This window comes from Eulemur rufifrons, chromosome 8 (assembly GCF_041146395.1).
Source record: "Eulemur rufifrons isolate Redbay chromosome 8, OSU_ERuf_1, whole genome shotgun sequence".
NCBI lineage: Eukaryota > Metazoa > Chordata > Mammalia > Primates > Lemuridae > Eulemur > Eulemur rufifrons.
In genome coordinates this window covers 120,806,378-120,950,556 of record NC_090990.1, presented here as the reverse complement: position 1 = coordinate 120,950,556, position 144,179 = coordinate 120,806,378, and positions in this window count along the sequence as shown.

The following is a 144,179-nucleotide window of genomic DNA, read 5'->3' as shown; positions in this document are numbered from 1 at the left end:
AATTATCTGAATTTTGAGTTTGGGATATGTCACTATGCATGATTATTTAGCCCCTTTCTTCTCATCTCTTTAAGATCTGCCTTACTCTTCTACTGATCTCTTATTTGGATCAAAACTCAGATGCTTTAAAGACTCAAGCACCAAAAGGATCAACTGAGGAACATATACAGTTCCCTATAGAGTGTGCCGATGTAATTATGGGGTTTTGCAGTAATAGAAATATTAATATTTAATAGAGTTACATGACTTGGCTCAAAGAAAAAAAAATACTTTTAGCCCTATCTTCATTGAGAAGACAATCTTCCCACACTAAAGCCACATATGTGGCAGGGCAGAGGGCGCAGTGAGAATGGCAATAAGATATAGGGGGATGCAGTTACATAGGGGCGATTTTCTACATAATAGTTAACAACGGTATTTAAAAGCTTGTATTGTGTTGGGGCTTAGAAAACAGTACTCCAAAATGAAGGCCTCAGCAGCAAAAGTTTTTCTTTGAACTTCTCCTACCTTCCTTTCTCTCAGTGCCATTCTCTCTTGAGGCTTGTCATAGAAACTAGAATCCCTCTTCACGCAGGCCTGTCAAGGAGAAGAACCTCTTTTCTCAAAAGCCAACCATGAAACCTAAACGTACTCTATGTAAAAACTGGCCTTAAAATAATTCTCTGACCTACCTTGTTTGACTGCAGGTCGTAATACCCACACTCCAGAGAGGGCCCTGCCCCACACCTAGAAGGAAGAAATACATGATCAGAGAAGCCAAGAAGAATCTAGGCAGATAGGCCTTGCTGCGTTTCCCTAACTCATTGTGTTAGCATTAGATCAAATCCTTCTCATCCAATCGTATTTCTATGTGCTGTCTATACTTTTGTGAAGGCTAAGCATAAAAATAAACATTTCCCCTGTATCTTTGGGGTCTTCACTCTGAAGGCTTCCATGTATACATGTTAAATAAATTTGCATGCCTTTTCTCCAATTAATCTTCATCTTGTCAGTGATTTTTTTTCAATGAAACTTCGGAGGGTCAAAGAGAACTTTGGTCCTTACAGTTGGAAGAAAGCAATAATAAAAGTCTCTGACTTTTAAAATTCAAACAGAATAAATTTTGAAACACTGAGAATAATTTGAAATTAGCTCTACCTGAAAAAAGAACATCTCAGAGTGTATTCGCACATGGAATTAGAACTTCAGGGGACACAATGAAGATGATCTGCAGAACCTGTGTAGAAAATAAGAGAAGAAAATCAATTCAAATCAGCTGCTTTTAAGTACTTCCTGCATATCCTGCACAATGCTAAACGCTTTGGAAGGATTATCTCATATCATCCTCACAAAACCCATTGAAAGAGATGCTATTCTGTTTTCTATTTGACAAATGAGGGATCCAAGCGGCAGAGAAAGTTTTTGGCTTAATGACAGTCACACATTTAGTGAGTCAACATTGAAGCCAGCTGACTCCATAGACTGTCAGTTCTCAGTGGACTTAATAGAATAGTGACAGTTCTCTTTTTTCAATGTTTCTCAAAGTTTTTCCTCAGTGTACTGGCACCAGAATTATCCAAGACACTTTAAAAGAGCAAATTCCTCAGGTCAGGACTTGGAATCTCTCCTTTTGACAAGTTCTCCACATATTAATCATGGATACTAATGATTGAGAAACACTTAAGTGAATTCTGATTAAGGATTCTAATATTAATGTATCCAAAAGCTAGTATTAGATTTCTAATGCACATTAGTAATATTTTAGGTAATAATTATGCTTAAGTATACCAAACAGAATAGTGCTAGCATGGAATTGAGTTCAGGCACTTTTATGTAATCTTATTTTGTTTTTATAAAACCCAAGATAGAGAAATACACATGTTGTAGACAAATATTTGGGTTCCACATAACGACAGAAATATTTTGGAATTTTAGTAAAAAATCCAAACAAAAGTTTTTTTAGTGTTAACATAGCAAGACTTTTTGCTGTCTGATTTTGCTGCATTTTATCCGAATACACACACACACATGCACACACACACAATTCTTTTGAAGTCTTTTACATCATCTTGCTGTAAATTTTCCAAAGGGACATAGAGTAAGAGTAAAAATTTGCCCTACTCGTACCAACAGACTTCTCCCATTTTTCTTTGATCCTACAGGGAAAGAAAAAATTACACTGGATTTTGATGGGTTGTCTTTTTACACAGAGGTCATATGTGAAAGTTATCTGTATTTTAGGAGAAAAATAGATTAGGCCAAATATTTTATCACAAATGTTGAGTTGAGGTAAGAAATAATTTGGAAATTCTGCTGGAAAAGGACTAATGGTACAGAAGATGTGAAATCCAATTCTAATTAGGCATTGCTAGTATTGACATTCTCTGCTTGGCCAAAATTTAGTCGGGCTTCTGAAACTTCTAGACCCATCTGAATACTTCCTTGTAAAATCCCATTTTAGCAAAGAATCCTGCTAAATCACTTTAGCAGGAAGCCCTCCACCCTTGAGATATGATCGACTTTGGTATCCGATCAGGTTCCTCATCCTTCACCGTCCCCCACGTGATGGCCAAACACTCTCACCTGTCTCCAGCAAGAATCCTGTCAGGTCAGTTTAACACGAACTTTCTTCCCCTTGATGTTTCCGCTTAGTAATTTTCCATCCACTGACCCCTGCCCTGCTCCTTGGCTGTAAATTCCCATGTGCACACGTTGTATTTGGAGTTGAGACCAATCTCTCTCCCCCACTGCAAAATCTCACTTCAGTGATCTCTGTACCTATCACAATGGTCCTGAATAAAGTCTGCCTTACTGTGCTTTAATAAGTATCATCGGATATTTTTTTCTTTAACAGTAACTGACCCTCTCCCTTTTGAGAATCTTTCTAGAATATCATTAGAATTTCTCTCTTGTTTCTTTTCTTATAGCTATGGCCTTTACTATGAAAGGTTCTACCATCTCTATCAGCCTCACTACAAGAAAAGGGATGGAATGAATTAAGTGGGGGAAACCATAACAAGCATCAACTAGCAGAAGGTTAAGAGAAAAGAGAATGAAGGGAAAAAATTCTCTACCATTATAGGGCTACCAGTCATATTTTAGTGTTCATTCATATGCAAAGGAAATAAAGGGGGACAAAAATTCAGGAAACACCTGTAGTTACTTGTGGAAGGGGGCAGGGGCTGTCAGGCATCATCTAGCAGTTGGTGAGCTGCAATTGTTTTAATATTGCTTATCTGGAGGCCGGTCCTTGTTTAGCTGCTAGGGAAAGAGAAAAAACCTTGTGACAGTTAGAACATAGTTTTCTTTCAGTCATCAGCATCGTAACACCTAATTCAGGGTTTAAAAAATATCTGGGGTCCACTAACACATTCCAACAATGAAACTTATTTAAATTAAATAGTATAAGTAAGTGTATGGGATCAGACATTGGAATTTGGTGAATGAATGTGCAAAATTCCTTGGATTGAATAAGAAGAACCTGAGTATAGGCAGTCCTTGCTTTGCTAGGTAGTGTGTAATGGTAAAAACGATATGCAAGCTAAATCTGTTCAGGGCAATCTAACAGTCAATGGAGAAAATTATAATTATTATGTCACCTTTAAACATTTTTGTCAAAACATTGAAACTTTCTTATTGCTGGCTGTAAATGTATAGTGGAATTTAAAAAACAGTAAAACTAATATGTATTTAGTATGCTGTAATTTAAAATAAAAATAATGAGAATTGAAATGATTTGTTTGTAAGGAATTTATCAAAAGTGCTTGAAACAGTGCTTCCTTTCTTCTTGTGGTATAACATGATAGAGCGGGAGCATCTTTTTTATGGCTTGGGGTATTCTCACACTACATTCTAACTTTGAAACAGCTTTCAGAATTTTTTTGGTCTTGGCACTTTCAGTATCCTGAAATATCTTTCAGAGTTCCTTTAATGTGAAGGTTTTTGCTTTTTGTTTTTGATGTTGTCACTTCCTTTTCATCACAATCACTCTCTTTGTTTATGTCAATAAGTTTACTTTCACTGAGTTCCTCTGGCTGTTTTTTCTAGAGTCTCTTGAACTGTGATAATGCTTGCAATCCAAAAGTCTTCTAGCATTCGCTTTGCACTGGATTCGAATTTCACTTCCAGGATTATCACTTTTTATTTCTTTGCTGCACTTTCATCTTCACTGACCAATTCCCTCTGTTGTGTATCCATTCTTTAAAGTTTGTCATTAGGAGAAAAGGAGGCAATACAATCATGTTCTTTGCTGTGAACCGAATAACAAACGCACAGCGACCCATAATTGATAGACTTTGAAAGAAATGATGTGATTGATCGCTGATCACAGTGTGCATCTATTATTTGCAAAGTGATTTGTGGACTGAAGAGCCAGAATGGACTTGTTGTTTATAAAATTACTTAGAGCTATCACAACATGGTAACTGAAATTTGAACCGTGTTGTTGGGAGACTAGTGTTATTTAGCTAAAGCACAGTAATTGAAATTTGTGCACATAGAACTGTGCAAAGAGAGGATCTGTACTGTACATATTCCTTGAGAAACGAAATTCATAAATAAACATGCTATAAAAATGATTAAACAGGCCGGGCGCGGTGGCTCACGCCTGTAATCCTAGCACTCTGGGAGGCCGAGGCGGGTGGATCGCTCGAGGTCAGGAGTTCGAGACCAGCCTGAGCAAGAGCGAGACCCCGTCTCTACTAAAAATAGAAAGACATTATACAGACAACTAAAAATCTATATAGAAAAAATTAGCCGGGCATAGTGGCGCATGCCTGTAGTCCCAGCTACTCGGGAGGCTGAGGCAGTAGGATCGCTTAAGCCGAGGAGTCTGAGGTTGCTGTGAGCTAAGCTGACGCCACGGCACTCACTCTAGCCTGGGCAACAAAGTGAGACTCTGTCTCAACAAAAAAAAAAAAATAAAAAAATAAAAAAATAAAATAAAAATGATTAAACATATAAATGTTTAAAAATATACCCTGAGAAAATTAAAACATGATGATGATAAAGGACAGCACTTTTCTTTATTTATACCCTCCCTTTCCCACCCTTCCCTCTATCAAGTTGAGGTGAGAGTCCTTTATAAATAAGATAAAGAGGGGAAGACTTTGTTAACATAAGTGTGTGTCAAATTTAAGCAGTGTGATAAAGTTTATTGTCCTCCTATGCACTCCACTTTTAAGAGAAGTTACAGCCTTGCCTCCTGAAATTGGAACTTCCAGCAACCTTAGAAAACGTATATAGCCTGCATTCTCAATAGAGCTAATATTGCCCTAGAGGGGAAAAACTTGATTTTGGAGGGAAGAAAAAATTATAGACATTGCAATATTTTGTGGCCTTACAAACTCAACATTAGCCAATAAAATCTTATTCCTTCATATCACAATTACATTAAGGAGAATTTAAATTTAACCTAATTTTTCTTCTGGGGAGGAGCAACAATAAAGACGTTGAGAAACACTTGTTTATAGTTAAGCTCAAAACCCTAAAGGGTCTTGTAGGCTTTTCAGGGATAGAGCTGGACAGAGGGCAAAGTGAATTTTTAAAGTACTTGTTAAAACAGAGATCATGAGACTGACAGAACGGACTCTTTGTGGCCATCAGACGCTCAACACTAAACGAGATCCAAGGCCATGCTAGGCAAGGGTTAAGTCATGCACTCTTACACTTAAAGAATAAACGATGTTCTGACTGTCACAAGGTTTTTTCTCTTTCCCTGGCAGCTAAACAAGCACGGGGCTCCAGATAAGCAATATTAAAACAATTGCAGCTCACCGACTGCCAGATGCTGCCTGACGGCCCCTGCCCCCTTCCACAAGCCATAGCTACAGCTTTACTTTGGCAAGAGACTGAGTTCAGTAACTTTCTCCTGATAAGAGACCACCGACCGTGGACTGGTTCTGGCCTGTTGACAGAGGCTGCACACGGCGTCCCTTCCTGTCCTCTGCTTCACCTTTTTTTTTTTTTTTTTTTTTTTTTTTTTGAGACAGAGTCTCACTTTGTTGCCCAGGCTAGAGTGAGTGCCGTGGTGTCAGCCTAGCTCACAGCAACCTCAAACTCCTGGGCTCAAGCGATCCTCCTGCCTCAGCCTCCCGAGTAGCTGGGACTACAGGCATGCGCCACTATGCCCGGCTAATTTTTCTATATATATATTTTTAGTTGTCCATATAATTTCTTTCTATTTTTAGTAGAGACGGGGTCTCGCTCTTGCTCAGGCTGGTCTCGAACTCCTGACCTTGAGCGATCCACCCGCCTCGGCCTCCCAGAGTGCTAGGATTACAGGCGTGAGCCACCGCGCCCGGCCTGCTTCACCTTTTGACATACAGACCCTAATCTCACTGCATTTAATGTTAAGTTTCCACCCCAAAGTGAACATGAGACACATGTAACATGCATGTTTGCTTGCTACACGTGAACAGCCCCCATAATGAATATTCATAGCTCCACTTATAACCTGTTGAATTTGTATACTTAGCCTGTCCAGCATACATTCATATCTCATTTTTCTCCTCCTTAGAAGTGCCTACTTTCAGTATCTGCTAGAGGATATGCTTCCCAGCCTATCAGATGGCCAGGCTGCAGGCTGCAACCTCTTATAAGAAATAAAGTTCTTCTCTCCAGATTTATGAACCTCATGATTCTTTGTTGACAAACTAAACTAGACTAAGAAAAGCAAGCCAAAAAGGAATCCTTGGTCAACTGAGTTCCACTCTATATAAACTTGAATGGAAGAGTAAAAAAGGGTTGGTACAATTTTTTGAACCCTGAGTATTTCTGTGATGAGTTAATACAAAGATTTTTTTTTCTGATATGAATTTACTTGTGTGCTTTTTCAGACATTGTGGGTATTGATTAATTCAGGGAATCAAATCACTGTTTATTTAAATTCCTATTCTGTATAAAGTCTTATGTTGTGGATAATACAAACATCCCAATATTTAGGGAATAAAGACTCATGTTGAGAAAACAAGGATTAATATATGATATATATGTATGATAAAAATATGAAAACTGGCATTAATATATGAAAAATTAAATAACATACAAAACCAAATATATCCAGTGCTTTATAAGATCAATTATTGAATACATTGTTGGCTCATAAGAGTTCTGAATTCAGAGGAATAAAAATTTTTTAAATTGATTTTGAAAAGACTTGGTCTGACCTTTAGAAGATGTATGGTATATGGATAAGAATTAGAAAATGCCAGGCTGGGTGCAGTGGCTCATGCCTGTAATCCTAGCTCTTTGAGAGGCCAAGTTGGGAGGATCACTTGAGGCCAGGAATTTGAGATCAGCCTGAGGAAGAGCAAGATCCGTCTCTACAAAAAATAGGAAAATTAGCTGAGGTGGTGGCATGTGCCTGTAGTCCCAGCTCCTCAGGAAGCTGAGGCAAGAGGATCACTTGAACCCAGGAGTTTGAGGTTGCAGTGAGCTATGATGATGCCATGGCACTCTAGCCTGGGTGACAGAGTAAGACCCTGTCAAAAAAAAAAAAAAAAAAAGCTATAGAGAAAACATTAAAACATTAAAGTAAATTGATTATATTGATTATATAAATTGATATATTTTATGAATTAAGAATACATACTCCCAGATATGTCCAGTGACAGGCAATACTTAACAACTGGTAGATAGTACTTTAGACACCAAATGGATTAACTGGACATGGAATCCCAAATGCCAAGTCCCAAGAATAATTGAACAATTAAGAACTCAAGAAAATTTATTTACAGCTTTTAAGTATATAAGAATTCCAATAAGCTGAAATTATTCTCCTCTTCTAACAATATGTGGTTGTACAAGGCTACTATGCGATTTTTCTCTAGGCAAAACTATTTGGAGATAACATTATAAGCACAGGCAAAAACTACAAAAATGATTAATTAAACTTCATCAAAATTTAAAATGTTTGTCTTTCAAAGTACCCTATCAAGAGAGTGAAAAGGCAATATTTTTAAATCATAAATCTTACAAGAGATATTTAGAAATAAGAAGAACTACAAGTCAACAACAACAAACAACTCTATTTAAAATAGGCAAAAGATTTGAATAACATTTCTGCAAAGAAGACATACAAATGGCCAATAAAAAGATGGAAAGGTGCTCAACAGCACTAATCATTAGGGACATAAAAATTAAAACCATGATGAAATACCACTTTACACCCATTAAGATGGCTGTTATCACACAAAACAAAATAAAACAGAAAGTAACAAGTGTGCAAGGATGTGGAAAAATTGGAACACTGATGCACTGCTGTGGGAATGTAAAATGGTGTAGACATCATGGAAACAGTACGGTAGTTCCTCAAAAAGTTAAACATAGAATTACCATTTGATCCAGCAATTCTACTTTTAGGTATGTATCCACAAGAACTGAAATCAAGGACTCAGATACTTGCACACCAATGTTCATAGCAGCACTATTCACAGTAGCCAAAAGATGGAAACAACCCAAATATTCATCAACACATTAATGGATAAACAAAAATGTAGTAATACATAAAATGGAATATTATTAAGACTTAAAAAGGAATGAAATTCTGTTACATGCTACAACATCTATAAACCTTGAAAGCATGCTATGTGAAATAAACCAGACACAAAAGGAAAAATATTTGAGCCCACTTTTGTGAGGTACCTAGGATAGGCAAATTCATAGAAACAGAAATTATAATAGAGGTAACCAGGACTAAGGAAAACAGGAATGTTTGATGAGCATATAGCTTCTGTTTGGTACAATGAAAATATTCTGAAAATTAATAGTGGTGATAGTACATTGTGAATGTACTTAATGCCACTAAAATGTACACTTAAAAATGGTTAAAATGGTAAAATTTTGTTATGTTTATTTTACAATTTAAAAAATGAATGAAAAACTATTTGAGGAAAATTAACAGCCTGATGAAGTTTCTTTAAGTATAACACTCCTGAATATTAACATACCATCAATTGGGAATGTCTTCTCAAGAGAGACTACACTGACCATTCTTAAAGCACACACACACACACACACACACACAGCCATTTCTTTCTCTATCACTTAGATAGAAAAATTACAGTTTTTTCTTTCAATGTTCTACTTGCTATTTTTTAAGTGCTATCTTTAGATTTTGAGATCAAGTCAAATGGAAAAATTTATATTTGGAGCCCTTAGACAAAGGTAAACTGATACATTCTGTTAATAATAGGACAAATATTTCTATGTAGACATTAGAATTTATCTTTTTATAGATTCTACTGGCTATTTTATTGGTATCCTCAGATTGTGTTAAATACTTGGGGTTTATAATCTCTTAAGTATATTTGATCTTAGAAAGGGAGCAGTAGGAAATCTGGGTACTGTGTAATATAGCTTAATGCGTTAGTTTAACTATAAGTAAAATGGAAAAAAAAATTAAAAGAAGATAGTTTTTGTATTTTAACCAAATTCTGCTATTTAATGGTAGCAAAGTTTGAAATGCATTTTTTTATGATATCTAGCAATTCTATAAATACTTTCTAAAAACCTTGGCATGGCATGTTGATTTGAAATTATTTTCCATGTTTGGTTGTTATATAATGTGACCCAAATGTTTATATAATTTTATTAAATCTAGACATTTTTAGAACAAGGGCTTTTTTCAACAAAGTAGTTTTACCAAAAACAAATGCACAAAGAAACAAGAACAGCAAACATTTATTTTCATGGAAGTTTTAAAAAAATGTCCTTCAGACAAATCAAGAATAAGATAATTTGAGGTATGCGGTGGTGGTTGGTGAGAAAACTGATGTCAGAAGATACTCGGATAGGAAGGTTAGTAATACTTTATTTGTATGTGTTAATTTTATCAAATAAAATTCAACGGGTATCAAGTAACCAGATCTGAGCCAGTCTGACCTTAGAAGCGTTCATTTGTAGGGCCAGGAAGGGGGTGCTCCCTTTTCTCGCCTTCATAAAAGTCATGGCTGACACCCTAATAACAAAGACAGGTTAACAAGAGAAAGGCATAAAAAATTTATTTGATCATAGTTTTACATGACATGGGAAAAATATAGGAAACACTTCATTTTTATGCTTAGGTTCAGTGAAGTATGGACAGCTGTGTAGAAATAGGATTGGACAAAAAGAGTATGATCTAATGCTAATAGACTATATGGAGAAATCTAGCAAAGTCCGTCTGTTCAGATTTTTCTTGGCCTTTCTGTGCGGTAGTCCTTCCTCTGGGTACAGGATAGGACCTCTCTGGAATGAGGGTTTTAATTTCTTTATGGCCAGCTGGTATACAGAAAGGTAGGGGAAGGTTAGAGTAATATTCTTAGGTTTTATGGCTGGCTTTGGGGAAAATGGGTTCTTGTTTCTACGACCTGCCTTGGTGAAGAGGGATTCTAGTTTCTACAGCTTGCCTCGGGGTAGCATGAGGAGTGAAAGTAGATGGGCAGGAGGTCAGAGAGAGATTTTGCCACTGAGGCTGCTTCTCAGGCCTTCCCTTTAGAGTATCATTTTCTGAGCCCCAAAACATTCTTAATGGAGAAATTCCTCCTCTAAAATAATCTGAGTCCTTTCATTTATAGGAACTGTAATATGCATTTCAAGGTCTTTAAATTCTGTTGCTATTACCTTCGAGCATTAATTGAAAATTATTATAATACCTCCCCACTTCAAACAAGAAAGAGATAAAACTAATACATATTATTTTCCTTTTTTGAGACAGAGTCTCGCTCTGTTGCCCTGGCTAGAGTCCCATGGCATCAGCCTAGCTCACAGCAACCTCAAATTCCTGGGCTCAAGCGATCCTCCTGCCTCAGCTTCCTGAGTAGCTGGGACTACAGGCATGTGCCACCATGCCTGGCTAATTTTTTCTATATATATTTTTAGCTGTCCAGATAATTTCTTTCTATTTTTAGTAGAGACGGGGGTCTCGCTCTTATTCAGGCTGGTCTCGAACTCCTGACCTCGAGCAATCCTCCCGCCTTGGCCTCCCAGAGTGCTAGGATTACAGACGTGAGCCACCGCACCTGGCCCTATTTTCCTTTTTAGAATGAGCTTCTTAAAACTTTTGAAGTCACAGAACTGTCATTTTCCATGTGATACCTAGAAAAATATAAGAATGAACAATCAATCAACTTTGACAAGACCTTGATGATCACAGGCATCAGATAATATTCAACATTGTGTACAGAGAAAATCTTGTAAAGCCAATAAAACTTTTATCTTAAGGCAGGATGCTGGACCTATTAAAGCAAGTAAAATAAAATCTTGATTTCTGGAAGGATTTTAATTTGGGCTTGGATGACAAAGTCATCAATTTAGAAAAGATAATCCAGGTTAGGCATACTGCAGAAAAATCTATGAACCCACCAAAAAACTTACTTTTTATCTACCCACTTTGCTCTATTCAACGTTTATATCTTCTTCCAACCTATGGTAGCCTCTTGATATAGATTTTTGTAAAGAAACTCACAGCTTGATATTTTGGACGTACTAAAAGAAGATAAAATGTGCTGAAGTTTGGTATAGATCACGTAGCTTGCCATAGGGATGGCATGAGAATCCATTGATTTTTAATGGTTCATGGAGTTTAATGCCCAGTCCTTTAGTATTTAGTCAAACATGACAGAAATGTGACTGGTAAATTTTTAGGCTAATGTGGCTATGCCAGGGGTTCTTTCTCTAATTAACTTTAATCTTTGCAAATCCATGAATTCAGGTTCAGCAAAGAGATTATCATTTATATAATCAGGACTGAGCATTTAACAAGAATGTGAAGATCCTCCCAAAATGCAAATCTTATTCTTCTGAAAATCCTTCAGTGGTTCCCCATCGACTTCATGACAAAAATATAAATCCCTTAGCATGGCACAAAAGCGTTTTGGCATTTGGACCCAACCCTCTCTAGAATCAGTTCTCCTAATTGTTAGGTGCTAATAGTGTAGTTATATTGATTTACTTGTAACTCTTCCAAAATACCACGCACTTTCGTGCAACAGGCCTTTACGCAACCAGCTCCTTCTACCTTCAATTTCTTTTCCTAACTTCTGTATTTGGTTTAACATCTCCATTTTTTCTTTGCTGTCCCCTTCAGGCTGTTTTAGGCGGCCTTTTTCGAGTTTTCTATTACATCCTAAGCTTGTTTCTGCCATGACATTTATCACATTGAGTTGTAATCCTGTGTCTGTGTCTTTGTTTTTCTCACTGGACACCGAACACTTTCAGACCTGGAATTGTGTCTGTTACATCTCTTCCCACAACATTCAATGTAGAGCTTGAAGTAGGCACTGAATAAAGGACAAATGATTGCGTGATTTTGCCTTTAGACCTTATAATAATCCTTCAGAGCAGGTAGTCTTTTTTTTTTTTTTTTGAGACAGAGTCTCACCCTGTTGCCCAGGCTAGAGTGAGTGCCGTGGCGTCAGCCTAGCTCACAGCAACCTCAAACTCCTGAGCTCAAGCGATCCTCCTGTCTCAGCCTCCCGAGTAGCTGGGACTACAGGCATGCGCCACCATGCCCGGATAATTTTTACTCTATATATTTTTAGCTGTCCATATAATTTCTTTCTATTTTTAGTAGAGGTGGGGTCTCGCTCTTGCTCAGGCTGGTCTCGAACTCCTGAGCTCAAACGATCCGCCCACCTCGGCCTCCCAGAGTGCTAGGATTACAGGCGTGAGTCACCGCGCCCGGCCAAGAGCAGGTAGTCTTAAAACTTATTTTACATTTGAGGAAAGAGAGATTCAAAACCAAGGAGTACTCTCCTTTTGTCACTTAAGGTAACATAGCCAATGATTGGCAAAACTAAATTTCAATAAAGCTCTCTGATTTTAAATAAGGCTACCACACAAATATTCCTTTTCAATGCATGCCCAAGTGAAATAAATCTATGTAAATTTCTCATCACCCAGTTTTTGCCATTGAAAGAACATTGACTTTGAAAGAATAGCAATACTATTGTTTGGTAAGCAAAAACCATTATTTGAAAAAAATGGTTTATAAATTACAAATATCACTGACATCAATCGTATCTCATACAGTGGCTTCACAATTATATATTATTAATAATTACTTTTCTCTTCACTTGTATATAGGTATCTCAAAAAAGACTATTTTAAATACTGGCTTTCATTTGACCAGTTGTTAAAAAAACAAAAAACAATGGGAGAAAAAGAGTTTTTTTCTTTGGGATATTACTAGGTCTTTTGATTAAGAAAGATAAGGTCCAATGTGGATTGTGATGGGAGAGAGTCACAGTTATAATTCTACATCAAATAGAAAGAGAAATTTTCAGTTTTTACCCAGTGGCTCACAGGGAAGATATCCATCAGAGGTGGGGGTAAGGGAGAGGCAAACTTAAGAATGAGAGAAGATAAAAAAATTAAGACTTTATTTAGAAAGATTGAAGAAGATTCCAGCAACATGTCATAAGGACAAAAACTAAGACATTAAGAACATAGGGGAGGATTGTATGGGATCGAAGGTGAATGGACTCAGTGAGCATGATGTATAATATTAAATTTAAAGTGTTTCGCATATGCCTATATACATATATATGTATTCATGGAGAAGAAATTAAATTATAATCATGAAGAAGAGATTAAAAATGAATATATGTATTCACTAAAAAAGAAATTAAATGTTTTTTTCTTCTTCAGGAAACTTCAAAATATATATGTGTATACACACTCATGCAAACATACACACTAATATTTTGTTGTTTTTGCGCATGTTTATGATGATATGAAGACAGAAGATGGAATTTTACTTTTATTCTTGTTGTAATCCATATAAAAATAAAGCAACATGCAGCCTATGGAAAAAAAAAGAAATTAAATGTTATGATTTCACTCTATCGTATCTTAAACATCAGTAAAATATCTGTAACATTCTACAACATTTTGTTGGTGAGATTTTGGTACTGAAGAATTAATTTTTGTGTATTGTATTTTCTTTTAATGTTTTTGGCCAAAAGTTGACCAGAGGAAACATCAGGCATAATCATGGGCAGTTAACAATAGAAGACAGAAAATGAGCCAAGAGAGTAGGGATTTAAAGAGATTACAGGTAGACATAAGGAGAATGAAAGCAGTGTCCTTCATTGCATTTCACACCTAGTGATTTGTGGAAATATTGAGAAGAGTACTGCACCTTTTGGAATTTTGTTTGGGTGGAGAAGAGTGGAGAAGTGATTTTCTTATTGTATTGAGAAACAGCTTTTAGGTAGGATGAAGGTATTTATAGTAGACAAATGGCCCCATTGAGAACATTTAGAAAGTTTTGATAAACTACAAAAGTCAACAGTTTAAATATATCTGAGAGTCATATTTAAAGACTAGTTGATAATCTATAACTCTTTTTTCCTTGGTGATGTTTGCCAGTTGTGAGAACTAAGAATTGGGTTTGGACAGACATGATGCTAGAACAGACTGCAAAAAGTAGAGCTTTTTGCAGTTACATGGAGTTGGAATGACAGAAGTGAATTGAGTAGAATCAAGAAAGGGCTGATTTCCTCTTCCAGACATTTGCCCATTTCAGAACTTCTACAAGGTGGTAGGATAATCAGATAAGCTGAAGACTTCTGAAAAGCAGAATAGAACATCTTATGGTCTAATAGTGCTCAGGAAACCAGTTGAAAGTATGAAGGGCAATATCTAAGAACAGGGGAAAAGTAGGAGTATTTTTTGTTTTAGCAAAGTTGCAGACCGGATTTAATTCATCTCAGTCTCTATTTAGAATAGGATGCAATTAGCTTATCAATTTATCTGCTTAGAAGAAGAAAGGTGAACTCATTTTGATGGACGATAGCATGTAGAACCTGTAAAGCCTGTATACACTATGTCGAGTAGTCAATCAAAAATTATTAGACATGCCAAGAGAAAAAATATATAATAGAAACAGATGCACATGATTATGTTATTAGAAATACCAGGGACTTTAGCTTTTATTTGTTTAACAAAATAGAGGAAAAAAAGATGTACAAATGAATTTAATAATATAAGATATCAATAATAAAATACAATCTATAAAAAATCAAATGGAAATTCTCAAATTTCGAAATTACTGTGCCCAAAATTATGATCTCATTATATGGGATTAACGATAGACTGGAAAGAGCAAAAATCATGTTAATAAATTCAAAGGCAGTTTAATAGAAAATGTATATTTTGGGGTAGAAAAACAAAAAATAAAAAGGATAGGAAGAAAAGAGATCTTAAGACACATGTAGAACATGGTCAACTATGCATGTATTTGGAATCCTTAACATATATGATATTGGAGTCCAAGAGGAGTAGGCAAGAAAAAAGGTGACAAATGAAATATTTGAAGTAACAAAAAATTATATCAAACTGAAAGATGATATCAACCAATGGACTTTAGAATCTTAGTGAATCTAAAGCACATAGTAGTAAAACTGCTGATAACCAAAGCCAAAGAGAAGAATCTTTAACCAAAAGGAGGAAATTACTTTCAAAGGAGCAACAGTATTTCTCAACACTAAAAATAGGAGCCATATGATAATAAAATGACGTTTCTAAAATGCTTCAAGATGATTCATATCAAACTACAACTCTAAATCCAGAGAAAAGACATAGAAAAGTTGAAAGTAAAAGAATAATTTTTAAAAAGTTACCATGTAAACCTTGATCACAAGAAGGCTTATGCAGATGTACTGCTATTAGATAAAGTAAAATGTAAGTTAAGATATACCACTACAAATTCACAGGACTTTTTAAATGTATTAAACAATCAATTTGCTAGAAAGATAAAGCAATTTAAATCTATATTACCCAGCAGCACAGTTTTAAATAAAGCAAAATCTGACAACTAAAAACAGCAATGGACAAAACCATAATCAGAATGGGGAAATTTAACATGTCTTTATCATTTGCTGACAGAATAAAATGACAAAATCAGTGGCTTTTTGAAAAACCTGAAATACACAATTTATAAACTAACCAAATTGACAAATTTAGAAACTGAATCCAACAATGACAAAAGCCATATTATTTTAAAGACTGTGTCACTTTTATCAAAATTGATTATATACTGAATTATAAAGGGCACTTCAAGAGTTCAGAGTACATCTGTGACCTTCTTTAAATTAGCTAAGAATTAAGAATGAAGTCCCTAACTTCTTGGAATTTAAGCAATACACTTCTAAATAACCCAAGGGTCAAAAGAGTGTAACAATGGAGATTAGAAAATATTTTTAACCTAATTGTAAGAAGATATATATCAAACTCAGGTACATAGATAAAACATTTTTAAGAATGAAATGAACATATTATAAAAAAAAAAATTTAAAGACCAATGATCTCTATTTCCAACCCCAGAAGCTAGAAAAAGCATGGCAAATCAAATGCAAAGAAAGTAAAATAAAGGAATAACAAAAGAAAAGCAGAAATTAATGCCACAAAAATGAATGTCTAATAGAGAAATAGAGAATATCTTCAAGCCCAAATTATATTCATTGAAACAATTACTAAATTTATAAATTATTGAAAGAATGATAAAAAAAAGCACAAATTTTAATAGTGGGAATAAAATGAAAATACTACTATAATGTCAATAATTGTTAAAAAGCTGAGGTAATATGAACAAATTTGCAACAATAAATTTTGCAATTTAAATGAAATAAACAAATTCCTCAAAATTCAAAATTTTCCAAAACTAATACAAGAAATAAAAAGTATGATTAACCTCGTATCTATGAAAGAAATAGAAAGTCTTAATAAAAATATTCACAAAAATAAAATTCCAGGTCCAGATGCTTTCTCCAGTGAATTCTTCTAAATGTTTAAGAGAGAAATAACAGCAATCTTACACAAACTCTTTCTTATAATATAAAATAGAGAAAAAAAATTTCTAAGTCATTATGAAATCCAACAATATATAGAAAGTAATATATAATGAACAAGAAGACTTTATTTCAGTAATGCAAGGATGTTTTTCCATTAAAAAAAATTAGTCAAATAGAATTCAGAACAATAGTAAAGAAAAGGTGACTTCAGACTGTTTATTAATTTGAAAATATTCAGATTATTCATAGAAAATGTCCAAAACTCACCCTCAAGTCATTCAAACTCATTTAAGCACATAAGTTATTATCAATATGATGATAAATGCTATTAGGTAGTGACATGAACAAAGAGCCGTGGATGCTCATATTTCTTGGAGAAATCAGAGAAGACCTTATCAGAGAACAGCATTAAAGTCATGATGCCATTTCTTTATTCATCCAATAATTATTTATTGAGCACTTTCTATGATTCAGGCATTCCCTAGGCAATAGGGCAGCAGAGATAAATGAGAACAAGATTTATTGTAATTATCTTTAGCTATAATTATCACACACTTAATATTCCATGGACTACGAACTTTGTTGGAAGAGAAATTTTTCTAACTTGCTCACTGACTGCTGTGGTTTGAATGTCCCATCCAAAACTCATGTTAAAACTGACACATCTCTAATACCTACTTTAGTATCTAGCTTATTAAAGAAAACCCTTATGATAATGTTATACTCCAATAAATAGGTGTGTGCCCATAGTATGGTGGGCCACATGACTAGGGCTTGGGGATAGAATATATGAAATATTTTATATATGATATAGTGACTGAAAATTCTAAGCTAGGGTTAAATGTATAGAGGGGGTGGGGAAAAGAGAAAGCTGAGGAAAATTTATTCTAGGCAGAAGGAGTTTAGAAAGCTAAATGAGGGGAGTGAGAAACACCTCTGCTGCTTATTGGTTTTACTTCTTTGTTTTATGCTTTAATGGTTGCTAGACTTACAATATATACCTTTATTTACGAGAAGGTATTATAGCATTATATATAATTAAACAATCCTGTAGAATATACTTTCATTTCCATTTTTTGTCCTTTGTGCTATTATTGTCATACATTTTACTTTTCTACAAGTTTAAAACAATATAGTGTTATCAATTTTGCTTTAAATAGTCCATTATTTGAAAGAAATTAAAAATCAAAAATTAATTATTCTCATATTTACCATGTTATAAATCATTCAGCCTGAAAATTTTTCTTTAGCTCATGTCATGTTGCTCTGCTCATTCAAAATTCTCTCATCTTTTACTTATCTGGAAATGTATAGTCATTAAATACAACAGCTTGTTTATCTGGGAGCAAAACTTTATGGATAGTTGCAAAGGATGAGAAGCTTATCTAATCATGACGTTTTGGACAGTTATAATTCAACAAACTAACTGAATTTTTAATATTTTCTTTCCTAAGTTAATACTCATAATGCCATTGAAAGCTCCCAGAAATATTGCCGGCAATGAGGGTTTATCAGTTATGAAAACCAACACTAATTTAGAAAGCAAAGCAAAGAATAAACTATCTGCTGATTAAAATTATTTCTAAGACAATATCAGCACACATTTACTACTCCCTCCCTCTGATAACCCTTTTATTCAAATAGTACGGTAAGCATCACAATGTTTTTATATTCAGATTTATTACCCTTTGCCAAAAGATTGCCTACCTAATTAGTCACTGAATACAAGTTTATCCCCGACAAAGAGATTGGCTAAATTTTTTCTTTGTTATAACATGAAAATCAATTAAAAGAAACTACTGATGATGATTAAGAGTTTCATTTTATGCTGCTGAAAATATTAAAAAAATTCAAAAGAATTATAGTTTTGGATAGAAAATAATATGAATTTATATAGGAAAATAAAATAAAAGCATCAATAACATTTCAGCATTGTAATAGCTTTTAATATTGTAACAGCATTAGTTGGAATAATTTTTTATTTTGTTTTCTCTTTTTTGAGCATAAGGGGCTTTTCCTTCTTTAAGTAGACTCAGACAAATTGATTTTTTTATTAATTCAAACTTTTCATCCAATTACAGTAATTATTATTTAAATCCCTCTTACTGTTCCAAATTTGGCCAGTAAGATCCTATTTATTTGGGCTCCTATGTCCTTTTGACATGACCCAATTAGCCTTTGAAAAGCCTCCTCTTACTGGCACAAGATATTCTTGGCTCTCTTTTTCCATTCTGCCCGTGTTCTGGAATCAGCGATTACTTCAAGGAGCCCAAATTGCTTTAAGCAGATATTCATGTGAAATCTGTTTCTTATTTTTCAAAAATATTAATGCTATTAGCAAAAAATGGGAAGGAAGACGGTTATGCTCACTGCCCTCCCTAGGTCTCAGGAGGATAAATGAAAAGATTCAATACTAATCTGTCGTCAGGCTTTTCATAGAACCCTCAACATTTACAGTCAAAAGAGATGTCACATCATGAAGCCATTGAGAAATCCAACGTCTAGAATGTATAGAGATCATATAGGTCAGAATAATAAAATATTTTGAAGGCCATCAAAAGCCATAAGTACACAAATATCAAAGAGTAAAGCAAGGGAGATGGGCAAAGATACAGAGAAGTAGGAAGGACCCACGAACAATCAAAGCAAACGAGACAGACACACACACAGTTGTGAGGCACCAGTGCCAAGATCTAGAATCTGAAGATAATTCTTTTCCTGAAAATATCTCATTTACATGCATGCTACTAAGGTTATATTACATCCTAGGGTTTTACAGTCACCCTATAAATAAAAGAAAAATAATCATCTAGACAAAGGAACTAATAATTAAACCTTCACAGTTTTTGAACTCTCCTCAAAAGGCATGAGCTGATTCACAAGTAAATCAACTAATTGCCTGAACAAAATTTAACGTTCTTAATAGGAAAGCCATATAATCCAGATAATCAACAACATAACATACAAAATGTCTAACATCTAATAAAAACTATAAGCCATGTGAGGAAGCAAGAAAATATGATCCATAAATAGGAGAAAACAATATAAACAGACTAAAAAATGGCAAAGAAGATGGAATAAGTAGTCAAGCACTTTAAAAGGACTATTTTGACATATTTAACTACTTAAAGAAAAGCATAACATAATAAAGAGACTTATGGAAACTTAAAAAATGGAACTTCCGGAGCCTAAAATATACAATACTTGCAATGAAATAAACACAGTATAGGTTTATGTGAAAATTAGACAAGGATGAAAAAGGATTGGTGAAGTTGAAGACAGAGGATAGAATTACGTAAAATGAAGCACAAGAGCAAAAATAGGCTAGAAAAAACAAATAGTCCTTCAGTTTTCCATTGAGTAATATCCAGAAGTCTGACGTATGTGGTAATCAGAGGTAACAGGCAAAGAAAAAAATGATAGGATAGGAACACAATTAAGAAATAACACAAATTGCTCATCAGAATATAATTCAGAAGACAATGTAACATCTTTAAAGTACTGAACAAAATTTTTTAAAAAAGAGATTTTCAATCTAGATGCTATATCCAACAAAGCATCCATGAAAAATAAAGGTAAAGATAAGCTTAATTTTGAGAAGGACTTACACATTCTTGAAGGGAACAGATATATCTCTTTTTGCCAAAACAAAGCTCAGTAGTAACATAAAATCTTACACCTCTCATTTATACAATTCTGTTATCTTTGCTAATCTATAAAGAAATAGTAAATTTACTCTTCCACTTGTTCAGTCAAGCTTTCACATTGTGAAATAATTCATAGACAGAAGAAAATAGCTGCTCTGAGACCTTATAGTTACAATGAAAGCCTTTTCTACAGAGAAGAAAAAATATTTCAACTCTTCAAATATTAAGTAAAGCTAGCATTTAAAAAAATCCCACACACTATAAACCTCTCACAAAATGCAATTTAACTTTCTATAAGACTATATAAAATTTTTCATTGTATTTTTGTTATATGAACAAATTTTAGGATGCATCATGTATTCGTATTTCTCAAATTAAACAAACAATGTGATATCATTGCCTTAAAGTGTCTTCACCATAGTTACATTGAAAACTGGTGCTATATTCTGTAGTTTCTTTTCTTTTGTGTTTATACACACCACAAAATACAATATATTCTGTAAAATTTTAAAGAAACAATAGAGAACCACCAATTTCCTATTGTAATTTAATTTAAGTTGAAGCATACAATCAAATTCAATAATGCAGTAATTTCAAATTTCAATTAAATTATAATGTCCGTGTTCAATATGTAAGCCAACACAATTTTGGTGTAAAGAAATGTGTTGTGGTGAATATAAAGAAGCTGAACATGTTGTCTTCAAGAAGCAACAGCTATACTGAAGGTAACACAGTATACATTTGTTAATGTACACACATTTGGGAGATATAAAGGTTTTAGCAATTCAGATATGATAAAACCTGTGTTATTGGTATGAATAGGGCTTTTCAGGGTGAGAACAATCAAATAGGTAGAAAAATTCGGGGAGAACAATTCATGGTGGTATTGTAGGTAACAATAACAAAAGCCATAATAAAACAAACCCAGACATTTTAAAGGTGTTTTGAAGTGAAAAATAAACCTAGTGTGTCACAAAAGTCATACCAGCAAAAAGATACATATGTGTAGGGAGAAGTTGGTGAAAAGAGTGAAATATTGTCAGCCATACTCCCCCACCTGTCTCTATTGTGGCAGAGAATAAGGATTGGGCAAAGGTCACCAACTGAGAGGGAGGTCAATTTGCACACCCTTTACAGAATTTACTGATTCAATTATACAGGGTGTGTGGGGGAGTCCAAGAAATGGCAATTTTGGGAAGAACAACTGTACAGCTCATCATAGTGCCTTTTGACTCAAGCTAACAGGGTGTGACTGATTCATACTCACAAGTACCACCTGCCATATCAGAGATTAAGCAGGGAAACCAACACAATTCACTTTGCTGGGAAGAGGTGAAGACAACAGGAGAGAGTCAAAACAAGAGGATCATCAAACCTGCTTGAACCCCCCATAGGCAACTCAGGACCAGCACTTTTCTCTCTGGCACTGTAAAGGATTGATCTTTGGGCTCCCGGGAACAGGCCTGCAAGCCAGACCCAGTACCCTCAGGACTCGATTGAGAGGCCAGATGAGAAGGAATCAGCAAAAGAACTCCAGAAATATGAAAAATCAGAGCAAAAGGACACCCCCAAAAGGAAACAACAACTCTTTACCCATAGATACCAACCAAAATGAAAATACCGAAATGACAGATAAAAAATTCCAAATTTGTATTATGAGGAAACTCAATAAAATACAAGAAAAAATGGAAAATCAACTCAAAGAAACCACAAAAACAATACAATAAATGAATGAAAAATTCACTAAAGAAATTGAATTATTAAAAAAAAATCATTTAGAACTTCTGGAAATGAAAATTCATTCAAGAAAATACAAAACACAGCACAAAGTTTTAACAATAGACTAGACTAGGCAGAAGAAAGAATCTCAGAGCTTGGGCCGGGCGCGGTGGCTCACGCCTGTAATCCTAGCACTCTGGGAGGCCGAGGTGGGCGGATCGTTTGAGCTCAGGAGTTCGAGACCAGCCTGAGCAAGAGCGAGACCCCATCTCTACTAAAAATAGAAAGAAATTATATGGACAGCTAAAAATATATATATAGAAAAAATTAGCCGGGCATGGTGGTGCATGCCTGTAGTCCCAACTACTCAGGAGGCTGAGACAGGAGGATCCCTTGAGCTCAGGAGTTTGAGGTTGCTGTGAGCTAGGCAGACGCCACGGCACTCACTCTAGCCTGGGCAACAAAGTGAGACTCTGTCTCAAAAAAAAAAAAAAAAAAAGAATCTCAGAGCTTGAAGACAACATCTTTGAATTAAACAAGTCAAAGATAAAGAACAGAAAAATATGAGGAATAAACACAGCCTACAATAAATATGGGATTATGTAAAGAGGCCAAACATAAGAATTATAGGCATCATTGAGTGTGAAGGAGAAAACACACAAGGGTTGGAAAACCTATTTGAGGGAATATTAGAAAAAACTTCTGTGGTCTTGCTAAAAATTTAGATATTCAGGTACAAGGAACTCAATGAATACCCGAGAGATTCATTGCAAACAGGCAAACAGCAACATATGTCATCAGACTGGCCAAAGTTAGCACAAAGGAGGAACTCCTGTGAGCTGTAAGACAAAAACAACAGGTAACTTACAAAGGAAATCCTATCAGGCTAACTGCAGACTTCTCAAATGAGACTTTATAAGCCAGAAGGGATTAGAGCCCATCCTCAGTCTTCTTAAAAAGATTCATGGCCAGCCTATAATTTTGTATCCTGAAAAACTAAGTTTCTTTTGTTAGGGAGAAGAAAAGACTTTTTCAGATAAGCAAACACCGAGGGAATTTGTCAAGACCAGACTGGCCCTATAGGAAGTGCTCAGATCCTAATTATATATACATCGATCACCACAATAGACACCTACCAGTGTGAAGTCACCCAGAAGCTAAAGCTCAGCACCAATGTATAATAAAAGCACAGGAGGTAAAACAAAGCAATAAGGCCATGCTCTCTCTAGTTGGTTAAAGTAATAAAGATTTACATTTTGCAAATTCTTATTGACCATATTTCTTTTTTTTTGTCTTTCTTTCTTCTTTAGGTCACATTTCTTTGTCATGTGGAGAAAGCTGGCCTGCGGAAAAGAAAAATGAAGCCAGGAAGAAGAAACCAGCTATGCCAGATGGAGTGAGTTTGATGTGTTCTAGTCTTTGTTTTATTTTTTTTAGTTGTTTTATTGTTTTTGTGGTTCTTTTTTTTTTTTTAGACAGGATCTCACTCTGTCACCCAGGCTGGAGTGCAAGGGCACTATTATAGCTCATTGCAGTCTCAAACTCCTGGGCTCAAGCCATCCTCATGCTTCAGCTTTCCAAGTAGGTGAAACTACAGTCGTGAGCCTTCATGTCTGGCTAATTTTTTAAATTTGTTTCAGAGATGGGATCTCGTCCAGGCTGGACTCGAACTCCTAGACTCAAATGATCCTCCTGCTTCAGCCTCCCAAAGTGCTGGGATTACAGGAGTGAGCCACTGTGCCCAAACTTGATGTGTTCTAGTTTTGGGCTTGTCATTATTTAACTCCAATTTGGACTTTGGGTTCAATGCAACAGCCTGATATTCTTATAATGATTTATTTGGGTGTCTGTTATGAATAACTAAAAGAACAAAGGTTTCTATAAAAATTTTAGCAGTTTCTTGAATACAGTAGACCATTTTATATTTGTGCCCTTTCTTTTTTTTTTTTAATAAATTTCTCTACTTAAAATAACCACTTTTCAAGCTATTATTCAATTATTTAAATATCAGCTGAGATGGAAATCATATTTAGCATATTTATACAGGTAAGTTTATATATTAATATTCTTATTCTTTGACACTTGGAAATCTATGATTGGTGAATGTAAGATATCATTATAAACCAGACTATTAGATTATATAATAAACTAAATTTAATAATCAAGCCCAAACAAATTGCTATGTGTTCAAAAGATTACTGGTCACAAAACTTAAAATCACTTTAAAATATAATGTTTTTTAACCTTTTATAATATTTCCTATGTGCCAGGTTTTCTTCTAAGTGCTTTACAAATAATATATTGTAAATCTTTGAAATAATCCTGTGAAGTACATACTCATTTTGTGTAATTTCCTGCATTTTACATATAAATAAAATGAGGCATATGGAAGTTAAATAATGTGCCCAAAGTCACAGTACTCATAAATGATAGAGTCAGGATTGTTGCTCTTAACCAGGATGTTATTTGCTACCATTAAAGCACTTAGCCTGAAATATGTAAAGCATAAAGATCACTCAGCAATATTTTTTAAAGCATAAAAAAAAGGTAACCACATGTGGAAAAACAAATGACCTTAATGACCAGCTAGTGAGTGCTGAATTTAGGACAGAGATGAATTTCTGACTTCAGATGAAATATGTTAGTAAATCGGTTTTTTAATGGATTGTATTATATTCATAGCCGTCTTCTGTTTCAATAAGAAAATTGTGATTCAGTTTATTTTAAAGATATGATATAAATAATTTAAGATATGCAATATAATGTTTTAATCTATATAGATACTGAGGAACACATTCAGAATTTCAATTGTGGAAATATGGATATTTCGCTATTGAACCTTTACTCTTGACAGAGGTAAATTTTTATCTGATAAGGGGGACTTCATAGGGAAGAAAAAGAATCAAGTGTCTTAAAATTTTATTTATTTCACTTAGAAGGCATTCTCAAATGTCTGATCATAAAAATTGGGAATATCTTTTTGTAAATGTAATCTGGGAAACAACAAAGTCATTTGAAATTTTACTGACAAAGTCACCAGCATCTTAATTACTTAATGATTTAGTATTTGATATCATTACCTTTCCATCACCATCATGTGGAACTTGGTCTCCTATGGCATAAAAATGTAATTAACAAAAGAATTAAAATGGGAGAAATGCAGTCTTTCTTCTCTCTTTTGGGAGAAAACTAGTTGAGATACTGCTTGCAAATAAAAGTAAGGTCTAAGGCATCTTTGAGTTCTGCTAGAGTTTGGTGTAATTCACATTAATCGACTAATTGGAAGCAAATAATCCAAAATGTGTTGATAGAGTTAAAAAGGTAAACTACATGTAGACATGTTATATTGAAAAATTTTATTTTAACATATATCAAGACTAACAGAATTATATTGGTTTGTCTTTCAAAATTGCCCTATTTCAATTCAGTATTTCTTAGGACAAATGTCTTCTTTAGAACTGGGGTATTGAAAAGTGTTCATAGGATCATTTTGTAGGATATTACTTTTTTTCTTATCTTCTCATTGATGGTTTACCTATTACATACTGTTATCTTTGGCCAACTTAAGCCATAATCTTCTTGCAATGATACCACTTGCCTGTGGATATGTTATCATACATGGCAAACGTCACTTTGCAGTTGGAGTTAAGGTTCTAATAAACTAATTTTAAATAGGGAGATTATTCTGGATTATTACATGGACTTTTAAAACTGGAAGAAGACATCAGAAGAGTCAGTCAGAGAAGACGTATCAAAAGATTAGAAGACAGGAGAGATGAGGTTTGGAAAGATTTGAACGGCTGTGGCTGATTTGAAGAGAAAGGGGCCATGAGACAAGGAAAGCAGAAAGTCTATAGATATGAAGAATGATCAGACCTATAACAGCAAGTTATCAGGGACATCACTCCTGCGGTTGTATGGACTGGAATTCTGCCAACGACCTGTGTGAACCTAGACATGAATTCTTCCCCAGAGTCTCCAGCAAGAAGCACAGTCCTCTAGACACCTTAACGTTAGCCCAGTGAGCTCCATGTTGAACTTTTGACCTTAAGAACTGTGACATAGTAAATTTGTGTTATTTAAATCTACAGTCTGTGATAATTTATTATCGGATCAATAGAAAATGAATCCAATTACCAACTTCATTGCAGGTATTTTATCTGAACTTCTACAATTATCTTCAGGAGGTTTCATATGGAAATAAAGCTTAAATTTTCTGGAGCCATTTCAAAAATGTAGAGATTATAAGGAGGCCTTAAAGATAAATTAATCTGCATAGTTATTATTATTTGATTGTTGTGACAGGGCAGGACTATTGAGGATACCTGGCAGATGCAGAGAAACTGAAAAAGAACAGGGAGGTCGAATGAATGCAGAACTTTTGTATAAACTGAAATGTTTATGATGTATCATAAATTTATTAGTCACCATGCAATTTGGCAATCTTGTTACCATACAAACACCCTGGGATTTTCCATTAGAGTAAGCAAACATTTATCAAGCAATATACCATATTATATATAAATAACACTTACAAAGTTTATTTACTACTTTTCTACATCTTGTTTAATTTGATCCTCACAACAATCCAAATAAGTATATATTCTCATTGTGATACAGCTATAAAAATATCATCAGAACTTGAATTCAGGTCTTAAAACTCAAAATATGCATTTTAATAAATACCATAGCATTGTGCCTATTCTATTACCACTACTCCTAAGGAGACCCTGGGTTGGGGATGGGGGCTATATACAACATTATTTTAATTTGAATTCAAATATTAAAAAGGAAGATACTTGATTATTGATTACAAAATTTCCATGGAAATAGTTTGACTAGACCCAGATATGAATAACCTCAGTATCAAAGGCCTCAGTTTTTTATTAGAAAGTACAATAATGAAAAGTTTAAAATTAATTTAAAAAACAAAGAGAACAAAATCCTATTTTAATATCATCTCCAATACAAATATATTTACATTTTTGTTAGGGCATGATTTCAATTCAAGTCTTGCTTGGTGTAACTAACTTTCCTGTGAGATTTGCTACATGTTCAGATCCAAAGCAACCCAGCTGAAATGTAGCTCCTTCACTGAAAATGAATATAGAATGTCATCTCTTTGTCAGCTAGAACCTGTTCTGGTCATTTATAAATCTTAAGCTACTATGTGCTTATGTACACTTGGTTTATATATTTTCTTACTCTCCCTTAGTTGGTAAAGATCAAGTTTTTCTCACAAGTCATCATAGTCAGGTAGATACTCTTCATCCAAAACTAAGAAATAAATGATCTGAAACATTGATTTAAGAAACTAGAACAAACTGCTCTTGATGTCTCTTATTTGGAGGTAAGCTACCTAGCAGAAAGCAATCACTAAAACTTGCTGCTCTTTGTGGTCAATTCTCCACAGTCTAATAAAGAATAAAAGGAGATAATTTAAAACAGCTAATTATGTAAAACCAGTTTATTTGTATTTAGTATTTTTTCCTGTGTGTGTGTGTGTGTGTGTGTGTATGTTTACATTGGAAAACAATTACAGAAATCTAGTTCAAGATGGCAGACTGAACATGTGTTTATAGCTTTTCATTTTTCCCTCTCGTGTTCCTCTTAAACCTACAGGGTATGAATTTTTAAGAATATTGTATTTAAAAGGGGAGCAGGAATGTCAAAGGAGATTAGGTCTTAATAAAATTGTACAAGATAAGAATTTTTAAAAAGTGTGCTAATAATGGAAAACAGGAGAGAAAACCACAGCCTAGAAGAGAGGGAACCAGAAACATTCTTACGTTGGCAGAGGAAGGCCGTCCTACTGTTGGAACTCCAGCAGTGGGCGAGGACAGGGGATTAATTAAAGATCTATATAGAGAACCGCCTGCTTCCTATTCCTCTCACGTATCCCTGGCCCACTGAGCAAAGAAGCCCGATGATTACCCTCAGGACAAAAACAAACAAAAAAAGGATGCTCTCTTAAACATCAAAAAAGCTTCTTGAAAGAAAGAGGTGAGTTAATACAACGACTATCGGCAGAGCAAGTACAGCCTCCTCGCTTCAGCCCTGCCCATCCCTCAGCTACCCCGACCACACGGTCACCCCAGAATTCAGCTCCCCACGTTCTCACTCAAGGGGCTATTACTTATACATGAAACGCCTACTTTTCCCATTTCCTTCTTATTTTTCAAAATGACTTTGTCTTAACGGAATATTTGATATATAGGAATGCAAAATAACATAAGGTAAATACACAGAGTTACATAGGACATTAGGGTCTGTGCTTTTTTTTTATATATCCTCCTCCTCTCTACTCCAAGGGTCATGAAAATTCCGAATTTTGGCTTGTTATATTTCTATTTTTCACAATTGTTTTGCTATTTTAGTAGTAAAACAAACGTATAAGGCATTTTTCTTGCCTTTCTTTATGTCACTGTCATCTTGCTGCCCATATGCTTTTGTTATTGTCTTCTTCATTCACCATTTTTTGTATTTTTGAGATTCAGCCATTACTGATGAGTGGTTCTGTAATAACTCATTTTATTTCATTTATAGTATTTCATTACATAAATATGTCACAGGTTATCATTCACCTATGATGGACACTTGTATCTTTTTTTGTTATTGCGATGCTTCTAGTGAATGCTTTTGTACATGTTTGCTGGTGTATTTGTGCAAGTACAGGATACATAAAGTTTTTGGGTCATGTGAAATGAGCATTGTCAACAATACTATATAACATAAAAATGTACTGATATATGTTTCATTTATTTATTCATATGTTAAATTAATATTTATCAGCCATAAATTACATGCCAACCACTATTCCAGAAACTTGGAAAAAATTAGTGAACAAAACAAACTAAAATATTTATGCCTTTGCAGAGCTTACAATCTGTTGTTCAACAGTAGTGTATATAAGTTTTTATTATTATGGTAGTGTCTGTTTTTTATTTTGACAAGGTGGTTAGCATAAATTGGAATATTATTTTGTGTTTTTAAACAGAAGAATATATTGTGTTTTTAAAAAGCGTAGTCTTGCTCTTTCACTCAGGTTAGGGTGCAGTAGCCTGATTATAGCTCACTGTAGCCTCGCACTCCGGGGCTTAGTCTCCTGAGTAGCTGGGACTACAGGTGTGCAGTACCATGCTGGCTACTTTTTAAATTTTTTGTAGAGACAGGATCTTGCTATTTTGCTTAGGCTAGTCTTGAACTCCTGGACTCAAGCGATTCTCCCACCTCAGCCTCCCAAAGTTCTGGGATTACAGACGTAAGCCACCACATCCAGCCTAAAATGTTTTTTTAAAATAGGTTTATTCAGAAACAATTCATATGCATTTAATCACACATATTTAAAATGTACAATCTGATAAGTTTTGACAGAAATATACACCCATGACACCATCACTACAAACAGGATAATGAGCATATACATCACCCTTAAAATTTACCTTCTGAATCTTTGTGATCCATCGGGCCAGTTATCACCATTCTCCCGTGATTCCACACGTAGCTATTGATAAGCTTCACTATATAATGATTTACATATCCTAGTGTGTTATGCAAATGGAATTATAGAATGTGTGCTCTTTTTTGTAATCTTTCACTCAGCATAATTATTTTGAGATTTATCCATGTTGTAGCATGTTTCAATAGTGCATTCCTTCTTATTGCTGAACAATATTCTATTGTATGGATATAACACTTTCTTTATTCATTTACCTGCTGATGGACATTTGAGCTGTTAACCAGATTTTATTTATTACCAGTAAAACTACTTTCAACATTTGTGTACAAGTCTATGTATAGACATATGCTTTCCTTTTTTCTTAGTAAATACATAGAAGCAGATAATCTGGAGAAGTTACATAATATGGCATATTAATGTCTAAGAAAGTGCCAATTTTTTTCCAAAATGGTTGTATCATTTTCCATTCTCAGCAGTAGTGTATAAAAGTGCAAGTTCCTCCATGTTCTCACAAACACTTGGTATGGTTAGATATTTTAAATTTTAGATATTCTATTAAATATGCAGTGATATTATTGTGATTTTAATTTGTATTTCCCTAATGACTCATGATGCTAAGAATCTGTTTATGTACTTGTTTATAACTGCATATTTTTGGTAATGCTGTGAATCTTTTATCTATTTTTAAATTGAGTTGGTTATTATCTTATTATTGAAATTTGAGTATTCTTTATATATTCTAGATACTTTTTTAAATTGGATGTGTCTTAGTAACATTTTCTTCTAATTTTTAGCTTGTCTTATCATTTCCCTAACAGTGTCCATAACAGAGTGGATTTTTAAGTTTTGATAAAATGTAATGCATGTATTTGTTCTTTTAATGATCATACTTTTAGTATTAAGATATGTTTACCCATATTCCCCTATATTTACTTTTAGAAATTTTTATCATTTTATATTTTATATTTAAGCCTATGAATTATGTTGAATTAATTTTTGAATTAACTGTGTGGTAGGAATCACAGTTTCTTTCCCTCCCTTCCTCCTTCTCTCTCTCTTTTCTTTCTTTCTTTCTTTTCTTTCTTTCTTTCTCTCTTTCTTTCTATTTTTTCTTTTTTCTTTCTGTGTGTATGTAGATGTGCAATTATTCCAGCACCATTTGTTTGAAAGACTTCATTCTTTCTCCACTGAACCACTTTTGCACTTGTGTCAAAAATCAGTTGTATGTGCATGTGTATGTATGTGTGTGTGTATATATATATTATATATATTTAGCAACTCTTTTCTGTTCTACTGATCTATTTTCTACTTATCTGTCTTCAACCATTTACCATACTACCTTGATTACTGAAGCTATAAAATAAGTCTTGAGAGCAAATAGTGGCTCCTTTGTATTTCCACGTAAATTTTAGAATTTTCTTGTAAATTTCTGCAAAAAAAAAGTTGCTGTGATTTTGATTGGGATGCATTGCATAGGTAGAGAAATTTGGAAAGAAATGAAGTTTTAGGAATATTGTATCTTCAGATGCATATCTTTCCATTTATTTGGATCTTTAAATCTCTCAGTAACAGTTTGTAAATACTAGTGTATACTTCTTTGACATCATTTGTCAGATATATTTATAAGTAGTTCATATTTTTGAGGTGTTTTAAATGCTATTTTTTTTCTAATTTTCAATGTACAATTTCCCATTACCAGTGCATATATATAATTGATGTTTATTCATTGGCATTTTATTCAACAACTTTGCTATGTTCAGTTATTAGTTCTAGTAGCTTTTTTGAAAAGTTCATTGCAATTTTTTATAGATGACCATGTCATTTAGGAATAAAGACAATTTTAATTCTTCTGTTCCAATCTGGATGCCTTTTATTTCTTTATCTTGCCTGATTGCCCTGACTTGAACCTTCAGTATAGTGTTACACAGAAGGGGCAGAGCAGATAATTTTGACTTACTTTTGATTTTAGGAGGAAAGAATTCATCCATTCACTATTAAATATGATTGTATCTCTAAGATATTCATAAATGCCTTTTTAAGTTTATTTCTAGTTTCACTTTGTTGAAGGTTTTTATCAAAAATGGATCATAAAATATGATCACCTCTTTTACTTTGTTAATAGAGTGAATTACATTGATTAATTTTCAAATGTTAAACCAAACTTCCATTTTACTTAGTGAGGATATATTATAGTTTTTATTATATTGTTTGGCTCCATTTGTTGAAATTCTATTTCCATTTTTTTTGCTTCGATGGTCATGAAGTATATTGCTCAGTGTTTTTTTTTTTTTTTTTCTTTTAATGTCTTTGGTTTTGATATCTGAGCCTCAAAGAATGAATTAGGAAATATTCTTTCATTTTCAATTTTTCTGGAAGTGTTTGTATAGGTTTGGTATAATTTCTTTCTTAAGTGTTTGGCAAACTTTCAATGAAGCCATCAGAGCCTAGTGTTTTCTTTATGGGAAGGTTTTTGACTCTAAGTTCAATTTAAAAAAAAAAAATTGGAGGGCTATCCATGTTATCTGTTTAATTTTGAGTTAGTGTGATAGAATTTTTAAATGTCCAACCCAAGATTCCCATAATAATCACTGAGACTATGATTATGAGGAAATACCATATCCCTGAGTAGGGTATGCCAAAATAGATTTTGCAAATGTAATTAAGACTTTGAATTAATTAAAAGAGCACAGATCTAAACTAACCACATGATCCTTTTCAAGGTAGATAGTTTTTTCAGTTGGTAGTGCAAGGGAAAATCAGAGAGATTAAAGCATGAGTAGGATTCAAAGTGCCACTGCTGGACTGAAGATGAAGGGGGCCATGTATAAGGACCCACTTTCTGGTTCATGCATATCACCTGCTTCCTGTGTCCTCACAAAATGAAAGGAACAAGCAAGTTTTGGGGGGACTCTTTTATGAGGGCACTAATCCCATTCATGAAGGCTGCATTCTCATGACCTAATCAACTCCCAAAGGCCTCATCTCTTAATATTATCACACTGGGGATTAGGTTTCAAAGTATGAATTTTGGGGGGATGCAAACATGTAGATCATAGGAGGTAATTTGTGTCTTTCAAAAAATTTGTACTTTTCTCCTAAGTTGTTAAATATATTGGCATAAATTTTTTCACAATATTTTCTTATTATCATTTTCTTTTTTCTTTTTTCTTTTTTTTTTTTTTGAGACAGAGTCACATGGTCTAGAGTGCCATGATGTCAGCCTATCTCACAGCAACCTCAAACTCCTGGGCTCAAGCAATCCTCCTGACTCAGCCTCCTGAGTAGCTGGGACTTTAGGCATGCACCACCATGCCTGGCTAATTTTTTCTATTTTTATTGCAGATGGGATCTCACTCTTGTTCAGGCTGGTCTCAGCTCCTGACCTCAAGCAATCCTCCTGCCTCAGCCTCCCAGAGTGCCAGGATTACAGACGTGAGCCACTGTACCCAGCCATCATTTTATTTCTATAAAATGGTAGTTTCTCATTTATGATATTGGTAATTGTGGATACTCTCATTTTTTGCTGTTCCAGTTAGATGTGGTAGAGTGCCCCTAATATAGCCCCATTGACCAATACCTCCTTGTATGTATGCCTTTGTGTAAATTTCTCCCACTGAGTGTGCACTGGGCTTAATGGGGTCTTTCTAATGAATAGAGTATAGCAAGTGTTATGAGAGGTCATTTCTAAAATTAGGATACAAAAAGACTCTGGCTTCCATCTGGCTCTCCCTCTCTTGCCATTTCTCTCTCTCTCTCTCTCTCTCTCTCGCTCCTGCTCTATTATGCATCATTCTAAAGGAAGGAAAATGACATGTTTGAGTAGCCCTATGAAGGATCCAAGGCCTGCTAACAGCCATATTAGTTAGCACACTCTACATACAAATCTTGGAAAGACTGTAGTTCCAGCCAGCATGAAGATTGTAACTTCATGACAAACTTTGAGCCAGAGAACTTTTGTTAAGCTATGCCTGGATTCCTAACTCACAAAAACTATGTGATAATAAATACTTATTATTTCAAGCCACTAAATTTTGGAAAAATTTTTATAGGTAAGTAATATAGATTTTGGCACTAGGAGTGGGATGACACTCTAACAAATACCTAAGTGTGTCGGGGTAGCTTAGGAAGCAGGCAGTGGGTGAAGCCTGGAAGGAATTTCAAGTGAGTGTTAGAGAAATTCTAAGTTGTCTTGAAAGACTGTTAGTAAAAATCTAGAGTTTGAGGACCTTTTCAGGGAGGGCTCCACAGGAAATAACTTGCATGGTACTGGAAACTGTAGGAAAGGACATACTTGTTACAGAGAGGCAGAGAGCTGAGCGACAGTATAGTATCTACTTCAGGAAGATAAACAATAGGAACTGTGTCTAACTGGGTATATGTCTAAAGATATTTTAAAGCAAAGTGTTTAAGATGGGCTTTGGGGGTCTTTAGATTCACCCTCAAGTTTGATATTTCATGAGAAGGACTCACAGGAATCAGGGAAAGCTATTATATTTACCGTTACAGTTTATTACAGTGAAAGGATACAGATTAATATCAGCAAAGAGAAAATGAGTCTAGTCAAAGGAAAGGCAAAGTCCAAGAGAAACCATGTGCAAACTTGTATGTGTCTTCTCCTTATGGTGTGATGTGGACATGCTAACTATACCTGAGGCCAAGGAGCTTCATTCATATACTTGAATCTGCTTTAGGTGATGAGATTTTGGTTTTGAGCTGATGCTAGAATAGGATGAGATTTGAGGGTTTATGGAGAGTTAGTATAGTTTATATAGGGAGGAATTAAATAGTTAAAAGAGAGAAAGAGGACTGTGGTAGACAACCTACAAAATGGCCTCAATGATCTTAATTTGCTGGTATTCACTGTCTTGTGTAATCCTTTTCCCAAATGTATGAGCTGGGCCTAGTGACTCAATGCTAGTAAATAAAATGTGGCAAAAGTGGTGGAGTGTTGCTTTAGAGACCCAGGTCTAAAACAGACTCTGGCTTCCTTCTTCCTCTTCTGCTATCATACTGTTTCTTTCTTTCTCTGGACCCTTGCTAGGAGAAACAACAATATGATAAATATAATTCAGAAGTATCAGTTGCTAAATAAGAACAATCGTGGGGCCACCAATTCTATAATATGGGGTTTCTCAAATTCAGTACTATTTACATTATGGGTACCAGCGGGCAAGAATAAGTTATTCCTTAGTCAAGCTTTGAACCCAAGTAGTGGTTCTCTAAAACAATCTCTGTTGGAGTAAGAATTAATCCTAAAGTTTAGATAATTGATGATCTGACGGTAGAAGGAAAAAATAAACACACTAAAAAAATAGTATTAAGTCTGGTGAGATTGTTGTCCGTATATGTGATATTCAAGAGTAGGATCATCCAAGGCAAACATTTATGAAATCAAATCTTTACTAGATCATTTACCATCAGAGTAACTATGAATGAGGTCATCATTTCATTTCACTGGAATTCAGTTTCTTGAGTTCCTTATCATCTAATTATAATATTCCTGTTTCAGTTTCTGACATTATTACCCTAGTTTCTTGCTTCTGCTGTTGTTTCTAGTATCACTACCTGTTTTGTCTTTCTTTTATTTTTAAATGTATTTATTTTCTTACTGTTCCTATAGCCCATTGTGTTCTGCTTGCCATTCAGCCCCACGTCTCCTGGCTGGACGCTTTACCAGTGTACAACTCCTGTGTGTAGTGCTTCTTTTTTGTGTTCACGGGGGTCGGGTTCCACGCTTCCTGTAAACTTCCAGATACTCACTGAATTCCAATTCGTTATCCCAGATTTGCTTTCATGTTTTGTTTGCTTTTGTTCCATAGCTGTCTTCTGTCTGTGACCTTGGTGTTGGACTCTTAGGAATTTCTCCCCTTTCTGTCCCACAGTGTGCCAAGGATTCACTTCAACTGTGGTGATAGTCATACACAAAAGGGAGGTAAATAAGGATCTTTAGAAACAAAAAACAAAATGACTATATTTATCTCAAAACAGGTCCACACTGAGAAGCAGAACACTTAAAAGAGTAAACAATGTCGCCAATTCACCAACTAATCTTCAATTTTGAAAAATACGTTCTGTCAGGTGAGTGGAGTGTCGTATAGTGCACCAGGAGTTGTGGGGAACTTAACGAGACTGCAGGCACATGAAAGGCAGTGTGTCCCCTGCTACTGGGCAAACTTAACCAGTGTCAATTATCACTCCTAGGATCTTACGACTTTCACTAATTCTAATTCTTAGCAGCATTAAGCATTGTTTTGGGTGTGTATGTTTTTTTCAGGGTAGAATTTGATATCTTTACATCAGTTACATTAAAATAAAAACAAAATAATGTACCACATGTAATAAATGCTATTCGGTTTGCATGGTGAAATGACTTTTTACAGCTTAACATTCTGAAAATGATGTGCTATTATAAATCTTTTTGCCCAGGCCAGTTAAAGTTGCAATTGGTGCTGAAATCATAAGGATTACTTATTAACACTGGATAGGGTAATTGCAAGTGAACAGTCTTGCTGTGGGCCAATTAAGTTGGAAACCCTAGAGACAGTTGCAGTTAAGACTCTCAAAAATGACATTAGAAATAGACATAAAATGACAAAGACCAAGAAAGAAGAAATTCATTGCAAAATAGCAAAGGGAATGTCAAAACATAGAATTATTAAATGTTAACAAGTTATTTTGCACTTGAATTCTTCTTTCATTTATACTGATTAGTTCTGAAATGTAGTCTTTGAACAATGGCAATTGGGATATTATATGACTAGCCATATGGACACTGTGCACTTTTAGTCAGATGAGAGAGAGAGAAAGAAATACCTATTAACCTAGTTGAGAAAACCTGAGAATATTAAATTGTATCTTTATTTTTGAAGTATACTAACATCTTACGAATTATGATTAACATAACGTATAATTCTAATTTGTGGTTTGGTTGAGCAATACAGAATTAAACAATTAATATTTTCCTGGTGACACAGTGCTGCTAATTTAGAAGTAGAGATTGGCTACAAAAATTTTCTGAGATATTTATTTTTTATTTAACCATAAATGATGATGGAAATTTATTTATTTTTCTCAGGAAAAAAGCAATAAATGTAGAAAATCTAGCAAAAGTCCTATGAAGAGAGAACAAAAGCTTATCATCAAAATTTACTACTTTTAACATATTAATGCAATTTATATGTCTGATTTCTAAGTATTTGTCACATTTCACACAGATTTAGGTATCTTTATTTTCTATAAATAATAATATAATATGAGCTAATATTACTGAATGATTAAGACATGCTGCAATCACTTCATGTGCATTATGGCATTCATTGTTCACAACCCAATGAAATAGATCATATTATTTTCATCATTTTACAGATAAGGAACATGAGATATAAAGAGATTGAGTAACCCAACCACCCAACAGCATCTAGCTAATTAGTGGTTAATTGGGATTAAGATCCTGCTCCAGGGCCTTTGTGGAGCTGCCATTTAAATTACATTATAGGCCGGGCGCGGTGGCTCACGCCTGTAATCCTAGCACTCTGGGAGGCCGAGGTGGGCGGATCGTTTGAGCTCAGGAGTTCGAGACCAGCCTGAGCAAGAGCGAGACCCCACCTCTACTAAAAATAGAAAGAAATTATATGGACAGCTAAAAATATATATAGAAAAAATCAGCCGGGCATGGTGGCGCATGCCTGTAGTCCCAGCTACTCGGGAGGCTGAGACAGGAGGATCGCTTGAGCTCAGGAGTTTGAGGTTGCTGTGAGCTAGGCTGACGCCACGGCACTCACTCTAGCCTGGGCAACAGAGTGAGACTCTGTCTCAAAAAAAAAAAAAAAAAAAAAAAAAAATAAATTACATTATATTCTCTTGTTTAAACGATTTTTTTTTATTTTTTTTACTTAAATAGATTTAGGGTGTACAAGCATTTTTGTTTATGTGGTTGAATTGTATAATGCTGAATTCAGGGTGTTTAGTGTACTTGTCACCAGAATAGTATACACATCACTAAAATAGTGTACGTTCTATCCAATAGGTAAACAATTTTTAAATCCTTTTCTAACTAAATTTGATGTATTTAGTGTAATTTAATTCATTAATGTAAGTATGTCACAGTTTGCCTAACCATAATTTTATTACTGAATATTTAGTCTATTTTCAATTTGCCACTATTATGCATAATATTTCAACAAAAATATAGGGCAAAAAGTTTTGCCAGCATTTTGTATTATATTTTAGAATAAATTAATAGAAGTAGATTTAATGTGTCAAAAGCTATAAACATGCTTAAAGTTTTTAAATATATTGCTGAATTGCTTTCCAAATGTATTCCATGTCCCTGCTTTAGCAGTACTTTTCAGTGCAATGTGAAGAAAGCTAGAGATTTTTTTGTTTCTGCTATGCAATGAGAAGGCTTGGGTTTCTTTTCTGTTTCCTACATTTTCTTTTGCCTACAAAAAACTTAGAGAATAAAGAACACGCAAAGTACTTGGGTAGGAGCACTTTCTATTTAGAGCAATGTGAACTGGATAGGGGGAAAAGTCAATTTTATAAAATAAAGTCTGATTTGCAGAAAATAGAGATTCATGTTAATTGGTGCTGATCCCACAATACTCATTTCTCTTTGATATATATTGTGAGATTAGCAAGGGAAATTAGTAGTTAGTGATGAAGTCATTGCTTTAGGAAGATTACTGTCTCTGGCACACCTTTCCCTGTGGAAATGTTGACTGAATTGTGCAAAAAGTAGTAATGCTGAAAAGACTATGATGAGAGGCAATCACAATGAGTAACTTTTGTGTTTATTCAGAAGTTGAGATTTGCTTGCCTTGCAATAAGGCAGTTTGGATCTCCCACAGCTCCTGAACTATTAGGTTCAGAAGACTAAACAATCTTGACCCTCCAGCCATCTCCCCCAAGCCCTCCCACCACTCTCCTAAAGATTACTCAGGAATTATGAAGCATGGACTTGGGGGTTCCAGCTCCGACACATCTAGTGCTGTTTGCACTTATGAATGTATCATAAAGATTCAGCTATTTTTGAGGATGTTACAAGCTACTACTCAGTTTTCTCTTGAGTGGTTTTCTCATTACAAAACATTTGGACTAAAGATTGAATTTTTAAATTTTTTTAAAAAAGAAGAGTAATGAAAATAAATTATGAAATATCTCATGAAATAATATTTGTTGGAAATTGTTAGCACAAGTAGGAACCAGCTTGGTGGGGACTTAGTGCCAATCACCCCACCAAATGTCTTATGTATATCATCTCATATTATTGCAACAAGCTGGTAGATATTACACATATTTAACATGTAGAAACAGAGATTCAGAATAGTGAGTGACTGGCAAGAGGTCACATGGCTAGCAAGTGGCGCAGTGGAGGTTTAAATCCTACTTTTTTTTACACTTCAAATATCTAGATATTCAAATTCCCATAAGAGAAGACATCATTTACAAAATTACTGTCTATATTTAACCTTTAATAGTTCTTATATTTTCAATTTGCATTGGGGATGGAATAAATGTACTTTTTAAAATACATCTTTTGAGGGGTGAGTTGAATGATACCATGAGCTGGCATACAAGTCCAGTAGTTAAACTTCCAAAAGCTCTAAAAAGCAAGAAAAATTAACTGTCTTTTCCAATATATTTCTTCCTTTGTTTAAATAGTTTATATGTCCTTTTAATTTTATGTGCAATATTTTATAACTTCAAGCATCTGATTTCAAGTAGATAATGTTTTTATTGTTTTTTAAAAAATCATTTTCAATCCCAAGCAAATCACATTTTGTCCAAAATTGAATGCATGGGAGACTTGTGGTTTTACTAGTAGTAGCATTGCTTATTTATATCTCTTTAAGTCAATAATCAAAGATTCTTCTTTGAAGAGCAATTTTCCTTTTGCCTTTCTTCAAAATGATGTTTAAGTTGTCACTTTTTATTAAAAATAGCACAACATGAAAATGTTAACTATATATTTTTAACTTTCTGATGACCTCTCTTTGTTGTCCCTTTTCTAGTATATCAGTCTTCGATTATATTCACTTAATTAAACAGGTAATCTTTATCTTTCACATTTTCATTTAAGTTATTTAAAATTCGATCTAAATATAACTATGTTTGCACATCAAAGCAATGACAGAAATTAGGTTTTTATAATAACTACATTGATTATTTTAGATGCTATATGGAGTCAAAGTAGATCATTCAAAAAAACCAAGAATATGATTATTTTTTGCAAAATATAAACACTCACAAATTTTACTTTGTATTACACTCCAATAAAATTATACTTTTCTTCTTGAATAGTAATATATTGAAGAAGCTCTCATATGTTTGAGATGCTAACTATCATAAAGTATACAGGAATTTCCTCTCCTTAAGAGTTATCCATTTATGCAGTTTGTTTAGTTCTGGTTTGTTTATATGTTGTTTTTAATTAGATAAAGTCATAGTTTTTTACCAAAAAAAAAAAAAAAAAAGAAAAAAGAGTTATCTTTTGTTTATTTTTAAATACATCTTTTGATGGATGGGTTTTTTAAAAATATAGACATATTTAGAGATAATATTGTTTACAATGATTTATTAAAGGAATTAGCAAGTTGAAATTTGTTGAATTGAATGTAATCAGTGGACAAAACCGCATTTGTAGCACTCTGTTTCCAGCATGGATTTAAAGGGATACCTCCTGAGATGTGTTTAAAGTAAAGGGCTGCTAGCTTATGTACTTGTCTGAAAATCAAATACAAAATACTATGGAAAGATGTAAAAGACATATATTTGGAACTCTTTTTGAAAGTTAGCTTGTGGCTTGTTTACTCAACTGGTCATCATAACATACCTCCCTTGGCAAAAAGTCCTGATATTGAATCTTTGTGGAGCTGCTGATTTCATTCTTTCTCTATCTATGAAGGATCATTTTACTAGTGAGGAGATATTGAATAAACAGTGCAAATCAGTCACTATAAAATCTAGAAAAATATGTAGGCTACATGTGTTACAGATTGAATAGTTTTGCGTAAAAAGTATACTAGTTATTTGGAATTAGGTAAAACAACACATGCATTCAATATTCCTGGAAGAATGATTGTAAACTGATTTTTTGCTAGTAGCTTCTATTTTTATAAATATATTAAGATATTTATATACTATGCTTTATGCATATATTATTATAGATACTTATATTTATAGTATATAAAATTTTTAGGCACAAAAATCTTACTTTTTGATTTTATAGCAGCCCTTAATGATTTGCAATCTTTTGTCTTTATTGCTATAGTCTAGTCTGAGATTGAACTATATTTAAATATGGTGATATATGTCACTGTGTATAGTCAGCGTAGCAGTTTGTGGTATTCTGGTGCCCTTTCTAAAATGTTCTTTATTCACTATTCTTTATTTCTATGTCTGTGATGTTTGAGGTTTTGAAAGAAAAATGGAGTTGTGGTTGAGATTTGACAAGTTATAAAGCTGTAATCTAGAGAATTTAACCAGAAAGAAATACATTCATAAATTATAAACTAGAAGAGAAAAAGCATGGTCAGTAACTTCTTTGGAACTGCTTTGTTTATCATTCATTTGGCAGACTCATAAGCGTGCATGAGTTTTGAAGCCTCAGGACCTCAAAAACCATCTGACCCAACTTTTAATTTCTTTTGACAGTCAGTGGCAAAGAAAAACTTATTCCAAGTGTTCTTTCTTACTTCCAATAGATCAGGATTTTTTCTTTTTCTTATTTCTTTATTTTCTTTTCCCTTTTCTCTCTTTGCAGGACACTAATGAAAGCAATGAGGACAACGTGAGGACATTTCATGAACTGATAAACTGTAATATCTATCTGGAAGTCATTGTTTTTGACTTTCTTCCAAATATGTTCTCTCTAGCTTCTTCTTCATGTCTCCACTTCCTGTTTACCCTTCAGATGGTCTCACATCTGTACCTCCCACAGGAAATTGTAGCCAAAGCATTTAGGTGCATTAAGGGTAAGATGATGCCAAATCAATAATTCAGACATACAACTGACCATGTCTTTACCACCAATTATTACAGTAAAACAGGAACATCACAAATATTTTGTACTATTATATTGTGTAAAACACTATGATAGGAATTTCTACTTCAGGCTCTGATGAGATTTGAAAAACAATAGTTCTCAGATACTGGGCAGGTGGCAGCTCAGGACTATGCTCAATAAAGAAAGGGAGACAAACAAGGTAAGTCTATGATTACTCCAAATTCCTGCCTAGATGAAGTTTTCAGTCAGTGGTACAGGGAGTGGGGACATAAGTAAGTCTTGAGGACCCCTTGAAAACTGAGTACAAAGAAGGAGGAGTTACAGAGAGAACTCCGAAGATCTGCAGAAAGTTCCACTGTAATCTTGGGATATAAGTGTAATCTTGGGATGTGAGATTCACTGTAATCTTGTGAGTGGATACTAATCAAGGATGGGTAAGGAACCACCAGAAAACAGTAGGCTACAAAATCCCCAAGGCTCTCATAAGACGGGGGATAGTTTGTTTTCCCACCCCCCAGGGTGTAAATACCTTGTAATACCAGGGCCTCATGTGGAATCTTCAGAAGGCGATTGCCGGTGTATTGGGGGTCAAAATAAGACACAGAATAAAAGCCTCTTTAGGCATAATCTAATAAAATTTAAAATCAAGCCTGAAAAGGACCCAAATTGATTTAAAGTAACCAAACTGAGGTCCAGGGAAAAAAAGCAATATTTAAAAGAATACAGCACTGCGTCCAGCAATGTTAAATTTGTAACATATGGCAACCAAATACAAATTACCAGGCATAGGAAGAAGCGGCAAAATATGATCCACACCTAAGGTGAAAACAGTCAATAGAAACAGACCCAGAAGTAAAAGAGATGATGGAATTAGCAGACAAGGATGTTAAAACAGGTATTGTAAATACGTTCTGTGAGTTAGATTAATCAAAGGTGAAGGAACACATGAATAAGATGATGAAGAAAAGACATAAAAAAGAGGCAAGTGAAGTTTCTAGGGAAGAACAAATAAAATATCTGAAATTCAAAATACACTGGGTGAGATTAAAGTAGATTAGATGTGGCAGACAAAAAAAAAGATCAGTGAATTTAAAGATATAGCAGTAGAAATTATTCAAAGTCAAACATAGAGATGAAAAAGACTGAAAAAAGTAAATATCAGTAAATTGTAGGACAGCATGATTGGTAAAAGTAGTCAGAGAAAAGCACTGAGTTAGGCATCGGACTCCTACTAAACGCATCAGTAGGATCTGCATCAACATCAGCATTTGTTAGAAACGGATGGGAGCCATGAGCAGAAGCAGTACGAGCAGCAGGAAAGAGAACACGCAAAGGCACAGACGAGAGAAGAGATGGAATCACCTACATTGCAACCGTCTGTAAGAAATATAGATGTGCCATAGAATATCATCTCTTTTTGCCTGCATAAAAACACAACTGAAAATTATTTCTTCCCGTTTTCATCGACACTCCAACTGAGAAAAGTCATAGTTAGAAAATATTTTTTAGATGTATTCAATTGAATCCATCGAGGTATTCTTTTATCAATACGATCACTAGGGGGCTACATGCACCAACCACATTCACTTGGCTCCTAACACAATTTTTTTTTTATGCTTGTGCTCTTTGGGTATTATTTTCTATAGGCGTAGCTGTTGGGTAGGCTGTTATTTTCTTGTCCCCATGCATTCCTCCAGAAAGCTTCCACAGCCACTCAGAATTGAAGCAATAGTTTTGAAGTAACAAGATTTGCCAGTTTCCTCTGCCTCTTTGTACTCACTCCTCCACATAGGGGCGGTTATCAGATTAATAAATTGAAGAATCTGCCATTTTTTATTACAAGTTCTTATTTTAGGCAGGGCGATGAAGAGCAGTCCTCTTATGTATTCTTCCATTCTTTTTTTTCCTTCAAACCAGCCTATAAGTCTTCTTTCCTTCATGATCAAACTCAACGGGCCAGGCTATGCTCCTGGAGGGAATGCCAATAGTTTTTGAACTGCCTGTGAAGTGTCTGTATGGAAAATAAAATCACTCCAAAATAGTACAGGAAGATTATCCAAGATTCCTGATTCCATCTGAAGGTAGCATCCTCCTTAAGCTCCCAATTATAGTTATATACAATTCACTATCACATTTGCTGTAAAAGTGTTGCGTGGTATGGCATGCATGCCTGTAGTTCCAGTTACACAGGAACCTTAGGCAGGAGGACTGCTTGAGCCCAGTAGTTCCAAACCAGCCTGGGCAACATAGCAAGACCCCATTTCTAAAAAAATCAAAACAAAAACAAAAATGTGGAGGACACTGTTCATCAATCATATCATTCAACCAAAATCTCCTCTATAATGCTGTTTTTGAGATTGGTTTAGAATTCCATACTGAGAAAGCAAATATGTCTCATGAGCAGACCACATGCGGCTTCTTCTGCTTTATAAACAAACAATATAGTGTAAAAACTGAGTTTCTCTTCTTGTTCCCTCAAAATAATAGACCCATATTTGAAACTCACCACAGCAACTGTGTTGATATGTATTTTAATGCTGCAGTATCCTCCTTTCCCATAGTTCTGTTTTTATATTTCTATTTTGTCATTTCATTGCTTATACTTTTGTTGTAAGTTACCTCAAATTCTTTGTGGAAAGAGGCAGGATGGACATAAATGTGATTACAATTCAAATTATGTCAAGTCAGAGCCCACATGGTATGAGCCATTGTCCTGGCCCTTGGGGAATCAAAATGCAGAAAATATTGATTTCATGCAACTCTTAGTTCAATGAGGAAGGCGGGTATGGAAAATTAATAATCATAAGACATTATACTAGGATTATGTACAATGTCCTGTGAGGGGGAAATGAATGTAATTTATTGCTTGGGAAAGTTTTCCTAGGAGTAATGACATTTTAATCAGCATAGGATAAGAAGTTGTTTTGCAGGTAAAGAAAGTTGAGAAATGTATCTCTTAAAAGCCTGTGTAAAGAAGGATAGATTTATTTATTGAAAGTATGTGGAGATTTGAGGAAAATGCATATAATTTTAAGTCTCTATATTGTAGGTTGGAGTAGGATGGTGTTGCAAAATACAATCTGCAGTCCAAATCTGGTCTGTGACCCATTTTTATAGGCTCTTGAGCTAAGATTGTTTTTAAGGTTGTAAAACAAACAAACAAACAAATAAGAATATGTGACAGAGAGCACATATGATTCACAAATCCTGAAGTATTTAATGTTTAATATTTAATATTTATAGAAAAAAAAATTTAGCCTCTGGTGGAGGACATAGTTTGGTAGGGATATAAAAGTTGGAGAAAAAGAGGCCAGAAAATTTTTTAAAAGCCTCATATGCTAAAGAGTTTGAACATCAGCTTAAGATAGTAGTAAGTCATATCCAGTGGCTAAGCCAAAATATATAACCCAAAATTTCCTTCTGCATATATTTCCAATTAGAGTGGGCCATAACATAAGTGAGAATTCTGTGCAAGATTTAGAGGAAAGAAGTGAAGCATCAGGCCTTTTCTCGCACACACGTGTTCTTGTCAATCTGCTGGCTCACTTCATCCATTTGGGGCAACAGCCAGTCTTCTAACTGTTCAATCTTTCCTTGAATCCTTTTTCAGCTTCTCCGACTCCTATGATGAAGTGTGACAGTTTCTGTAAGGACACTTATACAAACCAGGCCAGAAGAAATGAGACCTGACACAGTGTCTAGCATCCATGTGTGTTCCAGCTTATGCTCCTAGGTGCTAAATTGTTCCTACTTTCTCCCCATCGCCACTTCAGGCTTATCTGTTCTGCAGACTTGAAGCTCTAGCATCACATGCAAAGATAGCAGTCTCTTTACAGGGGTTGCATAAGTAGCTCCCACAATTGTGTGTGTGTGTGTGTGTGTGTGTGTGTGTGTGTATCTACAGATTTGATTAAACCTTGACTGATCCACCATATGAGGTAGCCTAAGGAGAGTCAGAAACATATCTCAGGACATGTATTTTACTTATCTTGTTGAATACTCCTTAGAGGTAGGAGAGATTGAAGATTGGATTATCAGTTAGAAAAGAATTAATATAATCCAAGTGAAAATAATGAAAATCTGAATGAAGGGAGTGGCTAAAGAAAGAGAAATGAGAGGACTACTGAGCGGGGGACTTTGTTAACTTTGAATGAGTAAGTTGATGTCTTGGGGGACAAATACATGTTTACATCTCTTTATTAATGCAGAACTTCAGTATTTCAGACTTTTGTTTCTGAACTTATATTAAAACTGAAAATGAAAGTATAGAGAATATTATTATGACCTAGGGCTGGGGTTTGAATGTGTCCCCTCCAAAACTCAAATGTAGGCAATATAACAATATGAAAAGGCCCCCATAGGGCCTTTTTGAGGTAGTTAGGCCATGAGGGCTCCTCTTTCATGAATGGGGTTAAGGCCTTTATTAAAGATACTTCCCACAGAATTGAGAGCTTGGCCTTCTTCCATGTGTGGACACAGCATTCCTCTCCTCTGGAGGAGGCAGCATTGAGGTACCATCTTGGAAACAGAGAGCAGCCCTCACCAGACAACAGAACCTGCCAGTGCCATGATCTTGGACTTCCCAGCCTCTAGAACTATAAGAAAATAAATTTCTGTTCTTTATAAATTACTCAGTCTAAGGTATTTTTTTATAGCAGCACAAAATGGACTCAGATATCTAAGAACAGGTACACAGAAATGTCCCCCTCTGATGATGAAAAATATAAACTTCAGATCATGCTTTTCTTAAGAAAATTTATGACAAGTTCTTGAAATAATAAAGTTACCATTCTTCATAACCATGGTCAGACATATTTCAAGTGACAAGAATGACGAATGCAGACTCAGAGGAAAGAGCTAGTTTTCCATGTGTGTTCTATTAATATAAAAACGATGCTATTTTAAATGGTACGAAAGAGTTGAACAAAATAACAGATATGTAGGATGAACAAATTGAGAGATCTAATGTACAACATGAGGAGTAAAATTAATAAAATTGCACCGTATTAGGGATTTTTGTTAAATAAGTAGATTTTAGTTGTTCTTGTCAGAAAAATTGTAAAAAGCAACTATGTGAGATGATGACTGTGTTGATATGCTTCATGATTATAACCACCTTACTATCGATATGTATCCATAACATCATGTTGCAAACCTTAAATATACATGATCAAATTTATTTTATTTTATTTTTTTAAAAGGGTCAAACATTTGACAAAGCCATTTGGAGAAAGATGGTTTTGGCTTTTGATTATCTAATTGACACTATAAACATACACACAAACACAAACACATACACACAATTATGCTACAAACTTAGGAATTCATGCAACTGAACATTCTTCAATCAACACTTTGAAGACAAAAATTACAAAATAAAATAGATTGATATCTTTTTTAAGACATCAAGTTTTAGTTCCCATTGTAGTAGCTAAACTTTTAATACTATATACAACACCATTTTCAGCTGAACCATTATGTAATACTCCACTGGAGTGCATGAGAATAACTAACAACTTAATAAAGACAATGAATCAAAAAGTAAGAGCTATATTATGTTATTTGAACTCCTTTTAAAATTCTTTATTTGGATTTCCTTTAATAAAGGAAATGTATAGTGGATTTTACCATGATTTCACCTCAATGTCTCAGGTGAGTCATTAATGAAGGACTTTGCATTGCCAAGATTTTACTTTATACTTTACTTAATTACTTAATTCACTTTTAGTCACTGGATACCAAGTCATTAGCTTTGTAGAATGGTACCTGTCCTTTTCATAGCTGGAAGTAGAATTTCTGCTGAAATACTTTATGATTTCATCTACATCTCTTTAATGGCACATGACAATTTAATTCTAGAATTTTAATTTGATATTAATCCATGTTCTATTTTCACATTTGCATTTCTGTCCTGCCATCAGTTTCATCTGTGGAATTCTTAAAGTTACAGAATCATAAACCCAAAGGAAAGATATTTACCATTCTCCATCTCTACAGATTCTCAGTGTGGAGCTAGCCAGATTTTCCTATAATTCTTACCCTTACGGATGTCGATGCAAGGTTAGAATTCCCTTGGAGATCAGTGGGAGCCTTGTGTCTAGGTGAATTTAATGAGAAAAGGTAGACTGTACAATCTCCAGGGATCTATTTTTCAAACAATGGGATTGCTTTTTTCCTACTTTCCTGCCAGACCAATAAATTGAATGGTGGTACTCCCAGAGTAGCTCTCCTTTCTTTCAAGATGATTGCTCATTAAGGTGCCATCTTTCATTAAAGGATAATGTCTGTTGGTTAAAGTATGAAGCATGAGGCATTCACTTCTTCTTTTGATGGATCAACGTGACTCTCAGCATCATGGACCTGACAACTACAGCATCTTCAGGACTCTGGTGCCTATTGAGATGGCCTTTGGTTTAGAAAATTTGGATTGTGAAGATGGTCACTTAATTCACAGTCCTTAGGCTTTCATGCTTCAAGTCTCATAACTTCAAAATAATTATGAGGCCTCCATACCCCCACTAAAATTGAAATCACTTAATCTATACTTTACAATTCTATATCTTCCCAAATCCTGCATTTAGGCAAGAGGGATGTAAAGGGCTCCAATTCAAGCTATGAGACTCAGAATAGCTGCTTTGATCACGTTTTCAGACCTGACATTTAAAATAAATTTTTTTTTTTTTTTTTTTTTTTTTTTTTTGAGATAGAGTCTCGCCTTGTTGCCTGGGCTGGAGTGAGTGCCGTGGCGTCAGCCTAGCTCACAGCAACCTCAAACTCCTGGGCTTAAGCGATCCTACCGCCTCAGCCTCCCGAGTAGCTGGGACTACAGGCATGTGCCACCATGCCCGGCTAATTTTTTCTATATATATTTTAGTTGGCCAGATAATTTCTTTCTATTTTTAGTAGAGACGGGGTCTCGCTCTTGCTCAGGCTGGTCTCGAACTCCTGACCTTGAGCGATCCACCTGCCTCGGCCTCCCAGAGTGCTAGGATTACAGGCGTGAGCCACCGCGCCCGGCCTAAAATAAAATTTTAATATAAGAGAGAAAACCATCTGGCTTTTTAAAAATGCCAGCTCTTACCCTTATTAGTTTGCCTAGTACATTTCACTTCGCCTCTTTTGAATTTGTTTCCTCATCTAGAAAATGGGAGTAATGACACCAATTGTGCAGGGAGTATATTATAATTAATACATCTTTTCTCCAGTTCAATTTTTTGAATTGTTCAAGCCCATAATCTTATACCTCACGTAAAATCTCTCAGAAAATTATGTTATGTCTACCTTCCAAATATATCCCTTATTTGACCACTTCTTACTACCTCCACTGCTACCATCTTGGTCTAAGACTTAATCTTCTCTTATTAGATTATGGTGATAGCCTCAGATATATTTCTCCATGTTAACTCTTTCCCTACATACAATCTGATCTGCAGACAGCAGACAAACTTAGGTCAGGACATACTGCAGCTCCTCCCAAAATTCTCCAAAGGCTACCTATCTCACTTAGAGCCCTCAAAGCCCTACATTATTTGACAACATTTTACCTTTCTGACATTCTCTAGTTATCCTATTTTATTTTATTTCATTTTTAATAAAAAGAAATGGGGTCTCGCTCATGCTCAGGCTGGTCTCGAACTCCTGAGCTGAAGGGATCCTCCTGCCTCGACCTCTCAGATTGCTAGGATTACAGGCGTGAGCTACCGCGCCCAGCCATATCCTATTTTAAATTGACTCATCCTACTCTGGTATTTCTATTCTCCTTTCTTGCTATATATTTGTCCATACATGTGTCACAATCTATCATACTGTATATTTTATTTGTTTATTTTGTTCACCTTTCCCCTGTACCAACCACTTCTTGTGTACCATTTCAGATTTGCTCAACCTCCCCCTGTCTTTCATTAAAGTCACTGCTGCAGTGGTTAGTTCTGTGTGGGCTACAAACAGCTTCATATGGTGACCATGTGGCAATTTCTTGTTTCAGGCCTCATTTCATTAACCTCTAGCTTCCTCCTCCCTGCATCTGCTGACACAGGCACAGGACTCTTAGATCTCACACATGTAAAATTGGGAAGTGGGAATTTAATACTCTATGGAATGACTAATGGAAGATGGGTGCATATTCCAATGGATGCATATTCTCTTTTCTTCATTATGATGTACTATTCTAAGAAACATTGTTAAGGCAAATCTACCTATCAAGTACAACGTACACTATTCTAGTGATGGGTACACTAAAAGCCCTGACTTCAGAATTATACAATTTATCTATATAACAAACAATTCTCGTACTCCCCAAATTTTTTGAAATAAAAAAATGACACTGTGAGATTGAGCAACAAGTTACCCATACCAGTGGCCTATTTACAGGGGCTTTCTTGTATTGTCTCTCTCTCTCTGTTTTGGTTTCTTTCCCCATCCCTCGCTTCTGCTTCCTGGATTTTACTCCTCAGTAAATTACTTATATATAAACTTCCGGTTTAGACTTTCATAAATCCCTGGATAAGACAATGCTACCCAAAGTTGCCTAGACAGTTGGAATTTTGGAGGTAGATCACTGATTTGCCTATATGGCAAAAAGAAACTATTGCTGGTGTTAAGCGTAGTGCTGAAAAACCCCAGTCTTCACATCAGTTTCGCCATTTCTATAATTCTTGTCTGTGCTGGATTGGGATGAAGTATACGTGTTATAGTAGGTAACGCATTATGCTATATTGTGGCTGTGATACTTGGGTGATATGGAGGCAATAAATATTACAAAGATTATAGAGAGGCTGGAGTTCAGATCCTCAAAAAATGAAAATTATATGCTAAATCATATAACAACCATCTGAAGATCCCTGTGTCTCTATTACTACATCTCCTATAGTGTCAAGACAGACTGTGTTGAATATCAGACCAAAATCTAAGTGCAAGGAAGGCAGAATTGCAAAGGTGAATCCATAGCCTTGACATGTGTTTTTTTGTTCTCCTTCTTCTTGGTCAAGGCTTTGGCAGGAAGAGTAAGATTCTGAGAATGGGATGGGGACACTTTGGTGGGTGATTCTGTGGAATTCAGACCACTAAATTTCCCTTAACTTTTTATTTGTTGAAGAAAAAATCCTCCTCCTGCTTTTTGACAGAGGAAAGGTATCTCTCCGTTCCTGGAGATCCTTTAAATACCTCAACTGAAGCAGTGCCTTGCAAATATAATGCTTGAACTTCACCCCTGCCATTCCTCATTATTCTAGGCCAGTCATCTAAATCATGTTTTATTAATAGCACAGTGATGGAGAAATACAGTCTGCATTCCAGGATTAAAATGATTACACATCAAATGCATTGCAGGGCCTATCTATTACTTGTCATCAGGACGAAGAAGAATGTGTGGGAGTGATACTTAAGATGGTAGACCAAGAAGGTAGGGCAGAAGAGTAGCCTCTATCTGGAATAATTTTTTGAGCTAGTGCCACTCACCCATATCACCAGGATTCAGTGTTCCAGGGAGGACATCTGGAGCTGGTGTTAACATTCTAGTGGGATGGCTCTTTCAATCTTGAATATGATCATGTCCTTTAGTAAGAAAAGTAAAATCACTGAAAATTCTGCAACACTGGAAAAGGGTAAGAAAACTTAGAAAAACAAAAGTTTAGATGAGATATATCACAGAAGACTAGAGGACAATCACAAGGCATATTCTGTAAAAGGGCCCAGGCAATACTACCTCCTCTAAGGCATAAAGTAATAAATGGATGAGTTATATCACAGCATCTTTGAGAAGCTCAGTAGTGGCTGTCTTCTAAAAGCTAGGATTGGCTGTGGGAGATGGCTATCATGCTACTGAGATCCCTAACATAAGTGGGAATGATAGAATTTTGTAAAGGCAGAGACTAAATAGCAGCATTTAACCTCAGAGATAAAGTGACATGATTACTGTAAAAAGTAAAAAGGTAAATGTGATAATCAGTCTAACTTGCCTGACAGGGATCTGAAGTAATAGAAGAATCACAGTACTCATTCTTAATGGCAAGATAGTTAGGATGCTGCTCAATTTGCATAACAAAAAATATTTTGAGTTGGCAAGCAGAAGTGTGACATCCACCATTGAAATGGGAAATCACAGGTGCTTCCCTGGTTTTGAGATATGATTAATTTCACAAGCCTGGAGCCAAATGACTGAAGAAGGATGACCTAGTAATAAGGTTACAAGTATTTGGGATAAACATTTCTCCAATCCTCCCCCTAAAGAACTTTCACACTAGGAAATGGGAAATACTGAAATTTTATGTGAACTGTTTGATAGGGGATCTAAGTTTAACGTAATACCAGGGTACACAAAAATTCCATTAAGATCTTCTAGTTAAAGCAGGGATTAATGGAAGAAAGGTGATAAATGTATTTCTGGCTTATGTCCATCTGTCAGTGAATACTATGGGAGTATGGAACAAATGTGTGGTGACTTCTACAGTTTCCAAATGTATAATTAAGATAGATGTACTTAGCACGTGGCAGAACACTTGTATAGGTTTCCCGACCTATTCTAATAAAATGAATTAACTAGGAGGTTTCACAGAAGAAGGTTCATTGCTTCCCAACCAGTCAAGATTATAAATCAGAAATCCTACCACATTCTGCCTCCATCAAAGATTAAAGGATTTAAAGAAGGTGGTCATCAGGTTCCCACTCTTACCTGTTTGTCACCTGTAAAAACAGATGGCTTTGGTTGGATTACTAGAAGTTTAATCAACTAGTACCACCTATACTTAATTTAGTATTTTTACTATAGCATATCAACACAGATCCTGGCACTTGTTTTGCCAATATTTATTTTGTCAAAGCATTTTTAATAACATCTGTCACCAAAGTGAATTAAAAGCTATTTACGTGCACATGGAAAATACAGCAGTGCATGTTCATTCTCTTGCTTCAGGCTTCTCGAAACAGTACAGTCCACCAGCCCTTGATCATCTTGACATGCCAGAGATCGAGATGCTAGTTTGACATCATATTAATTGGATATAGTGCAGGAAAATGCCATGTAGCTTAAGAGCCTTAGGAAGACACACGTACGAGTGCCCGAGCCCGCTTACCTGCCACATTTGTAAAGTTTATAGAAATCCAGTGGTCTGGAACATCCTCTGGGGTTTTCTAGGATAAAAAAAGAAAGTTATTTCACCTTGTGAAAAACTTGGTGGGCCTTTCTGGATCTTAGAGGCAACATATATGTTATTACTGTTCAATCCATTATCTTAGCGACTCTGAAGACTGTCAGTTTTAAGTGGGGCCCAGAGAAAGAGAGGGCACTGCAAGAGATCCGAGGTACAATCACAGGCAATGAGGCACAACTAGAGATATTTTCAGCGAACGAAAATAGAAGCTTTGTAGCATAGACCTTGAGGATTCTGGAGGAAAGTCATAACTTCTGTATTAGTATCACTGGAAAAATTAGCTGCTGTCATGCTGTGGGTACTGTAAAGACTGACTACTTAGTTATGGGATACAAAGTTATTATTTGACAAGATTTAGTTATCTTACTCATATCTGTAATTTGTTTCTTATAAATAACGGCTAATGAAAGGAAAAAAGTCATTGTAGTAGCCCACTATTTTAAGGCAGCAGATATAACTTAAATGCTAACAGACACACTGCATAAAACAGGAAACCCTCCCCTAAGGCTATGATGGGTAAATATTTAAGTTGCTAAAACCTAAAATTGGGTATATTTAGATCCATTATTTCATAAGATCAGGCAGATGTAACAACAATACATTCTACAATGAATACGGCGTATTCAATATTGGGCCCCAAAAGGTCCAGAAGAAACAAATTAATTAAATGCTCAGGTAGTCTACATTCACATTAAAGCTCCTCTTTTCAGATCGTTTTTAGGGCTGCATGAGACTTTGTGACCAACTGATGGAACGAGCAGTCTGGTTCCTAAATGAGAAGGCATGATATATTGACACGTATCACAGACCCTCTCGGGTGTACCTAAAGGAACAGTGGAAATTCTCCCATTTAGTAGAGCATCGGGCATCGTATTTTGTCCTTCACTTGGAGAATAAAACGCCGACTAAAGTATGGATTGATATGTGCAGACTTCTGCAAGGAGGCAAATGACTTGCCGGGTCAGTCAGAGTTCTGAAAGGAGTTAGATTAGAAGAAGATCAGGGAGAAGAAATTCTGGGAAGGGACACATGTGCCTATTTATTGGGATAGGCACAAACTGCCCATATCTTTGTGTCTCAAGTTAATGCCTCCAAAACAAAATCAGCTACCATATATAAGACCCCATGTAGTGGTAGGACGCCAATGTAGAGAGTATGACTCTGTCGTAGCCATGGCAATTAGCCTATTTTCTTAGTCACCGCAGTATCGGTGTGAGTGGCCATGAGAACAGAGTTGTGCCTCTCTCTCTCTCCAAGGCTGATATAACTACTGAATGTGCAAACTGCATTCTAGAGACTGATGTTGAGCTCTCACAACCTCAGTCCTCAAGGACACCGTCCTGCCATTAAATGGCAGATTGATCTCGTTAGATTCTTTCCTCCTTGACAGTGCTGATCATAATATTGAAAAACGCAGTTCCAAACTCCATGATCTCAAATGTTGACATTCTGAAACATCAAAATCACAGAAGATCAAAATCCTAAAGTCTAACATCCCTTAAAATCTGAATCTCCCAAAGAGAGAAACAAGTTTCTAGGAAGGACTGGATTGTATGAGATTGGGGACAATGTTTGCTCCAAGGTCTTATATATTGTATTGATGCCATCCATGCTCAGCAGTAAGCTGTTAGATCCATTGGGGGAAGTCTCCATAATTTCAATTTGTAAACTTTTTAAGACCTTTCTACATTGTTACATGTGTGACTTGAGTGATGTTATCAATATTTTTGTAAATATTTCCTATGTTGTTCTATTTAGATTAATTCCAACAGTTTTGTAGTTTAATAAAATGTTCTAAACATTGCAAAAAGAAAAAAAATCACAATTCCAAAATATTAAAATCCCAAATGTTGAAATTCTGAAAGCTGTATTCTGTGGCAGGGATTAGTGTATTTTTACACTGTGTGCAAAATAGTTGCATCATTTTTGGTGAAACTATCCCCTTGTTATTGCTTTTATCTACATTTAGTGGAATATTCAGATGAGTGGGTTGACCATGCAATACAGCAACCGCAAAAATCTTAGCTTAAAAATATGTCATTTGCCTGCATCAGTATTCCTTCTAGCTGATGAAATTCCAGGAGTATTTTGTGAATTAAAGCTGTATTTTCCTGAAGAAGCCAGAAAAATTACTGACTGGTTAAAAAAATAATTATGTGCACAAATAAAAAATCACTTATGCAATGATGTTGCTATATAATCACCAGTATTGTTTCTTGAAAATTTGTGGTCTTTATATGACTGTGTATGGAATGAATTTCTGCACCTAAAACGACATAGAAACATGGCACAAAAGATGGGAAAATTTAATAGGGAATGCTCATGTTGTTGTATGTAAAATTATAGAAGAATTTCAATAAAAGCTGTACAAGTAGAAAGTGAATGTGAATGTATTCTCCAAGGAGAGCCATGACTTAAAAGAAAAAAAAGCAGCTATGCATGGCAAATCAATACTTCAAAATATAGTTAATTATTGTCAAAGTCGGCCATCTCTTTTGGAGTACCTCTGTGCAATTGCCCATAATATATCACCATAATACACTTTTTCATATGCTGAATTTTTTTAGTTTTTATTCTTTTTCTGTTTTAGTTTTTTCTCAGTATTTTAAATTGTTAGCATTATCTTCTAAAATTCATTGTGCTATGTATTTCATCTGTGCATCATTTCCAACACTGGAAGTATAAATTATGTAAAGATTTTTAGAAAGCTTGAATTTATTTTATGAATTTTTTGCAAATTTGACTTCACCAAAGTGCATGATCACAATGCAACATTAATGTTGTGTGTAAGCTTTGTATGTGTACAGAAAAATGTTGAAACTTAGTAAATGAAGAGATGTCCTTTTTGTACATCTGCTTTCATGAAAGATAAAATTTCTCGAGATATCCATTCTTTGGGCTTCTGTATATATTGGGGTGATCCATGGCACTTTTTGATCTATTTCCTCAAAAGACTTAGGTTGTCTATCACACTATTTCAGATGACTATAGTTACATAGCTGTGTGCACAGCCATAGTGATATGCATTTGTACATTTTGCTTTTTGATCTATTTCTTTTTGACTACTATTTGTTCATAACTGTTATACTCATGTAACTGTCATACTCATGCAACTGTCATTAGTATATCTGAGTGTTTATGTTTACAAAAGCATGTATATTATTGTTGGCTATTTTATTGTGTAAAGTGACCTATGAAATGTTCTGTCTTGTTGTCATGTTTCTTAAATAAATCCTCTTTTTGAAATGTAAATAACTGTTTTTAAAAGAATTTAAAAAATATTTTTTCCAGGATTATATTCTCAGGATTTTGACCTTTTGGGGTTACTTTCAGGATTTTAGACTTTAGGGATGTCTATATTTCAGAATTTCAACATTTAGTGTATGATGTCTGTGATTTTTTTCTTTTGGGATTATGGCACAGATCTCACCCTAAAAGGGGCAGCAACTACAAATCTGACATCTACTTCAGATAGGAGTGTACCTGCCTTTACTGTAGTGCATCTTCTGTCTCTACCATGCCAGGCTCTGCTGTAGTCAAACCTCCTGGTTCCTGGGGATGGGGAGGATGCTTTTGTTTGGGGAAACACTATTTGTTCCATGGAAAATTAACACTATCACCTATTTACTTTGGTCTTTTCCTTCCAGTATATCAGCAAGCAAAGAAATGAATTACTATACTGTCAGCGGTAATTGACTCCAATTAAAACAAGGGATTAGAATTGCTATTAAACAATGTTAAAGGAATAGGCTGTAATCCAAGATAGTCTCTTCAGATTCTCTTGAGGCTTTGGGGGCTACTGATAAATTTAAATATACATTACAGCATCCAGAGGCTGACAAGGGCGATGCAATAAAGAACTTATTATACCTTTTGGGAGTATGAGTCTTGCAACAACTCAGAGCATCCAAATTGATGAACGAGGTGAAAGAACCTTAGAAGGATAATGAAAATTATAAAAGGTTAATGAATGAAGGTTAAGTCATGTTAAATATGATCTAAAGATCAGTGGCTGCATTTTTTTTCTTTTTTATGTTTTTAAAATTTCAAAATATTAATTAAGGGGGTACAAATGTTTTTGTTACATAGATATCTTGTATAATTCTTAAGTTGGGGCTTTTGGTATACACATCACCAAAATAGTTTTCATTACACCCAACAGGTCAGTTTTTATCCCACACCCACCCTCCCACACTCCCTCCTTCTTGGTTTCTCATGTCCTTTATATCACTTTGTGCTCTTGTGTGCCCATTTATTAGCTACCACTTATTAGTGAGAACATATGGCGTTGTGTTTTCCTTTCCTGAGATACTTCACTTAGGATAATGGTCTCCAGTTCCATCCAGTTGCTGCAAATGACATTATTTCCTTCCTTTTTTAAGGCTGAGTAATACTCCATGATATAGATACATACATATATATATATATATACACACACACACATACACACACACGCACACACATACACACACTACATTTATTTTTATCCATTCATGAATTGAAGGACACTTATGTTGATTGCACATCTTTGCAATTATGAATTGTGCTGTAATGAGCAGTCAAGTGCAGGTATCTTTTTGATAAAATGACTTCATTTCCACTGAGTAGATACCCAGCAGTGGGATTGCTGAATCAAATGGTGGGTCTACATTTATTTCTTGGGGGAATCTCTGTACTGTTTTCCATAGAGGTTGCACTAATCTGCCATCCAACCAACAGTGTACAAGCGTTCCATTCTCTCTGCATCCATGCTAGCATCTATTGTTTTTGACTTTTTTTTTTTTTTTTTTTTTTTTTTTTTTGTTGAGACAGAGTCTCACTTTGTTGCCCAGGCTAGAGTGAGTGCCATGGCGTCAGCTTAGCTCACAGCAACCTCAAACTCCTGGGCTTAAGCGATCCTACTGCCTCAGCCTCCCGAGTAGCTGGGACTACAGGCATGCACCACCATGCCCGGCTAATTTTTTCTATATAGATTTTTAGGTGTCCATATAATGTCTTTCTATTTTTAGTAGAGACGGGGTCTCGCTCAGGCTGGTCTCGAACTCCTGACCTTGAGCAATCCACCCGCCTCGGCCTCCCAGAGTGCTAGGATTACAGGCGTGAGCCACCGCGCCCGGCTGTTTTTGACTTTTTAATGACGGCCATCCTTAGAGGAATAAGGTAGTGTGTTATTGTAGCATTAATTTGCATTTCCCTGATGATTAGCAATGTTCAGCAGTTTTTCATGTTTGTTGCCCATTTTTCTATCTTCTTTCAAAAATCTGTTCACGTCTTTTGCTCACTTTTTTTTAAGTGGATATACTGCAGAACTGTCTTTATTTTAATTCAAATTGATTGAACATATAATTTTATATCTTTCCTATTTATTTATTCATTTATTCATGTATTTCAGGATATTATGGAGGTACAAACATTTTGGTTACATGTGATGACTTTGCCACACCCAAACCATGATTTGAGGCATGCCTTTTCTCCCCTACAACTGTCACCGCATCCATTAGTTGTGAGTTTACCCAACCAGAACACCCTAATCCCCAAAGAATATTACTACCATGTGAGCACCATAGTGTTGATCAGTTAGTGCCAATTTGATGTAGAGTACATGTGGAGCCTATTCTTCCATTCTTGTGATACCTCACTTCGGAGGATGGGCTCAAGTTCTATCCAGGAAAATATAAGAGGTGCTAGATTACTGTCTTTTCTTATACTTGAGTAATATTCCTTTGCATACATACACCAAATTTTATTAATCCACTCATGAATTTATGGGCACTTGGGTTGTTTCCACATCCTTGCAATAGTGAATTGTGCTGCCATAAAAATTCGAATGCAGATGTCTTTATTAGAGAATGTCTTTTGTTCTTTTGGATAGATGCCTAATAGTGCTATTGCTCGATCAAATGGTATTTCTATTTTTAGCTCTTTGAGGTATCTCCAAATTCTTTTCCACAGAGGTTGTACTAATTTGCAGTCCCACCAGCAGTGTAAGAGTGTTCCTATCTCTCCACATCTTCGCCAGCATTTGTTGTTTTGGGATTTTTTTGATAAAGGCCAATCCCCCTGGGGTTAGGTGATATCTCATTGTGGTTTTGATTTGCATTTCTCTAATGATTAGAGATGTTGAGTATTTTTTTTATATGTTTGCTGGCCATTATTCTATTCTGAAAAGTTTCTGTTCATGTCCTTTTCCCATTTATTGAGGGGGTTGTTTGATTTTTTCTTGTTGATTTTTTTAAGTTCTAGATAGATTCTTGTTATCAGCCCTTTATCGGATGTGTAGAGAGCAAATATTTTCTCCCATTCTGTAGGCTGTCTATTTGCTCTAATGATAGTTTCCATGGCTGTGCAAAAGCTTTTTAATTCGATCAGGTCCCATTTATTTATTTTTGTTGCTGCTGTGATTGTTAATCTTTGACAAAGCAGACAAAAATATAGATTGGGGAAAAGAATCTCTTTTCAATAAATGGTGCTGGGAAAACTGGATAACTACATGCAGAAGATTTTGCTCACTTTTTGATGGGGTTGTTTGTTTTCTTCTTGTGGATTTGTTTGAGTTCTTAGTAGATTCTGGATATCAGTCCTGTGCCTGATGTATAGTTTGCAAGTGTTTTCTCCCATTCTGTATGGTGTGTATACACTCTGTTAATTATTTCCTTTACTGTGTAGAAGATTTTTAATTTAATTCAGTCCCATTTATTTATTTTTGTTGTTACTATATTTGCCTTTGGGGTCTTAATCATAAATTCTTTGCTTGGCCAATGTCTAAAAGATTTTTTCCTATGTTTTCTTCTAGAATTTTTATGGTTTCATGCCTTACATTTAAGTCCTTAATGCATCTTGAATTAATTTTTGTATATGGTCAGAGATAGGGATCCTATTTCATTCTTCTGCATGTGGCCACCCAATTTTTCCAGCACCATTTATTGAATAGGGCTTCCTTGTGTATGTTGTTTGCTTTGTCAAAGATCACTTGTTTGCAGGTAGATTGTTTTATTTCTGGGTACTCTATTCTGTTCCATTAGTCTATGTCTCTACTTTTATACAAGAACCATGTTGACCATCTTTGTCTTTTTTTTTTTACCATTGTTAATTTAAAGTCTATTTTATCTGGTATGGGAATGTCTATACCTGCTCACTTTTGGTTTCCATTTGTGTGGAATATTTTTTTTCCATCCCATTACCTCAAGTCTGTGTGAGTCCTTGTGGTTTAGATGCATTTCTTGGATACAGAAAATACTTGGCTTGTGTTTTTTCATCCATTCAGCCAGTCTGTGTCTTTTAAGAGGGGCATTCAGACCATTCATGTTTAGTGTTAGTATTGATATGTCGGATGTCGTTCTGTTCACCATGCTGGGTGATACCTGATTGTTTTGTTTTGTTTATTCTGCTATTTTATAAGAGCTAGGAGCTCTAACTTTTGGGTGTTTTTACACCAGGTGGTATCTATTGTGCTGTTGCATGTATAATGAACTTTTCAGCATTTCCTATAGGGCAGGTCTAGTATTAGCAAATTCCCTTAGTGTTTGCTTGACTGAGAAAGACTTTATTTCTCCTTCATTTATGAAACTTAGTTTAGCAAGATACACAATGCTTGGCTGGTAGTTATTCTGTTCAAGCAGATTAAAGAGAGGACACTATTCCTTTCTGGCTTGTAAGGTTTCTCTTGAGAAGTCTGTTGTTAGTCTGATGGGTTTTACTTTGTAAGTTACTTGATATTTTCACCTCGTGGCTCGTGGGAGTTCCTCCTTCATGTTGACTTTGGACAGTCTGATGACTATGTTCCTTGATGATTCCTTTTTTTGTAATGAATATCTCAGGTGTTTGTTGAGCTTCTTGCATCTGGATGTCTAAATCTCTAGCAAGACCAGGGAAATATTCCTCAATTATTCCCTCAAATAGGTTTTCCAAGCCTGGTGCTTTTTCTTCTTAACCCTCAGGGATCCCTGTAATCCTTATATTTGGCCATTTTACATAATCTAATATTTCTTGTACCCTTGTCTCTCTTGATTCTTTATTCTTTATTTTTGACTGACTGGGTTAATTCAAAAGAGTTGTCTTCAAGCTCTGAAATTCTTTCTTCTGCTTAGTGTAGTCTATTCTTAAAACTTTCCACTGTGTTTTGTATTTCCCAAAATGAATTTTTCATTTCCAGAAGTTCTATTTGTTTTTAAAAATATATCTATAGTAAATTTTTTATTCATTTACTGAATTGTTTTCTAGTTTCTTTGAGTTGGTTTTGTATTTTCTCTTGGATATCATTGAGCTTCCTTACAATCCATATTTGAAGTTCTCTATCTGTAATTTCAGTATTTCATGTTGGTTTGGGTCCATTGTTGGAGAATTGGTGTGATCATTTGGGAGTTTTCTTTCATTCTGATTTTTCATACTTCCATAGTTGTTGTGCTGATTCCTTCTCATTTAGAGCAGCAGCCACTGCTTGTTTTTGGATTTTCTTTTGTTTGGATGGGGCTTTTTCTCCCCCCCTCACTTTTAAGAGTGTGTCTTTAGCATATGTTGAGTAAGGACCTTTGGCTTTGCTTGAGGGTATTTTAATGGAGGTCTAGAATCTGGATGGATACCTTGATTATAGATATCCTTAGTGTGTTAGTTTTCACAATTGCAAGTTATTTGTAGGCTGTAGCAGTGGTATATTATGTGCACGGGCAGATTCCCTGTCTCTTGTTGAGAAAGGAAGATGAAGGTCTTTAAAGTTATTTCACTTTCTCGAGGCTTGCCATCTTCTCAACAGTGTGAATTATATTGGGGCATTCAGTTTAATCTCTGGGACAGTAGGTGGGGCTTGTGGGTAAGAATCAGTCATCTCCTGTATGGTTGAGTCAGTAAATACTTTATTTTAATTTTTTTTTTTTTTTTTTGAGACAGAGTCTCACTCTGTTGCCCAGGCTAGAGTGAGTACCGTGGCATCAGCCTAGCTCACAGCAACCTCAAACTCCTGAGCTCAAGCAATCCTCCTGTCTCAGCCTCCCAAGTAGCTGGGACTACAGGCATGCACCACCATGCCCGGCTAATTTTTTCTATATATATTTCTAGCTGTCCATATAATTTCTTTCTATTTTTAGTAGAGATGGGGTCTCGCTCTTGCTCAGGCTGGTCTCGAACTCCTGAGCTCAAACGATCCGCCCACCTCGGCCTCCCAGAGTGCTAGGATTACAGGCGTGAGCCACCGCGCCCGGCCAGTAAATACTTTAATGGGCTGTACAAGTTGTACTTCCTGCCAGTAGGTAGTGCTTGCAGGGAAGAGTCAGATGCAGTGTTTTTTTTCATTTTGTTTTGTTTTGGTTTTGGTTTGGACCAGCTCTAGTCTCTCAGGAAAAGTACTCTGATGCCCCAGGTGGGGGACAGGGCCCTGGACCACCCAGGGGACTCCTTATTCTCTACCACAGCAGAGGTGGGTGGAGGAGAAAGACTGGGTGGGGCTGAGTTGGAGGAGCCTGGGTTCTGACTCCACAAAGGCAGGCATAAGAACTGTCTTGGCAGGGGTCAAGGGTCAGCTCCCAGGCTGCTGAGGAAAGCCACCAGGGAGGGCCCCCACAAAGTCAGAAAGTCTACTCATGAGGGAGAGCCCATCTACAATTTACAGACTGACTGTCGGGAGTGGGCTTCACTCTTTTCTCTCTTCACTTGCCACGTGGGTCTCATCCCAGTGTCTGGCCGCAATCAGCAGCCCAAAATAGCTGAGCTCACCAGCAATGACACTGTGGGCTGGGAGCTTCCCGGTCCGAGATCCAACCCCAGACCAAAAGTGTGACTTTCCTTTGGGAGGTGGCATGCTCTGTGAGTGTGCTGTGACTCAGACTCACACTGCACTCTTCTTTCAATTCTGCAAGCATGGGCTCCCTCACATCCCAAGATTAGTTAACAAATTTCCCCTCCCTGCCCCTGAGCAGTGCAATTGAGTCCTGGGCATACAGGTTCTGGCCTGTGGGCCTGTCCTTGGGGCCCCCAAGTTCAATCCTTGCCTATGCCAGGGAGAAGCATGCTGGTCCCAAGTTGCCCATGGAGTGCTCAAGCAGGTTTGATGTCCCTCTGCTTCAGGGTATACCCTGATCTGCTAGAGCAGCCAGGTGAGCAGCACCAGGTTGGGCTGGCAGGCAGGGAGACCACAGTGTGAGCACCCTTTGGTCCACTGCAGGTCTTTAAGAGGAAAAGTGTGAGCTCCATTCCCCGTGATAGCCTCAGTGAAGTGGGCACACCAACAGAGGGGAAGCAGCTGCTCCTGAGAGTCTCAGCTTGAACATCTCTTGGGGGACCTAGGTCTCTTGGCAGCAGTGAGCAGGGGAGAGGATGACAAGGAGAAAAGTCTGAATTGAGGAGAGCCATCCCCTTTGCCTCTCCCCAGAAGGCAGCCCCCCTGGAATGTCTAAGCTCTGAGATCATACAGTTCCCTTAGAACCCACCATCCCCCTGTGGCCACTGCAGTCTGGGATAAGAGTTGGGAAATGTTTATGTGGGGCCAGTAACATGAAAATTGAAGGACTGAAGCTCCCTGGAGAGGACAAAGGCACACAATGGGTGGAGAAGCAATATGGCACCCACTGCCTCCACACAGGTCTGTAGTGGTAGAGAGTGACCAAGACGGGGCTGGCCACCTGGTGCTCTGTTCTCAAGAAGCTCACTGGTGGCAGCAGCTTTGGGGCTCATGAGGGTAGAGAAGCTCTCTACCAGCTCAAAAGCCTGCTGACTTACAGAGGTGTGAGGGGAGGAAAAACAAGACCCCAACCTACCCTTTCAAGGTGCCCAAAGTTTCTCAGGGGTTGCTCTGTATTGAAATCTTGCTCCTTCCTATTCTACTCCACAACTTCTTTGTGTGGAATCTGTGGGAGGTTCTGGCACTTTTCCCTCAGAATTACACCTGAGCTATGCTTTTTTTTTTTTTTTCCCCATCTAAAACTTTTCTTTCTTTCTGAGATGACCTGGTGACCGATGCTTCTAGTCAGACATCTTGCCTCTGTCCCTACATTTCTTCTCTGCGTTGTTGATTGTGGTTTGCCTTTTTGCCACAAGAGTTTTCAGAAATTTCAGCAGACCATCACCTTCATAGTGACTCTGTGTTAGATTAGATTTAAGGGAGGAAACAAGGGGAATAGTGTGGTGCAAGGGGTGATCTGTACCAGATAACTCTTATGCGCAACTTCATATCCAGTTGCTCTCATTTGCTCCTTACTCTAGCTATAGCTGTGTGGATCAGCTCAGGATGTGCTTTGAGAGTATCTCACATCAGTCTTTTGTTGTGCTTATTAGTTTCCTGCCCTTTTCTGCTGTCATACTCAGGGACAACACAGTAGTGGCTGCCACAGCAGAAATGCTACAAGAAACATCTAGGCATAACCATAAACATTTTGATAGTGCAGTGTGATTATTGCCTTGTGGGATAAAATTTTGACCAATGGGTGTTGGAAGTCTATGGATAAATGCTTCACTTGCTTTTAATCCTCCAACAGATGATTCTAGGATGAATTTCACAGGGCTTTTCATGAGAACCTATGGGATTGATCAACCCCTTTTAGCAATTGCCAACTCAATAACATCTTGATATAGGCTTTTCTTTGTTATCAATTTGCTTCTTATGCTTCCTATATCATCTGTTCCAATAAATGCCTTTTATTTAAGTCTTAGTTTCTGACTCTGACTTATTGCAAAATCATGTGACCCTTTAGAATATAAGTTCTATAAGGAGAGTGATTTTTGTCTGTTTTTCAGATAACAAAAACTACATATAGGCCGGGCGCGGTGGCTCACGCCTGTAATCCTAGCACTCTGGGAGGCCGAGGTGGGCAGATCGTTTGAGCTCAGGAGTTCGAGACCAGCCTGAGCAAGAGCGAGACCCCACCTCTACTAAAAATAGAAAGAAATGATATGGACAGCTAAAAATATATATAGAAAAAATTAGCCGGGCATGGTGGCGCATGCCTGTAGTCCCAGCTACTCGGGAGGCTGAGACAGGAGGATCGCTTGAGCTCAGGAGTTTGAGGTTGCTGTGAGCTAGGCTGACGCCACGGCACTCACTCTAGCCTGAGCAACAGAGTGAGACTCTGTCTCAAAAAAAAAAAAAAAAAAAAAAAAAAACAAACTACATATAAATATATATTTACATATGTATGATATGTATATATATAATTTTCATTATCTTCTATTAGTAATCAGAATAATTATATTAATCAAGGCAAAGACAAAACTTCACAATAATTGTTTTATTAGGTAATAACATATTGTTTTACCACTTTATGATTTATGAAGTATACTCATATACTTTATTTCATTTTACCCTCATAACAACTAAGAATTTATTGTTATTAATAACTAATCAGAGGGAATTATAATGGAGTACACAACAGGTTATTTACTTAGAGACCTTTTGAAATAAGCCAAATATCTTTTTTTAACTTATTATAGAATGATCATATTTTACTCATGCTTCTAAGTTGATATAATACTTTCAAAATGCATCTCTCAATTGATCTTACAATAATCCTAGGGATATGTAAAATTAACTGAATTTTATAAATTGAAGAAGTGTAAGCTTGGAGGAAACTGATTTGAACAGTGTCAGTTGGGAAAAGAATATCAGCTGTGTGAAGCAGCTTTATTCTTTAGCTTTCAAATCTTGTACACATTCACCCTTTCACATAGGTCTTCATTTTCCTGGCAACAGTCAAATATTCACATATAAACATAAATGTAGTTATTATGTTTATAAATCCACAACATTATCAGCTACATATAATGGACTAGTCCAGTTCAGCAGAGGCATTTATATGCATATGACAAATTTATCTTATATTTATTTCAGTAATAGAGATAAATAATATTCATCTTCAGGATTATAATACTCTGCATTTTGTAAAGCATTTATTCTTTTACATCTTTTTATTATGAAAAACTTATCCATAAAAGCTGAAAGAAATTAGAAGTAAATATCTTGATTCTACAATTAACATTTCATCATACTTGTTTATTGTATATCTATCCATCTTTCCATTCTTCTATTAATCTATGAGTCCATCTTCCTTGAACAGTTATGATTGTAGTAATTCCAATGTTTGGTTCATCTTGGTGTTGGTCTTTCTATTACATTGATTCTTTTTTTCTCTTAAGAGTAGTTTATGGTCTTTTGTTTCTTTGTGTGACGTATAGTTTTGGATTGTATCTTAGACATTGGGATTCCATGTTGTAGAAAATTTGAATTATGTTAGGTTCTGCCACAGAGTAATTTTTTAAACTGCATTTAACTTTGATAAACTAAACTGCAATCTCTGGTTCCACTGCTGTGAGTTCAGGTTGAATTGCAATTCAGTTTTTTAGATTTAGCTGCCTACTTGGAGTCTGCGCTATGCATGTGTGGTTCAATGGTCAGTCAGATATTTGACTATTACTCTAATTTGAAGTTCTTTTTTCTGGCTTCCTCTTTTCAAGGATTTGTATCTTTTTCATTTTCTAGTGGCTAAGGTGCCTTGAACACTGTCCTTTAATTCTGCCAGCTAGCATGATCTTGTATTTTCCATCAGAGTTTTAGCCAACACATGATACAGACAGGGGCGGGGGCACCATTTGGGTAAAGGTGACAAAAATAGGAAACTCTCAAGCTCTATGCTCTTTATCCACGTCTCAACTTCTATCCAGTCCTGCTTGTATTAGTTTACTCTCTAGTGCCTTCAGGTAGCTGTTTTTTTTTTTCCCCTAGGTATTTTGTGTGGAGTTTATAGTTATTATCCACTGCATGGTTGTTCGGAGTTACTTGGCCAAACTACAAGCAGAACTCTCACGGTCACCTTTTGACTGACCACATTTCTTTGATTAAAATTTTTTGACTTTATGATATTTATATTAATAGATCTTTAATATCTATTTAAAACATGTAACTTATACATAAAAATTTTAACTGTTTGTATTTCTTTTAAACTAGATCTCTAATAAAACAAATTTGGCCTAAATGCATGTTAATCCAAAGGTACAATCAGGCACTATTTTCATATTTTATCTGCAGTCTATGGGAAATGCCCATTAAAGTATTCCTAGAAGTGCACAGGTAAAGGAAAGCTTACCTATCATCTAGCTAAAGTAAACATGGTACAAATGGACTGAGTTTTTGACAGTTCATTGATGGCTACAGCAAAAATGTCAGGAAAAAAAAAAAAAAAAGATTGTTGACTTTAACCTGGTGGCTTTTATTCCTATTTCACACTCTTTCTTGATGAAATTAAATGACATTAAATTTCCAACAGTCATGAGATCTTCAAGGAAGGCGATCATTTAAAACATTACAGTCAATTAAGTCAAAGAGGTCATTTATTGATTTCACATCTCATTCAGATAACTTCACTTATTGTTGCGATATCCATTGATATTGTGGTTATTATTTTAATTACAGCCACCTTTTCCACATTCAAAATACAGCTAAGGACCGGGCACGGTGGCTCATGCCTGTAATCCTAGAACTCTGGGAGGCTTAGGCAGGAGGATTGCTTGAGCTCAGGAGTTTGAGATCAGCTTGAGCATGAGTGATACCCCGTCTCTACTAAAAATAGAAAGAAATTAGCCAAACAACTAAAAATAGAAAAAATTAGCTGGGCATGGTGACGCTTGCCTGTAGTCCCAGCTACTCGGGAGGCTGAGAAAAGAAGGTCACTTGAGCCCACGAATTTGAGGTTGCTGTGAGCTAGGTTGATGCTACAGCACTCTAGCCTAGGCAACAGAGTGAGACTCTGTCTCAACAAAACAAAACAAAACAAACAAAACAACATACAGCTAAGCTTTAGAGCAATAGGAGTAATTAGTGAGACTGTTTCTATTGAATGTCCTTTATGCTAGTATTTTCTAGCCAGAATAAGAAAGCTACTTTGGCATGATTCTTTAAAATTAAGCAACCTATTCACTAAATCATATAGGAAGAATATATTTTAATCATTTCAATGCATGTATATTTACCATTCTTCATATAGTTTATTTCATAATAGAAGTCCAATATTTTAACACAAAATATTTGAAGAATTATAAAAAATGGAAGAAAGGTCTCTGCTGGCATATCAGGGAAAAAGATTGGTAGAGATTCTGCCTATGAATAGCAACAAGCTTTGCAGCAAAGCATTTCACAAGTGTGTCTTCATAGCTATTTGAAAACTAGTTCTCAGACATGTTTCTGATGATTACGAATCTTGGGCACAGGTTTACTTCAGCATATTCCAAGTGGCAACAGGTATACCACAGAAAACAATTTTTGTTGTCACCAGTTCACTAATCAAATGTCAGTCCCTTCTCAAGATCTTATGTCTGATCAACAAAGACCTAAATGAATTACAGTTGCAAATGCCCATCATAGTAAGCATCTGCTTGCCTCATTTCTATGTCTGACTAGCTTAGAGAGAAGCATGCCACTTTTGCTAAAAATCCAAGTGACATGAAGCATCTGATAAAAATTACTTAAGATGTTCCACATGAAAACAAAAATTTATATATCCACATTTTAATTAAAACAGTGATTGTAGTTTGTTATTCAGATCTAATACTACTATTGATAGTCATATTATCTTTTGGGAAAAATATGCATTATGTGCCAAAATTCTCTTGCCTTAAACTATGTTTTTCTCCCTAACCTTGGAAAGAAAATTAAATACCTTTAAACTCGGTTGATGCCTTGCACATATGAATATTATGGAAAGAAGTAAGGTTTTATGTTTGAATGACTCTTAATTCTTTTTTACACTTACATAAATTTAAGGGCTCAATTTCACTGAAAATTGACCATTTTACTGTATACAATAAAACATATATCTAAAAATTTTTAAACACCTTGAATTCTTGAAATGCATTTTCAAACAATGAATTTTTATGGGATACTTAAAATGTACATAAGCATGGACAGATTTTTTTTATCTGCATCAAGAGAATTTCTGGATAAAGCAAGTAAAATAATAAAGTAAAATACAAAGACACTTACCTTTGTATTAAACACAAACTTATTGTGTATTTCTTTGAATTGCTCAAAGTCTAAAAATGCTCTCCTTGGACATATAGAAACTTTATGTGTAAAATAAAAATAACAGTGTATAAAATACATTTTATCTTTTAAACATTATGATTAAAGTGTTACAAAATAGTACCTTGATCAAGTACTCATTTCTTGTGTAAGTTAATTAACCACATGGAAGTGGGTGCATCTTTTCCCCTCAACTTTTCTGTTACTACCAACTGAGAAAATATAGAAAATGTATTTCTATGTTGGTTAAAAGAAACAGAGGCAAGGAACTCAGAAGCTAGGTCATGCTGTGTTGATGTCAAGCAATGTCAGATGTCTGAATTAATATATATTCTATTTGGAAGCAATGTAGGTATAACAGTACATAATAATAGACCTCTCTACTTTTATATTTCATAGTTGATGTGGAATTTGCTGCAAACCATAGTAATTCTGTAGAGAAGGCGTTGTGCTCTTAAATCATATAAAATTTTTATTGCCTGTCTTGCCTAATATTTCTTTTGCTCTCCAAACACTATCAGCTTAAAAACAAGAAAAGAAGTCTTCTGCACATTTCTGCTACTGTTGAAATTAAACATGGTTTCAACTAACGGTTACAATCTTCTATATTCCAGAATAATTCCTTAGGCACCTATAATTGAAAGAAGTGAAATATGCAAAGAAAATCATTAAAAGGAAGCATCTTTCAAAGCTGTAATTAAATAGATTGGCTGTGAGGAATAAATTAAGGGCAAAGAAAATTAAAATCAGTGTAATATAGGGGAGACAAAACAGAATGAAAACCATGCAATCAAAAAGATAAATACTTTTGACCCTTTTGTTATATTAATATCACAATAATATGCATTTTTTTCTAATGATTTGCCCTTGGGACATTTCAACACATTGAAGAATACTAGATACTTTGGTCACATTCTACACAAGAGACTGAAGTGGACCGCAAGTTTTTAAACAATGCACCTAGTCCAGTTTCCTTATTGTCGAATGGCTGCCGAGGTGGAAAAACAGGAGTTCTGAGTTATTGTAAATTACTCCTTTAGACTAGAGATTGGTTTATCTTTGCTGTGACAAGTTTTATGCTATATTCAGCATTCTTATAGAGAGTGCTGAATATAGAATAAGAATGGAAATGAGAATGAAAAATAATGTCTTAAAGCTGTTTCTACACCAACATGCTTTTTAAAAACCTCACGCAGTGGTTTTGTTTTGTGTATAAAAGCATATTGTTTTAGATTAATCATCTATCCAGTCTAGTATTTTATCTTTTGCAATAATTACAACAAAATCTAACAAATGGGAAGGAACATTTGTTGATTTTTTTCTTCATTTTGTCAACCTTAGAAGTGGTACCTCTAAAGTTTCTATCCTCAATTAGCAAATGCTGGGACTATAATCAACACGTTGGCCTAAGTCCTACCTCCTTTTTGTGTAATGCAATAAATTCTGACAGTAGTATTAACTGTATTCACTATTATAGAAAGTTATTTTATTAAAAATAGATCAACAAACGTATGACAAGTGTTTATATTGTCTTCCAACAAAATTGTTATAAAGAACTTCTCTCATACCTTCTTATACTCTCATAAAGAGAAATTTCTGGGCTATTGAATTTTGGACTTGATTTATAATCCATGTTGTCCTTCCCTGTCTACATCATAAATTTATATATAACTTCATGTAACAGAGGTATGTCATAACTATCTGTGGCATGATTATAAATGATATCCTATTGCATTACTCATGTACAAATGTCATAGAATGATTCTGAAGTCATATTATACAAAACACATCAAAATTTTAGCAATTATGGAAACAATTTCAGCTTCATTATATGGATAGATATGGATTTAGATAATGTAAAAGCATATTTGGAGAAAGAATCTCCTTTTTATCTAATAATATCAAGCCTGCAAATTGAATATTGCAGAATATTTATTTATGTACAAAATTACATGATTCATCATTTGTTATTATCCATCCAGTGCCATAAAAGACCTGGTTCTATTGATAAAGGGCACCAATGGCCCTTAAAATGTTCTTTTAAAGGTGTTAATTCCAATCACCTGATATCGCAAGATGATTTTTATTTATCTCTCCATATAAAATATTTCTTATTGTGTAAACTTTTATAATTTTTAATTCAAAGGAAAAAGACATAGTTATCTTTAAAGAAGTGTACAATATACCAGAGTTGCATGATCATACTGTAAAACTATAATAGGTCAAATCGTGAATATACATTAAATTTATACTTTAGATTAAAATGGTTCATTTATTATAGGAAAATAATGAACATGACTCTGGTGATTAGGCACATCTATTTATTGCCTCAAAAATGACAGAGACATTTAGAATAAAATCACTGGTATTGGCTATAAAACACTCAATTAATTTATGTCCAAATGATGAATAATAGTCAACACACAATTGTGCTATTTATATTAAAAGCACATTACTGCAAAATGTGTAAAGCTATTTTGGTATTCATTGTTTGTCTTTCTACTGAAGTACTTTAGTTTTAAAATACTGTAGAGACTACCTGAAGAGAGTTCTTATTGCTCTCTTTAAAAATATTCAATGAAATATGCGTATGACACACATAATACCTGTCTAAGAGGAAAAGCTCAGTAATACTGTGTTTTAGTATCATTAAAAAGCCCCTTTCTCATTAATTCAATTTTCTTTGGTAAAAGTGTTCCCACTATTGCTAAAGCAATCAGCCTTTCGGATTTACGAGCTATTTTTATGTTAGTATTGGCCTAAAATATAAAACACCTTGATCAATTGCCTGGTAATTCTTCCCGCTTCCTTTCAACACCCCGTTAATCCAGCACATTAAATTATTTTTAATTAAGTAATCATATTACCATGAATCTCTATTTTATGAAATAAGGAAAAAATTATGGTATCTTCTAAAAGCACAGACATGGGAAACTATACAGGTAGGAAATACTGCAGAAATTGCTTCTATCAATTAAGAACGGCAACAAAAACAAGAAAAAGTAAAAAAGGAATTGTGAACTAATCTTCAAAAATGCCATCAATTTTTTCAATACAACTAAATCAATTTTGCAACTCCCTTAGGCACTACAGTAGTTTTGGGTATTAAAAAAATCCAAAGTTTGGGAATAAGGCCAAAAAGGCGAGCAGCATGACTGTCACATAGGGGAAAGGCTATAGAAGGAAAAGTACTGAGTTAATTTCTTTGTTACCATTGATCAAAAGTCTCCTATATAGAGTTACTTGTTACCTTGTAAATTGTTATCTGGTAGAGATGCAAATAATTTCTTCCCAGTCTTACAGACAGCTAAATATTTATGGCCTGTTGTACATTAAACGGTTTTATATCAAATTCAGCAGTCTTATCATAACATTTCTTTTTTCCATTGCCTCTAAATACTCTTAAATGTTTTGAATGAGTGACAACATCTTCTTGGTTCCTTTATTGAGTTGAATAAAAATTTTTACATGTTTCTTTTAAATTTGTCTGAGAGTCATGATTATAATGTTTTGAGAATTACACTTTAAATGAGTAATGGCATTTTTATCAAATAGAAAAATTTTAAGTAAGAATACTGAAACATCCAATATATCTTTATGAAATATCATATTCCTAATACAGACAGATTCCATATGGTTAGCTTGACAAAGAAAATATTTTTAAAAAGCCAAAATTAAGAAAAAAAGTAAATGTTTAATTCAAGAAATTTTAATTAAAAATACTGTAAGTTTTTTAAATATTTCTCATCTTTTTCCCTAAAAGAGTTATGTTTTAAGAACTCTTTCAGTAAGCATTAACAAATTTATAAGAGGACACGGCTCCAGGAAAGGAATGTCTAGGATCCAAAATAATTCAAACAAGTAATTCCTTAACTTAAGAGTATCTGAACACAAACTCAATTTCAATATATATAGCGGATTATTTTTTTTGTCTATAAAATGAAGACAATATTTTAAAAATTTAATAGGAAGAACTTTAAAACATTATATGACATTAAATTAATGATTTTAAAATCATTATAGTTGATTTTACTTGATTGGTAACATGTTATCAAATTTACATACTTCAAATATAGTTAAATACGTGAAAGCCTGCTATATCTAAGGGGAAATATTTTGGGGTAAAAACATGATCTTAAAATATCAGTCCACAAAGCTCACAAGTAAAATAATGGTCACAGTAACAAAAGATGCAAAGGTGTTTTAGAAATAATATTCCTTAAGAAAACCCAGAATTTAATTTTCCAAGCTTGCTCTATTATTCCAAAAAGTCAGTGCTTGAACAAAGCCTTTCCTAACGCTGTGTTCAACCAAACCAAAAGTGACAGAAACCCTAATTATTGCAGCTTTGCTAGACTGTTTCATTAAAATTCATTTTCCATAAAGCAAAACCATTAAAATGTAGAGGACTTTTTAAAAGTTCTATTATGGATGTATTTCTAAAGAAATATGGTCACTACAATTGTTGTTCTAACCTTCTGAAGCATTGAATGGACCAGTAATTTGAAAATAACCCTATTGCTTTCAGCTAAAAAGATGAAAAGATAAATTATTTTTGTAAGAGCAAAAAGTATTGAAGTTGAATTTCCCTCAGTGAAAGAAAATGTCTTTTAGGAATACAATTATTTTTTCTCTAGTATTTCTCTGATAAAGCCTTTGTATTTTTCCAAGTTTAAGTCAAATACTATGTCTTAGAGATTTATCTGATTTCTTCCCCCTCAAGAGCAGAAGGAAGAAATACATTATGGACATCCATATAATGAAATACTTGTAGCAGTTAAAAATAAATATCCTTGAGCTATTGGAATGAACTTGAATGAATTGTAAAATCATAAGTTGAGTTAAAGCAAAATATACAAAGAAATGTAAATATTATTTATATTAGATATTAACATATTTTATTTAACCTAGTATCTAAATGTTGTTTTCATTTAAAAGTCTGAATACATATTGTAAAATATGAAACCAGCATGATACTTTTCACCACAAATACATGATGTTAGTTACGTCTCAGGAGGGAGAAATGGGACTATAACTGAGGAGTTGGGACAGAATTGGAGGGGTTTCTACTACCCATGCAATGATTTTATTAACTATTAAATAAGATTGGAAGTTAATATGGCATAAAATTAGGACTTGAAAGTTGATTGATAAATACTATCCTATATGCATCACGTGTACTAGAAATATTTCTTATTTTATTCAAAGTACAATATAGTGAAGAGGTGTATGCTGCAGGAATATAAAAATACATCTTGGAAAATGAATAGGAAAACAACTTAATCAATAGATGCAAGTAATTCACCAGTATCAACCTATATTAAGAAACTGGTAATATTTAACAATTAATGTTACTATAAAAATATGTAAGTCAGGAAGCAATATTATTAATAAAGAAAGACCATTACGAAAAGAACATTGAAAATGGAATAAACACATGTGTTTCTTTTTATTACCATAATTTAAGTTTGTAGTCAAAGTTTTGGTCAGTGAAGTTTTATGAATTTTTATTATTAGCAATGTACTAGTAAAGAAAACATAACATTGTTTTATGCTTTAAATTTTTAATGAAATATATAATATTATATATAAGCATTAGAAAGCTAATTTTAATATTGTATATTTAAAATGCTTCTTATTGATGAATTTTGTTTATTTAAGCTTTTTCATTGAAGTTGATTATGCAATCAAATACCTAATCACATTGAATAATTAAATCTTAGGTTACTTATCTATTTTCTCTACAGAAGAACATTTACTTGTCTGTTTTTTTTTTTTTTTTTTAACCCTGGAACAAAGAGTGATAGAAGTTCCCCAATTTTACTCCTGACCTTGGCTATAAGTGCAAGAATTTCTCTATTTTGCTATTGTAAATAAACAGACTTTCTATGTCATGGGACACACGTGTTTCAATTTTGCTAGATGTATCCTAGTCATTTCTAAAGTGGATGTGCCAACTGATTCTCACTCTAGCTCTGCATGGGAGTTCCTCTCCCCACATACAAGCCAACACTGATTGTTATCAGCCTTAATAATTTCTGCAAATCTGATGACTGTGAATGATGTCTCACTATTTTGCTATGTACCCCACTGATTATTAGGAGGGAGGAATAGCTTTTCAAGTCTTTGTTTTCTTTCCATTTTTCCTGCTGTGCATTTATATTTTTAAAGAAATCATTCTCTAACACCAATATAATAAAAATATTTTCCAGAAGATGATACAGATATGTTCTTATATTTCCTGCCTGTATTTTGTTACTCAACCACTTAAAACCTGGATTGACCTTAGAAAAACCATCTAGGCCGGGCGCGGTGGCTCACGCCTGTAATCCTAGCACTCTGGGAGGCCGAGGTGGGCGGATCGTTTGAGCTCAGGAGTTCGAGACCAGCCTGAGCAAGAGCGAGACCCCATCTCTACTAAAAATAGAAAGAAATTATATGGACAGCTAAAAATATATATAGAAAAAAAAAATTAGCCGGGCATGGTGGTGCATGCCTGTAGTCCCAGCTACTCGGGAGGCTGAGACAGGAGGATCGCTTCAGCTCAGGAGTTTGAGGTTGCTGTGAGCTAGGCTGACGCCACGGCACTCACTCTAGCCTGGGCAACAGAGTGAGACTCTGTCTCAAAAAAAAATAAAAAAACAAACAAACAAACAAAAAAAAAACCATCTATTCTGAGCCTCAATCATTTCATCTCTAAAATGAGGATCATTGTATAATCTTGTAGATGAGAGTTGTTGTGAGAATTATATATGAAAAGGTTAATATACGAAAAGATCTTATAACAGTTATGATGATTTCAAGTTTTCTGCTTAAGTATTTTATGTTAAAGTTGGGACCATTTACTAAAATAAGTAACACACTCAGGTAAGACCAGGTTCCTGAAGAACAATTGATATTTTGGTTTTGCATGTCATAAGTGTGTGATACCTAATGGACTTTCATGTGAAGTTGTCCTGTAGACTGTTAGACTGGCATGCAAGTCTGGAATTGAGGGGATGGGGCTCTTAACTGGATAAAAATCTGAAAGTCATTATCAGTTAGTATTTAAAATCATGAGACGGACTGACTCACCTACCAAATGACTATAGATGGAGATGAGAGAAAAATTTAAAGGGAGCAGCATGGTAGTAAGAAATGCAGAAGGGTTTAATATCTCAGAAGTCAAATGAAAGAAATGTTTCCAACAATAGGCAGTGATTGTGATTAATTTATTCAAATGCTGCTGAGAGGAAGAATAATTGCATATTATAATAGATTTGGTAATGTGGAGGTTATTGGTGACATTGAGTGGGGCAGAGTGTTATGGATAAAGTCTTGATTGAAGTAGATTTTGAGAGAGAGAGAGAAAGAGAGAGAAAATGAGAAGTGATTTGTAGATAATTCTTTAGAGGTCTACAGAGTGATTCTGCTTGAAGGCACTGCCCCCTGTCTCTAACCTTAGCTCCTCTCCCTCTGGAAAACCCCTCTGAAATTTCTTGCTTTCAGAGAACAATCCTCATGATTTTAGGATGAAAAAAGTCTGTTGGTCCCCTTTGATTTTTTTCTTCATAGATGTCTTTGTAGATGTCCAAGAAAAAAAATCTGCTATTCTCTCTAACTTCAGCATTGCATCTAGATTTTGCCTAGAAAGGATCTTTCATTTTTTAAATATATTATTTGCAGCATCGTTACCTTGGGAAGAGTGGTTTCTTCTAGCAGCTATTTTACATCAGTTCTTGACCTTCTTAAACTATGTGTTATAGTATAGTTCTTATGGTTAATACATATAGATACAGATATATGGTTACTATGGTTACTGTGTATACAGTAATATAAAGTTACTATGTAATATAGTTCTTGACTTTCTTACACTGAAAAACCTCAAGACCCCCTTGTGCTCCTTTATTTGTTGGATCTGAGCCTGGGATTTTTCCTTTTAGCAATTTTCTTTTATGAGTGTTTTAGACTAAAAATTTTCCTGCATTTGTTTCTCCATCAATCCTACCATTCTGCTTTCTATACTCATAGAATTTATCAAAATTAATTCAATAAAACTCTCCTTTCTTGTTATTCTATTATTATTTCTATTTATATGATATTTTCTGATATTTTGGGGAATTTTGCTAGAAGGGAAAAAATACCAAAATTCACCTTTAAAAATGAGCATGGCATTCATACAATTTTGACTTAGAAAAATATATACAACACAATTATTTTAAATGATGAAAAGATTATACCTGAAGCTTTAATCCTAATCAAAAGCAATGTAAGGGAAATAGATGAATTCACTTAAGCTGAAAAAATATGCTTACTGATGCTAAACCACAGATTGTATTTAAATTGTTATGTAGAAGTCAATGGGCTCTGAATAGAATTATTTAATTGAATATGAGAAGCGATATTATAAGAGGCAATACTGATTATACAAATTATAATTACCATTGATGAGGAATAAAAAGGAATTTTTGTTAACTCCTTAATCAGGTCACTGTTAAAGCATATATCCAAAAAATATGTCACAAACAATTAGAATAGTGATTAATAGTCTAGAATTATTTTTAAAATTTTACAATATCTATTATTTATGCCAACACACAATATGAAAACATATATATATGTAACAGAGGCTGAAAAATATGCCTGTGTAAAAATGAAATAGAAAAGTGGCTTGGGGTAAAGTCTGTAATTTAATATATATATAAAAATAAGGGTAATTGTGTTTTCTATGAAGAACTATATTATATTCTTTAATTTTAATAATAATTCTTTGAGATGTATTATATAACTATTCTAATTCTTATAGTGGAGAGAACTAAGACATGGGGAGTCTAAGTGGCTTGTCCAAAGTCACAGAGCTGGTGGTAGAAATTTGAAGTATGGAAGTGTAGCTTCAGAGTCCACATCGTTGTGTCGGAGAATGTAGGAATAGTTAATTCAACTTTTTTGTATTATCTTTCAAAGCAATAAAATTTATCTCTAAATAGAAAAAATACAATAATTATCATTTAATTAAGTGATAAATAGTAGGGGAAGACCTAGTCATTTAAAATTTGTTCATGTGTCTAGACCCAGATGAACCATATGTCTCAGGACTGAAAGAGCTTTTCATTGTTACTACAGAACCACCAGTTATTTATCTTTGAAAGACTATGAAAAACAAGACAATTGTTATGAGACTGAAGATGAGTCAATGCCCTTTATCCCTATAAGGAAGAAAAAAGAAAATCAAAATTTGTAAACTACGAGCGTGAGAGAAATTCATCTATGCTTGCTATTGAAACTTTCAGCACTTAGGAAAGAACATAGCATTCATGTGGCCTCATGGTAAATTCACTAAGAAAACTTACACCAAACATTCTAATAAGATTTCTTCTGCATTCAGTACTATTGATAGGTGGACAAGAAAAGTATGTTACCTCAATAGTCATCGATCTTGAATTTTATAAAGTATTTAACAGAATCGTGTGTATGTGTGTGTGCTTTGGTCATAAGAAATGATGACCTGACTTGTTCAATATATTTGGATTTGATTGTACAATCATAATGAAAATAAATGATGGATGGGTAAGGGAAGTTTGTACTTAGACTCTTCCTTTTTCCACATTTTAGTAAATATCTTTGAGAACACTAAGTTCCATGATTGCTTAATTTGCATTTGACAAAAGTTGCTTGGTTGTTTTTTTGAACTCAAGAATCAGTGTTTTCAGAGAAGTGTATGTACAATAAAGGGGGTGGGATTGGAGAGTCTAAATCTCTCCCAGTGTATGACACAATCGGTGCTTATGTCTGTCCTTATCAATGGTATGAAAGGGAGAAGGGGATGGCAGTGAATGGCTGCTTAAAGCCAGATACTATTAGGGGACTCTGCTGTATGCAGTGGGAGGAAATGTAGTGAGACAAGAAAACCTCATTATCCAGGGTGCAGAGGTTCCATTGATGGTAGAGTCCATATGCAGGGGACAAGTCAGAGGGACAGAAAGTGATTGTTTTCACGCAGTAGAACGTAGGTAGAAATCACATTGTAATAGTGGAGAATGTATTAATGGGTGGTGATATTCATGAACTAAGTAAGTAATGGAGTAAAAATAAAGATGGCAGGTGTTCCTTATCCAAGAAATCTGGTAGCGCGTAGCAAGATCCAACTCTTGAATCAATTTCCTCCACATAAGCTGGTTTCTTCAGTTTCTAGTCATAGAGATTCAACTTAACTGTTTTCTTCTTTTTTGGGTAAAAGCAACCCATTTTCCCTTCTGGGGTTCTGTCTTCTTAACTATGACGTCAAATACATTTTCTTTGTAATCTCTTTTCTTAAAATTCCAGAAGATTAGAACATAGAATGATTCTCCTTTCAAATAATTTAATATTAATTATGATTATCCTGGCTGCAACACACTAACTTCATCACCTTAGATAAGTTATTTTACCTTGGGTTTCTTTTCTTTAAAGTGAACGTTGTGATAATAAAAACCTTTTACTTTTGTGGCATGGAGATAAACTGATTCATGTTAAGTGCTTGGAACAATGTGTATAAACTGGTTAACACCTTGATTTAAGCCTGGTGTGATCTATGTCAAATTCCTGACCTACAGGTGGTCTATAAGGCTGTAAGTTTGTATTGTAATAATCTGTTACAGCAACAGTGGAAAACTACTACAGCTATGTTCCCTATTACTAATTTGGAATAAGAGATTTACAAAAGTTGCAAATATTGGTGGTCTTAAAACTTTTTAAATTTTCACATAATTGTTCCTTGACCACTGCATGGAATGATCCTAGAGTAATACGATCATGGGTTTTGGAGTGATATCAGGCTGTGTGATTCTTATAGAGTGGATGGTTCTGAGCAATGCAGAATATCTCTGGGCCTTGTTTTCCCTGACTTTAATGTGCTAATAAAATATTTACCTGTACTGTAGTAAATATTTTAAAAAGTCCTTCACATTTACTAACGTGTAATAAGCATGCAATAAATTATAGCTACTGCTGTCTCTATATGTTGTTTTTATTACCCCTAGAAATTCTGGAACAGACCCTTGTCTTTATTTTCACATTATGCATTAGATCACTGACAGCTAATGTACTCCAATATATTTGTACTAACAGGGGTATATCCTTGTTATCAATTGTTCATTCCTAAAGCCATGAAGGTACAGATCAGTCTTCTCTCTCTCTTTCTCTCTCTCTCGCTTCTGAAGTCCTCATACCTGGCCGATACCTGCCCATCTCAGAGACTCACCTGAGGAGGGGAGGCTCTGTGAAGTGCTGTGTCAAACATGTTCTCTCGAAGGATGAATTTTTAACCCAAAGCAGCTCCAAATTGGTTTCATTCCTCAAACTCCCTTTCTATTTCCCTGAATGAATTTTCAAACCCATTTCCTTATATCTCACATTCCTATTTACTTGAGATTCTTTATTTAAAGGGAAACAATGGAGTAATAAACTTCCTAAAATTTCAACTCTGTGCTGAGTAGCTCTTGTTAATGCATGCCTAGTGGAAAAATCATGGAATTTGTTAGTCATTATATGATTTGTCATCATCCTAAAATGCCACCTAAATGACTCTTAGAATCTCTTTTAATTTTTTTTTTATCAGTTGAAATTAGTTCCTTTCTTGGAGAAACTCTGGATATAATTTAGATTAAATGCTTAAACAATGCAGGAGATTATATTTTTTTTGTGTTTCATTTCAGTCCCATTTGCTTTTGTTCATTTTTTAAATTTCAAATAAAGTATTCACATTTTTATACGTGAAAAGTTTTCTCATTTAATTAAGTACAGTGCTTTGTACCAGTATTTCACTATAATAATTATGTATTTCTGCTTATGAATTTTAGATGCCTTCCTCATTTCAGTTCTTAGTTAAGATAGAGATGCAGAGAATGTTCCAAAAAAGGATCATTAAGGCAACCAGAAGAAAATTTGAATCAACCCCAAAAAATCAAAGATCATTTTCTGCTACTCCATATTTCAACATTTACAAGAATACATACCTACACACACACATTCACATAGTTGAGTATATGTACATACACACACATTCAAGCTGATGTTCTCCATCATTTTTAATTGCTATGGCTGAGTTCTTCAATAATGCAGAAATCTTTTACTCCCAAATTGATTTAATCACCAAATCATTGCTTTTATTAACCCAAAATTCTTTCATTGTATCCATCACAAAGTAGCAGACAATGTTTCTATTAGAAAGAGATTTATTAAGCAATGCAAGGATGTAATGTTGACAATTTATTAGCCATCTACACTACCAGTCCAAATTTATTTGTTTGGTAGAAGAAACAACATCATTTTCATAAAAATGTCTATAGTAAGTTTGCTTAGATAACAAGTATAGGGTTGGACCTGCACTTGGTGTTTATCCATAAAGGTGTGTCAGACATTTGGAAAACATCCATCACGCTTATAGCACTGGGGAAAACATTGGGAAAATCTTCTCTGTAGCTTGTGAAATTTGTAAGAGAGCTTCATAGCGAATGTATAGGAGAATGGTAAAGTACAGTTTTTAAGTAACAACAACCAGACAAAATATCATAAATAAACAAAACAGAAACCAGCCAAAATCTCATAGAATTGGATTTCTTTGGAATTGTATTTCAACAAAGACTTACAGCTCCAATAACATGGTTAGTCACTGACTCACTTAGCCACTCTTGCCTATATCACTGCTAGGAATGAAATGTCTGTCCTAGCACCAATGTGGTTGGCACGTGGGTGGTGTGGTGGCTTAGAAGTCCAGTGCTTTAAAACACCAACGTGTTTTAAATCCCACCAACCATCTAACACTGGTGGGATGTTCCATTAGTTACTCATCTTCTCAAAGATTGCTTCCTTTATTTGAAAATTAGCATAGTAGTAGCCACACTGTATATTTATAAAACATGACATAGTGCCTGGTGTGCAATATATGTACAATAAATTATAGGTCCTCATTAAGCCACCTGCCATTTATGAACAGATTTTCCAGACACATATAACTCCCTTGATTTCTGAGTATTTTCTCTTCACATTTTTGCCACTATGCTCTGTCCAGCTACTGGGGCATTTTAATACAGAACGTTAAGTGAAACTGTGTAATTTCATCTGTTTTTCTTCATTTTAGCCATTCTATTTCTTGTTTCTAGGGAGTCCCTAAGTATACTACTACGGCCCCAGCAGGAAATAGTTACGCAAAGTCTCCTCAAAGGAAATAATACATTCCTAAATGGAAAAAGGGATTTTTAGGCCTGGAGGCCTCTGAATCTTTGGAAAATTATTAAACAATAAAAACAGTCTATGAAAGCTCTTCCCAGGATATTAATATGTATAGAAAAGTTGAACAATTATATTTCTATTATTTTTTGATTAAAAATGTTCAGCAAATTCTAAACTACTGCACAGATTACACTCAATTACTTCCTCTGCAAACAATCATTGACTATAATCAAGAAGGTCAGAAAGTATATTTTAAGCAAGTAATCAAGTTGGCTAAAGAAGTATAAAGAAAACCTTAATTTGAGTATTTTCTTTTTGAGATTTCCTTCTGGGGACATTAAATCTATATCACATACACTAAGTTCTACAATTAAATATACTTGACCTCATGAGAACATAAGAATGAATGAAAAGAGCAAACTTGACTTTTTAAACAATCATATATGTGGGACACAGAAAATATACAATTCAAAGATCAAATAATTAAGGTATGCTATTAATTTATTTTTTTCTTTGTGTAAAAAAAATTTAGTGAGAAAGCTTCAGGATACAAAATGAACATACAAAAATCAGTAGCATTTTTGTACACCAACAGTGAACAACCGAAAAAGAAATCAAGAAAGTAATCCCATTTGCAATAGCTACAAGTAAAATTAAATACCTAGGAATAAACTTAAAGAAGTGAAAGATCTGTACAAGGAAAACTATAAAACTTTTATGAAAGAAATTGAAGAGGAAACAAAAAATGGAAAGATATTCCATGTCCGTGGATTGGAAGATTCAATATTGTTAAAATGTCTATCCTACCGAAAGCAATCTACACATTTTATTATCCCAATCAAAAATACCAATGACATTCTTCACAGGAATAGAAAAAAAATAATCCTAAAATTTATATGAAACCACAAAAAGCCAAGAATAGCCAAGGTCATCCTGAGTAAAAAGAATGAAGCTGGAGGAATCACATTATCTGACTACAAAGCTATAGTAATCCAAACAGCATGGTACTGGCATAAAAACAGTCACATAGACCAATAGGAACGACTAGAGAACCCAGAAATAAATCCACATATTTACAGTCAACTCATTTTTGACAATGGTGCCAAGAACATATAGTGGGGAAAGGATAGGTTCTTCAATAAATTGTCCTGGAAAAACTGGGTGTCAATATGCAGAAGACTGAAACTAAAGTATGCTACTCAACTTATTCATTTTAAATTATAAACATGTAAGTTTTTAAAAAGTAATATAATTAGTCATTGCTTCTAGCACTAGTGGGCTATTTTAGAATTGTAATTGTGATGAGTTGTTCAATATTTTTTTATACTATGACTATCTATCATACACATAAGAGCCTACTAGAAAATAAAAATATGTTTTTTTTAAGTATCATAGACAATGTTTTCAAGAACATAGAAAGCTAAATAATACAATGCTACAGAGAAGAAATATCACAATTACCATAAAGGCTTTACTGTTGAGGTGAGCAAAATAAATTTTAAAGATGGGCAAGATTTATATTTGAAGCAGGAACAATTTTCTTGTTTGGGGATTGGGGTATATAAAATTAGAAATGAATATTCCTTTTTCAAGAATTCAGTAGTTTCTGCTTCCGTGGCAGGGTTTGAGAATCAGAGGTAGTAGTTTTAGCTTAAGAAAAAGATATAAAGTTATGCAATGTATCCATGGTCATATACCTAAAATGGTTTATTTTTTAAAGTGTCATTTGTCTTCCCCAATAGAATTAAGTTCCTTGGACAGAGGGTTGTTGGTCTATTTGATGTTTAAAACAAATAAATATGCCAGAAGTAAAAGAAATTTTTCAAATAGGGCAAGAATTAGAGGCTAGGAGAGAAGTTAGCAATAGCAGTAATCAAATTCTAAATTTGAATGGTTCTTAAAACTCTTGGAGCAATTTAACTGTTTATTCAACTACTGATAAAATGATTTTGCCCAAAATAATCCCAGACTTAATATATCATAAGGAAGTTAGAGCACAGTACACTGGTAAAATAAGCTTTTTCTTTCCATCACTTTTATTTGACATGAAGTTTTTACTTATTTTTGGATGCTAAAGATGTACCTATGTATTTATTTATTTATTATTTCAAAAAAATTAGAGGGCACAAATGTTTTTTATTATGTGGATAAATCATATGCTTCTGAAGTCAGAGTGCCTAGTGTACCTGTCATGAGAATAGAGTACATTGTACTCGATAGGTAGATTTTTATTCCTCACACTCCTTCCTGCCCTCCCACCTTCTTAGTTTCCATGTCCATGATTGATCTTTATGACCATACCCCCCTTCCTTTAGCCCCCATTGATAAGTGAGAACATGTGGCATCTGTTTTTCCTTTCTTGAGATACTCACTTAGGATAATATCATCTAGTTCCACCCAAGTCACTGCAAAGTATGTTATGCCATTCCTTTTTATGACTGTAGTACTCCATCGTATTAAAGATGTATTTATTTTTAAGGAGTTTCACATTCTTAAAATAACATTGGCTTAAATACTGGTCTAATAACAATAAATATTCATTGAATTAACTACTCAGACTTCAGTTATATCACAGTCTTGGCAGCTAGAAAGCATCTATCAGGGAGAGGGAAGACTTTCCACCTTCTGAAGGTTCTGTAATTGAATCTATGAAATAAACTGAAAGTAGATCGATTAATAGGAGAAAAGACATAATTTATTATGTGTATAAACATGGGAGTTCCACAGAACATGGGACTCGAAGAAGAAGAGCCAGATGATTTTTTTTTTTATTTCATCTTATTGTTATGGGGGATACAGAATTGCAGGTTAAATACGTTGCCCATGTACCGCCTTTCCCCCAAGAGTGTCTGTTCCCCAGGTAGTGTGCGTTGCACCCATCATGTAGGTATATGTCCCTCCCCCCTACCCCCCTTCCCGAGTCAGCACCTTCAAGTGTTACCACTCCCCAAACGGTGTGCAATGCACTCATTGTGTAGGCATACCCCCATCCCCTCCCCCACCCCCCACCTCAGTCTGATATCCGATTGGTGTCGTTCCTAGATGTGTATTTAGGTGATGTTCAGGGAAACCAATTTTCTGGTGAGTACATGTGATGCTTGTTTTTCCATTCTTGGGATACTTCACTTAATATAATGGGTTCCAACTCTCTCCAGGAGAACCATAGAGATGTCGTATCTTCATTATTCCTTATAGCTGAGTAATATTCCATGGTATACATATACCACAGCTTACTAATCCAATCATGTATTGATGGGCATTTGGGTTGTTTCCACATCTTTGCGATTGTGAATTGTGCTGCTATAAACATTCGGGTACATGTGTCTTTGTTACAGAATGACCTTTTTTCCTTTGGGTATATGCCCAGTAATGGGATTGCTGGGTCAAATGGCAGGTCTACTTGAATCTGTTTAAGATACCTCCATAATGCTTTCCACAGGGGTTGCACTAGTTTGCAGTCCCACCAGCAGTGTATGAGTGTTCCTGTCTCTCCACACCCACGCCAACATGTGTTGTTTTGGGTTTTTTTGATAAAGGCCATTCTCATTGGGGTTAAGTGATATCTCATTGTGGTTTTGATTTGCATTTCTCTGATGATTAGGGATGTTGAGCATTTTTTCATATGTTTGTTAGCCATTCTTATATCTTCTTTCGAGAAGTTTCTATTCATGTCATTTGCCCACTTTTTGATAGAGTTGGTTGATTTTTTCTTGCTGATTTTCCTGAGTTCTAAATAGATTCTTGTTATCAGTCCTTTATCTGATGTGTAGTATGCAAAAATTTTTTCCCATTCTGTAGGTGGTCTGTTTATTCTCTGGACTGTTTCTTTGGCTGTGCAGAAGCTTTTTAATTTAATCATGTCCCATTCATTTATTTTTGTTGCTGCTGTGATGGCCTTAGGGGTCTTCTTCATAAATTCTTTGCCTAGGCCAATGTCCGTAAGAATCTTTCCTACATTTTCTTCTAGAATTCTGATTGTATCACGCCTAAGGATTAAGTCTGTTATCCACCGTGATTTGATTTTTGTGAGAGGTGAAAGCTGTGGGTCCTGTTTCAGTCTTCTACAAGTGGCTAACCAATTCTCCCAGCACCATTTATTGAATAGGGATTCTTGTCCCCAGAGTATATTCTTTCCTGCTTTGTCAAAAATTAGGTGACTATATGAGGATGGTTCTATATTTGGATTTTCTGTTGTGTTCCACTGGTCTGTGTCCCTGCACTTGTGCCAATACCAGGCTGTTTTAAGAACCACAGCCTTGTAGTATAGTTTGAGGTCTGGCAAATTAATACCTCCCATTTTGTTTTTGTTGCTTAAAATTGCTTTTGCTATACAGGGTCTTCTTTGATTCCATACAAAATGTATAATTATTTTCTCTACGTCTGTAAAGAATGATGTTGGTAATTTAATAGGGATTGCATTGAATCTGTAGATCACTTTGGGTAGTATAGACATTTTAACAATGTTGATTCTTCCGATCCATGAGCATGGTATATTTTTCCATCTATTTGCAAGTTCTGCTATTTCTTTTCTCAGTGTTTCATAGTTTTCCTTATAGAGGTCCTTTACCTCTTTAGTTAGATATATACCTAGATATTTTATTTTCTTTGTTGCTATTTTGAAGGGTATTGAGTCTTTAATTTGGTTTTCTGATTGACTGTTATTGGCATATATAAATGCCTCTGATTTGTGTATATTAATTTTGTAGCCTCAGACTTTGCTATATTCGTTAATCAATTCCAGGAGTTTCATGGTTGAATCCTGGGGGTTTTCCAGATATAACATCATATCATCAGCAAAAAGTGAGAGTTTGATCTCTTCCTTCCCTATTTGGACTCCCTTGATTTTACTCTCTTGCCTGATAGCTCTCGCAAGGACTTCCAATACTATGTTGAAAAGTAATGGAGACAGTGGGCAGCCCTGTCTGGTTCCAGTTCTAAGTGGGAGTGCTTCAGTTTTTCCCCATTCAGAATGATGTTGGCTGTGGGTTTGTCATATATGGCTCGTATCATTTTTAGGTAGGTTCCATCAATGCCTATTTTGTTAAGTGTTTTTATCATAAAAGGGTGTTGAATTTTGTCAAATGCTTTTTCTGCATCTAATGAGAGTATCATATGATTTTTGTTTTTGCTTCTATTTATGTGGTGAATTACATTTATAGATTTACGTATGTTGAACCACCCCTGCATCTCTGGGATGAAGCCCACTTGGTCGTGGTGGATTATTTTTTTGATAAGTACTTGGATTCGATTTGCTAGTATTTTATTGAAAATTTTTGCATCTATATTCATGAGAGAAATTGGTCTGTAGTTCTCTATTTTTGTTGCGTTCTTTCCAGGTTTTGGTATCAATGTTATATTGGCTTAGTAGAACGTGTTGGGGAGAATTCCATCCTTCTCAATATTGGAGAATAGTTTATGTAGGATGGGCACCAGTTCTTCTTTGTATGTATGGTAAAATTTAGGTGTGAACCCATCTGGACCAGGGCTTTTCTTTTTGGGAAGGTTTTTTATTGCTGTTTCAATTTCGGTTCTTGATATTGGTCTGTTCAGGTACTCTATTTCTTCCTGGTTGAGCCTGGGAAGACTATGTGTTTCTAAAAATTTGTCCATTTCCTCCGCATTCTCCAGTTTGTGTGCATAAAGATTTTTGTAGAATTCATAGATGATATCTTGTATCTCTGTAGCATCGGTTGTGATTTCTCCTTTCATGTTCCTAATGGAGGTTATTAGAGATTTTAGTTTTGTGCTCTTGGTTAGTCTAGCCAGGGGTGTGTCTATTTTGTTTATCTTTTCAAAGAACCAACTTTTTGTTCTATTAATTTCCCTTATAGTTTCTTTGTTGTCCTTTTCATTTAATTCTGATTTGATCTTAGTAATTTCTCGCCTTCTGCTGGGTTTGGGATCGTTCTGTTCTTCTTTCTCCAGCTCTTTGAGTCAATTCGTTAGGTTGTCTATTTGCATGTTTTCTGTCTTTTTGGTATAGGCATTTATGGATATGAATTTTCCTCTCAGGACTGCTTTAGCTGCGTCCCATAGATTTTGATAAGTTGTATCTCCATTGTCATTTAATTCAAAGAAATTTTTGATTTCCATCTTGATTTCTTCCTTTATAGAATAATTATTCAGGAGAAAGTTATTTAGCTTCCATGACTTTGAGTAAGAGTGAGGGTTTCTGTTTGTGATCATTGTTACTTTTATTCCACTGTGATCTGAGAAGATGCATGGTATAATTTCTATTTTTTTGAATTTTTTAAGACATGCTTGATGTCCTAGGATATGGTCAATCTTAGAGAATGTCCCATGAGCTGATGAGAAGAATGTATATTCTGTCGACTTTGGATAGAATGTCCTATAGATGTCAGCCATGCCCATTTGTTCTAGTATTCTATTTAGGTCCATTATGTCTTTGTTTATTTTCTGTTTAGAGGATCTGTCCTGTACTGTCAGTGGGGTGTTAAAGTCTCCAGCTATTACAGTATTGTTATCTATCATTTGGTTCAGATCTAGTAGGGTTTGCTTTATGAATCTAGGTGCACCTAGATTGGGTGCATATATATTGAGTATAGTCATGGCTTTTTGATGAATTGTGCCTTTAATCAGTATGTAGTAGCCATCTTTGTCTTTTATTATTTTTGTTGGTTTGAAAGCTAAGTTATTGGATATTAAGATTGCCACACCAGCTTTCTTTTGGTTACCCCCATTTGCTTGAAATATCGATTTCCACCCTTTTATTTTCAGTCTAAATGCATCTTTGCAGGTTAGGTGAGTTTCTTGAAGACAGCAGATACTTGGATTGTGTTTTTTTATCCATTGGGCCAGTCTATGTCTCTTGAGCGGGGAGTTCAAGCCATTCACATTTATTGAGAAAACTGATAAGTTAGACAGTTTTTTGTTCAGCTTGTTGGGTAGAACTTCATTGTAATGTTTTCTCTCCTGGGCCATTGTGGTATCTGGAATTTGATCTTTAGCTCTTGAGTAGTTTTACATTCGTGGATCTTTCTTGTGCTGATCCATGTGTAATTCTCTTTTGAGTACTTCTTGGAGGGCTGGTCTTGTCTTGGTGAATTCCCTCAACCTTTGTTTATCTGAGAATGTCTTGATTTCTCCTTCGTATAGAAAACTTAGCTTAGCTGGGTACAAGATTCTAGGCTGGGCATTATTCTGTTTCAGAAGCATGAAAATGGGGCCCCAACCTCTTCTTGCTTGTAAGGTTTCAGCTGAGAAATCTGGCGTAATTCTGATGGGTTTTCCTTTGTAAGTTACTTGTGTCTTTCTCCTTATAGCTCGGAGAAGGGACTCTTTAGTGGATATTTTGGTCAGCCTGATGACTACGTGGCGTGGTGTTTTCCTATTTGCTATGAATCTCCCAGGGGTCCTTTGAGCTTCTTGAATCTGTATGTCTAGAGTATTGGCAAGGCCTGGAAAATTTTCCTCGATTATGTCTTCAAATAGCTTGTCCAACCCTTGCTTATTATCTTCTTCACCCTCAGGAATGCCAATAACTCTCAAGTTAGGTTTCTTCACATAATCCCACATTTCTTGAAGACTCTGATCATTTCTCTTACTTTTTTGATCTATCTCTGTGACTGACTTATTTAGTTGGAAGGAGTTATCTTCAATTTCTGAGATTCTTTCCTCTGTTTGATCTACCCTAAGAGCCAGATGATTGACGTTTATATAGTATCTCTGAGCTATAGAAAGGAATAGGAGCTTGGGGCTTCTAGAGGTGAGGTAGCAGTAAGTTATGGACGGGTGAGAGGAGGAAATGCATGGTGAGCAAAGGCTGTCTTGTTATGTAGACAATAAGCCTCTCAGATAATAAGAATTGTCTCAGAGTAGCCCATCAGAGGGATGAGGGCCACCCTACGAAAAAGTCTCTCTGGGCAAGACCTTCAGTCCCCTTTCTTATGATAAAATCATCCCTCGTTGATGAGATTTTTATGATGGTTGTTTCCCTTTATTGATGTAAATTTCTTTTACAAAAGGACAGCTTTTCAGAGCTACTCATGTGTCTGTAGTTTCTCAAAATAATCAGCTGGAAATATAACAAGCATATTCTGGTCTCCCACAGTCGTAGCTTGGGGTGCTGTATCCTGAGTCCCAACATATTATATATAATATTTTTATACAGTTGCCATATCAAAGTCGAATTTAGAAGAAATTGATTTAGTATTTTAATAGCTATTAAAAATGTTCTTAAACAAAAATAAAATCTTCCACTCACCTCCACCTCAGTTACTGTAATTCAGGGTTTAGGTCTTGAATCCTCCGTAGGCAACTTGTTACATGATATCAGATCTATTATTTAGTCTCTCTATTTTTCATTTTCTTTTTCTTTTCTTTTTTCCATTTGGCAAAATGGGGATGATAATCACATTTCCATCACTGGAAACACTGAAAGAATTAAGGAAGATAATGTTAAGTCATATAGACTAACACAATGTTATTGTCTATAGTAAACCTTAAGAAGATGTTAGCTATTTTCGTGTTTTCTTACAGACACTAGGTAATATTTAGAGTAAATATGTAAGAATTCTGTTTTTTAAAATAAATAAATGGCGAATGTTAAAAAATAAAAATCTAACACAAAATAATTATTATCACAAATACCTCCTTAATACTGGGATTTGGAAATGCCATTGAGATTCTTAAACCCTCTAGAATATGGGAACATAGAAAATAATGTAATCTGATACCTCCATTTTGCACTTGGAAGACCAGAATCAGAGAAAAATTACTTGGTTTGCCTAAGCCAGGTAACATGAATATTCAATGTTCTTTTCTGTAACATCCGCTATTTAAAAATGCTCAATTATTGTGGTGAGGTCAAATCAAATATTTAGAGATAAATATATCTGAAAATGACTTCACTGAATACTTGAAGATTACCAGGTTTACAATATGTTACATGTAGGCATGTGTTCCATCAAAAATGTTTGACAAAAATGTGATGCTAAAAGAAATATTTAAAGTATCTTATAGTCACTATAACCCTGGTTATCATAACTTGCATATGGCACACCAAACATTGGTCCTAAAATTTAGTTATAAGGCATTAAATAATGATATTAAATGTTATGAGATAAATGTAACCTGGGATTTCTGGAACTTATCAATGTCCATATAACTTTTTTTTAGTAAAGGTGGTATTTTAAATGTTGAACTAAGTGATACTTAAAATTTTTAGATCACTCTATCAATAAGTTCATAAATAAGTAAAAATGCTTTGTTAGGAGGCAGTTTACAAAGGAAAATCTGTTCTTATTGTATTGATTTTGACTTTCAATCTAGTATTTCAGAAAGATCAGAAAAATTGTATCTGGCATCAAATATATTAAAACATTAGATATAAATTAAAGACATTTAGAGAAAACATCCTGTTTATTTCCTTTTCAGGATTTAAGTAAAGAAAATTTAATGTGGGCATCTTGTTTAAATTCATGATTAGTTGTCCTCAACATTTCTCTGCTTGAATGTTAATTAGAGTGAACATTAAGGTATAATTGGGGGTGTTTGTGTTCAAAATTTACATTTAGAAACCTAAGCTCTGTGGGAGGATTGTTAGTATCTTGCTAACAATGTTTATTGCTTGAGGTAAATGTTGGCAATAATTATAATGAAATTATTGGAGCAGATTCTGATATATAAAGGAAAATTAAACCTCTTTCACCTAAACCTGATTGTTCCATTGTTCTCAACAACATAAAAATGTCTAAATTTTTAAAAATACATATTCAATTCATAGCTGGGATGTCGTTGTGTTTCTGAATTCAGACCTGTCAAAAGGGACAACCAGAAAGGTACAAAACTCTTGCTTTAGATTAAGTTTGTATCCGAGCTTCCTGGCTCTGTCACATAGGACAGGTCACTGGGCGCATATTATATCCTTATTAACAGCAGGTGACTTACACAGAGCTTCTCTTAGTGGTTAAATATAAATATTTATTGATAAGTAATAAAAATTTATAATCTCTATAAGAACATGATATGACTTGCAAAAGTTTACAACACAGAGAAAATTTAAGAAATAGAGTTCCACAGCATGAAATACATTTAAAGTTCATTTTAAAAGTTATTTTACTTTTTAATTAACATATTGGATGTCCTTATAATTGTAGATAAGTATAACATTGCAATACCAATGGTACTATGTCAAAAATAATATTTTAGTTTGGCATAGAGACAGAAAACTTTTGACACCAAAAGGATTAGGTGAAGCAGGCTATATAATTTATTCTCCAAATTGGGACAATTTGGAGACTAGAAGGGGAGCTATAAATAACAATGCCAAAACAACATGAGTTAAATGAGACTAGGCTAGAAAATAAATGTATTCTCATTTTCCTTTTCACAGATGATTCAAGAGCTCGAAAGAATTTCCGTGGTTTGTCATATGTCATGTGATGCACTAGTTGTAGAGCTAGAAATAAAACCCTGGTTTTCTAACCCAGAATTGAGTTTCTGGAAACCCATAGTAGCCACACTGAAGTGGTAAGAACTAAAAGGTGCCATATCAAAGAATCTTCAAAATATTTTCACCTACTTAAAAATTACATTATAGTCAAAGTTAAGTCATTTTCCCTATAAACATCATTAAGGAAAGTACAGATAGTACCTGTTTTGTGTGGTTCTGATATGCACAAATTTTTGTTATATTTTAGGTAAATAAATATTAGTCCTTCAACTACAAGGCTCAGATTTTTTTTCCCACAGTATAACTGCGAGTAAACGCATAAAATACAGACTTCAGTACTAGCTCTTTAGTCTACAAATTATAACAGATGCAGGCATGATCAATAACCAATCACTTTATTCAAAGGCTGTCAGTGATTGGTCACCGTATATTTCTCATTTACTTCATGTACAGAAAGCAAAACATGCAATTGTATCGCCTCCTTGTCTACCAACAATAAACCCATTTGACATTTGATAAAAATTGATAATCAAAAGAAGAAATTGGCCAATAAAAAGAAAGTGTAGCAAAGAAACAAAATAATGCAGGAAGTAAAGTTTGAATCAAATGTAAAAATGGAATCATGGAAGAGGTCCCTGTCACCATTTAAAAGACTCTATATATTCAGCCAAAAGAACTTAATGAGGTTGAAATAATAAACATAAATGAGGAAAGCAGTCATGATGAAATGATGATTTCCCAGTGGAAATGATGCCAGCAAAGATCTTTACATTAAGAAAACACTTGGAGATATTTCATGGCATTGAAAGTGCATACAAAGGATAAAATGTTGGAAGCTCATCCAAACTTAGAAAATAATATGACAACTTGCCAAGTCATAGAAAGAAAGGCAAACACCCTTCAAACTACTCTTGATAAGTTTTTACAAAGAAAACACATAGTTCTCAATGTTTCTAATGCTTTAAATTATACTGCATGAAATAAATATTAGTTTTACTTTTTTTTTCATTTGTGCATTTATGACAGACAATAAGAGAATTTTTAATGTTTTGGCAAAAATGTTTAAAGGTCATGGAACAATCACAATTTTTTCCATTGATTATTAAGATCTCTTTGCATGTCTTTATCTTGAATGATTTTAGGTCTTGCAATACTGTGCAAAGTGAGGATTGACTATAATATAAAACCTATTTAATCAGATTGGATTTTCTTTTAAAAAAAAAAGCATGGTTTGCTTCTATCACATTGGCAATTTTTGTACTTTTCTATTTTGATTTAATTTTAATTTTACAGAAAACTTGCAAGAATAGTAAAAGGAACTCCCAAACATCCTTCACCCATATTTAGCAGCTGTTTACACTTTGCTCCACTTTATCATTCTTTTCTCTGTGTCTCTCCCTCTGTCTCCCTCCCTTCATAGTCTTCTACCCCCTCCTCCTTTATCTTTCTTGACTTTGTCATTTTTGAATGTTACAAGCTAGTTTGTTTTGAAGAGGGTTTCTGAATTTGGGTTGGTCTGATGTTTCTTCATACTAATATTCAGCTTATATGTATTATTGGCAGGAACACTATGAAATTGAGACTGTGTGCTTTTTAATGAATCTTATAGTTTTGTCTCATTACTGGGATGTTTGTCTCATTACTGGGGATGCTAACTTCAATTACTTGGTTGGAGTGTCAGGTTTTTCTCTGTAAAATTACTACTTCGGTCTAACATATAAATTGGCAGACAGATATTTTGAGATTTTTAAAATACTCTATTTCTCATCAAAGGTTAATCTAGTTTTAGCAACCATCAATGATAGAATTTTTATTTTTTAAGTACAGACTTAGGAATAAAGGTAGTTGGACTATAAATTAGTGTCCTCTTTTTGTAGGGTTGTTGGGCAGCGAATAATAGAAGTTCAAACACCTAAATATCCAGTAATTCATTTTGTGGAAATTTGTTCCAAAGAAATAATCACTGATGTCTTTATCTCAATTGTATTTAAAATAGTGAATTTTTTGAAATAAACTAAGTAACTTACTGCTATTAGCCTTAAAGAATTCACCCTCCCCAAATTTCCATCCAAACCTCCTATAGAACGCACCCCTCTCCGCTTCCTAGGGGTGTATTTGGCATGTAGCCTTTGCCAGACCCCTAGGGAGATACAGGAATGAAAAGCAAAAGGGGAACTTACTTTCCTTCTCCCTCCTGGTTGTTTGAAAAGAATTTGTTTACTCATCCTAGGAAAACTCTCTGTACAACCCAAGGCTCTCCTCTTTTCTCTCCTGGAGGCCTTTTTTGGGGCCTCCACCTATCTGCATCAAGATGCTCAAAATAAACAGCCTTTTGCTACACATCAGGCTTGCACGAGTTCTCTCTTTCTCTCTCTCTCTCTCTTTCCCCTCAGGACCTAGCACTTACAAGAGAGGATTATTAATCAATACAATGAAATATTAGTCATCTAAAATTATGTTTTTGAGAAACATCTGATGGTTTAGAAAATTATCTAGTATATAATTAAAAATGAATCAAATTATAAAATAGCACTGAATTATATTTTTGCATAAATTTTTTAGAATAAAGAATGGAAGTATATTATATGAAAACAATGATTACTACCTTTAGATTAGTGCCATTTTATATAATATTTTGCTTTCTCTTTTGTTAAATTTTTATAATATTGTAGAAATTAAAAACAGATATTTTATGGTTTTAATGTACATTTTCTATTTTAAGCAAAGAAAACATAAGAATTTTCAGTAACATATTCATTAAAATTTTACAGTAGAATTTGATCTCATCTGAGCTAAGCAATCAGTTATTGGTAATATTTAATTCATTCTTTTGGGAGTGGGAGGAAATTCCAGCTCTTGATTCACAGTGACCTGTTGAAAACAAAGATAAAATAAATTATTTGCTTATTTGTAAGCACTTATTTGTCTATTTGCTTATAAATTCATAATGTGGAAATAAAAACACAAAAAATGCATTAAATCAATTTCCTTTTAACTTCTCTTCTAGGAAAAAGAAAAGTTTTATTCTTCCCTAATTCCAATTAGTACGGATGCTCCTTGAGTTACATGGGGTTATGTTCTGATAAATCCATCATAAGTTAAAAATATTGTGAGCCAACATTTAACACATCTAATCTACCAAACATCATAGCCTAACCTATCCTAGATATATACATTAGCCTACAGTTGGACAAAATCATCTAACACAAAACCAATTTTATTTTAAAAGAATGCTTAAAAATCCATATAATTGATTGCATATTGAACTGAAATTGAAAACCAAAATTGTTGTATGGGTACTTGATGTGCGATTTTGACTGAATGTAAATAGCTTTCACATAATGGTAATGTCAAAAAGTTAGTTGTGTCCAACCATTGTAAGTCAAGGATTATCTGTATATGTTTTTAGAACTTATCATTATTTCTCAAATACATTTTATTCATCTTTAATGCAGGTATTTTACATACAGGAAAAATTATATTAATTTTAAAAAATTTTTCATTTGAATGATTTAGCATTGTATTATTGTAAAATATCATATTTGTATATTTAACAAGGTCTTTCATAACACGTATCCTGGTTTCTCATTAAATTCTCATTTGCATGGCCATCATTTGTACTTCCATCTTCTACTGAATGTCTTTTCTTTCCATTTTTTTTTTTTGGCATTGTCATGACCTTGCTTATGCTTAAAACTCCTAATTCTCCCTCTAATTTCCATTCAAAAACATCCTCCCCTGGGAAACTCAGTTGACTGCCTTTGTTGGCTTCATTGTTTCATATCTTCATAGTCAACTATAGCATATGCACACCTTTATACACAATTTCCATATTGTATTGTAAATACTGCTTTGAATGTCTATCTCTAAGTATACCTGGAGGCTTTCAATACAAATACAGTCTGCTTTCTATCTCCTACAAGTTGCATAGAGATCTGTATATAACGGATGTAATTAAATTCTTGGAATATTAATTGGCAAAATATGATGAAAATTATTTACAAAGCTTACTCTTTGATCTCATCAAATGTATATAGCACCTATTCAAAATTAAATATGATTTAACTCTACTAATCATGCTAATGTAATAGATTCCTTATTGACAGCTTTCAGGAAGTTTTTTTATATTTTTATCCTATTTTATGCTAGATTTATACTAAACTGTTAGATTAGCACTCTTTCCTGAATCAGAATCTGCCTGTTTTAAACAAAAATGTATTAAGTACAATTACAATGTGCCTGGAAAATCTAGAGATGGAGTGATAAAAGAGGAAAATTTCCCTAACTTTTATAATATATCTCCCAGGATTATTTGCTCTCCAAAGCAATGCATAATTACTAATAGATAGAAAGGAAGTAGGGATAATGAAAGAGAGAAAAGAGATTGAGGTACTTCTCAAGGAAATTATAATTCTAGAACTCTGTAATTTTGCCAAGCATATGTACATCAAGAACTAACCTAGGGACCTTTTTATTTTATATTCCTGTTTTATTACTCATATCACCTTTCTAGAAGACAGGCAGAACAAAAATATTTATCTTGTCCCTGGAGCCCATTCAGAAACCTTAATAACCTTGTACAATGCAAGGTAATCCAGAATGTCTAAAAATAAGTGCAGGAAAAAGAGTTTTTGGTAGTTTAATCAGAGTTTAAAGGAATCTTTAATTGTCAAGATTAAAGAAAACAGGACAGATATTTCGGATATGTAATATTTTTTATTGTCTAACCATTTAATTCATATTTTTAAGAAAATATACTCAAAAATATGTAAATATCACAAGTTAACTGTATACAGTGGAATAAACAATATGTTTAAGGCCTAGAATGGAAAACCACGTTTCAGTTGATCTATTCTCAGAAAGGCCAATATCCTTCCAGTTACTAAGAAAATTCAATTTGCTCTAGGATTTGAGCAGATAAATAAGCTGTATCATGAATAGTCTCTAGTGAATAATGGCATAATGTTCCTTAAAAATATTTTTGAATGGTTTCTGTTTTAAAAATACATACATGGGAGTCCTCTGCTTTTGAAGATGACATTAGGGAAGATTTTTCTTTCTTTGTTTATTTTTTCCTAAAGTGTGGAGGTGGTTGGAAAGGCTAATTTAGGACAGGACATCTTGGTGTTCCAACCAGCTTACTTCCTGCAGCAGTCAGTCACTTTCTGTAGGCACCCCGGCTCTTTGAAGTCTATTATTTGACCTCACAGGCCATATTTCTGTATGACTTAAAATAGGAAGTACTTTATAAAATGATTGCACACTGGTTGACCTCCTTCCCCCAAGCCACTGTCACCTCCCAGAATCTTTCTATTGAGCCAATAAGGTCAACCATAGAAATGGATCTAAAGTATTTGAAAGCCCCTTGATTCCATTGTTCAATGGTTTCAATTTTTTAAGCAGCAAAACTCTTTCTACAAAAAAAAAAAAAAAATAGTAGGAAGTCAAATATATAAAAGTGTTAAAAGTGGAGCAGATCTATTTGAAAAAGAGGTGGGATTTCTACCTTCCCTCTTAGCATTTCTCCTATGGCTGTTTCTCAGGTACTTTCTCAGCATCTCCTTGTCTTTATCACGAACTGTTTGAAAACCATTGGAAAATTTTAGAAAGAATAAAACAGACAGCAGTCAATGGAAGGCAAAATGGCTACAGGCAGGCCTGTTTCCTTTACCAATACTTACAAAAAGGTTTCCATTTATTGAGGCTTACGTTTTCCTGGGTACTGAAGAATTTGCGATGGTAATTCCTAACTAAAGCTTCATTCTTTTTTTAACCATATAGAAACTTCTCAGTTCTCTTTTTGTATGTAAACTTGTTCTGTCCGAACTAAAGCATTTGCATAGTTGAAGCATCATTAGAAATTATCCAGAGTGGACTGGTTTCCAATACACTTTAATTTTAAAGAGACTGCATTTCTAATTCTAGGTTTACATTTAAAAACTGGTGACTAAGAGAAGACTGACGAACACCTCTGATCCTCAGTTTTTCTCATGTATAAAATAGAAATTCTAAGAATTTAGTGTCTGAACGTTTGTAAAATTTATCAAGCTTAGGACCTGGCCCATGCTTTTTCTTAATATTAATCTTGCCCTATCCTTTGCAAATAGAAAACTGCCTCCTATGATACATTTGCTACTGACTTGTTACAAAGAAAGACATGTATAATCTTAAAAAAAAATTCCCTGTTTTTTTGTAGAAGGTTATAATAACAAGAGACCAAGTCCAATTTATCTTACAAAAAGAAATATGCCTAAATTATTTGTCTCATCTCTTACTGACAAAAACATGTTAAATTAACCTCCTTTGATACACACAGATCCAGTAATTAATTAAATTAGAAGTCCAGGGCTATTTGCAGGTCTTTTTTGCCATTGTTCCTTATAGCGAGTGATAAGAATTATTTGTGATTATAAAATAAAAATGATATATTCTACTTCCAGCCATGACCAGCCTTGACTGGCACCCAGACTTGCTCTCCATTAAAAATATTCATAAATCTGGACAAAATAAATGGCTCAACTCTTTTCAGGTATTGAACAAGAAGCAGCACAACACTGGGAGTCTTAAAGAAAGGGAAATGCATAAGTTAAACAAAAGCTGAAACAATTGATTGAGAGAAGACATATTACAAAAAAAAATTAGTTCTTTAAAATAAAATAGCACTAGATAGAAATTCTTACTAAAGAGCGAATTTCTGTACATAGGCAGATATAAAGATAAATATAACAGATTTCCTTTTTTTTCTCCTTAAATTATATTGAAAGGAAATTGATTGTTTAAAACAAAACAAAGGTAGTAACACTATTATAGGATTTATTAGATGAAAAATAACACTAAGTCTAGAAGGCAAATGGAAGTTACTTGGAAAATGTTTAAATTTTTATGTGATATAATTGCACATTACAATTCCTAGAGTGGCCACTAAAAGTATAATAAAAAGATACATAAGCTGAAAAGCTAATAGAGGAATTAGAATATTAACACTATATGATTAAAAGAAGACTGGAAATGTTAACGAGTACAAGGACAACAAAAATGAAACAAATAGAAGTTGACTAGCTCAATGATAGACTTAAACCCAACCATATCAATAATTATATTAAAAATATAAGCAAAATACTCCACATAAAAGGCAGGGAATTTTAGACTGAATAAAATGACTCAGATATATACTTTCTATAATAAGCTTTAAATATATATATTTACCAAAATTTATATACATACACACATACACACAAATTTTTGAATACTGATGTAATGATTTTAATAGCAGACAAAGATTATGATAAAAGCAGTATCATCAGAGAAAAAGAGGGACATTTCATAATAATAAAACAGCTTATCAGGAAAACTTGACAACCATAAATGTGCATGCTCCAAGTAACAGACCTTCACATTTAATGAGGCTAAAAGTGACAGAATTAAACAAGTAATGGACAAAATAAGTGAATTTTACCATTCTCTTAGTAATTAATAGTAATTACTTAGTAATTAATAGAACAATTAGACAAAACGGTAAAAATATAGAATATCTAAATAACACTATCTACAACCTTGACCTAACTGATATACCCCACAACTCCATATTATACATTATTTCCAATTGCAGATGGAATACTTATCAGGATAAACCATACTCTGCATAATAAAATATGACCAATGTATTTTAAAAGATTTAAATCTTAGAGTATATTTTCTAATGCCAATCGAAATAAATTACATATCAATAATAAGATAGCATAAAGAATACAAATCTTTGAAAATTAAGAACACATTTCTAAATAATCCATAGATCAAAAGAAATCACAAATGAAATTAGAATATATTTTAAATTAATTGATAATGATTACATATCATGTCAAAATTTATGGATGCAGTTAAGTCTGTGCCCAGAGAGGAATTCAGAGATTTAAATAACTATATTAGAGCATTAAAAAGTCTTAAAATCAAGAATCCAACTTTATACATGAAGAGCAAATTAAACACAATGAGTTAGAAGAGATGAAATAAAAAAGTTATAAGAAGATATCAATAAAATAAAAAATAGATCATTGCATTAGCAAAATTAAAATTTGGTTCTTTTACAATAATAGAAATGATAAACCTGATTAAGGAAAAAAATAGAAATCATAAATTACCAACATGAGGAATAAAAGAACAGGTGTTACTACATATTTTCCAGACATAAAAGAAAAAGAATTGAGCACTATGAATAAGTTTATATCAATAAGTTTGACAAATTCCTTGGAAAACACAATGAGTCAAAGGCCACAAAAGAAATAGGAAACATACATAGCCTTATTACTATTAAATAAGTTGAATTGCTAATCATAATTTTACTAAAAATCAAAAAAACTCCAGGCCCAGATGATTGTACTAGTGAACTTTAGCAAACATTTAAAGAAGAAACGATAACAATCATGCAGAAAATTATTCAGAAGATAGAGGGAAGATCTCCCTACCAAGCCAGTTTAGAATTCTAAGAAACGCTGACAGCAAAACCCAAGAAAGATATATGAAAAAAAATTAATGTACACACCAATATGCCTCAGGATCTTAGATATAAAACTTCTTGATTAGCATATCAAATCTAGCAATATACATCTAGCAAAACACAATACATCATACTGAAGTGGAGTTTAGCTCAAAAAGGCAAAGCTTCACCATCAAAAGTAGTATAATTTATAGAATAGAAAAAAATATATGATTATCTCAATAAATGCAGGGATATCATTTGACAAAATTCAACAATCATATATGCTAAAACTCTAATCAAACTAGAAATAATGAAATGTTCCTTATTCTAATAAAGAAAACCTATGAAAAACCTAGAGTTAATGTCATAATTAATGGTGAAATATTGAATGCTTTTCCCATTAAAGTCAAAGGTAGGGCAAAGATGTTTGCTTTCACCATTCCTATTCATTAATATATAAGAAGCATTGAAAGTTTTAAACAGTATAACAAGGGAAGATAAATTAATAAAAGGCAAAAAGATTGTTAAAAAAGTAAATTCTGTCTTTATTGTTAGATAATTGTGTGTGTATATATATATATATATATATATAATCAAAAGGCATCTCCAAACTACTTCAACTAACAAGTGAGTTTATAAAGGTCATGAAATATAAAATTAATATGCAAAAATCAATTGTACTTCCAAGTAATAGGAGCAAACTTTGGAAATTGAAATTCCACCAACTCACTTACAGTACCATCAAAATAAGACATAAAATACATAGTTAACTTTAAAGTTTATAGGACAGTAAAGGGCCCAAATTATACACAACAATCTCCAAAAATAATGTTTGAAAATACACAGTACCTGATTTCATTATTTCTATAGTATTCAAGATCTATCCATAGGATATATAAATAGATCAATAGGCTACAACAGAGACAAAAATTAGGCCTACATGTATTTGAAACATTAATTTTCATTAATGTCATCAAAACAATTCAATAAGAAAAGTCTTTTCAACAAATGATGCTAGAGCAACTATATGAAAAAATTGAATCTTGACTCCTATTTTGTACTCTACAGGAATATTAGTTTGATCACAGTCCTAAACTTCAAGCTAAACTCTGAAGCTTAGAGAAGAAAACAAAGGAGATTACCTTCAAAGCCCTGGGAGAAGCAGTGTACTTACAGATGTCACACACAAAAAAATCACTAACTGTAAAGGAAAAAAAAAGAGATTCCCCATGCTTCATCAAACTTAAAAGTTTCTCGTCATGAAAAGAGATTTTAAAGAAAATGAAAAGTCAAGCACAGACTGATAGAAAATATTTTTAAGACATATTCTAAAAAATTTATATGTTGAAATGATAAATATCAATATATCAATAATAAAATATCAAAAATAAAAGACAATGTAATTAAAATAAGTAAAAGAATAGAAGAGACATATTACAACATCAAATATAGGGAAATTTAATGAGAAAAATACTAATCTCCAGTGGGATATCACTAGATACGTAAGAAAATGGCTAAACTTTACAAGACCAATAATGCCAAATGTTGGTGATAATATGGAGCTACTGGAACTCTTACACTTTGTGTAGGTGATAAAATTGCATATCCACTTTGAAAAAGTGTTTGACAGTTTCTTATAAAATTTAAAAATCTGCCTACTTGGGAACTCCAGTCTTATTTACTCAAGAGTAATGGAAACATATTCATGCAAAAAGACATAAAGAATATTTCTGGCAACTTGATTTATACTAACAAAAATCTGAAACAACTGATTATTTATAAACATGATAAACTGAATAAACAAATGGTGGTATAGTTATACAATGGAATACTTTTTAGTCATTAAACATTGGACTACTGATATTTGAAACATAATAGGTAACTCTTAAAAACATTATGTTGAGTAAAGTAATCCAGATAAAAATGTGTGCATACTGTACGATTCTATTTATATGAAGTTTTAGAACAGGTAAAGCTAATCCATGGTAGTGAAAATTGGAACAGGGCTTGCTCATAGGAGTTGGAAATTTATTTTAATGGGTCATGAGATAATTTTCTGGGATGATGGAAATATTCTATGTTTTTATTTAGGTAATGATTACGTAGGTGCATTCATTTGTCAAAGCTCCTCAGATAGTTCAATTAAAAGCTATGCATTTTACTGTGTAAATATTTTTCTTTAGTTAAAAACAGGATAAAATTTAAACAAGATCACATATTATTTATCAATTCAAGGAATACTGATTGGGATCTTTTTTTTTTTGAGGTTCTATATATAAATATCTTTATTGATAGTCTAATCATACTGACTGTGTAATTTATAAGTACTTTATATTTCTAGCATTCTGATACAGTTTCTTCTTGTTATAGCTAGTCAAATTTCATCTATTGATTAAACTGAAATCTCCATAAAATATTTGAAAACCATTCCCAATCTTTGCTTTTATTCTTCTCTTCAGCACTTACCTAATAGCAAAAATTCCATAAGTAATCCTTCCTTCAGGACCTAGATAATTACATTCTAAAAATAATAGGTTATATATTAAATGCTAGATAACAATTACTTGTAATTTGCCTTTCTGTAATATTTACTATTCTTATTTGATATCTTTATTGTTCTAGATTACTTTCTTCCATTTTTGAAAATAATGAAATATTAATTTTATTTAGATTAGGGAGAATAATAGGAAGGACATCTGTGTGTCTACCACCCAGATTTAACAAATGTGGGCTTTTATATTTGCTACATTTGTTGAATTTTTTAAAAATAAAACATTACAGAGACCATTGTAGTTGTCTCCATGTCCTGCCCCATAGAAAGTTCTTCTCCTGTCTTCTCAGAGGTATTTGTTATTTTACAGTTATTATGTATCCTTAAAAAATATTTTTGGATGTATCCCTTTGGCAATATACAGTATAATTTTTGAATATTTGAAAAATATATGTAAATGTACCTATTCTTTATCCTCTTCCTGATTTGTTTTATTTTTACATTAAATTATTATATTTTCCACTGTAAATGGGATAATAAAAATTAATTATAGAAAAACCAAATTTCCATTTATTTGATTGCTTACCCTGTTCTCTTCCATTAATTCCTTGATTTAGTATTTATATTCATAGTAAGGAAGAAAAGAAAGAATTACTGAACAGCTCTGTGCCACTCATTGTGCTAAGTGTTTGTTTACATTGTCTCATTGTATTTTGAATGCAATGCTATCAACGTCATTAAACACCATTAAGAGTAAAGATTCAAGTTATTGATGGTGTTACAATTTGCTATGAAATTTGATCTCAAGAGGCCCATAGTATAATTGGAATGAGAGAATATTGACATAAAACCACAAATAATACAAATTAGTATATGTAAGTGCTGAAAGAATGGTACTCAAAAAAAAAAAAAAAAAGAAAGAAAGATAGAAAAAACTACAGCAGGAATAAGAGTTCAAAGTTATAACCATTTACCAAGGTCAGAGAAGGATTCATAGATCCACGTAATGTTTTGCCTTAGTGCAGCAGTAAATTCTGTTTTCAGCCTGTCTCCAATTCCTCAAAGTTTTTTTGGAAATCCTTCCAAAAGTTCTTCTTTTGAACGAAGTATCTTTCCCCCTCAGGCATTATCTCACTTTTCACTCCTCCATTCTACTACCTATCTTCTTATGCCCAGTAAAAATCCAACTCACATGAAAACAGAGATCCCCTGTGATGAATTACCTATTCCTTTCACTCTGTAAAACATGTAGAGTTCGTAGTGTCCTTTCTTACCTCTTGGTTTCCAGCTTGGCCACGTGGCTTGCTTTGGCTATTGTGATGTTAAGAGTTATAAAGTAAGCAAAGGCTTGAGATGTACTTTCATATTTGGGCTTGCTTTTTTGCACTGTCATCTTTTGCCAGGAGGTTCACCTGCCTTGATTAGCCCCTGATTTAAAGCAGCTGAGGCAGATAAAGCAGACCCACATCCAATGTACATGTTGGAGCCAGTCCGAAGTAGGCACAGCTGTCAGTGAACTCTATCCATAGATGCAGGAGCCAAAAATAAATGCTATTATTGCAAACCACTAAAATCTTTGGGTCATCAGTGAAGCATTATTGTGACAATAGCCTGCAGATACAGCCTCCCCCCCTCCCCCCGCCATTTGTAAATTACAGTCATTTCTCAGTGTCCGTGGAAGATTGGTTCTCGGACCCCTGTAGATGCCAAAATTTGTGGATGCTTAAGTTCCTTATTTAAAATGGTGTAGTATTTGCAAATAACCTACACACATCCTCCCTTATACTTTAAATCATCTTTAGATTATTTACAATACCTAATACAACGTAAATGCTACGTAAATGTTTGTTACGTTATATTGTTTAGAAAATAATTATAAGAAAAAAGGTCTGTACATGTTCAGTACAGAAACAACCATTTTCGTCCTGAATATTTTAGAACCATGATTGGTTGAAACCATGGATGTGGAATCCACAGACAAGGAGGGCCAACTGTATTATGACCATGATTTTTCTTGATTCTACCTACATAAAATATACTGATGATGAGTTAAAAAAAGTGAATTGATCATCTCTTACCACCACCTCTGCCAATCATCTTCTTTTCAGTTTCCCCTCCCAGTTGATATCATTTCATCTACTGTCCAAACCACAACCAGGGAAGTTATCACTGACTCATTCATTCCTCCCTCCATTATCATTCCATTCAATTATTAACTAAGAGCTTTGATTCCTTTTCCTGAATGTCTTTTTAGTCTTCCTCATTTGTTCTCCCTACCTTATCTTAGACCCGACCCCTGCTATATAGTTTCTATCCTCTCTGTTTTTCAGCCCACTCTGTGTGACCCTCCATTTCTTTTTATTGTTGTTATAATCTTCTGAAAATATTAGCCTGATCATATAATTGTCTGTACTAAAAGCCTTGCTTCCTGCCACATTCTCTCATCATTGAAAATTCAGACACCTTAGAACGGCAAGATGGTAGTATTAATACTTAGGCAACTGAGCTTACTTTCATTACTTTATCTTCTACCATTCCTCCCTTCTTGCATTATATAATCAAGTAACCAGCCATTAAGAACTACTTACTGTACTTGACTTTTCTGTGCTCCTCTAATGACTTTGAGCTTTTACATATGCTCTGCCTACAACATGCTTCTCAGTAATTTTCCTTTTAGTCTGGTTAAATATTATCATTCTAAAATAAATTTTCCAATCTAATCTTATCAAAATTCCTTCTTTAGGAAGACTTCTCTAAGCAAACCCTTTCCTCTTTCTCCCTACTATCTTTACTATCTTTCATATACAGAATCAGAATTGAGAGAACTTTCTCTGTGTTTCCCTAATTGTTATTACCTCCCTCATTCTAATTATTGCACTATACTACATTTATATTTTTACTTTGCTCTAATATCATCGCACCCTGAATTTCCTCTTATTTTGATTCTTCAGCACTTACAATAATGATTGGTGTATAGTAGGTGCCATGAATGAATATAGAAATGGAAGCAAGATATTAGTAACATAAAAATAAATTGTCAGAATCTTCCCCAAATTAAATTGTAGTTGTTCACAGACATCTCATCTTGTTGTCCTCCTTACAATTGATTTGCCAGTGTATTGGAATAGAAAATGTAATTCATGTTGACCAATTCTGCCATTCTACCTAAATATAACCTATCTAATACTTAATAAAGTAAATTTTGATTCAGACATGAGATTGATGCAATGATATTGAAAATTCAAGGGCAGAAAGAGAAATAGTAGCTATGGAGTGTCTGTTACACATCAGAGAGTTTGCATGTGCTAAGCATGCATAACCCTTACAAATATATAACAGGTATGTCAGTCAAAGGCCAAGTTTAATATAAATGATTAGTCCATATAACAGGAGACTGGAATAACAAGGTATTATTTCATAAAAAGATAATAAGGATTCTAAACATGGTAATACCATATAATGAGCAGCCACTACCCCTAAGGCTAAGTGAGAGTACTCAGTGAAGAACCTTGCCTGCAGGGCTGATATCCAGATCTTTTTTTTTTTTTTTTTTTAATTTCAGCTTATTATGGGGGTACAAAAGTTCAGGTTATATATATTGCCCATGTACCGCCCATCCCCCCGAATCAGCATATTCAAGCGTGACCATTCCCCAGACGGTGCACAACGCACTCATCATGTAGGTATACACCCATCCCCTCCCCCCACCCCCCACCTCAGTCTGATACCCAATTGGTGTCATTCCCAAATGGCGTGGATGTGGAGAGACAGGAACACTCATACACTGCTGGTGGGACTGCAAACTAGTGCAACCCCTGTGGAAAGCATTATGGAGATTCCTTAAACAGATTCAAGTAGACCTACCATTCAATCCAGCAATCCCATTATTGGGCATATACCCAAAGGAACAAAAGTCATTCTATGACAAAGACACGTGTACCCGAATGTTTATAGCAGCACAATTCACAATTGCAAAGATGTAGAAACAACCCAAATGCCCATCAATCCATGAATGGATCAGTAAATTGTGGTATATGTATACCATGGAGTATTACTCAGCTATAAGAAATAACGGTGATATAGAATCCCTTTTGTTCTCCTGGAGAGAATTGGAACCCATTCTATTAAGTGCAGTATCCCAAGAATGATATCCAGATCTTTTGGGGGAGAGTTCTGCTCACTGAAAATCTGAAAAATTGCTGTAGTGTCAGGGTGATGGAACTTGCTGAAGATTTGTCCTTGAGGGTTCTAGGAAAGACTATTCAGGGGAGATGTCCTGCTGGAGACAATTTATGAAACTGCCTGAGGGGGTGCCATGGGAAGCTGCTGAGTGCTGCTGGCTGCCTTGCCCTGCAGGAACTGAGCGCTAGAGAAGGTGTAGGCTCTGCAGGAGCTGGGCGGTGAAGGAGCTATACTTGCTGCAGGAAGCTGCAGGGAAGCACACTAGAATTAGTAAGCAAAACCTGTTCCTTCTTCAATCTCTCTCCAGCATTCTTTACTGATAGTTGGCAAAGGAAAACTATTTAAAGGACCCCGTTACTTTTTCACATAAAAGAAAATGAAGAGTGAATTTAGAGCTGAGAGACAATAAATTGATATGTGTTAATATCTACTTTTTAGAGGAGAGGGCAATGAGTCTTAGGAAGGCACAGTAAAATCTCTAAGCTCATGCATCTTTGGAAGTAAGGAAAAATCAGGGTAGAAAGTGAGGGATCTAAGTTGAATAAAGGACATAGAAGTATGTTTTTTGAGATCTTTGGAATGATTTTCCAGCTAGGAAATGCAATGACTTCAATATAAAAGTTTATTTTTCAAGCAGGGGTAGCTTTTATATGTAGACATCACATTATTCTAATGTAAAATATATTGAGGAAAACCTTTTTCCTTTGATCAATAAATATCATCGAAAGTGTATACTAACCAGATTAAATTAATTCATTTGCTTATTTATTCAACAAAAATTGCTGAGTGATGGTTATGTGACATATGCTATTCTAGTATTTAGGATTTTATTTTAATGTTATTTGATAAAAATAGAATTATAAATGTAAATATTATATTTTCAACTTGAGTTCCAATTTTAAAAATCAATTTAACTTTCTGTATTAGGTATCATCATATTTTTTTCTTAGTGATAAAAACACAAAACAAAAACAGACCAGAAAAATAAAGAATCTTCACATTACTAGGGAAGCATCCAGTTTTAAAAGTTGAGGTAGAACCTATTTTGAGATTGCATGATAAATGGTTGGGGTTTTTCTGTTTTGTTTCTCTCAAAGTTTCACATTTAAGTCACTGATAATTAGTTTCTACTTTGAGATTGTCAATACATTTAGACTAAATGAAGAAAGTATCAAATAGAGTCTAAGAATATCACTAAATAAAATAAAACCCAGAGTACGGCAATATTCTAAGTTGATTTAAAAATAAAAAAATATCCATGGCCAGTATAAATTCTTTTACCTTAATGAGGAAGGTATTGGAAAGTAAAATAAATTTTTTCACAAGGGACCTATATATGCTTGATAGATTAGAATGCACTCAAGCTTCTTTGGCATGGGCTTTTTTTTCCTTTTTTTTTCATGACCAACATACATATTTCCTGCCACTTATAATTTTGGAGGTAAGATTAATTTTTCTTTCTTAAGCCACAGCTATTTCAGTCTCCCTTCTTGGAGGGTGCATCACTTGCCCAACTAAAAGTAACCATTTGTTGTGTCTGCACCTTTCAAAACAGGGAGACTGGTAACAAATATCCCCTTAAGTCAATCCTCTTGTTACTTGTCAATCTGTGAATAGGGTCACTATAGATCATCTGATTGAGATAGATTTATCATTTATATGTGGCACTTTCAAAAGCAATGAGAGCTTTTCTGTATTTTCCCTGTTCCTGGAACTTGTCAGTCTCTGGTCACATCATTTTGGCAAGTAAAATTTTGATGGCTTCAAGAATTTACACAGTAACCTGAGCCTACGGTATTTCTGTGCAATGTATCATTTAAGTTTTGTGCACTGTGTCATTTATACTACAGTACTTAAAATCCATATAAAAGGCATTGAAAACTGTAACTACTCTGAAAGTAGTCTTTTCTAGAAGTTAAATATCTTTTAAGTATCAACATTTATAGTAGAAGGTAGCATCTAACATTAAGGATCCTGTGACTTATTCTATTATTGGTATGATTGTAAAAATAGCATCTAATCTATATAAAACTTCACTAGAATCCTTAAATGTATCTTAAAAATTGGACTTTATAGTAAGTATCCATCAACCTTTATGAAAAGTGGTTTCCTAAGAAGCTGTATATTTCATTTATATTGTGGGTCGACAATATACATCAGATATATTTTTGAACCACTCTTATCGTTTAAAAGCTCTCTGTGTATCCTTTCTCCCTATATCCACTCTTTCCAGAGATGCAACAAAAATATTAGATATCTTCATTAAGAATGATCTTCAAATAGAACATTTTCATTATTTGAATATTCTTGTTCTATGTGCCTCTAATTATCAAAAATAATTTGTTTCAATTCTCAAGGTTTAAATTATTTCTATGTTTATTTTCCTACTTTATGAAATATTAAATTGTATGATTAAAATATTTATAATACTTAATGAATATTTTCACTATGCTGTATACACTTTTGTCACAGCAATTTATACAAAAGTTATTTAAGCATATATCTTTTCCAAATTGTGAAAATTGCTGGTGTAGGTGCTTCTATTAATTATATGTGTTCCCTAACATTTACACAGTATGTACGCTCAAAATAAGTTGTAATTATCTTATGGTCACTATCCACTGCCCAAATTGTACAAAATGCACCCCAGAACCTAGAGTAATTTTGAAAAATTGATGTAGTCTCTACGCTAACTGAAAGCCCATGCACTAAAACTCATACTCTTCACTTAGCAGAAAATCTATTCAGTGATTGCAATGAATATAATTTATTGCCTTATTCCATACCACAATAAAGTAAAAAAAGTGTAACTGTGGGAGGTGAATGGGGAACTATAGTTTAGAATCACAGAATGCTAAAGTCAGGAGATATCTTTAAAATTATCATCCCAAAAGAACCTCACTTTTCTGAGGAAGCTGAGGCCTATTTTGGGGTGTGTTCCCAGAGAAAGAGACTTTCAGATCAAGATTTGCATTTAGGAGGCTTATTGAGGAGTGTCTAGGGAAAAAATTTATGAGTGAATAAAGGAAGCAGGATTAGGCTGAGACAGGTTGGGCGGCTGAAATGCAGTGTTTTTGTCTCCTATAAATTCATGTGTTGGAAGCTTGATCCCCAATGCAACAGTTTTGGGAGGTGGGGCCTAATCGGGGAGTTCCATGTTTAGGGAGTTCAAAAGCATCCACTCTCATGACTAGATTAATGCCACTATAAAAAGGGCTTGCAGGAGCAGGTTTCCTCTCCTCTGCTTTTCTGCCACGTGAGGCACAGCATCGCTCCTCTTCAGAGGATATAGCATTCAAGGTGCCATCTCAGAAGCAGATAGCCTTGGGACCCAGACACAGACTTGTCACAGGGGCAGAGCATCCTCAGTAGGGTGACACAGAGAATCCCCACTAAGGTAATGTCTAGTGGAGCTGTGGGAGCAGAGCTGCCCCCCAAGACCACCGAAATGTAGAACTGCCGGCATGCAGCTTCAGCCTGGGAAAGCCACGGGCCTGTGACTCCAAACTGCAAGAGCCGTGGTGTGGGCTGTGCCCAGCAAAGCCGTGGGCTGGAGCCACCAGAAGCCTGAGCGCCCACCCTCTTCCCAAGTGTGTCCAAACAGCATGACGTGGAATCAAAGGAGTCTCAAGTCTTAAGAATTAATAATGTTTGCCCTGTTGAGTTTTAGACATACTTGGGACCTATTATCCTTCTCTTCTTGCCTATTTCTCTCTTTTGGAGTAGAAATGTCTATTCTATGCCGGTACCCCACTGTATTTTGGAAGCACATAATTTGTTTTGATTTCATAGGCTCACATATATAGGGGGATTTGCCTGAGGACAAAGTCTTTTTGAACATATGCTTTTAAGCTATGTCCTAAGAAGTCACAGACACAGTGACATTTAAAAATGCAGATAGTAAAAAAAAAATTTTGTAATCCAGGACTGTTCTTTTTACTAATTCTGGATCCCAGTGAGAAAAAGATTTTTTTAAAAATGGGGAATTATATTTCTAGATACATGCTTATTTATATAAAGTTCTATCATGCTCGATAATCATAATAATTAATAAGCATTTATTCAGCGCTACCATATATATGGTACTATTTAATTAGAAAGGCTGAATCATGAAAAATTCCCTTTGGACAGGGAATTGAAATAAAATCTATTTAAAACAACTTTCATCATACATCTATTTACGTTATTAAAGAAAGAAGACCATGTAGCAGAAGGAAGAGGAATGTGAGGAAGAAGAAAGGGAGAAAAAGGTCTTAGGAGTCACGAAGGGTAATAGAGGGAACCCTGTGAAAAGACACATGATTTATAAGCACCTAAAAGTATTTTGACAATAATTAAAATGCAAAATGAAAAGAAGGGTCAATTGTTCTTACTAATCAATTTTCACTTTAAGTGGAACACTAAAAATATAGTAAGAGAAAAAGACTTTTGGAGCTTTTGGAGAAAAATGTTAACTTCACTAGGATAGTTAACATCTAGGATAGGAAAAAACGTCTGCTAAAGTTGAAATTCCCTCTCACAGAGAATTTATGATGATTAAAGTTTCTTCAAAAGAGCAAATAGCCATAGGTGCAGCTGAGGAAACATCTTAAAACTGGGAAACACGTGGCATTTTGGTGAAAATATTTCCACTCCCAGGCTACCATGTTTCTTTGGAACATGGAGAAATATGTGTAACAAAACTCCTTCTTTTTTATTATTCTTTGGCCATGGCACTTCTAAAAAAACATGGCTGTGTCCATTGTTGTTTCCTAAAGGTTACTCAGGGGCAATGCAGGTGCTGAAAACTTTCTCCTAGGTGTCATTCATGCTGTCTCCGTGCTTATGTCTAGCCTTGGGAAATGTGGTAGGTTGGAATGCAGCTGTCTTACTCCACTTTGTGCTACTAGAAGAGAATACTTAAAATTGGGTTTAGTTTTGAACAGTTTTGGAGGCTGGGAAGTCCCAGCTCAGGGTGCCAGCATCTGGTGAAGGCCTTCTTGCTGTTTTATCACCTATCAGAAGGAGGAAGAGCAAAGAGTCAAAGGGGGATAAACTTGGCCTTTAACAATGGCATAAATCCCACCTACAGTAGCAGAGTACTCATAAGCCCTACCACCTCCCAAAGGTCCCACCTCCTAACACCACCACAAATTCAACAGCTCGTATTTCAACATGAGTTTTGGAGGGGGCAAACATTCAATCCATAGCATGCTGCTTCTGGCCCCTCAAAATCATGTTTTTCTCACATACAAAATGTATTCATTTCATCCCAATAGTCCCAAAAGTCTTAACTATTTCTAGCATCAACTCAAAAGTTCAAAGTCCAGAGTCTCATCTGAACATCCTGAGTAAGACTCAAGGTATGCATCTTTTCATACGCTCTCCTGTGTTACCCGTTATAACTGAGACCCTTTTCTTCTTCCTCACATTCCTCCTCCTCCTGCTACATGGTCTTCTTTCTTTAATAATGTAAATAGATATATGATGAAAGTTGTTTTTACTTTTAAATAGCTTTCATTTCAATTACTTATCAAAATGAATTTTTTATGATTCAGCTTTTCTAATCGAACAGTATCACAAACATTGTACCAGTTAATAAATACTTGTAGAGTATGGTAGCACTTCATATAAATAACTATGTATCTAGAAATATAATTCCCATTAAAAAAAAATCTTTGGCTCCTTGGGATTCAGAGTTAGCAAAAAGAACAGTCCTGGTTTATAGATACTTTTTTTTTTTTTACTTACTGATTGTTTTTTAATGTAACTGTGCCTGCAACATCTTAGGACATAGCTTAAAAGCATTCAAAAAGGCTTCATTTCTCCTACTGCATTGCAAAATTCTATGGTCGTCTCCAATTTTTATTTACTTATTTATTCATTTATTATTTTTTTTCTTCTGTGGATGCTCCAGAAGGTCTGGTACTTCAGATCCTCAAAGTAAAATTTCTTAATGTAGAACCCCAGAAAGTTTCCTTGGAATGCCCCCATTTTTTTCTTTTTTTAAATTCAGTAGTTTTAGGATGTACAAATGGATTTTTGGTACATGGATATATTGTATAATGGTGAAATCTGGGCTTTTAGTGCACTTATCACCTGAATAGCATACATTGTACTCAATAGGTAAGCTTTCATTCCTCACCCTTCTTCCAATCTCCCCCCTTTTGAGTTTCCAGTGGCCATTATTCTACTCAGTATGATCATTCATAACCATAGTTTAGCTCCTATTTATAAATAAGAACATGCAGTCGTTGATTTTCTGTTCCTGAGTTACTTCACTTAGGATAATGGCCTCCAGTTACATCCAGGTTGCTGCCAAAAAAAAAAAAAAAAAAGCCAGGATTTCATTCTTTTTCATGGCTGAGCAATGTTCCATTATATGTGTATATATATATATGTATATATGCACATACACACACACATACACACACACTCATATATACATATATAACAATTTCATTATCCACTCATAATTTGGTTCTATATCTTTGTGATTATGAATTGTGCTGCAATAAACATGAATACAGGAATGTTTTTGATATAATATATGTCAATATATTAATATATTAATATAATTATAATTATATAATGATATATAATTATAATTAATATAATTAATAATATATTAATATATATTAATATAACATCTTCTTTCCCTTTGAATAGGTACCCAGTAGTGAGATTGCTGGATTGAATGGTAAAACTGCTTTCAGTTTTTTGAAAAATCTCCTTACTGCTTTCCATAGACTTTGTACTAATTTACATTCCCACTAAATGTGTTAAGTGTTCCTTTTGACAGCATCAATGCCAACATCTTTTTTTTTTTTTTTTTTTACTTTGTAATAACGACCATTCTGACAGGGGTGAGGTGGTATCTCATTGTGGTTTTAATTTGCACTTCTGTCCACTGATAGCACTAGAACCGGCAGCAACCCTACTGAGACTGTTCCAAAAGATGGAGAAGGAAGAAATCCTCCCTAATTCATTGTATGAAGCCAGTATCACCCTGGCACTAAGGCTAGGAAGGGACACAACAAGAAAACTACAGCCCAATACCCCTGATGAACATCGATGCAAAAATTCTCAACCAAATACTAGCAAACTGAATCCAACAGCACATCAAAAAGAAAATGCACCATGATCAACTGGGTTTTATTATAGGAATGCAAAAGTGGTTCAACATACTAAATTAATAAATGTGATTAACCATATAAACTAAATTAAGGATGATCTATGTGATCATCTTAATAGATGTAGAAAAAGCATTTAATGAAATTCAGCATTGCTTCATTATAAAAATCCTCAACAAATTAGGCAAATTAGGAATATACTGCAAAACAATAAAAGCCACATATGAAAAATGTGTAGCTAACATCATTTTGAGAGGACAATTTTAAAGCATTCCACCTAAGAACTGAGAAGGATACTCACTTTCGTTACTTCTATTCAACATAGTACTGAATGTCCTAGCCAGAACAACCAGGCAAGAGAAAGAAACAAAGGGCATCCAAATTGGAAAAGAGGAAGTCAAATTATCTCTGTTTGCAGATGATATGATCTTATACCTAGAAAATCCTAAAGACTCCAAAAGACTCCCCGATTTGATAAATGAACTCAGTAATGTCTCAGGTTATAAAATCAATATATGCAAATCAATAGCATTTCTATACATCACTGATGACCAAGCTGAGAAACAGATCAAGAACTCAGCCCTGTTTATAATAGCTATAAAAATTATCTTGGGATACATTTGACCAAGGAAATGAAAGACTTCTGCAAGGAAAACTACAAAACACTGATGAAATAGTCATAGATCACACAAACAAATGGAAAAACATCCCATCCTCACAGATTAGCAGAACTGATGTTAAAATAACCATACTACCCACAGCTATCTATAGATTTAGTGAAATTCCTATCAAAATACCAATGTCGTTTTTCACATAACTAGAAAATATAATTCTGAAATTCATATGAAACCCAAAAGAGCCCCCAAATCCAAAGTAATCCTAAGGAAAAAAATAACTAGAAGTATCATATTACCTGACTTTAAATTATATTACAAAGCTATAGTAACCCAAATAGCAGGGTTCTGGTATAGAAATAGACACAGAGATCAACGAATAGAACAGAGAACCCAGAAATAAATCCATATACCTATAACCAACTGATCTTCAACAAAATAGAAAAAAACATATACTGGTGAAAGGAAACCTATTCAATCAATGATGGTGTGAAAATTGGATGGTCATATGTAGAAGAATAAAATTGGATCCCTATCTCTTACCATATATAGAAATTAACTACAGATGGATTAAAGACTTAAATGTAAGGCTTGAAATCATAAAAATTCTAGAAAAAAAAAAAACTAGGAAAAAGTCTTCTACACATTGGCCTAGGCAAAGAACTTATGTTAAGATACTGAAAGCAAATTAAACAAAAATAAAAATAAGCAAATGGGACTTAATTAAAATAAAAAGCTTCTGTACAGCAAAATAAATAAACAGAATAAATAGCCTACAAAATGGGAGAAACTATTTGCAAACCATGCATCTGATAAAGAACTACTGTCCAGGATCTATAAAGAACTCAAACAAATCACCCCATTAAATAAAAAATGGGCAAATGACCTAAACAAGAATTTTTCAAAAGAGACACGAATAACAAACAAACATATATAAAAAATGCTCAGCCTCACCACTTTTAGCCTTTTCCTATTACCAGAGCAGTCAGAGATACTCTCACATGATTGAATATGGATATCTTGACACATCAACTCTCATAACTAATTCTAAATTATTTGTCTGAGAAAATCTTGTTCTGTCTTCTGCTTATGAATTCTTATTATTTGGTAACATTTATGAACCAGTTAATTATCTTGGCACCAAAAATATCACTATGGTCACCCCACAGGTGCAACACTAACAAATTAAACAGTAGCAAGTTTGTATAGACTCAAAATAATCAACGAAAGGTAAATGTTCTAATGTAGGGAAAATACAGGTAAACATTGGAGGACCTCATTGAATAAGTTAGAGGATATGATGGCAGACATCTGTTATGTTACCTAAACTAAGATACAGGAAAAAAGGAAGACTTACAGAGCAGTTTGAACTTCAAATTCCATAAATGTATATGGAAATATAATTGATCACTGAATTTTAAATCTGGTCAACCTTGACAAATAGGGTTTTTGGGAATCCCAATTGTTTCCTCTGTAAGATATCAGATTATCTGATTATTTAGTAGACAGTTTTGATTGTAGGAACACTCTATAGGATTTTATATCACCTTAAAAAAGTATAAAACTATATGTAATATGTAAAAATTAAGATATAGTATTTAATTTGTCCTTATGATGAATGAATAAAGTATATTTTTGGTTATGCTTTTTCTAAAATTATAATCCATTAATACAAGCAAAATTTATGGAAACATTTTATTATAGTTAAATGCCATTAGAGATGAAAACTTTATCTTTTACCATTTGGTCACACTAATATGTGACCTTGGGTTTCCTAAATTTTATTTGCACACTCTGAAATAATGTTAAGAATTGTCACAAGTAAGGTTTTGCTTCTCTTTCTTAGCTGCAAAGGGCACTTTAAGCTCTGAATCAGAAATATTTCTGACCTTAATGCAAATATTTCTCTTGTGAGAGCACGAATTATAAAATAAGTGTGTAACTATAGGCATATATTAAAACATTCAAATTTTAATATTAAGTTTATGTTAACAGCTTATATCCTTTATAGACAACACTCCTATAATCATATTAAAAGTCTTATTCTTTGTTAGAGAGAGTACATACAAAATATGAAAATTTCATTCTGTAAGAGAAGATACAAAGAAATCATGATTATATTCATTTATAATAATAGAGCACTTTTCAATTTATTATGCCATTCATTATATACTCAGTGCCTTGTACAGTGCTTCACACAAAGTAGGCATTCAATAAATATTTTTTAATCAATGAATAAAAATATCTAAACATGTATTGAGTATCCAATGTATCCAGTAGAACTTTTTCAAAGTATTTTGAGAGAAAATTATTCCAGGGATTTTAATATTTGTGATAATAAAAGAGCTTTGTGGTCAAAAAAATGTAGAGCATATTTATTAAAATACAACAAAATAGGCTTCTTTTATTGAAGGATTTATATTAGAGCATGCAATATGCCAACATATATTTTCAATCTCTTAGAGAGATGCTATAATATATGATGTTTCACAAAATTTATTTTCAGGAATGCTTTGTTACAACTACTTAGTGATTTGACTAGTTTCCCACAAAATAGACATTAGGAAACACTGATTTGTTATATATATGAACAATTTGGTAATTTGGTCAGGATTTTAGAGAACTAGCTTAAAATGTAACCTGAGGTTCATTGATAATAATATTATACATTTAGTGTAATCAGTGATTTCTATAGACCCATTCAGTTAGCCTACCTGTTACCTCAAATAAACTAAGAGAAATTGATTGAAGTATAACCTATTGCCCAGAGCAATTAAATATATTTGCAAGAAGATATTAAAAATTTCAAGAGTAGAAATTATGTAAACTAATAACTAACAAAATCTTATTTTCTTCTTGACTCTACCCCTGCCAAAAAAAAAAAAAAAAAGAAAGCCAGAGTGGAAGAGAGCTCCTTAATCTAATGAATATTATAATTTTGATTGTGGTAAGCCATGAATAAAAGCTAATTTGCAATAGTTAGAGAATGTTACTCTACTTATTCAAATAACTTTTGCATTGCTACAATTCTAAGTGTTCTTATTTCCTCAAACATTATGTAAATCACATTTACATTAGCGAATTAATTCTCACAAATTTAAATTAATGCTTTGTATATAAAAAGTCTTATGAATAAAATTATTATTCACAGTCTTTTATGTCAAAACCCATCATTTAACATTAACTGAAGTTGGAAAAATATCCATGGTAATAATCTAAGGTACTGCATCAAACAAAAAGTGGACTTAAGATGGAACTATTTTTAAATGTATGGCACAAATATGTTTATTCATTCGTTCAAAAGTATTACGGTGTGATTAAAACCAGGTAGTCTTTGTTCTTCTAAGTGCTATTGTAGGGAACAAAACTGTCCTCTTTTTCTCATAGAGTTTTCTTTCTAGTGGAAAAGACAGACAATACAGTATTAAATACATATAATATATAGTACCTACAAATACTTGGGTGAAATAAAAATAGGAAAGAGATTTAGACAGTGTTTGGAGAGAGAGAGAGCCCTGTTTTGAGTCTGGGAGCTTTAGAATCATGATAGTAACCTTTAAATGCATTAATTAGCCTAAGTGTACCCCAGTACTTTCAAAATGGTTTCACTGAATAAATGAAGATGCTGAAGCAGAAAAGTTTCATTACCCAAGAAATCTTATTATAAAAGAAGAAAATAGGAGAAAATATGCAATTTAACACAAGAAAAAACAAATTAGATTTAAAAATACCTATGGGAATTTGATTCTGTAAATGTTTATAGTTTATTTTGAAGGTTAAAATATAGTTTGCTGTTAATAGAATAGACACATGATTGAGAAATTAATAACTATAAAAATGAATTATGAAAGTATAAATGGAGGAAAATAGGTTGTTAAGTTTCTCAACAAAGTTTCAAATTGACAATTAAATATTTTTACTTTTGTTCCTCAAATATATTTCAAAATACTAAGAAGTGCCAGGTTTTAATTGTTAAAGGAAATACAAAACCTTTTCTTTGTTTCAGATGGAAATGCCTATTCTTTAATTTATTTCCATACACTATGGAATATTTAGTTAAAGCAATCTTTGAAGAAGTCAGATAATGTAATTTCCCTTAGGTTGTAATTTTTATAGGCACACACCCATATCGTACGCACTCATGTGTAGATCAGGGAGCTTTGACTTTTGGCTTTGGATTGTCACTTTAGCTTTTCTAGCTACTTTTTTAAATAGAAAATTGTCTAAGACTTTTGTTTTGCAAATGATGGAAACTAGCTCTTCCCCTTCTTTCTTTCTTGCCCTAATTCCCAACAGTAGAAATTTTACAACATTCCTTCCTTGATTTCCTTCTTTTCACTCCTTGATTTCCTTCTTCTTTACTATTTCTATTATCTCACCTCTCTGCCTCTCTCTTTCTCTCTCTCTCCTCCCCACTTCCTTTCCTCCTTTCTCCCTCTGTTTTTCTCTCTCCAATCTTATCTATTCTGATAACTTAATCTCATGGAGACCACATATGTTCATGTGTGCACATATTTCAAAGACATAGTCATACAGAAAAAGAAAAGTGAAATAAATTCAAATAGTATATTAAGTCATAGTGATTATTTGGAAAAGGAAAATTAGAATGTAGAATGGAATTGGGTGGGATCCCAAATATCATGGTCATATTGACCATTTTGGAATAGACATTGGGAGGAGAAGAATGAGCTGGAAAATTTAAAGCTATAAGGCAGAATTGTACTTTCTGGGTAAGTTTTGGATGCAGGTTGTAGTTTTGCAGGAAGCAGATTCCGAGATGGAGGTAAGCAGCTAGAATGTTTATTAGGGAGAGGAAGGAAGTAGGGCTGGGCAGAGGGAGAAGTTGTGCTGGTAAGGTAGTCCCAGTGAAGGTTATGAAGGATCCAATGAGGAGCTTTCAAACTATGACCATCTAGCTGGGGTGAGGTCACTGAGACTTTTTATATCAACATCTCTAAGTTATTTATTGGATGAAGCCTGTTCTGGAAAGAGACATGAGTTTCGATGAGGTAATTTTCTTTCACTGAGGCAATCCCCAAAGAAGGTTGACAGATGGGCTGCAGGCCATCTTTCTGCAACCCTCCCAGCAATGGGGGCATAAGTCATTTCCTGAAGGGATAACTGGACAGTTTATCTCAGCATCCCATCTCAGCATCCACAACAGTGCACCCTTTGTGCTGCTCTTTAGATTGGCTTTGGAGAAACCCTGCAGGATTCCAGTGGACCTTTCTTCCTGGAGATAATTAGGAATGGAAAGTTAGTGGACTGAATTACAGCTCTCCCTGCTGGAGCTGATCTTAATGCTAGAATTGATAGTCATTGTTTCTTTCTTCCATCTACTCTAGTGTAACTTTAGTCTCACTTCGCATGTCTACTGGTCTTTTTGGCTTACCTGTTTGTGTAATTCAGATGCTCACTCCTCAGATATTTGAGTCCACACTCACCATGGCCTTCTCAGGCTAGAGTTGATGTTTTTGTCTATTCACTGTCAAAATTGGACAAAGAGTACTAAAGAGGACCCCAAGTTCATTGCTTGTGTATTAGAATTTTCCCTCTGTGCTCCTGTATAACAACATCCCTATCACCTTCTGATGGTCAGGATCTCTTACAGCTGCCAAGATGGTGAGTCCTCTTCTTCTCTGTTGTTCTTTTAGAACAAGGAGTGCAAAATGCCCAGGTGGCAGCTGTAACTATCACTGGTTGGGACTTTTGCTATATCCTCTGGCAGGAGGTTTTAATCCAGTGCTGCAGAGCCCAGACTTGTAGAGATAGTAAGTACAATTACCCAAAGTAATACACTGGGCATAATGGGAAGCAGGGCTCTTCTTGTTTCCATCATTTCATTCCCAGACCCATGTATTTTACCTACTAAGATTATATTAATAGAGCTATGCAAATAAGATTATTGATTTAAACTATTTATTATGCTCTACATGATTGTTCCTGGAAAAATACAAAGGGTCAGATTATCCAAATCAGATTAATAAGAATCCAAAATGTACCCAGTATCAAACTTTATAAATAATTACAAGACTACAAAGCTCAGGCAAAATGTGGAGAAGTCCAGTACCAGGACCTACTGCCAATGCTGCTCCCTAGATATTTCCTAGCTGCAGTAACTCCTACACTGGATGTAACATGGAGTTTCTAAGTAATGTATACAAGACATAACTTATACAGGAGCTATTTTGTTCACAAAATTCCGTAACCAAAGTGTGCATTTTATAGTTTGATAATTATATAGCTTATAGGACATTTTCCTAAGTGTTCCTCCATAAATCCAAACATCCCAATTTTAATTACAGTAAGAGACTTAGGTAGATCAGATATGCCTGGCTGAAAGGATCCCATTGATACAAACTATGTCTCTTATAAGTATCATTATAATAATTGACTGTCATTGGCCTATATATAAAAGCTTTTAACCAAGCCATCTCTTTCTTTGCAGGCCTACTGATAACTATTTTTCCCCCAGAATCATCTTAATTTGTTCTTTGTTTTAGAGGAAGTGTCCTTTCTGCCCAAGACCACTATATCTCTTTTTTTATACTCATGTGGTGGGTCCCTCAATTATCATATGGTTACCTTAAACCCTTTGGAGCACATGTATCTAAGGAAGCCTTCTAATTTACTAGTTTGTTCCTACTCATCTACTTTGATTGATATGATGTCACTCATATAGTAGTTTAGTAGAATAACCTGTGGTATTTTAGTAGGCTGAATGGTGGCCCAAAGATATGTCTACATACTAATCCCTAGTACCTGTGAATATTATCTTATATGGCAAAAGAATGAATATTAACTTACTGACTTAAGTGGAAAATATATTATATAAAATAATATTAACTTATTTAGAAATACCTATGATTAAGTTAAAGATTTTTGGATGAGGAATGTATTCTGGATTATTTGGTAGACCCTGAATACAATCATGTATACCATTATAAGAGAAGGGCAGAAGTGGATTCACCAACACAGAACAGAAGATAATGGGAAGATGGAGCAGAGAAAGAGATGTGGCCACAAGCCAATGAATGCTGACAGCTTCTAGAAGCTGGAAGAGATAAGGGACAGATTCCTAAATCCTTTGCAAAGAGTTTGGTCCTCCCTACATCTTGATTTTAGACTTCTGGCCTTCAGAACTAAGAGAGAATAAATTTCTGTTGTTTTGGCCACAAAATTTGTGAATAATCTGTTACAGCAGTCACAGGAAACTGGATATTGGGATATTCAGACAGTCCAGATCTCTTCAGACTATATTATGACTAAGGACAGGAGAGACAACATAGCCTTGTGCCAAAACTAAATGGATACAGTCTTTTATTCTAATTGCACAGACACCATTGCTAATCTTTTTTTTTCTTACAAGAATAAAAAAGAATGGGTTTTCCAGATGAATAGCTACATAATATATTAAGCTATTCTAGCAAAGACACCACATTTGGCATGGTAGCTACAACTGATGCTACTTCTTATTCAAGTGCAATAGGCCACTGGCATCTTCCAGGACCATCCTGGTCATTGTAAGAGAACAGGTGAATTCAATGGGTATAGAGGGACTGTATAAAATATTACGTTTTCTTTTCAGAGAAATTTTAAAGGTGTTTTAGAAGAGTTTTTAAATTACAGAAAAATTGAAGACTTAAATTCTATAGTTTTAACACATGCATACTGTCACATGTACACCATTAGAATATCAAACAAAATACTGCCCTAATCCCCCAACCATGTTTTGACTATTTAACCCCAAACCACTAGCAACCACTAATATTTTTACTGTATCAAATATCCCCTCAACAGTTGTACCTATTATTAATACCATACATTAGTATGGTAGATATGTTGCAAAGAATAAACCAAAACTGAAAGATTATTATTGATGAATGCCCATAATTTATTTTTATTTCTTTAGTTTTTATGTAAAGTCTTTTCCTGCCCCAGTATCCTGTCCAGGATACCTCCTGACATTTACTTAACATGTCTCTTGAAACTCCAATTAGCTGTTTTTCTCAGACTCTTTTTGTTTTTGATGACCTTGAAAAATTTGAGGAGTACTGCTCAAGTATTTTGTAGGACACTCTCTTTTGGGCTCTATCTGGTGTTTTCTCATGATTAGACTGGGTTTATGGGTTTGGAGAAGGCCGCATGACTAAGTGCCATTGTCATCCCATCATATCGAGAAGTTATACCAGAAACATGATTTATCACCTTTTATAATGACATTAGTTATCTTGCTGAGGGAGTGTCAGAGGTAGTGTCAGGTTTTCCCACTATAAAGTTAACCTTTTTTCCCCATTTCCATTCTGTACTCTTTGGAAAGAAGTTACTATGGACAGCCCACACATTATAAAGGTGGATTATTGCTTCTCGTCCTCGAGGGCATAATAGCTGTATCAACTATTTGGAATTTTTCTCCAAGAGAGCTTTGTCTCTTCTTCCCCATTTATTTATTTAATGGTTTATTTATGTTAGTATGTTTTCATGGATATGTATTTTATATTTTATATTATAATCCAAAATTATTTTATTCTTTTTTTTTTTTATTTTTGGCCTAAATCGTACCAGCTTTGGCCATTGGGAGCTATTTTAGTATCCCTCAGACCTTTGACATGCCCACACCGATATAAATTTTCTGTTCTTTTTTTGGTGGTTTTTTTTTTTTTTTAGACTTTTCTTACTTTCTAACACCACAAAATGCTCCAGCTTTATCTTGTATATTTTCTGCCCTAATCTAGAATCAGTCATTTCTCCAAGGACAACAGTTGCTTTTATCTGAAAACATGTTAGAAACGAAGACCTGGGTGCTAGGAGTGCTCACTGTTCCTAGAATATCATTGCTTTTAGGCATTTTCATCTGCTATGGCAAGAAAACATGTGTGAATGTGTGCTAATTTGTGCATGTATTCTTATCTATAAATGTTTCTATTTGTAGTCATCTGCATCTACAGTAAGCTAAGTGTTCATACGGATATCTCCAACTCGAATCCATTACCACACGGATCATTCTAGCCTTCTTCTTTTGCTTATCTGTAAATTCCCACTCCAATAGAGAGAAACTTGGCTCCTATCATCTTCAAGTCATTTAATTAATTGTTTAATTCCAGTATGTGTATATAATAGTATCAGAATTAATAGCCTGTGCCCCTGTGAGAAGCAACTTTATCAACTAGAATACAGGCTATGTGTAGTTCTTTTTGACTTCAGTGTTATAGACTCTATTCATTACCAAAGTTACTGAGGTCAGTACTTTTTCCCCAATTCACTTTACTGAGATTGCTTTTGTTAACACATCTGTAATACAGTTAGATATTTATGTCACATTGGGCATTTCTTCCTGGGATCCCCAACCTTCTTTATAATTTTTAAATTAGTATAGATTAAAGTTCATTTTTTTTTTTGGATTTCATGTCTTATATGGTATTTTTTTTATTTCAGCATATTAGGGAGGTACAAATGTTTAGGTTATGCATATTGCCCCTGCCTGCCCCCCCACCCCCGAGTCAGAGCTTTAAGTGTGTCCATCCCTCAGACGAAGCAAATCACACTTATTATGTATGTATACACCCATCCCCTCCCCCTCTCATCTGCCAGATACCTGAGATTAATGTTATTCCTGTATGTGCACTTAGGTGTTGATCAGTGAAACCAATTTGATGGTGAGTACATGTGGTGCTTGTTTTTTCATTCTTGTGATACTTCACTTAGTAGAATGGGCTCCAGCTCTATCCAGGAAAATACAAGAGGTGCTAGATCACCACTGTTTCATTTTTATAATGTAAATTCTATGGATTTTGACATGTGCATAATGTCAAGTGTATATCACTAGAGTATCAAACAAAATAATTTCACTGCCCTAAAAATCTCTTGTGTATTGTCTATTTAACCCTAATCCATTAGGAACCACTGATCTTTTTATTGTTTCTATAGTTGTGCCTTTTCTATAATTTTATATAATTGAAATTATATAATATATAACCTTTTCAAATGGACTTTTTTCACTTAGCAATATGCATTTAGGGTTCCTCCATGTTTTTTGTGAATTAATAGCTCATTTATTTTTATTAATGAACAATAGTCCACTATATAGATGTGCCAAATGTATGCATTCTCCTACTGAAGGATATTTTCCATGCCTAAGATTTTTAAAAAAAAAATTTATAACTTTAGAGAAGTTTAAATTACGCAGCAAAAGTGAGTGGATAGTACAGAGATTTCCCTGTCCCACATATGCATAGCCTCCAGCATTTCTATATCCTTCACCAGATATGTCATCATTGATGAACCTACATTGACACATCATTATTACCCAAAGACCATAGTTTGCATTAGGATTCACTCTTGCTGTTGTACATTTTATGAGTTTGGACAAATGTATATCCACAATTACAGTATCACGCAGAGTAATTTTATTGCCCTTTAAATCACCTAGGCTCTGTCTATTCATCCATCCCTCTCATGAACCCTGGCAACCACTGATTTTATTTAATGTCTCCAAAGTTTTGTCTTTTCCAGAATGTCATTTTTTTTTTTTTTGAAATCATGCAGTATGTAGCATTTTCAGATTGGCTTTTCACTTAGTAATATGCATTTAAGTTTCCCCCATGGAAACTTTTTATGGCTTGATAGCTCGTTTTTTTTAGTACTGAATAATAAATACTTCATTGTTGGGATGTACCACAGTTTATTTGTCTATCCACCTACTAAAGGACATTTTTTTTTTTTTTGAGACAGAGTCTCACTTTGTCACCCAGGCTAGAGTGCCGTGGCGTCAGCCTAGCTCACAGCAACCTCAAATTCCAGGGCTCAAGCGATCCTCCTGCCTCAGCCTCCCGAGTAGCTGGGACTACAGGCATGCGCCACCATGCCCGGCTAATTTTTCTATATATATTTTTAGCTGTCCATATAATTTCTTTCTATTTTTAGTAGAGACAGGGTCTTGCTCTTGCTCAGGCTGGTCTCAAACTCCTGAGCTCAAACAATCCTCCTGCCTCGGCCTCCCAGAGTGCTAGGATTACAGGCGTGAGCCACCACGCCCAGCCTAAAGGACATTTTGATTGCTTCCAAGATTTTGTGATTATGAATAAAGACGCTGTAAACATCTGTGTACAAGTTTTCATGTGGACATACATTTTCACCTCCCTTAGGTATATTCCAAGGAGTATGATTGCTGGATTATATGGTAAGAGTATGTTTAGTTTTTTTAAGTGGCCAAAATATTTTCCAAAGTGGTTGTACCATTTTATATTACCAACAGCAGTGAATGAGAGTCTCTATTATTCCACATCCTCACCAGCATTTGATCCTGTCAGTATCCTGGATTTTGGCCATTCTAATAGATGTATAGTGGTATCTCATTGTCATTTTTATTTGCATTTCCCTGATAACATATGATGTAGAGAGTCTTCTCATATGCTTTTCTGCCTTCTATATGTATTCTTTAGTGAGGTGTCAGTTAAGGTCTTTGGACCATTTTTAACTGTTTTTTTTTTTTTTTTTATTGTTGAGGTACATATATTTTGTATAACAATCCTTTATTTGATAACTTTTGGAAATGCTTTCTTTCAGTCTCTGGCTTGTCTTTTAATTCTTTTGATAGTGTCTTTTGCAGAGCAGAAATTTTTAATTTTAATGAATTCCAGTTTATCAATTTTTTCTTTCCTGAATTATGCTTTTGGTGTTGTATCCAAATAGTCATAGCCAAATTCAAGGTCCTCATGATTATCTCCTATGTTATCATCCAGGAGTTTTAGGCTTTTGCATTTTACATTTATTTCTGTGATCATCCATTTTGAGTTAATTTTTGTGAAAGTCTGTGTCTAGCTCCTTCCTTCCTTATATATTTTTATTTCAAAATATTATGGGGGTACAAATGTTTTTGGTTACATATATCAATTTTGTGAACCTTGAGTCAGGATTATAAGTGTGCCCATCACCCAGTTAGTGTTCATTGTAACTGCTAGATAGGTTTTCACTCATCCCCTCCTCCCTGCTCCCCACTGATTTTACTTCCCTCTGTGCACATGAGTGCTAATCATTTAGTTCCAGTTTAATAGCGAGTACATGTGGTGGTGGTTTTTCCATTCTTTACATACTTCCCTTAGGATAATGGTCTCCAGTTCTAACCAAATCATTGCAGAAGGCCTTAATTCAGCCTGTTTCATGGCTGACTAGTATTTCTTCGTAAAATGGGTACTTGGGTTGATTCCACATCTTTGCAATTGTGAATTTTGCTGCAATAAACATTCGAGTGCAGCTGTCTTTTTGATAAAATGACTTCTTTTCCTTTGGGCAAATACCCAGTAGTGGGATTGCTGGATCACATGCAAGGTCCACTTTTAGTTCTTTAAGGAATCTCCATACTATTTTCCATAGAAATTGTACTAATTTGCAGTCCCAGCAACAGTGTATAAGTGTTCCTTTCTCTCTGCATCCATACCAGAATCTATTGTTTTTTGACTTTTTAATAAAAGCCATTCTAACTGGGGTAAAGTGATAACTCATTGTGGTTTTAATTTACTTTTCCCTGATGGTTAGAGATATTGAGCAGTTTTTCATGTGTTTATTGGCCATTAGTCAATCTTCTTTTGAAAAGCTTCTGTTCATGTCCTTTGCCCACTTTTTAATGGGGGTTTTGTTTTGTCCTTGCTGCTTTGCTTGAGTTCTTTGCAGATTCTGGTTATTACCTCTTTATCTGATACATAGATATATAAGATTTTTGGATTTTATCCATTATAATGGTGGGCAGTGGTATTACATTATATTATTACTGTCTTTGTGTAATTTCTTAATGATGAATGATGTTGAGCATCTTTTCATATGTTTGTATGCCATTTGCATATCTTATTTGGTAATGCGTCTGTATGATTTTTGTCCATTTTTATTTAGGCTGTTTAATTTTTGTAAAATTTTAAGAGTGCTTTGTATATTTTGTATGGAAATCATCTATTTTATCTGTGTTCCACCTATTTACTGTCCATTTCCAGCTTTTCTTTTTATTCTATTGACAGTGTTTCTCATGGTGCAGAAGTTTTTTTTAAAAAAATATTATTTTAATAAAGTCTAACTTACCAATGTTTTCTTTCATATACAGTACTTATGGTGTTGTATATAAAATTGCTGTCAAAACAAAATACACTCTCTCTTAAAAAATCAATCCTGTGAATTTTTACACACTTTTATCCATATCTTTCAAAGAGATCTTAAGCTGTAGGGCTGGTTGGAATATATTTTTATTACCAATTCAATCTGAGAGTAATAATAATAGAGTTCTTACTTGGATTTAACCTTTATCTTCCAATTACTACCCATGAGATCTTAGGCAAATTACTCTATCTTTTTGTATCTCAACTTATTTGTGAGGGTGCGGGGAGGGGATGGGTGCATACCTACATGATGAGTGCGATGTGCACTGTCTAGGGAATGGACACGCTTGAAGCTCAGACTCGGGGGGATAGAGGGGCATATATATAACCTGAATATATATAACCTGAACTTTTGTACCCCCATAATGAGCTGAAATAAAAAAAAAACTTATTTGTAACATATGCATGACAATAGCACCTACCTCAAAGAGTTGTTGCAAGTCATAATAAGTTAATGCATATAAAGTGCTTACAACAATGCCTGGAATGTAGGAAGTGTTCAATACACGTGCACTATTAACTTTATTACTATAACTATTTTTATGATATCAATTGTTTTTACTAGCAGTACTATGAGTATTAGTGTTTGTATTCTGTTATTAGTTTTATATTTTTCCCCTGCTTTGGGCCTGATGAAATTGAATTAGGTTTATGGTTATGGGTCAGGTTTCTGTAACCAGTTTACAATTATCCTGTCAAGATGTCTTTCGTATTTTTCAGTGACTTAGTGCCTCTTTAGGAGTGGAACTGGTGTCTGTCTTTATTCTGGTCACATCTGCATTTTTAAGCACTAATTTCTGAGTTCCTGTTATTTTGATAGCGTTCTTCTGTAGCTTCCAGTGCTGGGATTTTTTCCAAATTTTCACAGATTTAATTTACTTTCGTTATGTTACTCATCAGTCAGTTAAATGAATTCAAAAATCAATTTTTACTCTTCTGGTCAGTAGAACAATGATAGTAATGATAAAAGGATTGAACATATTCTGTGTATGCTGTGCTAATATTAATAATTGCTTAATGACTCTCAAGTCTCACCTTTACCTTTTCTATTGTATATGTATATATTTAGACATTTTTATTGTGTTTATCAACTTATTGTCCCATTAATATCTTTGTTTCATATCTACTTTAGTGTTAGGGGAATGTAGAAGTAATATGTATTGAAAGTCACATATTCAAGGCATTTTATTGAACATCTCTAAATCTAAGCATATTGCTGGGCACACTGTTGAATGAAATGATTTGTTCCCTGACTCCATGAAGCTTGTTTTCTAGTGGGGAAAATGGGCATTATGTAAAGAAACAAATAAACCAATGCATACTTACAAAAGAGTTTTGTGAAGGAAACAGCAGATATTAGAAATAGAAAAAATATAAGAATTAAGTGAGGGCACCTGCATGCATGGGGTACTCGAGGAAGCATCTTTTTAGAGGTGACCCATTTTGTCATTCATTAATGCCAAAAGGAAAATTTAAAACAATGGCACTTTTCCTAGACACCTTTAACAATTATTTGAGTATAATGTAATATTAGTATATATTATTGAATTAATGACTAAAAATCTGTGTCCACTGTTGAAATGCTGAGGGAGAAACAAAAGACATAGGAGTAAATCCTGAGTTCCATAAGCCTATAATCTTTGTAAATTCTCCATTATTCATGTTCCGGTATAAAATTTGACAGAATTTTATGCACATGTAGATATCTGCTTATTCTCAAGTCTTGTATCTCACAGGTGTATTAGGTCCTGATTTTTTGCAAAGCTTTAGATTGGGAATAGATCTAATTCACAGCTGTACTGAATCATGGAAGTTTTTTTTTTTTTTTTTTTTTTAATTTACTCAATCCTTTTTCTTTCTCCTTTTTTTTTTGGTTTAATACTAAGAACCTAAAATCTAAACATGTTTTTTTTTTTTGTATGAGCTCAACCTTGCTAGAGTCCTGAAAGATAACAAGTCACCAAATCGCTATTTCTTCTTTCAGACATGCAGATTAGATAAAAATTTACTCTTCTGTGAAAAAGGGTTTTAATTTATATAATACAGTATACGTAATCTCCAAAATGTAATAAAGAAGTTGGATTCTACTTTTTTATATAAAGCATCTAGCAGAGTTTATGGCACATGGAAAGTGACCCATAAAGGTAGATATTCATTATGTAAATTCTTAAGGATGACAAGTAAAAGGCTTTTTATAATTTGGTATCATATGGCTTCTTGGTTCATCTCTTTACATTCTCCTATGCTTGTGCCTAGTGCTACAGTTATCTCATACTACTTGTAGGCATTTCTGTTTTTGCATACATAGTTTTCTCTTCCTGAAATTGTTTCCATTTTTTTTTAGTAACAAGTTATTTCTGCATGGACTTTGGAGTTAGCAGACCCACATTTGTAACCAAATTGTGGGGAGGCTGTGGGCAATTTATATAAATTACCTGTGTCTCAAATTTTCTGTCTGTATTATGTAAATAATGTCTAATTTATAGCAATAATATGAATATCAGCAATCATCTGCTGAATATCTTACACATAATAGGCAATCAATAAACAGTAGTTATTAATATTTACTATAAAGTGTAACATTTAATTTAATATTTAGTATAGTGAAAATATCACATGCTTTAAAGTCTTACAGTTTTGATTTCAAATTTCAGTTCTATTTCCTAAATTATTGAAGCCTAAATTTTCTTATCCAAAAATAGGTCTAATTATATTTGTTTCATAGATTTACAGTAAAGACTAAATGAGAAAATTGGCCGGGCGCGGTGGCTCACGCCTGTAATCCTAGCACTCTGGAAGGCCGAGGTGGGCGGATCGTTTGAGCTCAGGAGTTCGAGACCAGCCTGAGCAAGAGCGAGACCCCACCTCTACTAAAAATAGAAAGAAATTATATGGACAGCTAAAAATATATATAGAAAAAATTAGCCGGGCATGGTGGTGCATGCCTGTAGTCCCAGCTACTCGGGAGGCTGAGACAGGAGGATCACTTGAGCCCAGGAGTTTGAGGTTGCTGTGAGCTAGGCTGACGCCACGGCACTCACTCTAGCCCGGGCAACAGAGTGAGACTCTGTCTCAAAAAAAAAAAAAAAAAAAAAGACTAAATGAGAAAATGAATTTAAATTTAATAATAAATTGAAGCTATAAGTAATAAGTATTTAGTATTTATAGTGACAAAATTACAATACTGTTGTATTATTTAATTATTTTAAAATTTTGCCTGTTTCATACTTAATTTAGGCAGAATTGTCTTTATATAGGCAAGTTTATGTGATATTATTAGAGTAGGTAATATTAGTATGATATTTGACCAAGTGTGCCAGGGTTAAAAAAATCTTTTGAGCCGCTCCTTTCTGTTGAGAATCAGAGTTAATTCTATATCATAAGCAAAAGCTCCCTATTCTATTGTGGTAATTAATGCATTCTCCTAAACTGCCTAATCCCAGAGTCATAGGAGTATTTTTATTTTCTTTCACTGAGGTGGGAGGTAGGGCTGAGCAGAAAAAAATCTTTGTGCTTTTCCTCAATGATGCTTTGTAGATATCAATAAATGTTCACTAAACAGATGATTTTTAAAAAGTGGATCAAATCCTAATATTTAGAAGAGAGAAAGGAAGGTATGGCAAAGAAAGTGACCATTTGAGTCAGAGTTGCCATGCTAGTGAATAGCGTTAAGGTGATATCAAGAGAGATCATTTGTTCTAAGAAATTTCTTATTAGATTCTATTCAGTTAAGCCAGTTATACAACTATGAAAACAAAGAATAATCAGAAAAAGTAGGAAATGTTTGTAAGGGAGACCAATAACTGAAAAGACTTAACAAGTTGGAACAAAGTGAGTTTCAAAAATATAGAAATTTACAATGTCAGCTTAAAAATATGTCTTCTTGGTCTTTCGTGGCAGATTTGTTCTGGATATTGCTGTATGAACGCCTCATTTTGATTTTAAATTCCATGAGTCAGGAAATATTTCTTTAGTTGTTTTTTTTCTTTTCCTTTTTCTTTTTCTTTTTAACGTTCTAATATATAGCAGTGAAAATAGCCTACGCTATGAAGAATTTAATTGTGTTTTTGAGCAAGTGACTAAAACTTAATGGTTTAGTGGAGTCTTGTAGTAAAGAAAGAATTCATCAGGACAAAATGCTCAAGGCTTAGATTACTGAAGTTTGATAAAAATAACAACAAATGAATCATTTTCTTGACAATGTCTTACTAAATAAAAGTTGTTCTGTCCTCTCAAGTAACAAAAAAATGAATAACCAGTTTTTTTTCATTCTCTGTACTCCAAACATGCCGGTCATCTTCTTTCTGTTCCTCAAAAGTTCCATATTGTCCATTTTTAGTTGACTTTGTCAAAGAAAACCTGCACCAGATAGAATTAAACAGGCAAGGAAGACTTTATTTAAGACTGGCAATAGGGGAGATACATTGTTACAATGCCGGAGAGAGACTGAAGACAACTCAGCTGAAACAAAAGGAAGGAGGGTTTTCAAGGCTTGGATAAGCTAATGAAAAAGCACTAAAGGATTAGGTAGGATGCAGTCAATGTTACCAGTCCATTTGTGACTGCTGATTGTCCCTATATTAGTCTTCTATCCTCCTAGAGACTGGGAGCCAGGGATGCTATCTCCTTGGATGTTCTCATTTCAAAGGGATGGCTCCCAGATCCTTGAGAAAAAAAAAAAAAAAAATTCTTTGATTGCAAAACTGCCAAGAGGCTGGGAAGGGATTTACATGTCAAAGCGGCAGGGAAAGAATTTGCAATTACAAGGTTTCTAAAGTAAATCCCCTAAGGAACTGGTCAGGGGCCCAGAGTCAGAAGAAGCCTGTCTAAAGGGTAGTCAAGCTGAGGGGAATATTAAGGCCATCTTGGTCAGTTTTACATATTTTTTTATCCTTCAAATACATTTTTCCTACCTGTCACTCAGCTAACTGTCACTCATTTTCAGGTTTCAGTTTATATGTCCATTTCCCGGTTTCCTCTCCCAGATTTCTAAATCTCAGCTAGCTCCGATGAAAGTAGCAGATATCAGAATGAAATCGCTTTTGTCATACCCAGAAAAAAATAGGACTGGAAAGTCATGAAGAAGAAGGAGCTCATGTTTACATGTCTGAGGTAAGAACTGTTTCCAAGGACTATCTAAAAACCCCACAAGAAATCCCTATATGTTCTTCATGCATGTCCTTCTTTGCATGGCTTGCAGGTTTCATGGCTACACATGTATTTCTATGACCGGGTTTATCTCTAGACATTCTTTAGGACCACAGTAATTCAGATAAATCGCTCTCGAAAGGACACTTGCCTAGTAACAGCATCTCCACCAAGGAACAGACAGCTCTGGCTTTGAGCCTCTGGAATCAATGAACTTTGTTTCCGAGCAGCTTCTGTGAATCTCTTTTTCTTTTATCAATAAAAGCTTCCCTTTACCCTTCCCTCATGGGATGCTCTTGTGATTTGCCCTTCCATGCATCCTGATTGTAATCATTTTTCATTTCCAAATACATTCAATATATTCAGTGAGACATTTCCCTATTTTTTTTTTTTAGGATGACACCCTCCAATTTATACTTTCCCACTGTTAACTTAAACAATAAATGACTGAAAATGAGAGTTACACTCAGCTGAGGTTTATTAAGCCAAGATTGGAGGATGCATCCAGGAAAAGCACAACCCACAAAGTATCTTTGTGGACTGGAATCTCAGCAGAAGGGTTTGAGAATTTCTGGCCAGGTGCAGTAGCTCATGCCCATAATCCTCACATTTTGAGAGTCTGAGGCTCGCTTGAGGCCAGGGATTTGAGACCAGCCTAAGCAACACAGCAAGTCCCTGTCTCTATAAAGAATACAAAAATTAATCAGTGAGGTGGTGAGCACCTGTGGTTTCAGCTACTTGGGAGGCAGAGGCAGAAGGATCTTTTGAGCCCAGTAGTTTGAGGTTGCAGTCTGCATTCAAGCAAACAAAAAGAATTCTTTGAAAATTTTGCATTTAAAGGAAAAAGGGTTCACAGAGAAAAGGGGAGGGGTGAAGGAGGTAAGCAGTGAGGCAACTGTTGATATTCTTGTGAAATTTTATTCAGTGCTCAGCTCAGTAAATCTACGTAAAATAAGATGAACATTTAAAAAAGGGGAGTAGAGGAAATAGTCAATATTGTGATCTTCTCAGGGTGGATAGAAAAGTGATCATATTTCTTCCTTGGTTTGCATCTGTGGAAATAAACTTGTAATGGGCATTTAAGAGTTTATTTAGGCTACAGTCCTAAGGTTATAGTTGGCATGCATTCATTTTACAGGAGCTGTAATATCTTGAAGGGTTTTGTTTAGGGCTGAAGGAAATAAGAAATATTTTACCCCAAAATACGTTTCTTTGACATACGTTGAGATGGCTGAGGACAAACAGGAATAATGCTGCAAGGCTGTCTAGTTGGAGAGGCTGGGGGAGAAATTTGCATCTGAAGAGAATCTCAGTTAAATGCAGCCCGATCCTGCTTATTTGATCTGGGACAGGTTTGCTGAGAGTTTGACACCCCTAAATGTCTGAATAAAACCATTTCCCTGGGGGCTGTTGTGGAGAGGCTTGTATAACAAGACTACCTTGCCAGCCAGGCTTCTTTTCTCCTTCTCATACCCTATCCACAAAAAGAATTTCTTGTTTAGTTATTTTCCAAGCCCATCCATTTCTTAAAAGAGGACCCCTGTACCTCATTGGGAAGAGGATAGCAGTGCTTGTGTGACTCAGTTCTCAGGCTCAGTTCTCCCTGCAGACGTAAAAAGTTTGTAGGGGTGAGTCCTGAGATTTTTATTTTTCCTTTACACCATCATATTTTTCCATTTGTTGTGTAGCCCTCATCATACTTATAATTAATCAGTTGTTTCACCATTAGATAACAAGGTCCATGAAAGCAAAAATTATGTCTTTATATAGCCTGAGGGCCTGGTGAATTGCCTAGTATGTTGTAGTTATTCAAAGAAGCAATAAGTAAATGTATGCAAAAAAATGCATTCCCTGACTCTGGGACTAGGAACATAATCAACTCAGTTTGTCTGATTTATACCTGGTGTCCTGGGCATCTTGAAAGTTTAACATCTGCCACACTTTCTTTTACTTTTAAAAGGGTACCAGTGTGGGCAAAGAGGTTATATAGTTCTTCTAATATAGCTTTTGCCAAGTCCAAAATTTTCTGTGTGACAAAAAGCTGATATCCCCTCAAATCAATAATATACAATAATCTTCAACTGAGCCAATAACCGATAATGAATTAGGGATCTCCCTAATGTTTCTGCTCTTGGAGAAATCATGAGCCCGAGATATGCAAAGTCATTGCTAAGTGAAAATGAGCACCAATATCCATCTGAATATCAGGAGTATACTATCACTATTATTCTGGGGGCGTTCCCAGATAAGACACGCTGGTCATTCCAGGTAGGAAAGGGTAGGAAAAAATTAATTAGCTGTGGGTGCATGGGTGACAGTAGAGACTTCCAGTGGAAAAATATTCAAATGCAAGCTCAGGTGCATTTTGACTAATCACAGAAACCTAAAGTTGTCTAATATGGTAAGTAATGGCTGTGGAAAACGATGCTCTAAAAAACAGATAACATTTGGGTAAAAGATAACACAACGTGCTTTCAGACAATGTTTCCATTCTTTAGAAGGCTGCTGTGACTAGTGGTGACGGGAGCGAGACCTAACACTCCAGTGTAAGAGATTAGAAAGTACACGGCTGGGCATCTGTGCTGTTTCTAAGGGAATTGGGCTTAATGCCTGAGTTGCAGTGTTTCAGAACTAAATTTCTAGATAAGGAAAAGGAAGGAGAGATTGCAAGATAGGAAAGTAATTGTTTCTGTCTTGGGATTCCAATATATTATTTTGTAAGAGCATAGTAACTCAGGCAGCAAAAAATAAGAGCCTGTGCCTTGGGGAGCCAGGGCTCCCATCTGCCCCCAACTGTTCTCATCTGCCTCCCTGAAGGGGAGAAATGTTCCTGAAGTAGTGCCCAGCTAACCACCTTATAAACAAGAACTGTGAATATACGTTCTTCTAGGCTCTTTTCTGTATACAGAATATAAGTTACACTCTGTGTGCGTGTATGTGTGTACTTTTTTTTTTTTTTTAGCAAAAATGTGTCTTGTTGATCAGTGAAACAAGTTAATAAGGTAGGATTGCAAACATGTATGTATTTTATGATTGAGTAATTAATATAATTACTCAAATTAAAATTTAACTTTTCATTACCTAGAAGTTTATGTAACAGCATTGAAACCTGATGCTTTGACTCTTTCGGTGTGTCATACAAAGGTCTTGCACTTCCATTTGATAAAAGGGGCATGATGTCATTGAACATTAATAATATTCTAATTTCTAGATAAAAGAAGGATACATACATTAGAAAAATAATGGAGGCTATATTAAATATCACTCTAGACCTTGGAGCTATTACTCACCACATTCCACTTGTTCGAATATGACCTCCATGACTCTTTTATTGTACTGAATTCTGATCACCCATTATGCAAAGCATAATTGCAACTCAGGGAAGTAAAATAATATTAATCAGGGATAACATTGCAATGGACTTTGACCTGTAGGTATAAATCTAATAAATGTGTAGGTTTTTTTTCATAACATAATGAGTTCTTCCTTTATCATTACTCATGGGACCAATGTGAAATCATAATGGGAATATTTAAGGCAATTAATGAGACAGATAAGGAATGATTGTATAGTTTTAATTTCCTAATTATTTTAATGCCCCCAATTAAAGGTATACATCAAGACACATCCATTAAATCCTGTCAGTCTTATTCCTCCAGAATAATGTGATGAAAGAGTAAAAGTAGAGGGAGTCAGATAAAATTAAGTGAAGAAAATGGTAGGCTGACTATCAGAGAAGCAATATCCAAATGATTAAATCAGATGAATTGTGAAACAGTCTATTAAGTGAAGTGGTTAGAAGTACCATCTCTTGAGCCATAAAATTGACTGCACTAGGCATTTTACCAAAGGGAACCACTCTTCAGTGGCTTGACTAGGTAAACACAGGGCATCTAAATCTCTGAGTCCAAGCAACCCTATCACCTCTCTGTTTATTCTTTACTGGCATCCTGTCATCATTTATTCAGTGATCCCAACTCAGATCATTGCCAATGCACATTGCTCCTGCTTTGAATCAGTCAATTTTAGTACTATAAATACTGAAGTAATAATCTAAGCAGACCCACAAACTTACACAAATTTTTTTGGAGAAAATAATGCATTCAATCTACTTAATTGATAAAACATCAAATAAGCAATAAAATAATGAAAGAATTGATGAACAAGACCATGTTATCATTAAAAAACTATCTTTAAAATAGTTTTTGTCTCTCATACTGTTCTTATGTCATTAATCATTTTCAATAGCTCAATGTGTGACTTATTTTCTGCAGATTCAAGCAACTTATTAAAGCCTGATATGAAATAATTTTCTAAATATATTGTTGAGAAAAAAAGTGTAGATATCCAAGAACCTGAAAATTATAATTTTCTCTGGGGATCAGCACTGAGAATATTGAGTATGGCATGAATTGGGGCTTACACTTTATGATATATTCTCTTATGAAATTTGAAGACTATATCACATGCATATATTACCTTACAAATATATCAGAAAGAATATAGTCAAGAATAAAAAGTGCAAAAACGCCTTTAAAAAAATTAAATATTTTTTTAAAAAGATACACCCTCAAAGTCATAAGACAATTAAGAATTTAATCCCCAGATATAATGTAGAAACAAAATTAGTTGTGAACAATTTATTTGAAATTGAAAATCTTAGGGGACTTGGATTTTTCTAATAAAAATGCTTTTAACAGCAACAGCTGAAACAAAAACATCTAATGGCCGCTCCGGACCCAGCCGAGCAGAAGTGAAGGGGCAGAGCTGTGCTAAGGCGTAAAACAAACAAACAAACAAAAAAACATTGAGTCGCTGAATTATATACTTCAGATTTGTGTATCTTTCTGCCTTGCGGTGTGGTGAAGTGCTATGTAGTTTGTTTTTGTTCATTTTTATTGGCGTTTTTGGTGTTTTTTGGTTTGGCTTTTTGCGTTTCTTTTCTTTTTTTTTTTTTTTTCTTTTTCTTTCTTTCTTTTTCTTCTTTTTTTTCTTTTCTCTTTCGTTTTCTCCTCTTTCTTTTCTTTCTTTCCTTTTCTTTTTTCTTTTTCTTTTTCTTTTTTTTTTTTCTCTTCTCTTTCTCCTCTCTTTTCGCCTTCTAACTGGGGACCCACGGTGAGCTTCGGAACGGGCCAGGTCCCTGGCTCTGGTACATACCGGATCCTGAGTAGTCACCCCCAGGGCCGGAGATCTGCGGGCACGCAATTGCCACTCTAGGGCCCACAGCCAAGTCACTGCGGAGCAATAGGGTACCAAGAGGCTCCCTGGACGGCCCTCTCCCCTGGTCCACGGACCTTATATAGGATCCCTGCCCAAGTGTAAACACTGAATACTTCTCCAGAAGCGAGAGTGTGGAACCTGATCCCTGGGGACATTGGGCCAAGACAGACTTTTGCCCGTGGGAGCTACAGCAACTGGGGCGCTGAGCAAGCAAAGTCACCGTCCTCTCCCCATAGCTAGTATCTTGCCGGCAGATAGAGTCAGAAACCTCCCCTATAGAGGAAGAACCAAAGGGAAACAAACAAACAAACAAACAAAGAAAATTTCGGTCTACTATTAGTGTGGACCCTGCCTGCCTTCTGAAAGACCACAACACAGTGTCCTAACTCACCAAAGCGGTCCTGGATCACTCCAATCCTCTAGGATTGGACCCATCGGAAGCAGTCCCCCAACGGAAACAGAAAAATCTCTGAACAATACACAACAGTCTCCCCCTCTTGCCAAAAGAAGCAACATACCTAGACTGTTTCACAGCCTAAGAATAGAGCACAAAGAGTCCTGTTAACCAGACTAAACCTATAAGTAAAGATCCAACGACAAATCTAGATGGGAAGGGCCCAGCGAAAAAACACGGAGAGCAAAAACAATCAAATGGAAAGCTCATCCCCAAAGAGAAATACCAGCTCCCAACCATTTGACACAAACCAGACTCAAAACACCAACATGTCACAGGAAGAATTCCAATTATGGATTATAAACAAGCTGAATAATATACAAGAATCAATGGATAAACAACACAAGGAAAACACAAAAAAAATACAGGATTTGGAGGAAAAATTCACTAAAGAAATTGAAATATTGAAGAAAAACCAAACTGAACTCCTAGAAGTGAAGAATTCACTCAGAGAGCTACAAAACACTGTGGAAAGTCTCAAGAGCAGGGTAGATCAAACAGAGGAAAGAATCTCAGAAATTGAAGATAACTCCTTCCAACTAAATAAGTCAGTCACAGAGATAGATCGAAAAAGTAAGAGAAATGATCGGAGTCTTCAAGAAATGTGGGATTATGTGAAGAAACCTAACTTGAGAGTTATTGGCATTCCTGAGGGTGAAGAAGATAACAAGCAAGGGTTGGACAAGCTATTTGAAGACATAATCGAGGAAAATTTTCCAGGCCTTGCCAATACTCTAGACATACAGATTCAAGAAGCTCAAAGGACCCCTGGGAGATTCATAGCAAATAGGAAAACACCACGCCACGTAGTCATCAGGCTGACCAAATATCCACTAAAGAGTCACTTCTCCGAGCTGTAAGGAGAAAGAAACAAGTAACTTACAAAGGAAAACCCATCAGAATTACGCCAGATTTCTCAGCTGAAACCTTACAAGCAAGAAGAGGTTGGGGCCCCATTTTCACGCTTCTGAAACAGAATAATGCCCAGCCTAGAATCTTGTACCCAGCTAAGCTAAGTTTTCTATACGAAGGAGAAATCAAGACATTCTCAGATAAACAAAGGTTGAAGGAATTCACCAAGACAAGACCAGCCCTCCAAGAAGTACTCAAAAGAGAATTATACACGGATCAGCACAAGAAAGATCCACGAATGTAAAACTACTCAAGAGCTAAAGATCAAATTCCAGATACCACAATGGCCCAGGAGAGAAAACATCACAATGAAGTTCTACCCAACAAGCTGAACAAAAAACTGTCTCACCTATCAGTTTTCTCAATAAATGTGAATGGCTTGAACTCCCCGCTCAAGAGACATAGACTGGCCCAATGGATAAAAAAATACAATCCAAGTATCTGCTGTCTTCAAGAAACTCACCTAACCTGCAAAGATGCATTTAGACTGAAAATAAAAGGATGGAAATCGATATTTCAAGCAAATGGTAACCAAAAGAAAGCTGGTGTGGCAATCTTAATTTCCAATAACTTAGCTTTCAAACCAACAAAAATAATAAAAGACAAAGATGGCTACTACATACTGATTAAAGGCACAATTCATCAAGAAGCCATGACTATACTCAATATATATGCACCCAACCTAGGTGGACCTAGATTCATAAAGCAAACCCTACTAGATCTGAACCAAATGATAGATAACAATACTGTAATAGCTGGAGACTTTAACACCCCACTGACAGTACAGGACAGATCCTCTAAACAGAAAATAAACAAAGACATAATGGACCTCAATAGAATGCTAGAACAAATGGGCATGGCTGACATCTATAGGACATTCTACCCAAAGTCCACAGAATATACATTCTTCTCATCAGCTCACGGGACATTCTCTAAGATTGACCATGTCCTAGGACATAAATCATGTCTTCAAAAATTCAAAAAAATAGAAATTATACCATGCATCTTCTCAGATCACAGCGGAATAAAAGTAACAATGATCACAAACAGAAACCCTCACTCTTACTCAAAGTCATGGAAGCTAAATAACCTTCTCCTGAATAATTATTCTATAAAAGAAGAAATCAAGATGGAAATCAAAAATTTCTTTGAATTAAATGACAATGGAGATACAACTTATCAAAATCTATGGGATGCAGCTAAAGCAGTCCTGAGAGGAAAATTCATATCCATAAATGCCTATATCAAAAAGACAGAAAACATGCAAATAGACAACCTAATGAATAGACTCAAAGAACTGGAGAAAGAAGAACAGAACGATCCCAAACCCAGCAGAAGGCGAGAAATTACTAAGATCAAATCAGAACTAAATGAAAAGGACAACAAAGAAACTATAAGGGAAATTAATAAAACAAAAAGTTGGTTCTTTGAAAAGATAAACAAAATAGATACACCTCTGGCTAGACTAACCAAGAGCACAAAAGTAAAATCTCTAATAACCTCCATTAGGAACATGAAAGGAGAAATCACAACCGATGCTACAGAGATACAAGATATCATCTATGAATTCTACAAAAATCTTTATGCACACAAACTGGAGAACGTGGAGGAAATGGACAAATTTTTAGAAACACATAGTCTTCCCAGGCTCAACCAGGAAGAAATAGAGTACCTGAACAGACCAATATCAAGAACTGAAATCGAAACAGCAATAAAAAACCTTCCCAAAAAGAAAAGCCCTGGTCCAGATGGGTTCACACCTGAATTTTACCATACATACAAAGAAGAACTGTTGCCCATCCTACATAAACTATTCTCCAATATTGAGAAGGATGGAGTTCTCCCCAACACGTTCTACCAAGCCAATATAACATTAATACCAAAACCTGGAAAGGACACAACAAAAATAGAGAACTACAGACCAATTTCCCTCATGAATATAGATGCAAAAATTTTCAATAAAATACTAGCAAATCGAATCCAAGTACTTATCAAAAAAGTAATCCACCACGACCAAGTGGGCTTCATCCCCGAGATGCAGGGGTGGTTCAACATACGTAAATCTATAAATGTAATTCACTACATAAATAGAAGCAAAAACAAAAACCATATGATACTCTCATTAGATGCAGAAAAAGCATTTGACAAAATTCAACACCCTTTTATGATAAAAACGCTTAACAAAATAGGCATTGATGGAACCTACCTAAAAATGATACAAGCCATATATGACAAACCCACAGCCAACATCATAGTGAATGGGGAAAAACTGAAAGCACTCCCACTTAGAACTGGAACCAGACAGGGCTGCCCATTGTCTCCATTACTTTTCAACATAGTATTGGAAGTCCTTGCGAGAGCTATCAGGCAAGAGAGCAGAATCAAGGGAGTCCAAATAGGGAAGGAAGAGATCAAACTCTCACTTTTTGCTGATGATATGATGTTATATCTGGAAAACCCCCAGGATTCAACCATGAGACTCCTGGAATTGATTAACGAATATAGCAAAGTCTCAGGCTACAAAATTAATATACACAAATCAGAGGCATTTATATATGCCAATAACAGTCAATCGGAAAACCAAAGACTCAATGCCCTTCAAAATAGCAACAAAGAAAATAAAATATCTAGGTATATACCTAACTAAAGAGGTAAAGGACCTCTATAAGGAAAACTATGAAACACTGAGAAAAGAAATAGCAGAACTTGCAAATAGATGGAAAAATATACCATGCTCGTGGATCGGAAGAATCAACATTGTTAAAATGTCTATACTACCCAAAGTGATCTACAGATTCAATGCAATCCCTATTAAATTACCAACATCATTCTTTACAGACATAGAAAAAATAATTATACACTTTGTATGGAATCAAAGAAGACCCCATATAGCAAAAGCAATTTTAAGCAACAAAAACAAAATGGGAGGTATTAATTTGCCAGACCTCAAACTATACTACAAGGCCGTGGTTCTTAAAACAGCCTGGTATTGGCACAAGTGCAGGGACACAGACCAGTGGAACACAACAGAAAATCCAAATATAGAACCATCCTCATATAGTCACCTAATTTTTGACAAAGCGGGAAAGAATATACTCTGGGGACAAGAATCCCTATTCAATAAATGGTGCTGGGAGATTGGTTAGCCACTTGTAGAAGACTGAAACAGGACCCACAGCTTTCACCTCTCACAAAAATCAAACCACGGTGGATAACAGACTTAAACCTTAGGCGTGATACAATCAGAATTCTAGAAGAAAATGTAGGAAAGACTCTTACAGACATTGGCCTAGGCAAAGAATTTATGAAGACCCCCAAGGCAATCACAGCAGCAACAAAAATAAATGAATGGGACATGATTAAATTAAAAAGCTTCTGCACAGCCAAAGAAACAGTCCAGAGAATAAACAGACCACCTACAGAATGGGAAAAAATTTTTGCATACTACACATCAGATAAAGGACTGATAACAAGAATCTATTTAGTACTCAGGAAAATCAGCAAGAAAAAATCAAGCAACCCTATCAAAAAGTGGGCAAAGGACATGAATAGAAATTTTTCAAAAGAAGATATAAAAATGGCTAACAAACATATGAAAAAGTGTTCAACATCTCTAATCATCAGGGAAATGCAAATCAAAACCACAATGAGATATCATCTAACCCCAGTGAGAATGGCCTTTATCAAAAAAACCCAAAACAACACATGTTGGCGTGGGTGTGGAGAGACAGGAACACTAATACACTGCTGGTGGGACTGCAAACTAGTGCAACCTCTGTGGAAAGCATTATGGAGGTATCTTAAACAGATTCAAGTAGACCTGCCATTTGACCCAGCAATCCCATTACTGGGCATATACCCAAAGGAAAAAAGGTCATTCTGTAACAAAGGCACGTGTACCCAAATGTTTATAGCAGCACAATTCACAATAGCAAAGATGTGGAAACAACCCAAATGCCCATCAATACATGATTGGATTAGTAAACTGTGGTATATGTATACCATGGAATACTACTCAGCTATAAGGAATGATGAAGATACAACATCTCTATGGTTCTCCTGGAGAGAGTTGGAACCCATTATATTAAGTGAAGTATCC